Genomic DNA, 144,179 nt, shown 5'->3' on the forward strand with positions numbered 1-144,179 from the left:
TATGTGGCCATTAACTTGATCAGAACCTTAAAAATTGAGCTCTCTTTTCCATTGGTGGTTACACATGAGAGTCTACGGCCTCAACATATCAAAGCTAATGCATTGTCTTCATTCCCTCATCCAAGAAGTACTACATGGGCTCCTCTTTGGTCACATCAGCAGAATGATTACCGATATCCCAAGGCTACTTATTACAAGGTAGCAGTTCTCGAGTGTCCCAATCAAATTATGCCCATCCATCCTCGTCCAAGAAGTACTGTAGGCATGATGTAAAACTTTCCTTCCAAGGAATTATTCCCAATGTAAAACATAGTAGTGAAAGCTCCTCTTATGTATGTGGTTTGGAACGAGCTCACTCCTTCCTACCTGCACTTTTGTGGGAGTTAGTGACGGTTGGTGTATCTCACATTGTCTCATGCGACATTAGGTTATGGCTAGCTCTCTCATGTTTTATTTTAGACCAATTTCTATGGTCATGCAAAACCATATTCTGGCATACTTCACCTCCCACTCTTCCTCTTCTAGGTTAATTACTTGGGCCATGCTAACGGAGGTGGAGCAACGAAGCCTGGCTTTGCTAGCCTTAACTTCTTTTTTAGCCTTTGCTAAAGATTTACTTACTGCTCTTCTTGGCAGAGTGAGAGAGTTTTCTAGATTCTTCCAAACCTAAGGGTTCAGATCACTATGTGGCCATTAACTTGATCAGAACCTGAAAAATATTGAGCTCTCTTTTCCATTGGTGTGGCAAAAGTCCACATGAGAGGTCTATGGCCTCAACATATCAAAGCTAATGCTCTTCATTCCCTCGTCCAAGAAGTACTACATGGGCTCCTCATTGGTCACATCAGAATGATTACCGATATCCCAAGGCTACTCACAAGGTAGTAGTTCTTGAGTCCCAATCAATTTATGCCCATCCATCCTCATCCAAGAAGAACTACAAGCATGATAAAAAACTTCCCTTCCAAGGGGTTATTCCCAATGTGAGACATAGTAGTGAAAGCTCCTATGCATGTGGTTTGGAAGAACGAGTTCTTTCCTTCCGCGTGGACTCTTGTGGGAGTCAATGATGGTTGTTGTATCTCACACTGTCTCATGAGACATTAGGTTATGGCTAGCTCTCCCATGTTTTATTTGAGAGCAATTTCTATGATCATGCGACATTAGGTTATGGCTAGCTCTCCCATGTTTTATTTGAGAGCAATTTCTATGATCATGAGACATTGGGTTATGGCTAGCTCTCCCATGTCTTATTTGAGAACAATTTCTATGATCATGACCAACCATAGTCTGGCACACTTCACCTCCTCCTAGTTTTCCTCTGCTAGGTCAATTACTCGGTGCATGTCCTCCAGTTCCAATCAAGTTATGCCCATCCATCCTAATCCAAGAAGTACTACAGGCATGATATAAAACTTCCCTCCCCAAGGGGTTGTTCCTAATGTGAAACATAGTAGTGAAAGCTCCTATACATGTGGTCTGGAACGCACTCCTTCCACCTGCACTTTTGTGGGAGTCAATGATGGTTGTTGTATCTCACGCTATCTCATGAGACATTAGGTTATAGCGAGCTCTCTTATGTTTTATTTGAGACCAATTTCTATGGTCATGCTGGCAGGCTTCACCTCTGAGTCTTCCTCCTCTAGGTAAATTGCTTGAAGATGGAGCAAGTACGAAGCTTGGCTTTCCTAAACTTAATCTCTTTTTTAGCCTTTGCTCTACTAAGGATTTATTTCTTGCTCTTCTTTGGCAGAGCGAGAGAGTTCTCTAGATTCTTCCAAACCTAAGGGTTCATCTCTCTATGCGGCCGTTAACTTGATCAGAACCTTAAAAATTGAGCTCTCTTTTCCATTGGTGGCAAAAGTACACACATGAGAGTCTACGGCCTCAACATATCAAAGCTAATGCATTGTCTTCATTCCCTCATCCAAGAAGTACTACATGGGCTCCTCTTTGGTCACATCAGCAGAATGATTTCCGATATCCCAAGGCTACTTATTACAAGGTAGCAGTTCTCGAGTGTCCCAATCAAATTATGCCCATCCATCCTCGTCCAAGAAGTAATGTAGGCATGATGTAAAACTTCCCTTTCAGGGAGTTTTTCCAATGTGAAACATAGTAGTGAAAGCTCCTCCTATGTGTGGTTTGGAACGAGTTCACTCCTTCCTACCTGCACTTTTGTGGGAGTTAATGATGGTTGTTGTATCTCACATTGTCTCATGAGACATTAGGTTATGGCTAGCTCTCTCATGTTTTATTCGAGACCAATTTTTATGGTCATGCAAAACCATATTCTGGCACACTTCACCTCCTAGTCTTCCTCTTCTAGGTTAATTACTTTGGCCATGCTAACGGAGGTGGAGCAATTACGAAGCCTGGCTTTGCTAGCCTTAACTTCTTTTTTAGCCTTTGCTAAAGATTTATTTACTGCTCTTCTTGGCAGAGTGAGAGAGTTTTCTAGATTCTTCCAAACATAAGGGTTCAGATCACTATGTGGCCATTAACTTGATCAGAACCTGAAAAATATTGAGCTCTCTTTTCCATTGGTGTGGCAAAAGTCCACATGAGAGGTCTATGGCCTCAACATATCAAAGCTAATGCTCTTCATTCCCTCGTCCAAGAAGTACCACATGGGCTCCTCGTTGCTCACATCAAAATGATTACCGATATCCCAAGGCTACTCACAAGGTAGTAGTTCTTGAGTCCCAATCAAATTATGCCCATCCATCCTCATCCAAGAAGAACTACAGGCATGATAAAAAACTTCCCTTCCAAGGGGTTATTCCCAATGTGAGACATAGTAGTGAAAGCTCCTATGCATGTGGTTTGGAAGAACGAGTTCTTTCCTTCCACCTGGACTCTCGTGGTTGTTGTATCTCACACTGTCTCATGAGACATTAGGTTATGGCTAGCTCTCCCATGTTTTATTTGAGAGCAATGGCTAGCTCTCCCAGGTTTTATTTGAGAGCAATTTCTATGATCATGAGACATTGGGTTATGGCTAGCTCTCCCATGTCTTATTTGAGAGCAATTTCTATGATCATGACCAGCCATAGTCTGGCACACTTCACCTCCTCCTAGTTTTCCTCTGCTAGGTCAATTACTCGGTCCATGTCCTCCAGTCCCAATCAAGTTATGCCCATCCATCCTAATCCAAGAAGTACTACAGGCATGATATAAAACTTCCCTCCCCAAGGGGTTATTCCCAATGTGAAACATAGTAGTGAAAGCTCCTATACATGTGGTCTGGAACGAGTTCACTCCTTCCACCTGCACTTTTGTGGGAGTCAATGATGGTTGTTGAATCTCACGCTATCTCATGAGACATTAGGTTATGGCTAGCTCTCTCATGTTTTATTTGAGACCAATTTCTATGGTCATGCAAAACCATATTCTTTTCTAGATTCTTCCAAACCTAAGGGTTCAGATCACTATGTGGCCATTAACTTGATCAGAACCTGAAAAATATTGAGCTCTCTTTTCCATTGGTGTGGCAAAAGTCCACATGAGAGGTCTATGGCCTCAACATATCGAAGCTAATGCTCTTCATTCCCTCGTCCAAGAAGTACTACATGGGCTCCTTGTTGGTCACATCAGAATGATTATCGATATCCCAAGGCTACTCACAAGGTAGTAGTTCTTGAGTCCCAATCAATTTATGCCCATCCATCCTCGTCCAAGAAGAACTATAGGCATGATAAAAAAACTTCCCTTCCAAGGGGTTATTCCCAATGTGAGACATAGTAGTGAAAGCTCCTATGCATGTGGTTTAGAAGAACGAGTTCTTTCCTTCCGCGTGGACTCTTGTGGGAGTCAATGATGGTTGTTGTATCTCACACTGTCTCATGAGACATTAGGTTATGGCTAGCTCTCCCATGTTTAATTTGAGAGCAATTTCTATGATCATGCGACATTGGGTTATGGCTAGCTCTCCCATGTTTTATTTGAGAGTAATTTCTATGATCATGAGACATTGGGTTATGGCTAGCTCTCCCATGTCTTATTTGAGAACAATTTCTATGATCATGACCAACCATAGTCTGACACACTTCACCTCCTCCTAGTTTTCCTCTGCTAGGTCAATTACTCGGTCCATGTCCTCCAGTCCCAATCAAGTTATGCCCATCCATCCTAATCCAAGAAGTACTACAAGCATGATATAAAACTTCCCTCCCCAAGGGGTTATTCCCAATGTGAAACATAGTAGTGAAAGCTCCTATACATGTGGTCTGGAACGAGCTCACTCCTTCCACCTGCACTTTTGTGGGAGTCAATGATGGTTGTTGTATCTCACGCTATCTCATGAGACATTAGGTTACAGCGAGCTCTCTTATGTTTTATTTGAGACCAATTTCTATGGTCATGCTGGCAGGCTTCACCTCCGAGTCTTCCTCTTCTAGGTAAATTGCTTGGAGATGTAGCAAGTACGAAGCTTGGCTTTCCTAACCTTAACTTCTTTTTTAGCCTTTGCTCTACTAAGGATTTATTTCTTACTCTTCTTTGGCAGAGCGAGAGAGTTCTCTAGATTCTTCCAAACCTAAGGGTTCATCTCTCTATGCGGCCGTTAACTTGATCACAGAACCTTAAGAATATTGAGCTCTCTTTTTTCCATTGGTGGCAAAGTCCACACCTGAGAGTCTATGGCCTCAACATATCAAAGCTAATGCTCTTCATTCCCTCATCCAAGAAGTACTACATGGGCTCAGCCTCTTTGGTCACATCACAATGATTACCTATTCTTAGGCTACGTACACGGTAGCAGTTCTCGAGTCCCAATCAAATTATGGCTATCCATCGTCGTCCAAGAACTACTGCAGGCCTGATTTAAAACTTCCCTTCTAAGGGGTTATTCCCAATGCGAAATATTGTAGTGAGAGCTCCGATGATGCATGTGGTTTGCAACGTGTTCACTCCTTCCACCTGAACTTTTGTGGGAGTCGATGATGCTTGTTGTATCTCACACTGTCTCATGAGACATTAGGTTATGGCTAGCTCTCCCATGTTTTATTTGAGACCAATTTCTATGATCACGACCACGCTTCGCCTCCTAGTCTTCCTCTTCTAGCTCAATTACTCGGGCCATGTTAATGGAGATGAAGCAATTACGAAGCTTGGCTTGCCTAGCCTTAACTTCTTTTTTAGCCTTTGCTAAGAATTTATTCATTGCTCTTCTTGGCAGAGCGAGAGAGTTTTCTAGATTCTTCCAAACCTAAGGGTTCATCTCTCTATGTGGCCATTAACTTGATCAGAATATTGAGCTCTCTTTTTCATTGGTGGCAAAAGTCGACATGAGAATCTATGGCCTCAATATATCAAAGCTAATGGTCTTCATTCCCTCGTCCAAGAAGTCCTCTTTTGTCACATCACACAATGATTACCTATCCCAAGGCTACTTTTTACAAGGTAGAAGTTCTTGAGTCCCAATCAAATTATGGCCGTCCATTCTCGTGCAAGAAGAACTACAGGGATGATATAAAACTTCCCTTCCAAGGGGTTATTCCCAATGTGTAACATATAGTACTGAAAGTCCCATGCATGTGGTTTGAAACGAGCTCACTCCTTCCACCTGCACTTTTGTGGGAGTCAATGATGGCTGTTGTATCTCACACTGTCTCATGAGACATTAGGTTATGGCTAGCTCTCCCATGTTTTATTTGAGACCAATTTCTATGGTCATGCAAAACCATAGTCTGCACATTTCACCTCCCAGTCCTCCTCTTCTACGTCAATTACTTGGGCCATGATAACAGAGATGGAACAATTACGAAGCTTGGCTTGCCTAGCCTTAACTTCTTTTTTTTGCCTTTGCTACTAAGGATTTACTTATTGCTCTTCTTGGCAGAGCGATAGAGTTTTCTAGATTCTTCCAGACATAAGGGTTCATCTTGCTATGTGGCCACCATTAACTTGATCAGAACCTTAAAAATTATGCTCTCTTTTCCATTGGTGGTAACACATGAGAGTCTACGGCCTCAACATATCAAAGCTAATGCATTGTCTTCATTCCCTCATCCAAGAAGTACTACATGGGCTCCTCTTTGGTCACATCAGCAGAATGATTACCGATATCCCAAGGCTACTTATTACAAGGTAGCAGTTCTCGAGTGTCCCAATCAAATTATGCCCATCCATCCTCGTCCAAGAAGTACTGTAGGCATGATGTAAAACTTCCCTTCCAAGGAGTTATTCCCAATGTGAAACATAGTAGTGAAAGCTTCTCCTATGTAAGTGGATTGGAACGAGTTCACTCCTTCCTACTGCACTTTTGTGGCAATCAATGATGGTTGTTGTATCTTGCATTGTCTCATGAGACATTAGGTTATGGCTAGCTCTCTCATGTTTTATTCGAGACCAATTTCTATGGTCATGCAAAACCATATTCTGGCATACTTCACCTCCCAGTCTTCCTCTTCTAGGTTAATTACTTGGGCCATGCTAACGGAGGTGGAGCAATTACAAAGCCTGGCTTTGCTAGCCTTAACTTCTTTTTTAGCCTTTGCTAAAGATTTATTTAGTGCTCTTCTTGGCAGAGTGAGAGAGTTTTCTAGATTCTTCCAAACCTAAGGGTTCAGATCACTATGTGGCCATTGACTTGATCAAAACCTGAAAAATATTGAGCTCTCTTTTCCATTGGTGTGGCAAAAGTCCACATGAGAGCTCTGTCTATGGCCTCAGCATATCGAAGCTAATGCTCTTCATTCCCTCGTCCAAAAAGTACTACATGGGCTCCTCATGGTCACATCAGAATGATTACCGATATCCCAACGCTACTCACAAGGTAGTAGTTCTTGAGTCCCAACAATCAAATTATGCCCATCCATCCTCGTCCAAGAAGAACTATAGGCATGATAAAAAATTCCCTTCCAAGGGGTTATTCCCAATGTGAGACATAGTAGTGAAAGCTCCTATGCATGTGGTTTGGAAGAACGAGTTCTTTCCTTCCGCGTGGACTCTTTGTGGGAGTCAATGATGGTTGTTGTATCTCACACTGTCTCATGAGACATTAGGTTATGGCTAGCTCTCCCATGTTTTATTTGAGAGCAATTTCTATGATCATGTGACATTAGGTTATGGCTAGCTCTCCCATGTTTTATTTGAGATCAATTTCTATGATCATGAGACATTGGGTTATGGCTAGCTCTCCCATGTCTTATTTGAGAGCAATTTCTATGATCATGACCAACCATAGTCTGGCACACTTCACCTCCTCCTAGTTTTGCTCTGCTAGGTCAATTACTCGGTCCATGTCCTCCAGTCCTAATCAAGTTATGCCCATCCATCCTAATCCAAGAAGTACTACAGGCATGATATAAAACTTCCCTCCCCAAGGGGTTATTCCCAATGTGAAACATATAGTACTGAAAGCTCCCATGCATGTGGTCTGGAACGAGTTCACTCCTTCCACCTATACTTTTGTGGGAGTGAATGATGGTTGTTGTATCTTACGCTATCTCATGAGACATTAGGTTAGCGAGCTCTCTTATGTTTTATTTGAGATCAATTTCTATGGTCATGCTGGCACGCTTCACCTCCGAGTCTTCCTCTTGTAGGTCAATTGCTTGGGCCATGTTAACAGAGATGGAGCAAGTACGAAGCTTGGCTTTCCTAACCTTAACTTCTTTTTTAGCCTTTGCTCTACTAAGGATTTATTTCTTGCTCTTCTTTGGCAGAGCGAGAGAGTTTTCTAGATTCTTCCAGACATAAGGGTTCATCTCGATATGTGGCCATTAACTTGATAAGAACCTTAAAAATTGAGCTCTCTTTTTCATTGGTGGAAAAAGTCCACACATGAGAGTCTACGGCCTCAACATATCAAAGCTAATGCATTGTCTTCATTCCCTCGTCCAAGAAGTACTACATGGGCTCCTCTTTGGTCACATCAGCAGAATGATTACCGATATCCCAAGGCTACTTATTACAAGGTAGCAATTCTCGAGTGTCCCAATCAAATTATGCCCATCCATCCTCGTCCAAGAAGTACTGTAGGCATGATGTAAAACTTTCCTTCCAAGGAGTTATTCCCAATGTGAAACATAGTAGTGAAAGCTCCTCCTATGTATGTGGTTTGGAACGAGTTCACTCCTTCCTACCTGCACTTTTGTGGGAGTTAATGATGGTTGTTGTATCTCACATTGTCTCATGAGACATTAGGTTATGTCTAGCTCTCTCATGTTTTATTTGAGACCAATTTCTATGGTCATGCAAAACCATATTCTGGCACACTTCACCTCCCAGTCTTCCTCTTCTAGGTTAATTACTTGGGCCATGCTAACGGAGGTGGAGCAATTACGAAGCCTGGCTTTGCTAGCCTTAACTTCTTTTTTAGCCTTTGCTAAAGATTTACTTACTGCTCTTCTTGGTAGAGTGAGAGAGTTTTCTAGATTCTTCCAAACCTAAGGGTTCAGATCACTATGTGGCCATTAACTTGATCAGAACCTGAAAAATATTGAGCTCTCTTTTCCATTTGTGTGGCAAAAGTCGACATGAGAGGTCTATGGCCTCAGCATATCGAAGCTAATGCTCTTCATTCCCTCGTCCAAGAAGTACTACATGGGCTCCTCATGGTCACATCAGAATGATTACCGATATCCCAAGGCTACTCACAAGGTAGTAGTTCTTGAGTCCCAACAATCAAATTATGCCCATCCATCCTCGTCCAAGAAGAACTATAGGCATGATAAAAAATTCCCTTCCAAGGGTTATTCCCAATGTGAGACATAGTAGTGAAAGCTCCTATGCATGTGGTTTGGAAGAACGAGTTCTTTCCTTCCGCGTGGACTCTTTGTGGGAGTCAATGATGGTTGTTGTATCTCACACTGTCTCATGAGACATTAGGTTATGGCTAGCTCTCCCATGTTTTATTTGAGAGCAATTTCTATGATCATGTGACATTAGGTTATGGCTAGCTCTCCCATGTTTTATTTGAGAGCAATTTCTATGATCATGAGACATTGGGTTATGGCTAGCTCTCCCATGTCTTATTTGAGAGCAATTTCTATGATCATGACCAACCATAGTCTGGCACACTTCACCTCCTCCTTGTTTTCCTCTGCTAGGTCAATTACTCGGTGCATGTCCTCCAGTCCCAATCAAGTTATGCCCATCCATCCTAATCCAAGAAGTACTACAGGCATGATATAAAACTTCCCTCCCCAAGGGGTTATTCCCAATGTGAAACATAGTAGTGAAAGCTCCTATACATGTGGTCTGGAACGAGTTCACTCCTTCCACCTGCACTTTTGTGGGAGTGAATGATGGTTGTTGTATCTCACGCTATCTCATGAGACATTAGGTTATGGCTAGCTCTCTCATGTTTTATTTGAGACCAATTTCTATGGTCATGCAAAACCATATTCTGGCACACTTCACCTCGCAGTCTTCCTCTTCTAGGTTAATTACTTGGGCCATGCTAACGGAGGTGGAGCAATTACGAAGCCTCGCTTTGCTAGCCTTAACTTCTTTTTTAGCCTTTGCTAAAGATTTATTTACTGCTCTTCTTGGCAGAGTGAGAGAGTTTTCTAGATTCTTCCAAACCTAAGGGTTCAGATCACTATGTGGCCATTAACTTGATCAGAACCTGAAAAATATTGAGCTCTCTTTTCCATTGGTGTGGCAAAAGTCCACATGAGAGGTCTATGGCCTCAACATATCGAAGCTAATGCTCTTCATTCCCTCGTCCAAGAAGTACCACATGGGCTCCTCGTTGGTCACATCAGAATGATTACCGATATCCCAAGGCTACTCACAAGGTAGTAGTTCTTGAGTCCCAATCAATTTATGCCTATCCATCCTCGTCCAAGAAGAACTACAGGCATGATAAAAAACTTCCCTTCCAAGGGGTGATTCCCAATGTGAGACATAGTAGTGAAAGCTCCTATTCATGTGGTTTGGAAGAACGAGTTCTTTCCTTCCGCGTGGACTCTTGTGGGAGTCAATGATGGTTGTTGTATCTCACACTGTCTCATGAGACATTAGGTTATGGCTAGCTCTCCCATGTTTTATTTGAGAGCAATTTCTATTATCATGTGACATTAGGTTATGGCTAGCTCTCCCATGTTTTATTTGAGAGCAATTTCTATGATCATGAGACATTGGGTTATGGCTAGCTCTCCCATGTCTTATTTGAGAACAATTTCTATGATCATGACCAACCATAGTCTGACACACTTCACCTCCTCCTAGTTTTCCTCTGCTAGGTCAATTACTCGGTCCATGTCCTCCAGTCCCAATCAAGTTATGCCCATCCATCCTAATCCAAGAAGTACTACAGGCATGATATAAAACTTCCCTCCCCAAGGGGTTATTCCCAATGTGAAACATAGTAGTGAAAGCTCCTATACATGTGGTCTGGAACGAGTTCACTCCTTCCACCTGCACTTTTGTGGGAGTCAATGATGGTTGTTGAATCTCACGCTATCTCATGAGACATTAGGTTATGGCTAGCTCTCTCATGTTTTATTTGAGACCAATTTCTATGGTCATGCAAAACCATATTCTTTTCTAGATTCTTCCAAACCTAAGGGTTCAGATCACTATGTGGCCATTAACTTGATCAGAACCTGAAAAATATTGAGCTCTCTTTTCCATTGGTGTGGCAAAAGTCCACATGAGAGGTCTATGGCCTCAACATATCGAAGCTAATGCTCTTCATTCCCTCGTCCAAGAAGTACTACATGGGCTCCTTGTTGGTCACATCAGAATGATTATCGATATCCCAAGGCTACTCACAAGGTAGTAGTTCTTGAGTCCCAATCAATTTATGCCCATCCATCCTCGTCCAAGAAGAACTATAGGCATGATAAAAAAACTTCCCTTCCAAGGGGTTATTCCCAATGTGAGACATAGTAGTGAAAGCTCCTATGCATGTGGTTTAGAAGAACGAGTTCTTTCCTTCCGCGTGGACTCTTGTGGGAGTCAATGATGGTTGTTGTATCTCACACTGTCTCATGAGACATTAGGTTATGGCTAGCTCTCCCATGTTTAATTTGAGAGCAATTTCTATGATCATGCGACATTGGGTTATGGCTAGCTCTCCCATGTTTTATTTGAGAGTAATTTCTATGATCATGAGACATTGGGTTATGGCTAGCTCTCCCATGTCTTATTTGAGAACAATTTCTATGATCATGACCAACCATAGTCTGACACACTTCACCTCCTCCTAGTTTTCCTCTGCTAGGTCAATTACTCGGTCCATGTCCTCCAGTCCCAATCAAGTTATGCCCATCCATCCTAATCCAAGAAGTACTACAAGCATGATATAAAACTTCCCTCCCCAAGGGGTTATTCCCAATGTGAAACATAGTAGTGAAAGCTCCTATACATGTGGTCTGGAACGAGCTCACTCCTTCCACCTGCACTTTTGTGGGAGTCAATGATGGTTGTTGTATCTCACGCTATCTCATGAGACATTAGGTTACAGCGAGCTCTCTTATGTTTTATTTGAGACCAATTTCTATGGTCATGCTGGCAGGCTTCACCTCCGAGTCTTCCTCTTCTAGGTAAATTGCTTGGAGATGTAGCAAGTACGAAGCTTGGCTTTCCTAACCTTAACTTCTTTTTTAGCCTTTGCTCTACTAAGGATTTATTTCTTACTCTTCTTTGGCAGAGCGAGAGAGTTCTCTAGATTCTTCCAAACCTAAGGGTTCATCTCTCTATGCGGCCGTTAACTTGATCACAGAACCTTAAGAATATTGAGCTCTCTTTTTTCCATTGGTGGCAAAGTCCACACCTGAGAGTCTATGGCCTCAACATATCAAAGCTAATGCTCTTCATTCCCTCATCCAAGAAGTACTACATGGGCTCAGCCTCTTTGGTCACATCACAATGATTACCTATTCTTAGGCTACGTACACGGTAGCAGTTCTCGAGTCCCAATCAAATTATGGCTATCCATCGTCGTCCAAGAACTACTGCAGGCCTGATTTAAAACTTCCCTTCTAAGGGGTTATTCCCAATGCGAAATATTGTAGTGAGAGCTCCGATGATGCATGTGGTTTGCAACGTGTTCACTCCTTCCACCTGAACTTTTGTGGGAGTCGATGATGCTTGTTGTATCTCACACTGTCTCATGAGACATTAGGTTATGGCTAGCTCTCCCATGTTTTATTTGAGACCAATTTCTATGATCACGACCACGCTTCGCCTCCTAGTCTTCCTCTTCTAGCTCAATTACTCGGGCCATGTTAATGGAGATGAAGCAATTACGAAGCTTGGCTTGCCTAGCCTTAACTTCTTTTTTAGCCTTTGCTAAGAATTTATTCATTGCTCTTCTTGGCAGAGCGAGAGAGTTTTCTAGATTCTTCCAAACCTAAGGGTTCATCTCTCTATGTGGCCATTAACTTGATCAGAATATTGAGCTCTCTTTTTCATTGGTGGCAAAAGTCGACATGAGAATCTATGGCCTCAATATATCAAAGCTAATGGTCTTCATTCCCTCGTCCAAGAAGTCCTCTTTTGTCACATCACACAATGATTACCTATCCCAAGGCTACTTTTTACAAGGTAGAAGTTCTTGAGTCCCAATCAAATTATGGCCGTCCATTCTCGTGCAAGAAGAACTACAGGGATGATATAAAACTTCCCTTCCAAGGGGTTATTCCCAATGTGTAACATATAGTACTGAAAGTCCCATGCATGTGGTTTGAAACGAGCTCACTCCTTCCACCTGCACTTTTGTGGGAGTCAATGATGGCTGTTGTATCTCACACTGTCTCATGAGACATTAGGTTATGGCTAGCTCTCCCATGTTTTATTTGAGACCAATTTCTATGGTCATGCAAAACCATAGTCTGCACATTTCACCTCCCAGTCCTCCTCTTCTACGTCAATTACTTGGGCCATGATAACAGAGATGGAACAATTACGAAGCTTGGCTTGCCTAGCCTTAACTTCTTTTTTTTGCCTTTGCTACTAAGGATTTACTTATTGCTCTTCTTGGCAGAGCGATAGAGTTTTCTAGATTCTTCCAGACATAAGGGTTCATCTTGCTATGTGGCCACCATTAACTTGATCAGAACCTTAAAAATTATGCTCTCTTTTCCATTGGTGGTAACACATGAGAGTCTACGGCCTCAACATATCAAAGCTAATGCATTGTCTTCATTCCCTCATCCAAGAAGTACTACATGGGCTCCTCTTTGGTCACATCAGCAGAATGATTACCGATATCCCAAGGCTACTTATTACAAGGTAGCAGTTCTCGAGTGTCCCAATCAAATTATGCCCATCCATCCTCGTCCAAGAAGTACTGTAGGCATGATGTAAAACTTCCCTTCCAAGGAGTTATTCCCAATGTGAAACATAGTAGTGAAAGCTTCTCCTATGTAAGTGGATTGGAACGAGTTCACTCCTTCCTACTGCACTTTTGTGGCAATCAATGATGGTTGTTGTATCTTGCATTGTCTCATGAGACATTAGGTTATGGCTAGCTCTCTCATGTTTTATTCGAGACCAATTTCTATGGTCATGCAAAACCATATTCTGGCATACTTCACCTCCCAGTCTTCCTCTTCTAGGTTAATTACTTGGGCCATGCTAACGGAGGTGGAGCAATTACAAAGCCTGGCTTTGCTAGCCTTAACTTCTTTTTTAGCCTTTGCTAAAGATTTATTTAGTGCTCTTCTTGGCAGAGTGAGAGAGTTTTCTAGATTCTTCCAAACCTAAGGGTTCAGATCACTATGTGGCCATTGACTTGATCAAAACCTGAAAAATATTGAGCTCTCTTTTCCATTGGTGTGGCAAAAGTCCACATGAGAGCTCTGTCTATGGCCTCAGCATATCGAAGCTAATGCTCTTCATTCCCTCGTCCAAAAAGTACTACATGGGCTCCTCATGGTCACATCAGAATGATTACCGATATCCCAACGCTACTCACAAGGTAGTAGTTCTTGAGTCCCAACAATCAAATTATGCCCATCCATCCTCGTCCAAGAAGAACTATAGGCATGATAAAAAATTCCCTTCCAAGGGGTTATTCCCAATGTGAGACATAGTAGTGAAAGCTCCTATGCATGTGGTTTGGAAGAACGAGTTCTTTCCTTCCGCGTGGACTCTTTGTGGGAGTCAATGATGGTTGTTGTATCTCACACTGTCTCATGAGACATTAGGTTATGGCTAGCTCTCCCATGTTTTATTTGAGAGCAATTTCTATGATCATGTGACATTAGGTTATGGCTAGCTCTCCCATGTTTTATTTGAGATCAATTTCTATGATCATGAGACATTGGGTTATGGCTAGCTCTCCCATGTCTTATTTGAGAGCAATTTCTATGATCATGACCAACCATAGTCTGGCACACTTCACCTCCTCCTAGTTTTGCTCTGCTAGGTCAATTACTCGGTCCATGTCCTCCAGTCCTAATCAAGTTATGCCCATCCATCCTAATCCAAGAAGTACTACAGGCATGATATAAAACTTCCCTCCCCAAGGGGTTATTCCCAATGTGAAACATATAGTACTGAAAGCTCCCATGCATGTGGTCTGGAACGAGTTCACTCCTTCCACCTATACTTTTGTGGGAGTGAATGATGGTTGTTGTATCTTACGCTATCTCATGAGACATTAGGTTAGCGAGCTCTCTTATGTTTTATTTGAGATCAATTTCTATGGTCATGCTGGCACGCTTCACCTCCGAGTCTTCCTCTTGTAGGTCAATTGCTTGGGCCATGTTAACAGAGATGGAGCAAGTACGAAGCTTGGCTTTCCTAACCTTAACTTCTTTTTTAGCCTTTGCTCTACTAAGGATTTATTTCTTGCTCTTCTTTGGCAGAGCGAGAGAGTTTTCTAGATTCTTCCAGACATAAGGGTTCATCTCGATATGTGGCCATTAACTTGATAAGAACCTTAAAAATTGAGCTCTCTTTTTCATTGGTGGAAAAAGTCCACACATGAGAGTCTACAGCCTCAACATATCAAAGCTAATGCATTGTCTTCATTCCCTCGTCCAAGAAGTACTACATGGGCTCCTCTTTGGTCACATCAGCAGAATGATTACCGATATCCCAAGGCTACTTATTACAAGGTAGCAATTCTCGAGTGTCCCAATCAAATTATGCCCATCCATCCTCGTCCAAGAAGTACTGTAGGCATGATGTAAAACTTTCCTTCCAAGGAGTTATTCCCAATGTGAAACATAGTAGTGAAAGCTCCTCCTATGTATGTGGTTTGGAACGAGTTCACTCCTTCCTACCTGCACTTTTGTGGGAGTTAATGATGGTTGTTGTATCTCACATTGTCTCATGAGACATTAGGTTATGTCTAGCTCTCTCATGTTTTATTTGAGACCAATTTCTATGGTCATGCAAAACCATATTCTGGCACACTTCACCTCCCAGTCTTCCTCTTCTAGGTTAATTACTTGGGCCATGCTAACGGAGGTGGAGCAATTACGAAGCCTGGCTTTGCTAGCCTTAACTTCTTTTTTAGCCTTTGCTAAAGATTTACTTACTGCTCTTCTTGGTAGAGTGAGAGAGTTTTCTAGATTCTTCCAAACCTAAGGGTTCAGATCACTATGTGGCCATTAACTTGATCAGAACCTGAAAAATATTGAGCTCTCTTTTCCATTTGTGTGGCAAAAGTCGACATGAGAGGTCTATGGCCTCAGCATATCGAAGCTAATGCTCTTCATTCCCTCGTCCAAGAAGTACTACATGGGCTCCTCATGGTCACATCAGAATGATTACCGATATCCCAAGGCTACTCACAAGGTAGTAGTTCTTGAGTCCCAACAATCAAATTATGCCCATCCATCCTCGTCCAAGAAGAACTATAGGCATGATAAAAAATTCCCTTCCAAGGGTTATTCCCAATGTGAGACATAGTAGTGAAAGCTCCTATGCATGTGGTTTGGAAGAACGAGTTCTTTCCTTCCGCGTGGACTCTTTGTGGGAGTCAATGATGGTTGTTGTATCTCACACTGTCTCATGAGACATTAGGTTATGGCTAGCTCTCCCATGTTTTATTTGAGAGCAATTTCTATGATCATGTGACATTAGGTTATGGCTAGCTCTCCCATGTTTTATTTGAGAGCAATTTCTATGATCATGAGACATTGGGTTATGGCTAGCTCTCCCATGTCTTATTTGAGAGCAATTTCTATGATCATGACCAACCATAGTCTGGCACACTTCACCTCCTCCTTGTTTTCCTCTGCTAGGTCAATTACTCGGTGCATGTCCTCCAGTCCCAATCAAGTTATGCCCATCCATCCTAATCCAAGAAGTACTACAGGCATGATATAAAACTTCCCTCCCCAAGGGGTTATTCCCAATGTGAAACATAGTAGTGAAAGCTCCTATACATGTGGTCTGGAACGAGTTCACTCCTTCCACCTGCACTTTTGTGGGAGTGAATGATGGTTGTTGTATCTCACGCTATCTCATGAGACATTAGGTTATGGCTAGCTCTCTCATGTTTTATTTGAGACCAATTTCTATGGTCATGCAAAACCATATTCTGGCACACTTCACCTCGCAGTCTTCCTCTTCTAGGTTAATTACTTGGGCCATGCTAACGGAGGTGGAGCAATTACGAAGCCTCGCTTTGCTAGCCTTAACTTCTTTTTTAGCCTTTGCTAAAGATTTATTTACTGCTCTTCTTGGCAGAGTGAGAGAGTTTTCTAGATTCTTCCAAACCTAAGGGTTCAGATCACTATGTGGCCATTAACTTGATCAGAACCTGAAAAATATTGAGCTCTCTTTTCCATTGGTGTGGCAAAAGTCCACATGAGAGGTCTATGGCCTCAACATATCGAAGCTAATGCTCTTCATTCCCTCGTCCAAGAAGTACCACATGGGCTCCTCGTTGGTCACATCAGAATGATTACCGATATCCCAAGGCTACTCACAAGGTAGTAGTTCTTGAGTCCCAATCAATTTATGCCTATCCATCCTCGTCCAAGAAGAACTACAGGCATGATAAAAAACTTCCCTTCCAAGGGGTGATTCCCAATGTGAGACATAGTAGTGAAAGCTCCTATTCATGTGGTTTGGAAGAACGAGTTCTTTCCTTCCGCGTGGACTCTTGTGGGAGTCAATGATGGTTGTTGTATCTCACACTGTCTCATGAGACATTAGGTTATGGCTAGCTCTCCCATGTTTTATTTGAGAGCAATTTCTATTATCATGTGACATTAGGTTATGGCTAGCTCTCCCATGTTTTATTTGAGAGCAATTTCTATGATCATGAGACATTGGGTTATGGCTAGCTCTCCCATGTCTTATTTGAGAACAATTTCTATGATCATGACCAACCATAGTCTGACACACTTCACCTCCTCCTAGTTTTCCTCTGCTAGGTCAATTACTCGGTCCATGTCCTCCAGTCCCAATCAAGTTATGCCCATCCATCCTAATCCAAGAAGTACTACAGGCATGATATAAAAGTTCCCTCCCCAAGGGGTTATTCCCAATGTGAAACATAGTAGTGAAAGCTCCTATACATGTGGTCTGGAACGAGTTCACTCCTTCCACCTACACTTTTGTGGCAGTCAATGATGGTTGTTGTATCTCACGCTATCTCATGAGACATTAGGTTATAGCGAGCTCTCTTATGTTTTATTTGAGACCAATTTCTATGGTCATGCTCGCAGGCTTCACCTCCGAGTCTTCGTCTTCTAGGTAAATTGCTTGGAGATGGAGCAAGTACGAAGCTTGGCTTTCCTAACCTTAACTTCTTTTTTAGCCTTTGCTCTACTAAGGATTTGAGAGAGTTCTCTAGATTCTTCCAAACCTAAGGGTTCATCTCTCTATGCGACCGTTAACTTGATCAGAACCTTAAGAATATTGAGCTCTCGTTTTTCCATTGGTGGCAAAGTCCACACCTGAGAGTCTATGGCCTCAACATATCAAAGCTAATGCTCTTCATTCCCTCGTCCAAGAAGTACTACATGGGCTCAGCCTCTTTGGTCACATCACAATGATTACCTATTCTTAGGCTACGTACAAGGTAGCAGTTCTCAAGTCCCAATCAAATTATGGCTATCCATCATCGTCCAAGAACTACTGTAGGCCTGATTTAAAACTTCCCTTCTAAGGAGTTATTCCCAATGCGAAATATTATAGTGAGAGCTCCGATGATGCATGTGGTCTGCAACGTGTTCACTCCTTCCACCTGAACTTTTGTGGGAGTCGATGATGCTTGTTGTATCTCACACTGTCTCATGAGACAGTGGGTTATGGCTAGCTCTCCCATGTTTTATTTGAGACCAATTTCTATGATCACGACCACGCTTCGCCTCCTAGTCTTCCTCTTCTAGGTCAATTACTCGGGCCATGTTAATGGAGATGAAGCAATTACGAAGCTTGGCTTGCCTAGCCTTAACTTCTTTTTTAGCCTTTGCTAAGAATTTATTCATTGCTCTTCTTGGCAGAGCGAGAGAGTTTTCTAGATTCTTCCAAACCTAAGGGTTCATCTCTCTATGTGGCCATTAACTTGATCAGAATATTGAGCTCTCTTTTTCATTGGTGGCAAAAGTCGACATGAGAATCTATGGCCTCAATATATCAAAGCTAATGGTCTCCATTCCCTCGTCCAAGAAGTCCTCTTTTGTCACATCACACAATGATTACCTATCCCAAGGCTACTTTTTACAAGGTAGCAGTTCTTGAGTCCCAATCAAATTATGGCCATCCATTCTCGTCCAAGAAGAACTACAGGGATGATATAAAACTTCCCTTCCAAGGGGTTATTCCCAATGTGAAACATATAGTACTCAAAGCTCCCATGCATGTGGTTTGAAACGAGCTCACTCCCCACCTGCACTTTTGTGGGAGTCAATGATGGCTGTTGTATGTGACACTGTCTCATGAGACATTAGGTTATGGATAGCTCTCCCATGTTTTATTTGAGACTAATTTCTATGGTCATGCAAAACCATAGTCTGCACATTTCACCTCCCAGTCCTCCTCTTCTACCTCAATTACTTGGGCCATGATAACGGATTCTATGATCATGAGACATTAGGTTATGGCTAGCTCTCCCATGTTTTATTTGAGAGCAATTTCTATGATCATGAGACATTGGGTTATGGCTAGCTCTCCCATGTCTTATTTGAGAACAATTTCTATGATCATGACTAACCATAGTCTGGCACACTTCACCTCCTCCTAGTTTTCCTCTGCTAGGTCAATTACTCGGTCCATGTCCTCCAGTCCCAATCAAGTTATGCCCATCCATCCTAATCCAAGAAGTACTATAGGCATGATTTAAAACTTCCCTCCCCAAGGGGTTATTCCCAGTAGTGAAAGCTCCTATACATGTGGTCTGGAACGAGTTCACTCCTTCCACCTGCACTTTTGTGGGAGTCAATGATGGTTGTTGTATCTCACGCTATCTCATGAGACATTAGGTTAGCGAGCTCTCTTATGTTTTATTTGAGACCAATTTCTATGGTCATGCTGGCACACTTCACCTCCGAGCTTTCCTCTTCTAGGTCAATTGCTTGGGCCATGTTAATAGAGATGGAGCAAGTACGAAGCTTGGCTTTCCTAACCTTAACTTCTTTTTTAGCCTTTGCTCTACTAAGGATTTATTTCTTGCTCTTCTTTGGCAGAGCGAGAGAGTTTTCTAGATTCTTCCAGACATAAGGGTTCATCTCGCTATGTGGCCATTAACTTGATCAAAACCTTAAAAATTGAGCTCTCTTTTCCATTGGTGGTTACACATGAGAGTCTACGGCCTCAACATATCAAAGCTAATGCATTGTCTTCATTCCCTCGTCCAAGAAGTACTACATGGGCTCCTCTTTGGTCACATCAGTAGAATGATTACCGATATCCCAAGGCTACTTATTACAAGGTAGCAGTTCTCGAGTGTCCCAATCAAATTATGCCCATCCATCCTCGTCCAAGAAGTACTGTAGGCATGATGTAAAACTTTCCTTCCAAGGAATTATTCCCAATGTAAAACATAGTAGTGAAAGCTCCTCCTATGTATGTGGTTTGGAACGAGCTCACTCCTTCCTACCTGCACTTTTGTGGGAGTTAGTGACGGTTGTTGTATCTCACATTGTCTCATGAGACATTAGGTTATGGCTAGCTCTCTCATGTTTTATTTGAGACCAATTTCTATGGTCATGCAAAACCATATTCTGGCATACTTCACCTCCCACTCTTCCTCTTCTAGGTTAATTACTTGGGCCATGCTAACGGAGGTGGAGCAACGAAGCCTGGCTTTGCTAGCCTTAACTTCTTTTTTAGCCTTTGCTAAAGATTTATTTACTGCTCTTCTTGGCAGAGTGAGAGAGTTTTCTAGATTCTTCCAAACCTAAGGGTTCAGATCACTATGTGGCCATTAACTTGATCAAAACCTGAAAAATATTGAGCTCTCTTTTCCATTGGTGTGGCAAAAGTCCACATGAGAGGTCTATGGCCTCAACATATCAAAGCTAATGCTCTTCATTCCCTCGTCCAAGAAGTACTACATGGGCTCCTCGTTGGTCACATCAAAATGATTACCGATATCCCAAGGCTACTCACAAGGTAGTAGTTCTTGAGTCCCAATCAAATTATGCCCATCCATCCTTGTCCAAGAAGAACTACAAGCATGATAAAAAACTTCCCTTCCAAGGGGTTATTCCCAATGTGAGACATAGTAGTGAAAGCTCCTATGCATGTGGTTTGGAAGAACGAGTTCTTTCCTTCCGCGTGGACTCTTGTGGGAGTCAATGATGGTTGTTGTATCTCACACTGTCTCATGAGACATTAGGTTATGGCTAGCTCTCCCATGTTTTATTTGAGAGCAATTTCTATGATCATGCGACATTAGGTTATGGCTAGCTCTCCCATGTTTTATTTGAGAGCAATTTCTATGATCATGAGACATTAGGTTATGGCTAGCTCTCCCATGTCTTATTTGAGAACATATTCTATGATCATGACCAACCATAGTCTGGCACACTTCACCTCCTCCTAGTTTTCCTCTGCTAGGTCAATTACTCGGTGCATGTCCTCCAGTTCCAATCAAGTTATGCCCATCCATCCTAATCCAAGAAGTACTACAGGCATGATATAAAACTTCCCTCCCCAAGGGGTTATTCCCAGTAGTGAAAGCTCCTATACATGTGGTCTGGAACGCAGTCCTTCCACCTGCACTTTTGTGGGAGTCAATGATGGTTGTTGTATCTCACGCTATCTCATGAGACATTAGGTTATAGCGAGCTCTCTTATGTTTTATTTGAGACCAATTTCTATGGTCATGCTGGCAGGCTTCACCTCTGAGTCTTCCTCTTCTAGGTAAATTGCTTGAAGATGGAGCAAGTACGAAGCTTGGCTTTCCTAACCTTAATCTCTTTTTTAGCCTTTGCTCTACTAAGGATTTATTTCTTGCTCTTCTTTGGCAGAGCGAGAGAGTTCTCTAGATTCTTCCAAACCTAAGGGTTCATCTCTCTATGCGGCCGTTAACTTGATCAGAACCTTAAAAATTGAGCTCTCTTTTCCATTGGTGGCAAAAGTCCACACATGAGAGTCTACGGCCTCAACATATCAAAGCTAATGCATTGTCTTCATTCCCTCGTCCAAGAAGTACTACATGGGCTCCTCTTTGGTCACATCAGCAGAATGATTTCCGATATCCCAAGGCTACTTATTACAAGGTAGCAGTTCTCGAGTGTCCCAATCAAATTATGCCCATCCATCCTCGTCCAAGAAGTACTGTAGGCATGATGTAAAACTTCCCTTCCAAGGAGTTATTCCCAATGTGAAACATAGTAGTGAAAGCTCCTCCTATGTGTGGTTTGGAACGAGTTCACTCCTTCCTACCTGCACTTTTGTGGGAGTTAATGATGGTTGTTGTATCTCACATTGTCTCATGAGACATTAGGTTATGGCTATCTCTCTCATGTTTTATTCGAGACCAATTTCTATGGTCATGCAAAACCATATTCTGGCACACTTCACCTCCTAGTCTTCCTCTTCTAGGTTAATTACTTGGGCCATGCTAACGGAGGTGGAGCAATTACGAAGCCTAGCTTTGCTAGCCTTAACTTCTTTTTTAGCCTTTGCTAAAGATTTATTTACTGCTCTTCTTGGCAGAGTGAGAGAGTTTTCTAGATTCTTCCAAACCTAAGGGTTCAGATCACTATGTGGCCATTAACTTGATCAGAACCTGAAAAATATTGAGCTCTCTTTTCCATTGGTGTGGCAAAAGTCCACATGAGAGGTCTATGGCCTCAACATATCAAAGCTAATGCTCTTCATTCCCTCGTCCAAGAAGTACCACATGGGCTCCTCGTTGGTCACATCAGAATGATTACCGATATCCCAACGCTACTCACAAGGTAGTAGTTCTTGAGTCCCAATCAAATTATGCCCATCCATCCTCGTCCAAGAAGAACTACAGGCATGATAAAAAACTTCCCTTCCAAGGGGTTATTCCCAATGTGAGACATAGTAGTGAAAGCTCCTATGCATGTGGTTTGGAAGAACGAGTTCTTTCCTTCCGCGTGGACTCTCGTGGTTGTTGTATCTCACACTGGCTCATGAGACATTAGGTTATGGCTAGCTCTCCCATGTTTTATTTGAGAGCAATTTCTATGATCATGAGACATTAGGTTATGGCTAGCTCTCCCATGTTTTATTTGAGAGCAATGGCTAGCTCTCCCAGGTTTTATTTGAGAGCAATTTCTATGATCATGAGACATTGGGTTATGGCTAGCTCTCCCATGTCCTATTTGAGAGCAATTTCTATGATCATGACCAGCCATAGTCTGGCACACTTCACCTTCTCCTAGTTTTCCTCTGCTAGGTCAATTACGCGGTCCATGTCCTCCAGTCCCAATCAAGTTATGCCCATCCATCCTAATCCAAGAAGTACTACAGGCATGATATAAAACTTCCCTCCCCAAGGGGTTATTCCCAATGTGAAACATAGTAGTGAAAGCTCCTATACATGTGGTCTGGAACGAGTTCACTCCTTCCACCTACACTTTTGTGGGAGTCAATGATGGTTGTTGTATCTCACGCTATCTCATGAGACATTAGGTTATGGCTAGCTCTCTCATGTTTTATTTGAGACCAATTTCTATGGTCATGCAAAACCATATTCTTTTCTAGATTCTTCCAAACCTAAGGGTTCAGATCACTATTTGGCCATTAACTTGATCAGAACCTGAAAAATATTGAGCTCTCTTTTCCATTGGTGTGGCAAAAGTCCACATGAGAAGTCTATGGCCTCAACATATCGAAGCTAATGCTCTTCATTCCCTCGTCCAAGAAGTACTACATGGGCTCCTTGTTGGTCACAACAGAATGATTATCGATATCCCAAGGCTACTCACAAGGTAGTAGTTCTTGAGTCCCAATCAATTTATGCCCATCCATCCTCGTCCAAGAAGATTTATAGGCATGATAAAAAAACTTCCCTTCCAAGGGGTTATTCCCAATGTGAGACATAGTAGTGAAAGCTCCTATGCATGTGGTTTAGAAGAACGAGTTCTTTCCTTCCGCGTGGACTCTTGTGGGAGTCAATGATGGTTGTTGTATCTCACACTGTCTCATGAGACATTAGGTTATGGCTAGCTCTCCCATGTTTTATTTGAGAGCAATTTCTATGATCATGCGACATTGGGTTATGGCTAGCTCTCCCATGTTTTATTTGAGAGCAATTTCTATGATCATGAGACATTGGGTTATGGCTAGCTCTCCCATGTCTTATTTGAGAACAATTTCTATGATCATGACCAACCATAGTCTGGCACACTTCACCTTCTCCTAGTTTTCCTCTGCTAGGTCAATTACTCGGTCCATGTCCTCCAGTCCCAATCAAGTTATGCCCATCCATCCTAATCCAAGAAGTACTACAAGCATGATATAAAACTTCCCTCCCCAAGGGGTTATTCCCAATGTGAAACATAGTAGTGAAAGCTCCTATACATGTGGTCTGGAACGAGTTCACTCCTTCCACTTGCACTTTTGTGGGAGTCAATGATGGTTGTTGTATCTCACGTTATCTCATGAGACATTAGGTTATAGCGAGCTCTCTTATGTTTTATTTGAGACCAATTTCTATGGTCATGCTGGCAGGCTTCACCTCCGAGTCTTCCTCTTCTAGGTAAATTGCTTGGAGATGTAGCAAGTACGAAGCTTGGCTTTCCTAACCTTAACTTCTTTTTTAGCCTTTGCTCTACTAAGGATTTATTTCTTACTCTTCTTTGGCAGAGCGAGAAAGTTCTCTAGATTCTTCCAAACCTAAGGGTTCATCTCTCTATGCGGCCGTTAACTTGATCACAGAACCTTAAGAATATTGAGCTCTCTTTTTTCCATTGGTGGCAAAGTCCACACCTGAGAGTCTATGGCCTCAACATATCAAAGCTAATGCTCTTCATTCCCTCATCCAAGAAGTACTACATGGGCTCAGCCTCTTTGGTCACATCACAATGATTACCTATTCTTAGGCTACGTACAAGGTAGCACTTCTCGAGTCCCAATCAAATTATGGCTATCCATCGTCGTCTAAGAACTACTGCAGGCCTGATTTAAAACTTCCCTTCTAAGGGGTTATTCCCAATGCGAAATATTATAGTGAGAGCTCCGATGATGCATGTGGTCTGCAACATGTTCACTCCTTCCACCTGAACTTTTGTGGGAGTCGATGATGCTTGTATCTCACACTGTCTCATGAGACATTAGGTTATGGCTAGCTCTCCCATGTTTTATTTGAGACCAATTTCTATGATCACGACCACGCTTCGCCTCCTAGTCTTCCTCTTCTAGCTCAATTACTCGGGCCATGTTAATGGAGATGAAGCAATTACGAAGCTTGGCTTGCCTAGCCTTAACTTCTTTTTTAGCCTTTGCTAAGAATTTATTCATTGCTCTTCTTGGCAGAGCGAGAGAGTTTTCTAGATTCTTCCAAACCTAAGGGTTCATCTCTCTATGTGGCCATTAACTTGATCAGAATATTGAGCTCTCTTTTTCATTGGTGGCAAAAGTCAACATGAGAATCTATGGCCTCAATATATCAAAGGTAATGGTCTTCATTCCCTCGTCCAAGAAGTCCTCTTTTGTCACATCACACAATGATTACCTATCCCAAGGCTACTTTTTACAAGGTAGAAGTTCTTGAGTCCCAATCAAATTATAGCCGTCCATTCTCGTCCAAGAAGAACTACAGGGATGATATAAAACTTCCCTTCCAAGGGGTTATTCCCAATGTGAAACATATAGTACTGAAAGTCCCATGCATGTGGTTTAAAACGAGCTCACTCCTTCCACCTGCACTTTTGTGGGAGTCAATGATGGCTATTGTATCTCACACTATCTCATGAGACATTAGGTTATGGCTAGCTCTCCCATGTTTTATTTGAGACCAATTTCTATGGTCATGCAAAACCATAGTCTGCACATTTCACCTCCCAGTCCTCCTCTTCTACGTCAATTACTAATTACGAAGCTTGGCTTGCCTAGCCTTAACTTCTTTTTTTTGCCTTTGCTACTAAGGATTTACTTATTGCTCTTCTTGGCAGAGCGATAGAGTTTTCTAGATTCTTCCAGACATAAGGGTTCATCTCGCTATGTGGCCACCATTAACTTGATCAGAACCTTAAAAATTATGCTCTCTTTTCCATTGGTGGTAACACATGAGAGTCTACGGCCTCAACATATCAAAGCTAATGCATTGTCTTCATTCCCTCGTCCAAGAAGTACTACATGGGCTCCTCTTTGGTCACATCAGCAGAATGATTACCGATATCCCAAGGCTACTTATTACAAGGTAGCAGTTCTCGAGTGTCCCAATCAAATTATGCCTATCCATCCTCGTCCAAGAAGTACTGTAGGCATGATGTAAAACTTCCCTTCCAAGGAGTTATTCCCAATGTGAAACATAGTAGTGAAAGTTCCTCCTATGTAAGTGGATTGGAACGAGTTCACTCCTTCCTACTGCACTTTTGTGGCAGTCAATGATGGTTGTTGTATCTCGCATTGTCTCATGAGACATTAGGTTATGGCTAGATCTCTCATGTTTTATTCGAGACCAATTTCTATGGTCATGCAAAACCATATTCTAGCACACTTCACCTCCCAGTCTTCCTCTTCTAGGTTAATTACTTGGGCCATGCTAACGGAGGTGGAGCAATTACAAAGCCTGGCTTTGCTAGCCTTAACTTCTTTTTTAGCCTTTGCTAAAGATTTATTTACTGCTCTTCTTGGCAGAGTGAGAGAGTTTTCTAGATTCTTCCAAACCTAAGGGTTCAGATCACTATGTGGCCATTGACTTGATCAAAACCTGAAAAATATTGAGCTCTCTTTTCCATTGGTGTGGCAAAAGTCCACATGAGAGCTCTGTCTATGGCCTCAACATATCAAAGCTAATGCTCTTCATTCCCTCGTCCAAGAAGTACCACATGGGCTCCTCGTTGGTCACATCAGAATGATTACCGATATCCCAACGCTACTCACAAGGTAGTAGTTCTTGAGTCCCAATCAAATTATGCCCATCCTTCCTCGTCCAAGAAGAACTACAGGCATGATAAAAAACCTCCCTTCCAAGGGGTTATTCCCAATGTGAGACATAGTAGTGAAAGCTCCTATGCATGTGGTTTGGAAGAACGAGTTCTTTCCTTCCACGTGGACTCTCATGGGAGTCAATGATAGTTGTTGTTTCTCACACTGTCTCATGAAACGTTAGGCTATGGCTAGCTCTCCCATGTTTTATTTGAGAGCAATTCATGGCTAAAACCGTGAAATTGACAAAAACTTGAAAGTGCAGGTTTTAGTTCGAACACATTGGATTCTTCTGAATAGTGACCTCTATCAGAGGTGTGTCTTGGCTCCCATTGGTCAATGGATTAATACTAAATGTTTCCTTTACCCTTTCTATATGTATATGGCTGCCTACAACTTCTGCATGCATATCTAAGGCCGCAGTGATTTAACCAAATGCAGCCTTTGAAATTCCTCGTCGATATGGAAATTGTTTCACCTCCTTGTTTGTCTCGCTAGTGCCTTTTGCAAGCTCCTTTTCTAGAAAAAACTCAAGAGGAATACCAATGTCATATCCTGCTCTAATAAGCTTGCAGGCTTCTTTCACTTGTAACTTGGTACCTTTAGCAATGGGCCAAACACAAGGGACATCCTCTGGTGGATGTAATATTGTCTTTGTAATTTTCCAAGTGTGCCTAACATCTGTATTACAAAAATAGCAATACTTCTCCTTTTTCCAGGAGGATAGTTGACAATCACTCCAAAAACAAGGACTGACATCACCCCCTCGCAACCTTGAGCTACACTTTTTCCCCGATGCCCAGTGGTTGCACTCAACTCGATTCACTGTTGGTATCCTCCGCAAGGCCCACTTTGTATCATGCACATCACTTTCAAGGCTCTCTAAAACTTTGCATTGCTCATTGACCTCTATTGCAGGCTCTAACCTCTCTCTTGTCACATAGTTAAACTCAGGCCTATGGCTAGAGTTGCCAAAGTTTTCTTCTGTCGAGTCGTGTAGTGGCCTTTTGGCTCGAATAGTTTTATTCTCACCCTTGAATTTTACCCTATTTGAAAACATAGGGGTCCCCGCCACTGCATCATCCACTACTCGTGAGGTAGCTATTGGGGATGGACTTGCTTTCTGTCGAGAAAGAGCTCTCTCAACCAAAAGCTCCAATGTAGGCCCACAACCTGTGTATTTTCCTTCCAAGAAAGCCAGTTGTCTGGCACATTGGAAGTAAGCATTGATTAGATCTGTCACACAAGCATCATAAAGACTAATCTTTTGCCTATACCCCTCCCCTGCCAACCAGCTTGCATGCTTGGTCTCTGACATATTTGTCCTTGGGACAAGAGCATTGACAATAGGCTCTCCATCCTACAAGAGTGGTAGAAATTGATTAAAAACAATGCAGGAGGCACACAATAATACAATGAATAATCTCTTACAAACATTACCTTTAAAATGAAATGACCCCATCGACTAACCCTATAGTGCCACCAACTTAACCAGCTAAGAAGCTTAGGGATGTTTCTATCAGCTGCCTTCCCAGTTGCCCACCATGCTCGTATCCTGCGAAATCGCTGAAGGGCACTTTCTTTGTTTGGGGCAGTCCTCCACTTCTCACACATCTCCCTGTGCTTTTCTTGATGTGGGCTATAGATGTACCTCTGCGTGTGGACACGAAGGTTGTCTTCCCAATGCCAAAAACATGACCTTTCCCTTTCAATCATCTCCTTTCCGTCGTTGAAGACACGTCTCACTGCATTCCAGTTAGCGCCAGCCTCATCCGCCATAAACCCAAAAAAATTTGCTACCTTCCCTGTGTGCTCCACCATTACCAAATTCATATTTTCCCAAAACATGACTTGAGCATCCTCATCCTCTTCTCTAAATTCACAAGTTGCTATTGTCAATAGCTCACCAATCCTGCATGCCACAAATGGAAACAGAGTTATATTAAAGACACAAATTAAGCAATGCTCTCTACCGCTTGTAACTTACATGTGGTCATAAACATGTGCTCCCATTGTATGCCATCCAGTATCCATGCACATGATCAAAGCAGACCCATGCTTGATTAAGATCCCCATTACCATCCTTGTCCATTCGCCGAACAATGTCAATCCCAGAACCAGGTCCAGTAGTAGACATCTTAAAGATAAAGCAACACTCAGTAGTAGTGGTGGCTTGCAATGGAAATCGAGAACCATGGAAGAACTCAAAATGGCATGTTCTTTTTAGATTAAGAATGGCTTCATATCCTTCACCCAGAGGCCGTGTTTTTTTTCGTGTTTGCATTACCATCTGCTTCACCCTGCATTCATAAAGCATACTTAGTGTATTAAAGATGATAATTGCATACTATTCTTTGCTAAATTGCACTTCCTACGTACTTTTTGACATTTATCAAACTTTGCAACTCTTGCGACATCTCCTGTAGCTCCCTCTCTGTCATGAATTCTCCCTGTGTCTTGTCATCATCAGTGAATGCTCTTAGAACCACCTCCCTTGCCACAATCATTTGTACCTTTCTGGGCCCAGCGTTGTGGTCGATGCCCACTGCACGTGCTACAAAGGCCTTGATATTTCGTATCGATGCTCGGCACATTCCTTTGGAAACCATGTGTGTATGTTTGCCATAATGAATAAATAGTCTGCTGTGCATTGATTCTTTTGGCATAAAATAATAGACACAAGCACGACATTCTTTAAGACACATTGGCACATGCTTGCAGAAAAAACAGTCAAGGTTCCCGAAGCTCCCAATTGCTAAATTCCCATATTTTGGAGATTTTATCAGCTGCCCATTCCAATGGAGTTTGTTTGGTTGATTCATACGTGTCCTAAAGGAGCAGTGCTCATTCATGCACTGGAAGGTTCCCCCACAGAAGCTCTTCCTAAGAACAAAAGTTTTATTGGCCCTAGTTTGCGTTTGTGGCTTTGTCCAAATGTTGCCCTTGTATTTTTGCTCCATCCCTTCCATACCTTTCCCACCTTCAAGCTCATATGTACTGAACTCTGGGTACACCTTGGGAAGCTCTTTTACCTTGCCTTTGTAATCACAATCATGGATTAAAGTGTGCAAGACATCAGTAGGAGGTAACATGCGGATTATTTGAAAGCAAGAGACCGCAGTATCAAACTGAACATCTTCCTCTTCCAAATGTTGAAAGCACTTTTCCACAAGAGAGACCTCTATCTCCTCTTGCAATGACCCATGTGCTTGGACATTGATTTCTTCTATCTCTTCAGTGTCCAAGTCACTGCAAAGCACAATGCTCTCTAATTCAATGCACAATGCAAAACAAAAAATGTCAAAGTCAAAGTTAATGCCACTTACATTGGAGTACTCTTTCGAGAACCGGGAGGAAATATAGTTGAGGGGCCTTGTTCTGGGGTCTCAAAATAATTCTCTGATTTGGCAATATATACAGAGAACAATGAATGCTCCAGGATAAAATATGCCTCGTCTCCAATCCCTGCATACAAGTGTAAAGGACAAATGGGCTCATACTCTCCTCCAATTTCAAGTAAGGCCTCCACATTTATCCCACCAATAGTTCCAAGCTTCCCCCGGATCATGTTGATTGACACAAGACATTTGCCATTCGAGAAGGGGACTCGGATGCATGCACCCATTGTAGAATGGAGGAAAACACGAGCCTCCCTGCATAATGCAATCACAACAACAATTAAGGAATTTACATTGAATATTAGCCAAAAATATTTTAATACTAGATGTTCTTGCTCTAATCAATAGCATATACTAGCCATAATACAATTTTACCAGGCTCATTTTAAGACTATGGGTAGAAGCAAATAAAAATATTTATTGCAAAAATAGTCATAATGAAGGGTATCAAAAAGAGTACATGTATATATGTATATATGTTTGTGTGTGTGTGTGTATGTATACACACACACACACGCACACACACACACACACACACATATTTGCTTTGTGTTAGTTCTTGCGCTTTTTCATAATCTCCTATTAGATTTCAAAAACTCTACCAGTTGGATGCCGTAGCATAACTGTGCTATAGATTTAAAAAAATCGAAAAAATATTGACCAAACCCTTAAATTTTAGTGTTGAAATTCATTAGTGTTAGGATACAAAAATTTGTCCAGTGCCTAACTTAGGGTTTTTAGTAGTCGGCTACTTCTTATGAAGCAATTACTTAAGGCTTTTAGTCGTCCTCTGCACAGAAGCATCTTCCCTCAAACACACACGCAGAGAAGCGATCATGAAGCATCATACGTCTCCCCAGCAAAGAAACGCTGATCTCATGCGCAGGGCCCTCTCCCCACTCCAATCTTTCTCCCCAACAAAGAGACACAGAAAGGTATCATCATCCATGAATTTGTGCTATTTTGCCTGAATGAATTTGTGCGCTCAGCGCACAAAATAATAGGATGTTTTGCTGCCGCCACACTCCACACACAGTAGTATGAGATGTGCGGCGTTACTTCTTGCTATTTTTCTTGAATGAATTTGTGCGCTCAGTGCACAAAATAATAGGATGTTTTGCTGCCGCCACACTCCACACACAGTATGAGATGTGCGGCGTTACTTCATGCTATTTTTCTTGAATTAATTTGTGCGCTCAGCGCACAAAATAATAGGATGTTTTGCTGCTGAGCATTGAAAAAATCATCACGATTTTGAGTTCGTTTCAAGCTTCGGGGGCAGCGCCCCCGAACTCCCCCGCCAAGGGGGGCCTAAATGGCTGCCGCCGCCGGCCCCCCTTGGATCCCCCCGGCGGCAGAAATTTGGAGAGAGTAGTGTAAGAACATGCTATCTATATGGTGCTGTCTCAAACACATTGCATAGACTATCTCTCTTACTACTGTCTATATTATGCAGACTTTGAGTATACAAGAAGCTCAAAAAACTCACATTTGATGTCTTCTTGGTTGAGAAACGGCTCACACAGTCGAGAGAGGAGACCAGCAAACATGTGTATCTAAAGAACAATAGCACAAAAAGAAAAAAGTTTGTCCTTAAAAAAGTGTTGGATTGCGAAATATCACTTCTAAAGTTTATTAGTACTCAATATTGAATGCCTTCAGATTTGGGCTGCCGAATCTTTATATATTTTCCAATAAATTTGAATGCCTTGAATTGAACACCTGAAAAGGGTTCCGTAAATATTTTCCAATGAATATTTTTTTAAAATATTCAATACGGCTTTGAATGCCTTGGAATTTGGGCCAAAGCACTCCATATGATAATCTCAGAGATATTCTGTTCGTTAATGAGTTGGCCGTTTTGTTGGATAGTGAATGTGCCACCTTTGTTTGATGATTGTGTTGCAGTACTGAATTTAATCTCTTTACTGAATGTGCCACCTTTTCTTTAAGTTTGTGTCGTATTACTGAATTTGCTGTTAAAATAATCAATTAATTATACAATACGAGTAGAATACTATTTGAAGATTTGTTCTTGTATTTTTGCATGGCTATCTGGTTTTCAAATGAGTTCGAGTCATTTTACTAGAGCATCTTGCTTGAAAGGTTCTTGTTGTGCAAAAATGGATGAGTTACCTCTTGCTAAGCGGAAAAAGAGTGTGCAGGTTGGCCCAGGTGAGAGCTCATCGAGACACACAAGGAGGCAAGCTGATTTTTCCAGCACTTTGGAGCAAGCCGCCTCCTCAAACCCTACTACGGAGCATGCGGTACATATCATAGATGACACTAACCTGGAGGTGGATATGGATAGGCAGCATCTACATAGTGATGAAAGAAATGAGGAGGATGGAAAAAATGTAGTGGGGGCAATTGAGGAAAATAAAGGTGATCAAAATGAGGGTGAGAATACTCAAGGTGGTGATAATGAGGATGAAGGTGAGAATACTGAGGATACTGGGAGAGAGATAGAGGGGGAAGAGAACACACATCCACTAGAGGATCAAGAAGAAATAGTTGTCACAACCCAAACTGAAGGAAGCAAGCAAAAAAAAAATAAGGTTGATATTTTTGGGAAGATTCTTGAGACATCTACTCCACAAGCCTTTTTAGATAGGATAGGAGTCAAATTTAGGTCTCCACCTCCACGTGTTCCTCTCTGTAGGATGATCCAGACGGAGGCAATCCGAAAGGTTTCTCCCTCAATAGATAAGTCTCTTACTCGAAGCTTCAAAAAACTAGGTGGGTACATTGAGAGCATGGGAGCTTTCACAGTATCAATTATGGACTTGGAAGGGGAGGAGACACCATTGACACAAGAGAGGGAGGAATCTTGGGATGAGCATTGGAGGACTGTGAATCAACAGTTTGAGGAAACTCTTACACTTGACCCTGATTGGGGTCCGTACTTGAGCCGAAAAATGGTGCATATTCTTGATGGTAATAATCGACACAATGCTTAGATGGACTGCATTTCTACAGGTGAGTTCTCATTGGGATGTTATAGTTTCTTATGCTTCTTTGTCCTTCCTAATTTTGTGTTTTATTACAGGGTTTCAAGGGGACTTGTCCATGCATTGTTCTGTTCTCTGTAAATTTTATGTGTTCGAGCGGAGGGATGTGGGTGAGCTTTTGTTTTCATTGTCCAGGTTGAACAAGTAAGTTAATTTATTATCAGAGTCTCCTTCTATGTCAAGTAAGTTGTTTGTACTCAAGAATATTAACATATTTTTTCTTTGTTTTGTAGGACGCATGATTATGCATTTGTGCCAACCACATTTGGTGATTGTCTATTTCAACTAAGAAGATTGGGAGAGTCCGACCTAACAACTCTCATGGCACATTTGGACAATGAGGACAAGCTGTGGGTTGAGAGAGAGATGCAGAGTGCATCTGCCAGAGGAAGGCCTAGTTGGCTTCATTTGCCAATCCAGATTATGACTTGGCTCTTGTTCAAGGACGAGATGGAGCAAAAAATTGATGAGGCATCAAATGGACCACTTGCCGAGTCTGCTAGGGAGAATGTGACTCGAAAGGTAGAAGTTCTCTACAGAGGAAAAACATCAAAATATGCAAGGATTGCTGATCCCTCCAATGGTGAGGCCTTTTGGTGTGCAGTGCTCTCCCTCCCATGGCACGCGTCAACGAATCATGTGGCCATAGAGGAAAAGCTCAATATGATAGGTTCTGCTTGCATCAGAGACACAGATAAGGCTCACATTGTCAAGCTATTGGACAACTCTCAGGCTGCAGTGCGATCACTTGAGGGTATGCCAAATGATAAGACAAAGGTTAGGGAATGGCTGCACATGTACTCCTACTGGCTTCAGATCACGGAGCTGGGTTTGAGAATCCAAAATGACATTAAAAATGCCGATCGAGTCAGGTTGCCAGGTGAGAGCCGATTCACCTCTTTTGTTGTTCTATGCAGAAGAAAGTACTTCAAAGGGCTTTCAAAGTGCACGAAGGAGGCATAAAATTTAGCCATGATATTGACCATCAACCAGGCCTACAAAGTGCTGCACGGCGAGTCGTTTATAGGTTTTCCTACAACATAACCCAGATATTCCTTGTTAAAAAACATGCATGCTTCTTTCTGTGTGTTGTTTGATCATTTGGGCTTTGGCTTGCAGATGGTTGCTTTCTGAAATTGAGGAGCACCAATTGGATATTTTACCCCCTCTCGCTAGTGTGTGGCTTTGTGTTGACAATCAATCTTATATGTATGCCGATTTGAAGCTTGGAAGAGTAAGTGATTGAATTTGTCATTTTGAATCCATGATTGAGAAACATGTTCATATTGAGGGTGAGTTGTGTTTACCCATGTTTGTCATTGAACAGGCCATGTCAAGCATAGAGTCTCGTTTCTGCCCGTGGTGGTTGGACCTTGAAAGAAACCATGTGCCTGAGGAGGAGCTTGATCTGTATCGCCAACATAAGTCTATATTGGAGCTTCGTAGCCAGCAAATTGATCATAATGAGGCCACATCCACATCACATGCAACATCGATTGCATCAGCTTCTTTTCGTAAGTCATTGCCAGTGAATTTAGGGAGGGAAATAGTGAATCGTGCATTGGGGGTGAATCGAGCAATGGAAGCAAATAAGGAGCAGAGTCAACAACAGACATCCAATAGTAGTGCAGGTGGGATACAACCAACTGACATCATAACCAAGACATTGCAAGCTCCAGGTATGTGAGCTTCCTACCTCATCTCTATCGTGATCCGATTGTTTTGACTTAAGACTATGTGTGTTAAATGTCAAAAACCTGTCTATAGGAACCATTTATGCCTTCAATGTCAGTATTGAGGACCTTGCAGCTACTTTTGTGAACATGGAGGATGCATCCTCATTGGGAAAGCAAGTGCTTGATGCCATGAATGTTATTTGCACAGTAGGGAATGTCAAGAGTAGAGGGTCCGATTACTGTGTGGAGTTGATATTTGCAGACTTCCCCTCAAATATCATCATTGGAGGTTGTGTTGCAAACAAGGTTCCATATTGGAATAAGATTGGGGATGGCATGTATGACTCTACTTTTAAAGTTGTTGATTCTTGTCTCTCGGATCGAGGCTTCTTTACATGCCTTTACACTATGGAAGAAGGAGTGACCATTGAGCAGGTTGCACAGAGCGTTGGGTTTAGCATTTATCATAGATAGGTTGTGAGGTGTACTCCACCTATTGGGAAGAAGATGGGGCAAATGATTACTACCCAGGTATTGGTGTTGTTCTCTTTGGGGCTGTCATTTGTGCAAATCTTCTTTGTTCCATTTAAGGTGAAAATGCATGAACAACCAATGTGTCTTTGCTTGTAGGTCACTTGTCTAATATTGGTTGTTTTTTTTCGCTCAACATCTCCTGCTACAAGCTTTGTGATGCATGGGGATCAACTAAGGGATTTGGCACTAGGTGATGATCTTGATGTAGGGCAAGATCTTATCTTTGACATGTATGTATATGCATTCAAATCAAGATAGAATTTAAAATGATTTTCGGTGATCTTTATGGCATATGGTTAATGGTTTGTGTGCGTTTTCAAGAGTGCCATCGGAGGATCTGGTGAAGAGAAAGAGTAGACCATGGCGGGGCGGTTGTTAGAGAGGTCAGCGGCTTAGCAAATACATCGTCTCCGTCTTCAGTCGTCCTGGGGACACGATTTTGGATTTGTTTGCTGGCACTGGAACTCTTGGGCTAGTGGCAGCATTTATGGATCACAATGTCATAATGTTAGACAAGGATGAGCGGATCTATGATCACCTGTTAGAACCATACTCAGCAAAGGTATGCATGTTGAAAAGATAAATATGTTAGTAGAGAATAATTTTGTATTGATAAAGCTTATTTTCTTTTCTTTGTGTCTCTTGCAGTTATGAGGATCACGTGTCTACATCAAAATGCCATTAGAGATAGTCTTTTTTTTAATTGAGACAATCATTTTTTTGGGACTATGGAAGTAATGTTTTGATGGATGTTATGCTTCTGAATGTTTTTTACAATAGCATGTAGCTGATTGTTGGACAATTTTTATTTGGATTATAAAATTTTTAAATCCTATGGTTATGGTTTCTAAAGAGTATTATATTGTTGTGTCAGTGGTATGGCTATTAAAATTGGTGTGCATCTTAATGGCTTGATTTATATGCTCTCTGGTCGCTGTGGTTTCCATGTGGTTGCAACAATAGTTTGTTTCTATTAGTAGCTCAATGACCAATTCAATGTCTTTTTAGCGAGCCAAGTAGTATGAGTTTTGTAGTGATTTCTTATATCCGCACCATTCATTTGAAAATGCTTTATTTGCAATAGTCATTTTTAAACTTTTTTAGTTTTCTTTGTTCTGTTCATTATAGAGTTGCACTATGGTTTCACTCTTCTCTTTAACATTACATGCTCGCTTAACATCATACCATGCCCCTACTTGCTCACTTTCACAAGGACTTTATTTCTACTTACTGCTCTGCGCTCACTGCTCTTGGCTCGCTAAATAGACGCACCCTTCCTATTCTAGGTCAATTACTTGGGCCATGTTAACGGAGATGAAGCAATTACAAAGGTTGGCTTGCCTAGCCTTAGCTTCTTTTTTAGCCTTTGCTAAGAATTTATTCATTGCTCTTCTTGGTAGAGCGAGAGAGTTTTTTAGATTCTTCCAAACCTAAGGGTTCATCTCTCTATGTGGCCATTAACTTGATCAGAATATTGAGCTCTCTTTTTCATTGGTGGCAAAAGTTGACATGAGAATCTATGGCCTCAATATATCAAAGCTAATGGTATTCATTCCCTCGACCAAGAAGTCCTCTTTTGTCACATCACAATGATTACCTATCCCAAGGCTACTTTTACAAGGTAGTAGTTCTTGAGGCCCAATCAAATTATGGCCGTCCATTCTCGTCCAAGAAGTACTACAAGGATGATATAAAACTTCCCTTCCAAGGGGTTATTCCCAATGTGAAACATAGTACTGAAAGCTCCTACGCATGTGGTTTGGAACGAGCTCACTCCTTCCACCTACACTTCTGTGGGAGTCAATGATGGCTGTTGTATCTCACACTGTCTCATGAGACATTATTAGGTTATGACTAGCTCTCCCATGTTTTATTTGAGACCAATTTCTATGGTCATGCAAAACCATAGTCTGCACGTTTCACCTCCCAGTCCTCCTCTTCTAGGTCAATTACTTGGGCCATGTTAACGGAGATAGAACAATTACGAAGCTTGGCTTGCCTAGCCTTAACTTTTTTTTTTAGCCTTTGCTAAAGATTTACTTATTGCTCTTCTTGGCAGAGCGATAGAGTTTTCTAGATTCTTCCAGACCTAAGGGTTCATCTCGCTATGTGGCCATTAACTTGATCAGAACCTAAAAAATATTGAGGTCTCTTTTCCATTGGTAGCAAAAGTCCACATGAGAGTCTATAGTTTCAACATATCAAAGCTAATGCATTGTCTTCATTCCCTCGTCCAAGAAGTACTACATGGGGGCTTCTCTTTGGTCGCATCAAAATGATTACCGATATCCCAAGGTTACTTAATTACAAGGTAGCAGTTCTCGAGTGTCCCAATCAAATTATGCCCATCCTCCATCCTCGTCCAAGAAGTATTGTAGACATGATGTAAAACTTCCCTTCCAAGGAGTTATTCCCAATGTGAAACATAGTAGTGAAAGCTCCTCCTATGTATGTGTGGTTTGGAATGAGTTCACTCCTTCCTACTGCACTTTTGTGGGAGTTAATGATGGTTGTTATATCTCACATTGTCTATTGAGACATTAGGTTATGGCTAGCTCTCCCATGTTTTATTTGAGACCAATTTCTATGGTCATACAAAACCATATTCTGGCACACTTCACCTCCCAGTCTTCCTCTTCTAGGTTAATTACTTGGGCCATGCTAACGTAGGTGGAGCAATTATACGAAGCCTGGCTTTGCTAGCCTTAACTTCTTTTTTAGCCTTTACTAAAGACTTATGTACTGCTCTTCTTGGGAGAGCAAGAGAGTTTTCTAGATTCTTCCAAAGCTAAGGGTTCAGATCACTATGTGGCCATTAACTTGATCACAACATGAAAAATATTGAGATCTCTTTTCCATTGGTGATTTGAGAGCAATTTCTATGATCATGACCAACCATAGTCTGGCACGCTTCACCTCCCAGTTTTCCTCTGCTAGGTCAATTACTTGGGCCATGTCCTCCAATCCCAATCAAATTATGCCCATCCATCCTAATCCAAGAAGAACTACAGGCATGATATAAAACTTCCCTTCCCAAGAGTTTATTCCCAATGTGAAACATAGTAGTGAAAGCTCCTATACATGTGGTTTGGAGCGAGTTCACTCCTTCCACCTACACTTTTGTGGGAGTCAATGATGGTTGTTATATCTCACGCTATCTCATGAGACATTAGGTTATAGCGAGCTCTCTTATGTTTTATTTGAGACCAATTTCTATGGTCATGCCCAACCAGAGTCTGGCACGCTTTAAAACTTCCCTTCCAAGGGGTTATTCCCAATGTGAAACATAGTACTGAAAGCTCCTACGCATGTGGTTTGGAACGAGCTCACTCCTTCCACTTGCACTTTTGTGGGAGTCAATGATGGCTGTTGTATCTCACACTGTCTCATGAGACATTATTAGGTTATGGCTAGCTCTCCCATGTTGTATTTGAGACCAATTTCTATGGTCATGCAAAACCATAGTCTGCACGTTTCACCTCCCAGTCCTCCTCTTCTAGGTCAATTACTTGGGGCCATGTTAACGGAGATAGAACAATTACAAAGCTTGGCTTGCCTAGCCTTAACTTCTTTTTTAGCCTTTGCTAAGGATTTACTTATTGCTCTTCTTGGCAGAGCGATAGTAGAGTTTTCTAGATTCTTCCAGACCTAAGGGTTCATCTCGCTATGTGGCCATTAACTTGATCAGAACCTAAAAAGATTGAGATCTCTTTTCCATTGGTAGCAAAAGTCCACATGAGAGTCTATAGCCTCAACATATCAAAGCTAATGCATTGTCTTCATTCCCTCGTCCAAGAAGTACTACATGGGGGCTTCTCTTTGGTCGCATCAAAATGATTACCGATATCCCAAGGTTACTTATTACAAGGTAGCAGTTCTCGAGTGTCCCAATCAAATTCCTCGTCCAAGAAGTACTGTAGGCATGATGTAAAACTTCCCTTCCAAGGAGTTATTCCCAATGTGAAACATAGTAGTGAAAGCTCCTCCTATGTATGTGGTTTGGAACGAGTTCACTCCTTCCTACTGCACTTTTGTGGGAGTTAATGATGGTTGTTATATCTCACATTGTCTATTGAGACATTAGATTATGGCTAGCTCTCCCATGTTTTATTTGAGACCAATTTCTATGGTCATGCAAAACCATGTTCGGGCACACTTCACCTCCCAGTCTTCCTCTTCTAGGTTAATTACTTGGGCCATGCTAATGGAGGTGGAGCAATTACGAAGCCTCGCTTTGCTAGCCTTAACTTCTTTTTTAGCCTTTGCTAAAGATTTATTTACTGCTTTTCTTGGCAGAGCGAGAGTTTTCTAGATTCTTCCAAACCTAAGGGTTCAGATCACTATGTGGCCATTAACTTGATCACTCACAACCTGAAAAATATTGAGATATCTTTTCCATTGGTGGCAAAAGTCCACATGAGAGTCTATGGCCTCAACATATCAAAGCTAATGCTCTTCATTCCCTCGTCTTCCAAGAAGTACTACATGGGCTCCTCGTTGGTCACATCAGAATGATTACCGATATCCCAAGGCTACTTACAAGGTAGTAGTTCTTGAGTCCCAAATTATGCCCATCCATCCTCCTCCTAGAAGAACTACAGGCATGATATAAAACTTCCCTTCCAAGGGGTTATTCCCAATGTGAAACATAGTAGTGAAAGCTCCTATGCATGTGGTTTGGAAGAACGAGTTCACATCTTCCACCTGCACTCTTGTGGGAGTCAATGATGATTGTTGTATCTCACACTGTCTCATGAGACATTAGGCTATGGCTAGCTCTCCCATGTTTTATTTGAGAGCAATTTCTATGATCATGACCAACCATAGTTTGGCACGCTTCACCTCCCAGTTTTCCTATGCTAGGTCAATTACTCAGGCCATGTCCTCCGGTCCTAATCAAATTATGCCCATCCATCCTAATCCAAGAAGAACTACAGGCATGATATAAAACTTCCCTTCCCAAGGGGTTATTCCCAATGTGAAACATAGTAGTGAAAGCTCCTATACATGTGGTTGGGAACGAGTTCACTCCTTCCACCTGCACTTTTGTGGGAGTCAATGATGGTTATTGTATCTCATGCTATCTCATGAGACATTAGGTTATAACGAGCTTACTTATATTTTATTTGAGACCAATTTCTATGGTCATGCCCACTGGCATGCTTCACCTCCGAGTCTTCCTCTTGTAGGTCAATTGCTTGGGCCATGTTAACGGAGATGGAGCAATTACGAAGCTTGGCTTTCCAAACCTTAACTTCTTTTTTAGCCTTTGCTAAAGATTTATTATTGCTCTTCTCGGCAGAGCGAGAGAGTCTTCTAGATTCTTCCAAACCTAAGGATTCATCTCTCTATGCCGTTAACTTGATCAAAACCTTAAAAATATTGAGCTCTCTTTTCCATTGGTGGCAAAGTCCACCTGAGAGTCTATGGCCTCAACATATCAAAGCTAATGCTCTTCATTCCCTCCTCCAAGAAGTACTACATGGGCTCCTCTTTGGTCACATCACAATGATTACCTATTCCTAGGGTACGTACAAAGGTAGGAGTCCTCGAGTCCCAAATTATGGCTATCCATCGTCGTCCAAGAACTACTGTGTAAGATTCCTCCCGAGCCTCTCAAGATACCTAGCATCTTCCCCTGTAATCAAATCCCTCTTCAGAAATATAAAAGATCTTGTTTCTACCAGTTTTGGCCCAGACAGAGAAAATCTTCTAGAGAGTGGTAATTTAGTTTTTAAATATTTTTTGATAGAAAAATATCTCATCTTATTAAAATAAGTTCCCCTGAAATAGAAGTTCAAAAAGATTTTAGAAGGTGCATTAGAAATTAAGTATAATCTGTTCAAGAGGCATTATCCAGGGGGTGAAGATTTTTTTGAAATTTTAAATTAAGGTTCCTATGGACCAATAAGATTCATCCAAATGTAGGAGATAAATAGAAAAATAAAAGAAAAATCTCCCAAAAATGAGTAAATACTCACATAAGATGAAGAGTTGACTAAGGACAAGGTTAATAGTTAAAAAAGAGAGATATTTAAAAGTAATGATGCATTTTTGACACCTCTGCATGGGGGAATTTCCCTCATGAAGGAGGAACATATTTCACATGCTTGAATGAGTTTTAAACTCCCAAATAATGAGATATTTTTATCTCTCCTCTCTCCTGTTTCAACTAGATCCAAAAAGTGAGCAAAACTGACCCAAAAATGGTCAAAAATTGACCAAACTGATGTGAAAAATTTTAGAATCAATTGGCTTGGTTAGAAGCTCACTTTTTTCTATAAATAGAAGCCTTCCCCTTTGTTGAAACTCAATAGTGTTTTTGCACTGTACCCTGTCTCTCCCAAGTGCCAAAAACAGTGAATTTTACTCATAATTCATTAGTTTTTGACCTTCCCTCTTCCAAAAGATTGGTGGCCACTCTTGTTTCAAACAAGAGTAGAACCCTCAAACCATCAAGCCAAAGGAAAGCTCTCAAAGTATCTATGTAAGTTGGAGATTCTTCTCTTTTCAAATTCTTTTTATGGTTTTCTTATGATTTTTGTCTTCTCTAAAATCAAATGATGTTATGCCTCATTAAAAAAAAGGCATTCCTCTCTCTTCATTAGTAAATCCAACCATTCTTATCCTAGATGAATGATTAATGAATAAAATCATGTTTTTCATAATGTTTCTCTTTGATTGTTTACATTAGAATGATTTAAATACTCTTGGTAAACTTCTAATTAATTTTAGTAAGTTAAAAATTGAAAAATGGTCAGCCATACAAAGGAGGTTATGGCAAAATTTTTGAAAATCAGTGAAATAAATTTCATCTTTTATTAATCAAAAAGAGTAATTCCCATCGTTAGAGTATTCTAAAAGTATTATTTTCATTTATGCATAGAAAGATGCATATTGATTAATTTTTATAAAAGAATGATTTTCAATAGAATTAAATTCTAGGAAAGATACTTATTGATAATTTTTTTTATGAAAGTGTTACTTTCTTCACTATGGATTTTTTATGCATAAAAGTATATATTTTTTATTATAAAAGTTACTTTTATCATATTTGATTTTCATGCATAAAAGTATGCATAAAAGATTATTATTTTTTAATTATAAAAGTGTTACTTTTATCATAATTGATTTTCATGCATAAAAGTATGTATAAAAGATTATTTTTTATTATAAAAGTGTTACTTTTATCATAATTGATTTTTATGCATAAAAGTATGCATAAAAGATTATTTTTTTATTATAAAAGTGTTACTTTTATCATATTTGATTTTCATGCATAAAAGTATGCATAAAAGATATTTTTTTAATATTAAAGTGTGATTTTCATCATAAATGATTTTTATGCATAAATGGGTGCATAAAAGACATTTTTTTATATTAAAAGTGTGATTTTCATCATAAATGATTTTTATGCATAAATGGGTGCATAAAAGATATTTTTTATATTAAAAGTGTGATTTTCATCATAAATGGTTTTTATGCATAAATGGGTGCATAAAAGATATTTTTTTATTAAAAGAGTGATTTTCATCATAAATTATTTGTATGCATAAAAGAAATTCTTTCATGTTAAAAGAGTGATTTTTATCATAAATGATTTTTATGATGATAAAAGTGTGACTTTCATCAGAATCAAATTTTATGCATAATTAGATGCATATAGAATCTTTATAATTAAATAAGGGTTCTCCTTAATCCTCTGTTTAATTTTCGTAAAAATTAGAAAAATGAATAAGTAGATAATCTAGAGAAGAAATGCTACCCTTTCATATTCACTAAGATGGTAATGAGAAAATTCAATTAAACTATCGAAGTCGGAGATCGAGATAAATGATTATTTTATTCCTCATAAGAAATTCATGTTTTAGCAAATATTCGTCGAACAAAATTTAGAAAAAGAGAAATTGAAATAGTACTTTCGAGAAAGATAGTTTAGGAAGAACCTTTCCAGACCCAAACTCTAATTCAGACTATTGACCAAGACCTAATTCCTTCGTCAATGAGACGATGAGCTCAGTCTAGGAAAAATGCATTCAAAATACCCACCGAAATTTGAAACTAAATTAAGACTTTTGATTTTGATCTGAGGATCAAGTTAACAGAATTCGAGGAATTCTGTTTAGAATTCAGACCTGGATCTAGAAGTATCGAGATACGGATTTAAGATTATTCATGGTTTGCAAACAAAATCAAAACTGAGAACTTGCATAAAAACCATGTTTTCTTAAAGGACTGTCTTACGCCAGAATGCTGGAAGGAGCATTTGGCATATATGTTTATCTAAGGGAAGTTCTGTTGCAACAGCTGGCGCGGAGTGTTCGAGGGACAGCTCACGCGGCAAAAACCTACCCAGGTCTTGACCAGCCTGGGTATGGTGAAAAATGGTGCGCTTCCGGTACGATGGGCGAGGGTCGACGAAGCGGTCCCTGAGTGAAGTGCCAGGACACCTAAGGAGGATCCTGGAGGGTTCTGACCAGGCGATGCACCTGCTCACGGTGCCTAGGACACCCATACGTATGTCGAGGAAGATATATATGTATGTTGACGAAGGGATTATTGTAATCTGTTTACTGGATCTCGTTGCTGACCAGCTGGTTCTAAAACGGAGAGTCCAGAGTGGTACTCTTTTTGTGAACAAGAGATTGAATGAAAATTTTGAATTATGAAATCAGTGATCATATCTGTTTTGTCAATGGATTATTTTTATATTAAAGTTTTAAAGAGGAGTGTGTGCGTATCTGTTTTCTAAAGCTAAAGTTAAGAAAGGCATTTCAATTATGGGTGGGTGAGTACTTGTTTGGTTCCACCGATTGCAGTGGTAGGGTGGTGGCTAACCCATGGGCCGGATGGGGTTAGGCTGGAATCAGTGGAGTTTTAATAATCAAACTGAAAAAAAAATCTTAGGATTACGCTAGGAATCGAGTAGCTAGTCAATTCCGTAATAAATTTCTCAATTCAGTGGATCAACGGCTATGCCTGATCTTGATCAGGAAAAAAGCATTGAATTTACTCAGATGATCAAATTATATCAGTGATAGTTTCCTTCTATCTGGTTTATTCAGGTGAAGGATAGTTTAGATTAATCTCGTAAGAAAAATTTGTTAAGAAAAGTCAAAAAGGTGGAATCGTCCTCGCTTTCCGGGCATGGGAAATTTTCCTGGTTTCGGTTTTCGGAGTGACCACCAGCCTAGTCTCATGCCCGGACATTCAAGGGCGAGGCCCCGAATGAGGTCTCGAGTGAGAAATCATGCCCGGACATTCGAGGGCGAGGCCCCGAGTGAGAAATCTTGCCCCGCGCATGAGAGGGCTGCTTCCGCTGTCAGCTACTGGGAGTCCGCCGGTGTGCGGAGGGGGCAGAGGGATCTCACATACTGCAGGCCTGATTTAAAACTTCCCTTCTAAGGAGTTATTCCCATTGCAAAATATTGTAGTGAGAGCTCCGATCCATGTGGTTTGCAACATGTTCACTCCTTCCACCTAAACTTTTGTGGGAGTCGATGATGCTTGTTGTATCTCACACTGTCTCATGAGACATTAGGTTATGGCTAGCTCTCCCATGTTTTATTTGAGACCAATTTCTATGATCACAACCAACCATAGTTTGGCATGCTTGGCCTCCTAGTCTTCCTCTTCTAGGTCAATTACTTGGGCCATGTTAACGGAGATGAAGCAATTACGAAGCTTGGCTTGCCTAGCCTTAGCTTCTTTTTTAGCCTTTGCTAAGAATTTATTTATTGCTCTTCTTGGCAAAGCGAGAGAGTTTTCTAGACTCTTCCAAACCTAAGGGTTCATCTCTCTATGTGGCCATTAACTTGATCAGAATATTGAGCTCTCTTTTTCATTGGTGGCGAAAGTCGACATGAGAATCTATGGCCTCAATATATCAAAGCTAATGGTCTTCATTCCCTCGACCAAGAAGTCCTCTTTTGTCACATCACAATGATTACATATCCCAAGGCTAATTACAAGGTAGCAGTCCTTGAGTCCCAATCAAATTATGGCCGTCCATTCTCATCCAAGAAGTACTACAGGGATGATATAAAACTTCCCTTCCAAGGGGTTATTCCCAATGTAAAACATAGTACTGAAAGCTCCTACGCATGTGGTTTGGAACGAGCTCACTTCTTCCACCTGCACTTTTGTGAAAGTCAATGATGGTTGTTGTATCACACACTGTCTCATGAGACATTATTAGGTTATGGCTAGCTCTCTCATGTTTGTCACATCACAATGATTACCTATTACAAGGTAGCAGTTCTTGAGTCCCAATCAAATTATGGCCGTCCATTCTTGTCCAAGAAGTACTACAGGGATGATATAAAATTTCCCTTCCAAGGGGTTATTCCCAATGTGAAACATAGTACTGAAAGCTCCTATGCATGTTGTTTGGAACGAGCTCACTCCTTCCACCTGCACTTTTGTGGGAGTCTATGATGGCTGTTGTATCTCACACTATCTCATGAGACATTATTAGGTTATGGCTAGCTCTCTCCTGTTTTATTTGAGACCAATTTCTATAATCATGCAAAACCATAGTGTGCACGTTTCACCTCCCAGTCCTCCTCTTCTAGGTTAATTACTTGGGCCATGTTAATAGAGATGGAACAATTATAGGCATAATATAAAACTTCCCTTCCCAAGGGGTTATTCCCAATGTGAAACATAGTAGTGAAAGCTCCTATACATGTGGTTTGGAACAAGTTCACTCCTTCCACCTACACTTTTGTGGGAGTCAATGATGGTTATTGTATCTCACGCTATCTCATGAGACATTAGGTTATAGCGATCTCTCTTATGTTTAATTTGAGACCAATTTCTATGGTCATGCCCAACCAAAGTCTGGCACGCTTCACCTCCGAGTCTTCCTCTTCTAGGTCAATTGTTTGGGCCATGTTAACGGAGATGGAGCAATTACGAAGCTTGGCTTTCCTAACCTTAACTTCTTTTTTAGCCTTTGCTAAGGATTTATTTATTGCTCTTCTTGGCAGAGCAAGAGAGTTTTCTAGATTCTTTCAAACCTAAGGGTTATGCGGCCGTTAACTTGATCAGAACCTTAAAAATATTGAGCTCTCTCTATGGCCTTAACATATCAGAGCTAAGGCTCTTCATTCTCCCTCCTCCAAGAAGTACTACATGGGCTCCTCTTTGGTTACATCACAATGATTACCTATTCCTAGGCTCTACGTATAAGGTAGGAGTTCTCGAGTCCCAATCAAATTATGGCTATCCATCGTCGTCCAAGAACTACTGTAGGCATGATTTAAAACTTCCCTTCTAAGGAGTTATTCCCATTGCAAAATTATGTAGTGAGAGCTCTGATGCATGTGGTTTGCAACGTGTTCACTCCTTCCACCTGAAACTTTGTGGGAGTCGAGGATGCTTGTTGTATCTCACACTGTCTCATGGAGACATTAGGTTATGGCTAGCTCTCCCATGTATCTCATGACTAACCATAGTTTGGCATGCTTCGCCTCCTAGTCTTCCTGTTCTAGGCCAATTACTTGGTCCATGTTAACGGAGATGAAGCAATTACGAAGCTTGGCTTCCCTAGCCTTAGCTTCTTTTTAAGCCTTTGCTAAGAATTTATTCATTGCTCTTCTTGGCAAAGCGAGAGAGTTTTCTAGACTCTTCCAAACCTAAGGGTTCATCTCTCTATGTGGCCATTAACTTGATCAAAATATTGAGCTCTCTTTTTCATTGGTGGCGAAAGTCGACATGAGAATCTATGGCCTCAATATATCAAAGCTAATGGTCTTCATTCCCTCAACCAAGAAGTCCTCTTTTGTCACATCACAATGATTACCTATCCCAAGGCTACTTACAAGGTAGCAGTCCTTGAGTCCCAATCAAATTATGGCCGTCCATTCTCATCCAAGAAGTACTACAGGGATGATATAAAACTTCCCTTCCAAGGGGTTATTCCCAATGTGAAACATAGTACTGAAAGCTCCTACGCATGTGGTTTGGAATGAGCTTACTCCTTCCACCTGCACTTTTGTGGGAGTCAATGATGGCTGTTGTATCATACACTGTCTCATGAGTCATTATTAGGTTGTGGCTAGCTCTCTCATGTTTGTCACATCACAATGATTACCTATCCCAAGGCTACTTACAAGGTAGAAATTCTTGAGTCCCAATCAAATTATGGCCGTCCATTCTCGTCCAAGAAGTACTACAGGGATGATATAAAATTTCCCTTCCAAGGGGTTATTCCCAATGTGAAACATAGTACTGAAAGCTCCTACGCATGTGGTTTGGAACGAGCTCACTCCTTCCACCCCTGCACTTTTGTGGGAGTCAATGATGGCTATTGTATCTCACACTGTCTCATGAGACATTATTAGGTTATGGCTAGCTCTCTCATGTTTTATTTGAGACCAATTTCTATAGTCATGCAAAACCATAGTCTGCACGTTTCACCTCCCAGTCCTCCTCTTCTAGGTCAATTACTTGGGCCATGTTAACAGAGATGGAACAATTACAGGCATAATATAAAACTTCCCTTCCCAAGGGGTTATTCCCAATGTGAAACATAGTAGTGAAAGCTCCTATACATGTGGTTTGGAACAAGTTCACTCCTTCCACCTGCACTTTTGTGGGAGTCAATGATGGTTATTGTATCTCACGCTATTTCATGAGACATTAGGTTATAGCGATCTCTCTTATGTTTAATTTGAGACCAATTTCTATGGTCATGCCCAACCAGAGTCTGGCACGCTTCACCTCCGAGTCTTCCGAGTTTTCTAGATTCTTCTAAACATAAGGGTCCATCTCTCTATGCGGCCGTTAACTTGATCAAAACCTTAAAAATATTGAGCTCTCTCTATGGCCTCAACATATCAGAGCTAATGCTCTTCATTCTCCCTCCCCAAGAAGTACTACATGGGCTCCTCTTTGGTCACATCACACAATGATTACCTATTCCTAGGCTCTACGTACAAGGTAGGAGTTCTCGAGTCCCAATCAAATTATGGCTATCCATCGTCGTCCAAGAACTACTATAGGCCTGATTTAAAACTTCCCTTCTAAGGAGTTATTCCCATTGCAAATTTGTAGTGAGAGCTCTGATGCATGTGGTTTGCAGCGTGTTCACTCCTTCCACTTGAAACTTTGTGGGAGTCGAGGATGCTTGTTGTATCTCACACTGTCTCATGAGACATTAGGTTATGGCTAGCTCTCCCATGTATCTCACGACATGTATCTCACGACTAACTATAGTTTGGCATGCTTCGCCTCCTAGTCTTCCTCTTCTAGGTCAATTACTTGGGCCATGTTAACGGAGATGAAGCAATTACGAAGCTTGGCTTGCCTAGCCTTAGCTTCTTTTTTAGCCTTTGCCTAAGAATTTATTTATTGCTCTTCTTGGCAGAGCGAGAGAGTTTTCTAGATTCTTCCAAACCTAAGGGTTCATCTCTCTATGTGGCCATTAACTTGATCAGAATATTGAGCTCTATTTTTCATTGGTGGCGAAAGTCGACATGAGAATCTATAGCCTCAATATATCAAAGCTAATGGTCTTCATTCCCTCAACCAAGAAGTCCTCTTTTGTCACATCACAATGATTACCTATCCCAAGGCTACTTACAAGGTAGCAGTCCTTGAGTCCCAATCAAATTATGGCCGTCCATTCTCATCCAAGAAGTACTACATGGATGATATAAAACTTCCCTTCCAAGGGGTTATTCCCAATGTGAAACATAGTACTGAAAGCTCCTACGCATGTGGTTTGGAATGAGCTCACTCCTTCCACCTGCACTTTTGTGGGAGTCAATGATGGCTGTTGTATCACACACTGTCTCATGAGACATTATTATGTTATGTGGCTAGCTCTCTCATGTTTGTCACATCACAATGATTACCTATCCCAAGGCTACTTACAAGGTAGCAGTTCTTGAGTCCCAATCAAATTATGGCCGTCCATTCTCGTCCAAGAAGTACTACAGGGATGATATAAAATTTCCCTTCCAAGGGGTTATTCCCAATGTGAAACATAGTACTGAAAGCTCCTACGCATGTAGTTTGGAACGAGCTCACTCCTTCCACCTGCACTTTTGTGGGAGGCAATGATGGCTGTTGTATCTCACATTGTCTTATGAGACATTATTAGGTTATGGCTAGCTCTCTCATGTTTTATTTGAGACCAATTTCTATAGTCATGCAAAACCATAGTCTGCACGTTTCACCTCCCAATCCTCCTCTTCTAGGTCAATTACTTGGGCCATATTAACAGAGATGGAACAATTACAGGCATGATATAAAACTTCCCTTCCCAAGGGGTTATTCCCAATGTGAAACGTAGTAGTGAAAGCTCCTATACATGTGGTTTGTCACTCCTTCCACCTGCACTTTTGTGGGAGTCAATGATGGTTATTGTATCTCACGCTATCTCATGAGACATTAGGTTATAGTGATCTCTCTTATGTTTAATTTGAGACCAATTTCTATGGTCATGCCCAACCAGAGTCTGGCACGCTTCACCTCCGAGTCTTCCTCTTCTAGGTCAATTGTTTAGGCCATAATAACGGAGATGGAGCAATTACGAAGCTTGGCTTTCCTAACCTTAACTTCTTTTTTAGCCTTTGCTAAGGATTTTTTTATTGCTCTTCTTGGCAGAGCGAGAGAGTTTTCTAGATTCTTCCAAACCTAAGGGTTCATCTCTCTATGCGACCGTTAACTTGATCAGAACCTTAAAAATATTGAGCTCTCTCTATGGCCTCAACATATCAGAGCTAAGGCTCTTCATTCTCCCTCCTCCAAGAAGTACTACATGGGCTCCTCTTTGGTCACATCACAATGATTACCTATTCCTAGGCTCTACGTACAAGGTAGGAGTTCTTGAGTCCTAATCAAATTATGGCTATCCATCATCGTCCAAGAACTACTGTAGGCCTGATTTAAAATTTCCCTTCTAAGGAGTTATTCCCATTTGCAAAATTATGTAGTGAGAGTTCTGATGCATGTGGTTTGCAACGTGTTCACTCCTTCCACCTGAAACTTTGTGGGAGTCGAGGATTCTTGTTGTATCTCACACTGTCTCATGAGACATTAGGTTATGGCTAGCTCTCCCATGTATCTCACGACTAACCATAATTTGGCATGCTTCGCCTCCGTCTTCCTCTTCTAGGTCAATTACTTGGTCCATGTTAACGGAGATGAAGCAATTACGAAGCTTGGCTTGCCTAGCCTTAGCTTCTTTTTTAGTCTTTGCTAAGAATTTATTCATTGCTCTTCTTGGCAGAGCGAGAGAGTTTTCTAGACTCTTCCAAACCTAAGGGTTCATCTCTCTATGTGGCCATTAACTTGATCAGAATATTGAGCTCTCTTTTTCATTGGTGGCGAAAGTTGACATGAGAATCTATGGCCTCAATATATCAAAGCTAATGGTCTTCATTCCCTCGACCAAGAAGTCCTCTTTTGTCACATCACAATGATTACCTATCCCAAGGCTACTTACAAGGTAGCAGTTCTTGAGTCCCAATCAAATTATGGCCATCCATTCTCATCCAAGAAGTACTACAGGGATGATATAAAACTTCCCTTCCAAGCGGTTATTCCCAATGTGAAACATTGGTGGCGAAAGTCGACATGAGAATCTATGGCCTCAATATATCAAAGCTAATGGTCTTCATTCCCTCGACCAAGAAGTCCTCTTTTGTCACATCACAATGATTGCCTATCCCAAGGCTACTTTTACAAGGTAGCAGTTCTTGAGTCCCAATCAAATTATGGTCGTCCATTCTCGTCCAAGAAGTACTATAGGGATGATATGAAAGTTCCCTTCCAAGGGGTTATTCCCAATGTGAAACATAGTACTGAAAGCTCCTACGCATGTGGTTTGGAATGAGCTCACTCCTTTCACTTGCACTTTTGTGGGAGTCAATGATGGCTGTTGTATCTCACACTGTCTCATGAGACATTATTAGGTTATGGCTAGCTCTCCCATGTTTTATTTGAGACCAATTTCTATAGTCATGCAAAACCATAGTCTGCACGTTTCACCTCCCAGCCCTCCTCTTCTAGGTCAATTACTTGGGCCATGTTAACAGAGATGGAACAATTACGAAGCTTGGCTTGCCTAGCCTTAACTTCTTTTTCAACCTTTGCTAAGGATTTACTTTTATTACTCTTCTTGGCAGAGCGATAGAGTTTTCTAGATTCTTCCAGACCTAAGGGTTTATCTCGCTATGTGGCCATTAACTTGATCAGAACCTAAAAAATATTGAGCTCTCTTTTCCATTGGTGGCAAAAGTCCACATGAGAGTCTATGGCCTCAACATATCAAAGCTAATACATTTTCTTTATTCCCTCGTCCAAGAAATACTACATGGGCTCCTCTTTGGTCACATCAGAATGATTACCGATATCCCAAGGTTACTTACAGGGTAGCAGTTCTTGAGTGTCCCAATCAAATTATGCGCATCCATCCTCGTCCAAGAAGTACTGTAGGCATGATGTAAAACTTCCCTTCCAAGGAGTTATTCCCAATGTGAAACATAGTAGTGAAAGCTCCTCCTATGTATGTGGTTCAGAACGAGCTCACTCCTTCCTACTGCACTTTTGTGGTAGTTAATGATGGTTGTTGTATCTCACACTGTCTCATAATTCATTAGGTTATGGCTAGCTCTCCCATGTTTTATTTGAGGTTAATTTCTATGGTCATGCAAAACCATATTCTGGCACACTTCACCTCCCAGTCTTCCTCTTCTAGGTTAATTACTTGGGCCATGCTAACGGAGGTGGAGCAATTACGAAGCCTGGCTTTGCTAGCCTTAACTTTCTTTTTAGCCTTTGCCTAAAGATTTATTTACTGCTCTTCTTGGCAGAGCGAGAGAGTTTTCTAGATTCTTCCAGACCTAACGATTCAGATCACTATGTGGCCATTAACTTGATCAGAACCTAAAAATATTGAGCTCTCTTTTCCATTGGTGGCAAAAGTCCACATGAGAGTCTATGGCCTCAACATATCAAAGCTAATGCTCTTCATTCCCTACATGGGCTCCTTGTTGATCATATCACAATGACTACCGATATTTCAAGGCTACTTACAAGGTAGTAGTTCTTGAGGCCCAATAAAATTATGCCCATCCATCCTCGTCCAAGAAGAACTATAAGCATGATATAAAACTTCCCTTCCAAGGGGTTATTCCCAATGTGAAACATAGTAGTGAAAGCTCCTATGCATGTGGTTTGGAAAATTGAGTTCACTCCTTCCACCTGCACTCTTGTGGGAGTCAATGATGGTTGTTGTATCTCACACTCTCTCATGAGACATTAGGTTATGGCTAGCTCTCCCATGTTTTATTTGAGACAAATTTCTATGATCATGACCAACCATAGTCTAGCACGCTTCACCTCCCAGTTTTCCTCTGCTAGGTCAATTACTCAGGCCATGTCCTCGAGTCCAAATCAAATTATGCCCATCCATCCTACTCCAAGAAGTACTACAGGCATGATATAAAACTTCCCTTCCCAATGGGTTATTCCCAATGTGAAACATAGTAGTGAAAGCTCCTATACATGTGGTTTGGAACGAGTTGACTCCTTCCACTTGCACGTTTGTGGGTTATGAGACATCAGGTTATGGCTAGCTCTCCCATGTTTTTTTTGAGACCAATTTCTATGGTCATGCAAAACCGTATTCAGGCACACTTCACCTCCCAGTCTTCCTCTTCTAGGTTACTTACTTGGGCCATGCTAACTGTAACATACCCATCTTCACTAATAAAGAAGTGTCCATGTAATTATGAGTTTTTATGGTATAAAAATCAATGATTTTATTATTTGAGTCATTTCTACTTAGAATCTTCAAATTATGAGCCCAAATTTGGAATTTGCGCGTGATTTAATACTAATATGGGATTGTACAGCATCCAAAACGGACATCGGATCAAGCTTATATGCAAATTTTAGTCATTTTAGTTAAAAAGCGGCAACCTTTAAACCTTAATAAATGCACGACCGGGCGTCCGATTGACGAACGGTCTGAACCCCAACGACCAGGTGAACCTCCCCCGAAAAAAAAAAATCCCCCCAGGGCGGTCCGGCACACAAATCGAGGCGGGTGCCCCAAATTTGGGTACCCCACCCCAAAATTTGGACCGTACATACTTACTAGGGTGCCCGTACGATGGTTGCCCAAGAACCAAAGGATGGCCACCCACTGTGTGGTCCACACGTACCCCTACGTGGACACCCATGCTGCCCCAGACCAGATAAGGTACATGCATACCATTCCTTTCCCTAGTAACCAACACCGTACCTTTCCCCTAGACCCATGCAAGCCACTGATCCATAGCCTTTGACGGTACACCGTCCTTTCGTCCTTGCTTTGCGCAGTGCCCGTACCCATATCCCATAGCTATATAAACCCCCGGAATGCTCCACAGGCAACACACATTTCTGTGTAGCGTATGTCCTGTTGTACCGCCGTCCGTACCGCCATCTGTCCCTGTGCGGCGTACTTGCTGTAGTACAGCCACCCCTTGCAGCCACCCCTCTCACACCCCCTCATTTGCTTCTTTTCAGATAAGCCAATTTTCCTCCATCCCCCTCTTGCTAGGAGGCAGTGTCCTTAACTCTTCTTCCCCCCGGTGTGAAGAGACTTACAAAAGCTTCATGCGCTATAATCTTTTGCTCATACAGTGAGCAAACGATCTCAGAATTGAGATCCGATTGAAGCGTTTCGATCGCAACAGCGAGCTCTACTAGGCGATGTCCAAGATGGCCCCTTCCCGGCAAACGTCAGAATATTACCTCGAGAGGAGCGCGCAACAACGAGATTAGGGACGATGCTCCCGATACAGCTCCAACCCTCCCTTTCAAGCTCCTCACAGGAAAATGGTTTAAAGAAGAGTTTTTTTCTTAAATTAGTGTTAATAAATGTGTATCTTTTCCTTTTAAAATAACGACATAAAATTGTATGAAGTTACAAATTGTGTGATGTGTTCAATAAATTGCATTGAAATTGTTATTTTAAAGAGTGCAATTTTTCCTGGCTTCAACGCTAACTCCGTTCCGTGCTTGTGTAGCCTAGGGGTGTCATTAGCAAAGCCCGAGAATGGCCCAAGGTATCCCTCATACCATTGGGAGAATAAGGTTTGCAGATTGAGGTGAGAGATTATGATGCTGCCTAGTTCTGAGGGCCCAGGCTAGTGCGATAAATAAGCCCACCCTAGTGTGCAGACATCCCTCTGAGGGGCGGGAGGATCGAGCGATGGAGCTTGAGGGGGCGACAGGCCGGCTTGAGTCCTCGCCACCACGGCCGACGATGAGCTGTATGGTCCCGTAGGGTTTTGCCCAGCATGTAGAGGCTAGAAGGCCGAATTCCAGATCATCGACGGTATAAAGGAAAAGAATAAGAAAGCCGGTTTGGCTTGATTCATGTATAAACTTTTTTTAAATAGATCTTATCTTTGGCATTATTGTATTGTTATGGAATAAGGCTATTTTAACAAACCTTGTGAAAAGGGCCTTAATTAAGGAACATGTTTATTTATGTTAAACAGTGTGGTAGGATTAATTAGAAAACAAATTGATGCTTGAGTAGGGTAGAAAGTGGGAGGATGGAATGCCCCGACGGCACCATCCTATGGACGGGTGGACCCGATTAGTCGGGTAGCTTTCCACAGCTTAAGTGAAAGCCCTATGCTAGGTAAATAGGTTCTTAGGCAACTCTATTCTAGAAGACTAGGCTAGCGGCTGTGCCTTGCATAGATGAGGAAAAAAGCATTGCTTCTAGAAATCAAGTCTAGTAGTTGCCCAATTTATGATCAATTACCCTATGGGTGATTTGATGTTTAGAGGATCACGCTCCCCCTGCGGGATAGAATTAGGTCTTACCTATGAATCGTACCCTTGAATCTCTTCATGGTCAAGGTGTCGATGAATAGGAAATTTTCTCCAAGTTAAGACTTAGTGGACTATCTTAAGTGTTTCCCCCATTTTAGAAGGGGGGACCTTACAATTGGTATCAGAGCCGATCTTAGCTCCTTGGAATTACCATTTAAGGATTGTTTTGCAATGAATGTTTTACCTAACATAATGCTAATTAATAAAAACATCCTACTAAAACAAACAAGTTGAATCGATGTTTGAATGATTGTAGAAAGAGGAAGATGCCTACTCGAAGTTTCTAGTTTTCCAGTGCATCTTCGAGACTGCTAGTCACTCCTCAAATTTCGAGTTCCAGTCTAGAGAAGATGTCCCTCCCTCATTTCTCTCATATTGAAAGAGGATGGGGTAGAGATTTTTGGAGTCGTGGGCCGAGATATTTCTTCATCCAAGCAGATCTAATTGGGAACCTTACCACCAACCTAAAGCGGATTCGTTGGATTGAAAAGTTGAAGATGATCCGTTTATTTTGGTTCGTCCTCGGTACCCCTAGGGCCGACACTGGGCCGACACTCTGTGACTATAGATGGGATTCACATATCTCAGGATCGTTGGGTGTATGACCAAGTGATACAGATATTACCTGTTGGCTGATAGAGTATCTGTGTTGGGAACTACCCCAATACCATCAGTTTTTAGGGTCTTAGAAACTACAACGGAACCCCCATATTTCACCTATGTGGACCGCTCTACCCTTATGTCATAGTCAAGCTTAGGAATTTCCCTTAATGGCAAATAAGACTAATTATATTAGTCTCAGATCTTTGTAATAAAACTCGTCCTTGTAAATATTTGGAAATAAAATGATTTCAATGTTTTACTCTCCAAAAATAAGCGTTGTGCAAATATGAATCTTGTAATCTTAAAATTGTTTTTACAATGATGGCCAGGACGATCACCCTCCACTTCCCAATGCGCTTTACACTGATACCCAGGAGAAGAAGCTCCTGCTCAAGCAAATGCAACCTCCCTCCTTTAAAGGAGAAGGTTCAAAGGTTGAGAAGGATGCTGAAGTTTGGATTGAGGCGATGGACGATTATTTCTCTACCGCCGGTACTGGAGTAGCAAATCAGTCTATGCTTGCACGGTTTCGCCTCATCGGAGATGCTAAACTCTGGTGGAAACAGTGGTGCCGTGACAAGGAAGTCACCGAGCATTCTCAAACGTGGGAAGACATCAAGCAGGCAGTGAAGGAAAGATATCTTCCCCCATCCCATGAATCCATAAAGATGGTGAATGAGTTTTTTAGTCTTAGGCAGTACAGCTTAACTCTTGAGGACTACTATTCCAAATTTATCACTCTTCGAAAGTATGCCCTAGCTATGACTACTTCCCAGCAAGTGGCTCGTTTTTGCCAAGGGCTAAATGAACCCTTAGATTCCCGCCTTGAAGCAATGAGGCCAAGCACATTACAGGATGCTCTCATACGAGCAAATCCCCTTGTGAAAGAAATGAGGACTGACAAACCTAAGCATCAAAAGAGATCTTACCCTGAGGCAAATCCTAAAGATCAACCCTACAAGAAACCCCAACAGAATTTCTCCTACTACAACAGAGGGCAACAAGGCAACTCTTTTGTCCCCCCCGCTCATATGCTGCTTCTTCCAGAGAAGGCCCTCTGTGTTTTGAGTGCAATGAGCCGGGACACTTTAGAGCCAACTGTCCCAAGATGGCAACATCATTTCCCCAAGGTGGCAGAGGAAATCAAAGCTGTGGAACCCCTACCAAGGAGGCGAGCGTCCCAAATTTGGGTACCCTGCCCCAAAATTTAGACCGTACACACTTACTAGGGTGCCCGTACGATGGCCACCCAAGAACCAAAGGACGACCGCCCACTGTGTGGTCCACACGTACCCCTACATGGACACCCATGCTGCCCTAGACCAGATAAGGTACATGCGTACCACTCCTTTCCCTGCTAGTAAACCGACAACGTACCTTTCCCCTAGACCCATGCAGGCCACTGATCCATAGCCTTTGACAGTACACACCGTCCTTTCGTCCTTGCTTTGCACAGCGCCCGTACCCATACCCCATAGCTATATAAACCCCCGGGGTGCTCCACACGCAACACACATTTCTGTGTAGCGTACCGCCGTCCGTACCGCCGTCTGTCCCTATGTAGCGTACTTGCTGTAGTACAACCACCCCTTGTAGCCACCCCTCTCACACCCCCTCGTTTGCCTCTTTTCAGAGATAAGCCAATTTTCCTCCATCCCCCTCTTGCTAGGAGGCAGTGTCCTTAATAACTCTTCTCCCCCCTCCCCCTGTGTGAAGAGACTAACAGCAACCCCTAGCTCTCCTCCACATTTTTGGTCTTAAGCACATCTCCCAATCCCCCCCATTTGCGTTTAATAAGGGGTTTTTGCCTTAAGAAAGGGTTCGTGTGCGCTATAATCTTTTGCTCATACGGTGAGCAAACGATCTCAGAATTGAGATCTGACTGAAGCGTTTCAATCGCAACAGCGAGCTCTACAAGGCGACGTCCAAGAAGGCCCCTTCTTGCCGCAAACATCAGAATATTGCCTCGAGAGGAGCGCACAACAACGAGATTAGGGAAGATGCTCCCGATATGGCTCCAACCCTCCCTTTTCAGGGAAATGGTGGCCAGGTTAGCTTGGTTATTTTTTTTAAGAAGAGTTTTTTTCTTAAATTAGTGTTAATAAATGTGTATCTTTTCCTTTTAAAATAACGACATAAAATTATATGAAGTTACGAATTGTGTGATGCTGTATTCAATAAATTGCATTGAAATTGTTATCTTTAAAGAGTGTAGTTTTTCCTGGCTTCAACGCTAACTCCGTTCCGTGCTTGTGTAGCTGGGCGGCGTTGTTAGCAAAGCTCGGGAATGGCCCAAGGTATCCCTCATACCATTGGGAGAATAAGGTTTGCCGATTGAGGTGAGAGATTATTATGCTGCCTAGTTCTAAGGGCTCAGGCTAGTGCGGTAAATAAGCCCACCCTAGTGTGTAGACATCCCTCTGAGGGGCGGGAGGATTGAGCGATGGAGCTTGAGGAGGCGACATGCCGTCTTGAGTCCTTGCTCTAGCAGTGGCGGCTGACAATGAGGTGTATGGTCCTGTAGGGTTTTGCCCAGCATGTAGAGACTGGAAGGTCGAATGCTAGATCATCGACGGTATAAAGGAAAAGAATAAGAAAGCCGGTTTGGCTTGATTCAAGATTTATTTATTGTTGCTCTTCCTGGCAGAGCGAGAGAGTTTTCTAGATTCTTCCAAACCTAAGGGTTCATCTCTCTATGTGGCCGTTAACTTGATCAGAACCTTAAAAATATTGAGCTCTCTTTTCCATTGTTGGTGGCAAAGTCCACCTGAGAGTCTATGGCCTCAACATATCAAAGCTAATGCTCTTCATTCCCTTGTCCAAGAAGTACTATATGGGCTCCTCTTTGGTCACATCACAATGATTACCTATTCCTAGGCTACATACAAGGTAGCACTTCTTGAGTCCCAATCAAATTATGGCTATCCATCGTCGTCCAAGAACTACTGAAGGCCTGATTTAAAACTTCCCTTCTAAGGGGTTATTCCCAATGCAAAATATTGTAGTTGTAAGATCCCTATTCCCACCGAGCAACAGTTTCGGGGTACTAGCAGCGGAAGTAGCACTTCTCGCGCGGGACAGGGGTCCCACATTCGGGGCCTCGTCCACGGATATCCGGACAAAAGACTAATGTGTCGGTTTTTCCAAAACCGAACCCGGAAAAACTTCCCTTATCCGGAAAGCACGGGCGATTCCTCCAGGATAACTTTTTACTCTAACGTAGTCAAGACCATTCCGCGACCCAGAGCCCGAGCACCGTATGGTCAGCACCCTCTAGGATCCTTCGCAGGTGACCTAGCGCTTCACTCATAGGCCGCTTCCTTGGTCCCTCATCCACCAAACCGGAAGCTCACCATTTAAATCAAACCGAGGCTGGTCAAGACCTCGGTCGACCTTGCTACGCGAGACGTCCTCCATTGACTCTCCGTCAACAGTTGCAACTTTAACTGTTAGGTCTTCATGACCTTCATCCACCAACAGACGGTCAAAATGCTTTCCCAGCATTCTTGACATAAAACAGTCATTTACAAACAGTCACAAAATACAGTTTCTAAATCGAACTCTCGTCTTTCCACATTATCCCTCCTTAATCCACATTACTTATTCCACATTCCATTCAGTGTGTACTCATTCTCATCCATTTCCTCATATCGACGACACATTAATTCACATACACATTCACATTCACATCCATATATCCACATCTACATGCATACATCCATTTTCACATCCTCATTTATACATCCACATCCCATATCCACATTCATACATACACATCCATATCCACATCCATACATCCACATTCACATCCATACATCCACATTTACATGCTTACCTCCATTTTCACATCCTCATTTATACATCCACATCCCATATCCACATTCATACATACACATCCATATCCATATCCATACATCCACATCCACATGCATACATCCACTATCACGTCCTCATTCATACATCCACATCCACATACATACATACATCCATATCCACATTCCCATTCACATCTATACATCCACATCTACATCCATATACATACATACATCCACATCCACATTCTACATTCACATCTATACATCCACATCTACATCCATATTCACATACATCCACATCCACATTCCCATTCACATCTATACATCCACATCTACATCCACATTCCACATTCACATCTATACATTTACATCTACATCCACATCCACATTCCCATTCACATCTATACATCCACATCTACATCCACATTCACATCTATGCATATACATCTTCATGCATACATCCATTTTCACATTCATACATCCACACTCCCATCTCCACATCCACACATCCACATACATACATCCATTTTCACATTCCCATTCATATAACCCCATATGCCTTCACATCTAATCTTTTACATCACATCCATTCTCGCCCTATCACAACCCATAATCTTATCCTATCACATACACTTCTTACCTCATCCCATACACATCTTATCACATCTTAATTCATCTTATCACCTCCTAACTTATTTCATAAGCATCTTATCACCTCTTATCACATCTTATACACCTCTTATCACATCCTATTACATCTCATATCTATTTATAGAATACAAGAGAATTCTTATATTTGATATAAGATTTCTTTACACATTTATTTATGCATAAATTCTATTTAAGGAGATTAATACTTTCGAAGTAAAATCAACCTTTTATGCATCTTCCTATGCATAAATTCATTTTAAATGAAAATGACACTTTTGAATTAAAATTCAATCTTTTATGCATCTTCCTATGCATAAATTCAGTTTAGATGAGAATGACACTTTTGAATCAATCTTTTATGCATCTTCCTATGCATAAATTCAATTTGGTAGGAATTACACTTTTAGAATAAAAGAATTTCTCTTATGCATCTAAGTTATGCATAAAATCCATTTATTATGAAAATCACACTTTTAATAAAAAAAAGAATATCTTTTTTTTTTGGCATACTTCTATGCATGAAATCCAATTATGATAAAAGTAACACTTTTATAATAAAATAATCAACTCTTATGCATACTTCTATGCATGAAATTCAATTGTGATAAAAGTAACACTTTTATAATAAAATAATCAACTCTTATGCATACCTCTATGCATGAAATCCAAATATGATAAAAGTAACACTTTTATAATAAAATAATCAACTCTTATGCATACCTCTGTGCATGAAATCCAAATATGATAAAAGTAACACTTTTATAATAAAATAATCAACTCTTATGCATATCTCTGTGCATGAAATTCAATTGTGATAAAAGTAACACTTTTATAATAAAATAATCAACTTTTATGCATACCTCTATGCATGAAATCCAAATATGATAAAAGTAACACTTTTATAATAAAATAATCAACTTTTATGCATACCTCTATGCATGAAATCCAAATATGATAAAAGTAACACTTTTATAATAAAATAATCAACTCTTATGCATACTTCTATGCATGAAATTCAATTGTGATAAAAGTAACACTTTTATAATAACTTTTATGCATACCTCTATGCATGAAATCCAAATATGATAAAAATAACACTTTTATAATAAAATAATCATCTTTTATGCATACATCTATGCATGAAATTCAATTATGCTAAAAGTAACACTTTTACATTAAAATAATAATCTTTTATGCATACCTCTATGCTTGAAATCTAATTATGATAAAAGTAACACTTTTATGTTAAAATAATAATCTTTTATGCATACCTCTATGCATGAAAATCAATTATGCATAATATAAAAATCAATTTCTCTATGATTACAATGAATATCTTCAATTAATCTAGGATGATAATTCCTAGAATATGGTAGGAAGTCCTCTTTTCATGCTTTGAATGAAATTATTTTATGCGTAATTTTTATAAAAATTTTGCCATAGCTCCGCTGCTGCTATGACTGATAAATCTCAATTTTTCTAAGGGATAAAGCTTATCATTAAGAAATAATTAGAATGATCCCTAATTGGATCAATAATCCATAATGGATTGAATCATCAATATTCATGAAATACATAAACTAAAAGCATAAAAAAAGCCATTAATTTGGCCTCAAGCATAGCTTAATCTTGGATTAAGGAAAAGCTTTATGAAAAGCTTCATTTGGATTGAGAATGGGTCATGAGTATGACCATTTCTTGAGTGAGAGAGAGAAATTACATAAAAACCATTAGAATTAAGCATAAATAAAAATTTATGTAATTCTTAACTATCATTAATCAATTAACTTCAATAGCATTCATCAAATTATGTAACTCTGCACTAACATTCATCAATTAACTTCAATAGCATTCAAAAACCATTCTAATTAAGCTTCTCAAGCTTGAGAGGGGTTGAGAAGAGAGAAACATTGAGAAATTATAGAAAATGATCAAAATTCACTAATTACCTTACAAATTGCTTGATTCTTGGTTCATGATAGAGGCCCCCAACCAATCAATTGGTTAAGTATGTTGATGGAGCCACCAATGGGGATTGAAGAAAGAGGGAAGCTCCAAAAACTAGTGAATTATTAATGAATTCACAGTTCTTGGCTTAGGTGAAGTAGAGTAACGATGCATAAACACTATCTATTTTTCAACAAGGGGGAGGCTTCTATTTATAGGAAAAATTGAGCTCCTAACCAAACAAACTGATTCTAGAATTTTCTAAATCAGTTTGGTCAATATTTGACCATTTTTAGGTCAGTTAAGCTAACTTTTTGGAACTAGACTTGAATGAGGAGAGAGGAGAGATGAAATATCTCAATTTTTATGAGTTTAAAACTCATTCAAGCATGTGAAATATGCACCTCCTTTAAAGAACTCCCCTTCCTTACATATATGTCAAAATGGAATCATTATACTCAAAATATCTCGTATTTTTAATATTGCTCATAGTTTTTTACTAATAAACCTTGTACATTTTCAACTCTTCATCTTATGTGAAATATGCACCTCCTTTAAAGAACTCCCCTTCCTTACATCATAGTTTTTTACTAATAAACCTTGTACATTTTCAACTCTTCATCTTATGTGAGCATTTACTCATTTTTGGATACCCAAAATATCTCATATTTTTAATATTGCTCATAGTTTTTTACTAATAAACCTTGTACATTTTCAACTCTTCATCTTATGTGAGCATTTACTCATTTTTGGATACCCAAAATATCTCATATTTTTAATATTGCTCATAGTTTTTTACTAATAAACCTTGTACATTTTCAACTCTTCATCTTATGTGAGCATTTACTCATTTTTGGGTATCTTCTTTTACAAATTGGATTTATCTCCTCCCTACACATGGATTGATGCTATTGGCCCATAGGAACCTTAATTGGACCATAATCCAAAAATTTCTGAAAATCTAGACCCTTACGCTAAGGTCCTTTATACCCATTTCCAATTAATTCCAATTGCACATTGGAAAGTTCTTTTTGAATTTCTGTTTCAGGGAAACTTATTTTAATAAGATGAGATAATTTTCTATCCAAAAATATTAAAAATCTGAATATTCTCTCTCTAGAATATTTTCTCTCTCTAAGTTAAAACAGTTAGAAATAAGTCTTTTATATTTCTGAAGAGGGATTGATTACAGGGGAAGATGCTGGACATTTTGAGAGGCTGGGGAGGAATCTTACACTCTCTTCCACTTGAAAAATGCAAGATGCCCTCATCTCGCAAACTGGGGGTAATTTCGCAAGATGCACAAGTATGAGATTAAGAGAAGATTTTTAATTAAGATTAACCACCAATTAAAAAAGTCTCAAAGAGAGTAAGGGTCAAGACAAAAACAAGATTTAAACTTTATTCATTCTTGGAACATATACAGTAAAGATAGAAGAACTCTTTACACTTCCATAAGCCCGTCCATCATATGATCACAAAAGCAGCACTCACAAGCTGCACACGTATAAGGTAACTCATCTATGGGAATAATTATGTTGGTTATTGCCGCACCTATCTCAGTGGTATGAGGTGATCTAACAAAAGGACCTCTGAGAGGCAAGCCAAAAACGGGGTAAAGGCATATCTTCTGATGAGGAAGAAAACACGCCAGTAAGAAGACCCGCTCAGAAAACCCAAGATGTCTTGATCTCATGACGCAGTAGTATCGGGGACCCAAACCCAAGGCTTCAATAACCATGGCCAAGTGGACATTGTTACGAAAGTGCTGCTGACCCCAGGGTGTTACCCTAGTTATGTCTTGATAGGTCCTCCATTTGGTCTGAGCTACAGACGTTCCCAAGTGAGGAAAAAGTGAGCACTCATACTGTTCTATAAAATCTTTCTTCACAGACTCACTTGCGTCTTGAAGGTGAGAAATCATCATGGATAAAACTAATTCCTGCTCTGCCAAGCCATGAAGGAGATTAAGAAGAAGGGAGATCGATGGAAGTAAGATTACTGTGAGCGACAAGTAAAAGTTACGACTTATATAAAGGAAGGAGCTAGCGTAACTTAGAAGCCAACGGTATCTTGCCACTGAAGTTTTACCATCTTTCCATGATTTGGGTTTGGCACATTTTTCTATAGAAGGCATTAAGAACTTTGAGATGAAGAGATAAAAGAAGCTCGTAGGCTAAGTCACCTACTTTCTTTGGTCCACAATATCTGGGGGATAACTACTTATACTCCCCTAGAGATAAAGAAATTCTTTTGGTCCGTATTCAAATGAAGACTATAACTGCTTCTTTGAATCCTCTGACTGTCCTCTTCTTATCTGTATATTGTCTATGTCGATCCTGGGCAGCATTTATATCTTTATGAATTGCCTGCATCTGTTGCTCTAAGTCTCCAAGCATTTGACTGGTCATCTCGACCCTAATCAATGGGTCGGACCTAGTTAATAGAGTTAAGCAATCTTGTCCGAGACGGACCTTGATTAGATTGGTATGAAGGAATTGGTCTCTGAATTTGGGTTCTAGACTTCCCTGTGCCCTTTTCATGGTAGGAGTCGGGCACTGATGACCAAAACCTTGGCATTCAAAACACCGGTTCTCACTTCTGAACTCATTGTTCTGAAACCTTGAAACAGGTGGGCTCCTGAGAAGGTATTCTGGGTAAAGTGTCTTTCCTTTTTTAAACAGAATCTTTCTTTTATTTAGAGGGAATAATTATGAGATCAGAAAAGGAGATTCTTACTCCTGAATACCTCGAAGGCTGGGGGAGGAATCTTACATTCTACCCCACTTAAAAAGTGCGAAATGTCCTCATCTCGCAAGTAGAGGACAACTCTTTTGCTTAAGATCCAATTTATTCTGGGGTTCCTTATATTCTGGTCAACCCAACAGAATATGGGGATAAATATCCCTTATATAGAACTCAGCATTAAATAACAATTCATTCAGATCATATCATTCATATCTTTAACACGATAATGGTCCATTAGATCGAAAAATTTCCTTATGAACATTCCTCCCCACGGGAATTTTAGTTAAGCAAGTTCTCAATTTGTCATCCCTTAACTTGATCTACCATCTCAAGTATTAACAGTAGCAATTTGATAGCACAATCCACTAATCTCATAGTGATTTGCTGAAATCATTATCATCATTTATCATTACAGGGACTCGTCCCAATCATCCACATTGTGGTTTCGCTCAGCTTATTACATTTCAACTAAATTTCAGAAATCATCATTTTTCAATCAGAATCCAAATCAATTCATCAATTCTCAAACAGAATTAAAAATCATATCAACCACATTCGAAATCATCATCTGGATAGCATTAACGCTTATAATTTCAAGTCTTAGATTTACTCGTATATACTGTCAGTAAAGAGCTGCAGTTATACTCTCGGTATATACGGATAGTCATGATACTTGGAACTATAAGATAGATACCATCATGTCTAGGCCTCAAGCAAGTCAGGGTTCCATACAATTGCGGTACTTCCATCTGAAAACCCAATTACTAAATTACAAATTTTTCAGTTTGAATATCAAATTGTATGAATTATATCACACAATTACAACCTTTTTGTGTTTCTTGATAAATTTTTGACATATTTGTCTTCTCAGTTGATCTTTAATCGCTCTCATACCAACTGTAAGATCCCTGTTCCCACCGAGCAACAGTTTCGGGGTACTAGCAGCGGAAGTAGCACTTCTCGCGCGGGACAAGGGTCCCACATTCTTGGGCCCTCGTCCACGGATATCCAGACAAAAGACTAATCCGTCGGTTTTTCCAAAATCGAACCCGGAAAAACTTCCCTTATCCGGAAAGCACGGGCGATTCCTCCAGGATAACTTTTTACTCTAACGTAGTCAAGACCATTAGTGATCAATCTGATCCGACTGCACCTATAAAGATACTCAGTCAGATCAAGGAAGAAACTTGCACTTGGATCATTGGGATGAACGCTTTTTTCCCCATCAAGAGGCATAGCCGTTGATTCCTATCCATAGAACAATTACTATCCGGGATTTACTTCATCTATTGTAATAACAGAATTTTTGAGTCTCGATTTACGGATCCATCAGTCCAGCCTAACCCCATCCGAGATCCCATGGGTTAGCCAACTGCCCATAGCCAACTGCCCAACCATTGTAGTGATGGGATCCAATTTGGAATTTCGTTAGGTTTTGTCCCGGGTACCAAGGAAAAGAGTTCCAAGGCCCCCTAGCCGGAAATTCATGCAAACATAAAATTAGCCACACCACTTACACACCCAATATGAAATTGCCTTTTTCTTAGCATCAGCTAACTTTAAAACAATCCTTTAATGAAACCATTATGTCACTGATGACAATCCTCAAAGTCTCTGGTTGAATCCTTATTTCCAGTCATTCATTCATCGGTATTCTTATGGCATCATTGGCAACCAGAACGCTCACCACCTGTTCTCTCAGGGGCCTTTTCCATAGTTCCTAGCTCATAGTAACCGGTAATATATTCATATAATAGAATGGAATCTCCGTGGAAGATCAGCAAGATCAACCCACAGATCCATATAAAAGAGCCATGGACTCATCCGTTGAGGACCAGCAAGGTCAATCAACCAGATACATGCCCGGTTTCAGAAAACAACTCTTATTCCTTGTTCCAATATCTTCCACGACGCACGTGTGGGTATCTTCGGCGACCCAGAGCCCGAGCACCGTATGGTCAGCACCCTCTAGGATCCTTCGCAGGTGACCTAGCGCTTCACTCACATAGGCCGCTTCCTTGGTCCCTCATCCACCGTACCGGAAGCTCACCATTTAAATCGAACCGAGGCTGGTCAAGACCTCGGTCGACCTTGCTACGCGAGACGTCCTCCATTGACTCTCTGTCAGTAGTTGCAACTTTAACAGTTAGGTCTTCATGACCTTCACCAGACGGTCAAAATGCTTTCCCAGCATTCTTGACATAAAACAGTCATTTACAAACAGTCACAAAATACAGTTTCTAAATCGAACTCTCGTCTTTCCACATTATCCCTCCTTAATCCACATTACTTATTCCACATTCCATTCAGTGTGTACTCATTCTCATCCATTTCCTCATATCGACGACACATTAATTCACATACACATTCACATTCACATCCATATATCCACATCTACATGCATACATCCATTTTCACATCCTCATTTATACATCCACATCCCATATCCACATTCATACATACACATCCATATCCACATCCATACATCCACATTCACATCCATACATCCACATTTACATGCTTACCTCCATTTTCACATCCTCATTTATACATCCACATCCCATATCCACATTCATACATACACATCCATATCCACATCCATACATCCATATCCACATGCATACATCCACTATCACGTCCTCATTCATACATCCACATCCACATACATACGTACATCCATATCCACATTCCCATTCACATCTATACATCCACATCTACATCCACATACATACATACATCCACATCGACATTCTACATTCACATCTATACATCCACATCTACATCCATATTCACATACATCCACATCCACATTCCCATTCACATCTATACATCCACATCTACATCCACATTCCACATTCACATCTATGCCTTCACATCTAATCTTTTACATCACATCCATTCTCGCCCTATCATCACAACCCATATACATCTTATCCTATCACATACACTTCTTACCTCATCCCATACACATCTTATCACATCTTAATTCATCTTATCACCTCCTAACTTATTTCATAAGCATCTTATCACCTCTTATCACATCTTATACACCTCTTATCACATCCTATTACATCTCATATCTATTTATAGAATACAAGAGAATTCTTATATTTGATATAAGATTTCTTTACACATTTATTTATGCATAAATTCTATTTAAGGAGATTAATACTTTCGAAGTAAAATCAATCTTTTATGCATCTTCCTATGCATAAATTCATTTTAAATGAAAATGACACTTTTGAATTAAAATTCAATCTTTTATGCATCTTCCTATGCATAAATTCAGTTTAGATGAGAATGACACTTTTGAATCAATCTTTTATGCATCTTCCTATGCATAAATTCAATTTGGTAAGAATTACACTTTTAGAAAAAAAGAATTTCTCTTATGCATCTAAGTTATGCATAAAATCCATTTATGATGAAAATCACACTTTTAATGAAAAAAAGAATATCTTTTTTTTGGCATACTTCTATGCATGAAATCCAATTATGATAAAAGTAACACTTTTATAATAAAATAATCAACTCTTATGCATACTTCTATGCATGAAATTCAATTGTGATAAATAAAACACTTTTATAATAAAATAATCAACTCTTATGCATACCTCTATGCATGAAATCCAAATATGATAAAAGTAACACTTTTATAATAAAATAATCAACTTTTATGCATACCTCTATGCATGAAATCCAAATATGATAAAAGTAACACTTTTATAATAAAATAATCAACTCTTATGCATACTTCTATGCATGAAATTCAATTGTGATAAAAGTAACACTTTTATAATAAAATAATCAACTTTTATGCATACCTCTATGCATGAAATCCAAATATGATAAAAGTAACACTTTTATAATAAAATAATCAACTTTTATGCATACCTCTATGCATGAAATCCAAATATGATAAAAGTAACACTTTTATAATAAAATAATCAACTCTTATGCATACTTCTATGCATGAAATTCAATTGTGATAAAAGTAACACTTTTATAATAACTTTTATGCATACCTCTATGCATGAAATCCAAATATGATAAAAATAACACTTTTATAATAAAATAATCATCTTTTATGCATACATCTATGCATGAAATTCAATTATGCTAAAAGTAACACTTTTACATTAAAATAATAATCTTTTATGCATACCTCTATGCATGAAATCTAATTATGATAAAAGTAACACTTTTATGTTAAAATAATAATCTTTTATGCATACCTCTAGATATGCATGAAAATCAATTATGCATAATATAAAAATCAATTTCTCTATGATTACAATGAATATCTTCAATTAATCTAGGATGATAATTCCTAGAATATGGTAGGAAGTCCTCTTTTCATGCTTTGAATGAAATTATTTTATGCGTAATTTTTATAAAAATTTTGCCATAGCTCCGTTGCTGCTATGACTGATAAATCTCAATTTTTCTAAGGGATAAAGCTTATCATTAAGAAATAATTAGAATGATCCCTAATTGGATCAATAATCCATAATGGATTGAATCATCAATATTCATGAAATACATAAACTAAAAGCATAAAAAAAGCCATTAATTTGGCCTCAAGCATAGCTTAATCTTGGATTAAGAAAAAGCTTTATGAAAAGCTTCATTTGGATTGAGAATGGGTCATGAGTATGACCATTTCTTGAGTGAGAGAGAGAAATTACATAAAAACCATTAGAATTAAGCATAAATAAAAATTTATGTAATTCTTAACTATCATTAATCAATTAACTTCAATAGCATTCATCAAATTATGTAACTCTGCACTAACATTCATCAATTAACTTCAATAGCATTCAAAAACCATTCTAATTAAGCTTCTCAAGCTTGAGAGGGGTTGAGAAGAGAGAAACATTGAGAAATTATAGAAAATGATCAAAATTCACTAATTACCTTACAAATTGCTTGATTCTTGGTTCATGATAGAGGCCCCCAACCAATCAATTGGTTAAGTATGTTGATGGAGCCACCAATGGGGATTGAAGAAAGAGGGAAGCTCCAAAAACTAGTGAATTATTAATGAATTCACAGTTCTTGGCTTAGGTGAAGTAGAGTAACGATGCATAAACACTATCTATTTTTCAACAAGGGGGAGGCTTCTATTTATAGGAAAAATTGAGCTCCTAACCAAACAAACTGATTCTAGAATTTTCTAAATCAGTTTGGTCAATATTTGACCATTTTTAGGTCAGTTAAGCTAACTTTTTGGAACTAGACTTGAATGAGGAGAGAGGAGAGATGAAATATCTCAATTTTTATGAGTTTAAAACTCATTCAAGCATGTGAAATATGCACCTCCTTTAAAGAACTCCCCTTCCTTACATATATGTCAAAATGGAATCATTATACTCAAAATATCTCGTATTTTTAATATTGCTCATAGTTTTTTACTAATAAACCTTGTACATTTTCAACTCTTCATCTTATGTGAAATATGCACCTCCTTTAAAGAACTCCCCTTCCTTACATCATAGTTTTTTACTAATAAACCTTGTACATTTTCAACTCTTCATCTTATGTGAGCATTTACTCATTTTTGGATACCCAAAATATCTCATATTTTTAATATTGCTCATAGTTTTTTACTAATAAACCTTGTACATTTTCAACTCTTCATCTTATGTGAGCATTTACTCATTTTTGGATACCCAAAATATCTCATATTTTTAATATTGCTCATAGTTTTTTACTAATAAACCTTGTACATTTTCAACTCTTCATCTTATGTGAGCATTTACTCATTTTTGGGTATCTTCTTTTACAAATTGGATTTATCTCCTCCCTACACATGGATTGATGCTATTGGCCCATAGGAACCTTAATTGGACCATAATCCAAAAATTTCTGAAAATCTAGACCCTTACGCTAAGGTCCTTTATACCCATTTCCAATTAATTCCAATTGCACATTGGAAAGTTCTTTTTGAATTTTTGTTTCAGGGAAACTTATTTTAATAAGATGAGATAATTTTCTATCCAAAAATATTAAAAATCTGAATATTCTCTCTCTAGAATATTTTCTCTCTCTAAGTTAAAACAGTTAGAAACAAGTCTTTTATATTTCTGAAGAGGGATTGATTACAGGGGAAGATGCTGGACATTTTGAGAGGCTGGGGAGGAATCTTACACTCTCTCCCACTTGAAAAATGCAAGATGCCCTCATCTCGCAAACTGGGGGTAATTTCGCAAGATGCACAAGTATGAGATTGAGAGAAGATTTTTAATTAAGATTAACCACCAATTAAAAAAGTCTCAAAGAGAGTAAGGGTCAAGACAAAAACAAGATTTAAACTTTATTCATTCTTGGAACATATACAGTAAAGATAGAAGAACTCTTTACACTTCCATAAGCCCGTCCATCATATGATCACAAAAGCAGCACTCACAAGCTGCACACGTATAAGGTAACTCATCTATGGGAATAATTCTGTTGGTTATTGCCACACCTATCTCAGTGGTATGAGGTGATCTAATAAAAGGACCTCTGAGAGGCAAGCCAAAAACGGGGTAAAGGCATATCTTCTGATGAGGAAGAAAACACGCCAGTAAGAAGACCCGCTTAGAAAACCCAAGATGTCTTGATCTCATGACGCAGTAGTATCGGGGACCCAAACCCAAGGCTTCAATAACCATGGCCAAGTGGACATTTGTTACGAAAGTGCTGCTGACCCCAGGGTGTTACCCTAGTTATGTCTTGATAGGTCCGCCATTTGGTCTGAGCTACAGACGTTCCCAAGTGAGGAAAAAGTGAGCACTCATACTGTTCTATAAAATCTTTCTTCACAGACTCACTTGCGTCTTGAAGGTGAGAAATCATCATGGATAAAACTAATTCCTGCTGCCAAGCCATGAAGGAGATTAAGAAGAAGGGAGATCGATGGAAGTAAGATTACTGTGAGCGACAAGTAAAAGTTACGACTTATATAAAGGAAGGAGCTAGCGTAACTTAGAAGCCAACGGTATCTTGCCACTGAAGTTTTACCATCTTTCCATGATTTGGGTTTGGCACATTTTTCTATAGAAGGCATTAAGAACTTTGAGATGAAGAGATAAAAGAAGCTCGTAGGCTAAGTCACCTACTTTCTTTGGTCCACAATATCTGGGGGATAACTACTTATACTCCCCTAGAGATAAAGAAATTCTTTTGGTCCGTATTCAAATGAAGACTATAACTGCTTCTTTGAATCCTCTGACTGTCCTCTTCTTATCTGTATATTGTCTATGTCGATCCTGGGCAGCATTTATATCTTTATGAATTGCCTGCATCTGTTGCTCTAAGTCTCCAAGCATTTGACTGGTCATCTCGACCCTAATCAATGGGTCGGACCTAGTTAATGGAGTTAAGCAATCTTGTCCGAGACGGACCTTGATTAGATTGGTATGAAGGAATTGGTCTCTGAATTTGGGTTCTAGACTTCCCTGTGCACTTTTCATGGTAGGAGTCGGGCACTGATGACCAAAACCAATTAATTCCAATTGCACATTGGAAAGTTCTTTTTGAATTTTTGTTTCAGGGGAACTTATTTTAATAAGATGAGATAATTTTCTATCCAAAAATATTAAAAATCTAAATATTCTCTCTCTAGAATATTTTCTCTCTCTAAGTTAAAACAGTTAGAAACAAGTCTTTTATAATTCTGAAGAGGGATTGATTACAGGGGAAGATGCTGGACATTTTGAGAGGCTGGGGAGGAATCTTACAGTAGTGAGAGCTACGATGCATGTGATTTGCAACGTGTTCACTCCTTCCACCTGAACTTTTATGGGAGTCAATGTGCTTGTTGTATCTCACACTGTCTCAGGAGACATTAGGTTATGGCTTCCTATCCCATGTTTTATTTGAAAGTAATTTCTATGATCATGACTAACCATAGTTTGGCACGCTTCACCTCCCAGTTTTCCTCTAACTAGGTCAATTACCCTGGCCATGTTCTCGAGTCCCAATCAAATTATGCCCATCCATCCTAATCCAAGAAGTACTACAGGCATGATATAAAACTTCCCTTCCCAAGGGGTTATTCCCAATGTGAAACATAGTAGTGAAAGCTCCTATACATGTGGTTTGGAACGAGCTCACTCCTTCCACCTGCACTTTTGTGGGAGTTAATGATGGTTGTTGTATCTCACCCTCTCTCATGAGACATAAGGTTATAGCGAGATCTCTTATGTTTTATTTGAGACCAATTTCTATGGTCATGCCTGGCACGCTTCACCTCCGAGTCTTCCTCTTCTAGGTCAATTGCTTGGGCCATGTTAACGGAGATGGAGCAATTATGAAGCTTGGCTTTCCTAACGTTAACTTCTTTTTTAGCCTTTACTAAGGATTTATTTATTGCTTTTTCTAGATTCTTCCAAACCTAAGGGTTCATCTCTCTATGTGGCCGTTAACTTGATCAGAACCTTAAAAATATTGAGCTCTCTTTTCCATTGGTGGCAAAGTCCACCTGAGAGTCTATGGCCTCAACATATCAAAGCTAATTCTCTTCATTCCTTGGTCTAAGAAGTACTACATGGGCTCCTCTTTGGTCACATCACAATGATTACCTATTCCTTGGCTACGTACAAGGTAGCAGTGTAAGATTCCTCCCTCCTGCTTTTGAGGTGTGTAGGTGTAAGAACCTCCCCTTTTGATCTTATAATTATTCCCCTCTCTGAAATAAAAGAAAGATCGTGTTTTACCCTGTTTTAGCCTAGAGAGAGAAAATATTCTAGAGAGAGATTATTCAATTTTTAGATATTTTTAGATGGAAAAATATCTCTTCTTAATAAAATAATTTTCCCAAAACAGAAATTCAAAAATATTTTCTGAAGGTGCATTAGAAATCAATCAAAAGGCCTTATCCTAAGGGTCCAGATTTTTGAAAAATTTTAGATTAAGGTTCTGAGGGCCAATTAGATTAATCCAAATGTAGGGAGGAGATAAATTGAAGAAATAAAGAAAATCCCCCAAAAATGAGTAAATACTCACATAAGATGAAGAGTTGACTAAGGACAAGGATATTAGTTAAAAAAGAAGAGAAATGATGCATTTTTGACATGTCAATGTGGGGGAATTCCCCTCATGAAGGAGGACCCTCTTTCACATATGTGGTTCGATTTAAACTCACAAATAATGAGATATTTTCATCTCTCCTCTCGCCTGCTTCAACTAGATCCAAAAAGTAAGCTAAACTGACCTAAAAATGGTCAAAAATTGACCAAACTGATCTGGAAAATTTTAGAATCAGTTTGCTTGGTTAGAGCCTCACTTTTTCCTATAAATGAGACCTCCCCCTTTGTAAATGGCTGATAGTGTTTATGCACTGTTACTCTACTCCTCCCTAGAGCCAAAAACTGTGAATTTCTTAATAATTCATTAGTTTTTGACCATTCTCTCTTCTCTAAAGAATTGGTGGCCACTCTTGTTGCAAACAAGAGTAGATCCCTCAAACCATCAAGCCAAAGGAAAGCTCCCAGAATTTCATGTAAGTTAGAAATCCTACTTTTTCTTATTCTTTTAATGGTTTTCTAATTTTTTGTTATCTTTAAAATGATAATCTGATGGTATGCCTTGCTGGAAAGGCTTTCCCCCTCTCTCATTCTTAAATTTAGCCATTCTTTATCCTAGTTAAGTAATCAAATTGTTTGAATTAAACTTTTCATATTGTTTCTCTTTTAAAAGTGGAATTTGATTAGTTTAGAATGCTTTAAACAAATTGGGGATAATTTTTAAGTAGATTAAGAATAGGAAAATTTGAGAAATGGCCAGCCATACAAAGGAGGTTATGGCAAAATTTTCTTAAATTTTGTGAAATAAGTATTACCTTTTATTATTCAAAAAGAGTAATCCCCATCGTTTGTGTATTCCAAATGTGTTATTTTCATTCTATGCATAGGAAATTGCATAGTAGAAATATTTTTATTACAAAAGTGTTATTTCTATTAGATTTAAATTCTACGCATAGAAAGATGCATATTGATTATTTTTTATTATAAAAGAGTGATTTTTATTAGATTTAAATTCTATGCATAGAAAGATGCATATTGATTATTATTTTTATTATAAAAGAGTGATTTTCATTAGATTTGAATTCTATGCATAGAAAGATGCATATTGATTATTTTTTTAATTATAAAAGAGTGATTTTCATTAGATTTAAATTCTATGCATAGAAAGATGCATATTGATTATTATTTTTATTATAAAAGAATGATTTACATTAGATTTAAATTCTATACATAGAAAGATGTATATTAGATAATTTTTTATTATAAAAGCATTACTTTCATCAATTTTGATTTTATGCATAGAAAGATGCATAAAGAATTTATTTTTATTTCAAAAGAGTTATTCTCATCAATTTTGATTTTATGCATAGAAAGATGCATAAAGAATTTATTTTTATTTCAAAAGAGTTATTCTCATCAATTTTGATTTTATGCATAGAAAGATGCATAAAGAATTTGGTTTTAGTTCAAAAGAGTTATTCTCATCAATTTTGATTTTATGCATAGAAAGATGCATAAAGAATTTATTTCAAAAGAGTTATTCTCATCAATTTTGATTTTATGCATAGAAAGATGCATAAAGAATTTATTTTTATTTCAAAAGAGTTATTCTCATCTTTATGCATAGAAAGATGCATAAAGAATTTATTTTTATTTCAAAAGAGTTATTCTCTTCAATTTTGATTTTATGCATAGAAAGATGCATAAAGAAATTTATTTTTATTCATTTCGAAAGTGTTATTTTCCTTAAAATTGAATTTATGCATAAATAGACGTATAAAGGGATTTTTATAAAAGTGTTATCCCCACTGAAGTTGATTTTTATAAATGTGAATGAATGGATGGATAGATGTGATGTGAATCAGATAAATGTGAATGAATGGATGGATAGACGTGATGTGAATCAGATAAATGTGAATGAATGGATGGATAAATGTGATGTGAATCAGATAAATGTGAATGAATGGATGGATAAATGTGATGTGAATCATATAAATGTGAATGAAGGGATGGATGGATGTGGATGTATGTGAAGAATAGAAAAATCTATTAACGGACATATGTCATAGATCTCCAATAAGATCATTGTCTTGTTTAAGAAATTGTTTTCCGAACCTCTTAAGTCTTAGGATCTCATGGATGATATCAAAATAAAAATTTAATAATATATAAATTTTTGCTTGAATCATGAGACGAGGAAACCGTGGCCGTCAGCCAAATCCTCTCTCTGAAGATGACGAGCTTGACTCTAATGTTCGCAAGCCATGGAAGAATATTTTGACGTCGCAGGCTACAATGAGCGGAGCAAAATGGCTCTTGCCCGGCTGAAAATAGTGGAAACAACCAGGGTAGCATGGAGGAACCACTGTGACACCAATCGTCTGGACAGAAATACTCAGTCGTGGAATGACCTAAAAACCTATTTAAGAAAGAGATTTTGTCCCCCTGGATTTTTGGAAATCAAAATGAACAAATTCTTAGAGCTAAAACAGGGGAGCAAAACCATCGAGGAATATCACCAGGCCTTTACTCTTCTACTCAAATATTCACCACCTCTGGATGAAGAACAACTAGGTTCATTCAGGGAATGAACAAACCCTTGGACACACTGGTCAAAAATGCCAAGCTAGTATCCATGGCTGAATCAGTAAGAATGGCAAAGGATTTTGCCAAAGCCTTTGTAGTAAAGGTCCCGCCAAAGCTTGCACCCTCTAACTTTAAAAGATTCCAAGCCCAGGGAAGTACTTCAAACTTTCCACCTCCGAAGAGGCAGCAAGGCCCGAATCAGAATCAGGATGCAGGAAGATTTCGAAGTGAAGGAAGACCCTTCCCCTAGAATACTTTCTCATCAGGAGCCCCACCTCCTTCAAGAAATCAGAGGGATGAGCTCAGAAGTGAAAACTGATGTTTTCGATGCCAAGGTTTTGGTCACCAACTGAAAGACTTCCCGACTCCTGCCATGTCAAGGGGACAAGAAAGTCAAGGACACCGAATTCAGAGACCAACCCCTTCATACCAGTCTAATCAGGGTCCATCTCGCCCAAGCTAAGGAAACCCCAGAAGAACTCCAATTAGGAATTTGGTTAGGTTTTATCCTGGGTACCAGGGAAAAGAGTTACCAGGTCCCCTAGCTGGAGATTCATGCAAACATAAAACTAGTCACACCACTTACACACCCAGTATGAGCTTGCCTTTTTCACAGATTCAACAATCTTTAAAACAATCATTTAATGAAACCATAGTGTTACTGATCATAATCCTTTATTTATCCAATTGAATCCTAATTTCCAATTCATTCCTTCATCAGTGTACGTATGGCATCATTGGCAACCAGAACGCTCACCATCTGTTCACTCAGGGGCCTTTTCAATAGTTCCTAGCTCACAGTACCCGACAATATAATCACATAAAAATAACCAGATGGAATCTCCGTTGAAGATTAGCAAGATCAACCCAACAGATCCATATAAAAGAGCCATGGACTCATCTGTTGAAGTCCAGCAAGGTCAATCAACCAGATCCATGCCCAAATTCAGAAAACAACTCTTACTCCTTGCTCCAATATCTTCCCCGACATACTTGTGGGTATCTTCAGCGACCCAAAGCCCGAGCACCGTATGGTTAGCACCCTCTAGGATCCTTCGTAGGTCACCTAGTGCTTCACTCTCATAGGCCGCTTCCTTGGTCCCTCATCCACTGTACCGAAAGGTCACCATTTAAATCAAACCAAGGCTGGTCAAGACCTCGGCCTTGCTACGCGAGACGTCCTCTGATGACTCTCCATCTCAGCAGTTGCAACTTTAACAGATAGGTCTCCACGACCTTATTCACAAGACAGTCAAAATGCTTTTCCAGCATTCTTGACATAAAACAGTCATTTAAAAATAGATTTCACATACAATACAGTTCCAACAATATTTCCATCTTTTCTCATTACTCCGTATCCTTTCACATTAGACCCCATCTTTTCTCATCTTACCATAATTTTATTTTCTTCATCGATCCCTATCACATCACATCATTCCCACATCAAATCACATCCAATCGCATCATCCACACATCAAATCACATCCAATCGCATCATCCACACATCAATCCACATTATCTATATATTCATCCACATCAATCCACATTAATTTATATCATTCACTCATGAATCCACATTATCCACATCATCCACATCAATCCACATCAATCCACACGTTAATCCACATCATCCAAACATCCATCCACATCAATCCAAATCAATTTATATCATCCACTCATCAATCCCCATCATCCACATCATCCATACATCAATCCACATAATGCATACATCCATCCACATTAATTTATATCATCCACTCATCAATCCACATCATCCATACATCAATCCACACGTCAATCCACATCATCCAAACATCCATCCACATCAATTTATATCATCCACTCATCAATCCACATCATCCACATCAATCCACATCATCCACATCAATCCACATCATCCATACATCAATCCACATCATTCATACATCCATCCACATCAATCCACATTAATTTATATCATCCACTCAATCCACATCATCCACATCATTCATACAAAAAATCCACATCAATCCACACCTCAATCCACACCATCCAAACATCCATCCACATCAATCCACATCAATTTATATCATCCACTTATCAATCCACATCATCCATATATCAATCCACATCATTCATACATCCATCCACATCAATCCACATTAATTTATATCATCCACTCATCAATCCACATCATCCACATCAATCCACATCATTCATACATCAATCCACATTATCCACACATCCATCCACATTCATTTCATAAGCATTCCCATTCTCATCTAATCACATCTTTTTCTATCTCATCACTTATTTCCTCATTTATCTTCATCAGATCTCATCCACTTGCATCTACCCATACATGTCATCACTTCACCACTTATCATTCATTCACATCTCGATTCACATTACATCACATCCATTCACATCCCTTATCATTCATTCACATCCCGATTTACATACTAACACATTCATTCACATCCGATATCATTCATTCACATCCCAATTCACATGCTAACACATTCATTCACATCCTATATCATTCATTCACATCCGGATTCACATGCTAACACATTCATTCACATCCTATATCATTCATTCACATCCCGATTCACATGTTATCTTTTCACATACACACATCGACATCCATTCTTTCACATACATCCACTTCTATTCTTCACATACATCCACATCCATCCATCCCTTCATTCACATTTATCTGATTCACATCACATTTATCCATCCAGTCATTCACATTTATCTGATTCACATCACATCTATCCATCCATTCATTCACATTTATCTGATTCACACCACATCTATCCATCCATTCATTCACATTTATCTGATTCACACCACATCTATCCATCCATTCACATTTATTTGATTCACATCACATCTATCCATCCATTCATTCACATTTATAAAAATCAACTTCAGTGTGAATAACACTTTTATAAAAATCCCTTTATACATCTATTTATGCATAAATTCAAATCGTCCATAAACAATCACTTATACAACAGGGAATTTTTCTCCAAAAAAACATTTCTATATTTATATAAAAGTTGCAATATGTACATAGAGCAGCTCGGCTCCACAATCACTGCCTCAGTTGTAATCGTATAAAGAAGCAAAACTGTGAAGAAGACATACCATGGTACACACGATTCATTACACAAAGAGGTGCTGTAATTTTATTTCTAGGGATAAAGCGGCTAAGAAGTCTAAAAAATTGGCATGAAGTTTTGAAGTTCCTGGGTGAATGATCAAAGAGTTGAACATGCTGAACAAGCCCTAGTCTTATCAAAATCGTGGCCAAGGAAATATTTTGCCTGAGCCTCTAACGCTGACTGGTACTGATATTAATACACCGTTCTCCACTAAACCACATATACCGACGTCGCTCAAGAGGATCAGAAAAGTAAAGACTCTCAAAATGGCGAGCGAGTCTCACTCTGCTCATTCAGGTCGTAGCAAAGTTGATGAGGTGATCAAATGCAAAAGCTATCATATCCTGACTCTGAGAGAGTCCAGGAATTCCAGATAGTTTCGAGGTATCCATCTATAAATTTCCAATTCAATTTATAAGTTTTCAATTTTTGAAGTTCATTCACATAATATTAAACAAGTGAAAAACATTTCTTTTCTAGATTTCTATTAAAAATTTAGGCAATTTCTGCTGATGTTACTTAAATTTACAACAGCGCTCTGATACCAACTGTGAGATCCCTCTGCCCCCCTGCGTGTGAGACTCGCGGTAGCTGACAGCAGAGCGGAAGCAGCCCCCTCATGCGTGAGGTAGGGTTTCCCACTCAGGGCCTTGCCCCTCGAATGTCAAGGCACGAGACTAGACTAGTGATCACTCCGAAAACCGAAACCGAGAAAATTTCCCATGCCCGGAAAGTAGGGACGATTCCACCTTTTGAAATTTTCTTAACGAATTTTTCTAATGAGATCAAATCTAAACTATCCTTCACCTAAATAAACCAGATAGAAGGAAACTATCACTGATATAATTTGATCATCTAAGCAATTTCAATGCTTTTTTCCTCATCAAGATCAGGCACAGCCCCGTTGATCCACTCAATTGAGAAATTTATCAGAGAATTAACTAACTACTTGAATCCTAGCATAATCCTAAGATTTTTCAGTTTGATTATTAAAACTCCACTGATTCCAGCCGGCCCATGGGTTAGCCACCACCCTACCACCACTGGAATCGGTAGAACCAAACAAGTACTCACCCACCCATAATTGAATGCCTTTCTTAACTTTAGCTTTAGAAAACAGATACGCACACACTCCTCTTTAATATAAAAATAATCCATTGACAAAACAGAAATGATCACAGATTTCATAACTCAAAATTTCCATTGAATCCCTTGTTTCACAAAAAAGAGTACCACTCTGGACTCTCCGTTGGGACCAGCTGGTCCAGCAACGAGATCCAGTAATAGATTACAAAATCATTCTGTCAACATACATATATATATCTTCCTCGACATACACATGGGTGTCCTAAGCACCGCGAGCCCGTGCATCGCCTAGTCAGAACCCTCTAGGATCCTCCTTAGGTGTCATGGTACTTCACTTAGGGACCGCTTCGTCGGCCCTCGCCCATCGTACTAGAAGTACACCATTTTTCACCATACCCAGGCTGGTCCAGACCTGGGCAGGTTTTTACCGCGTGAGCTGTCCCTTGAACACGCCCCGCCAGCTGTTGCAACTGAACTTCCCTTAGATAAACACATATGCCAAATGCTCCCTCCACAGCGTTCTGGCGTAAGACAGTCCTTTAAGAAAACAAGGTTTCTATGTAAGTTTTTAGTTTTGATTTTGTTTGAATACCATGAATAAATCTTAAATCTATAATCTAATTCTGATGAAAGTCACACTTTTATCATCATAAAAATCATTTATGATGAAAATCACTCTTTTAATATGAAAGAATTTCTTTTATGCATCCATTTATGCATAAAAATCATTTATGATAAAAATCACTCTTTTAATATAAAAGAATTTCTTTTATGCATCCATTTATGCATAAAAATCATTTACGATGAAAATCACACTTTTAATATTAAAAAAATTCTTTTATGCATATGTTTATGCATACAATTCATTTATTATGAAAATCACTCTTTTAATATAAAAGAATTTCTTTTATGCATCCATTTCTGCATAAAAATCATTTATAATGAAAATCACACTTTTAATATAAAAAAATATCTTTTATGCATACAAATCATTTATGATGAAAATCACTCTTTTAATATAAAAGAATTTCTTTTATGCATCCATTTATGCATAAAAATCATTTATGATAAAATTTTTATGAATACAATTCATTTATGATGAAAATCACTCTTTTAATATAAAAGAATTTCTTTTATGCATCCATTTATGCATAAAAATCATTTATGATGAAAAGCATACTTTTAATATAAAAAAATCTTTTATGCATATGTTTATGCATACAATTAATTTATGATGAAAATCACTCTTTTAATATAAAAGAATTTCTTTTATGCATCCATTTATGCATAAAAATCATTTATGATGAAAATCACACTTTTAATAAAAAAAATCTTTTATGCATACAAATCATTTATGATGAAAATAACACTTTTATAATCAAAATGAAAATTTCAATATGCTTTCTTCTATGCATAGAATTAATTCTAAAGAAAGTAACATTTTTTTAATAAAATATTTTTAGTATGCATTTTTCTATACCTAGGATGAAAAATAACATATTAAGAATACATATACGATGGGAATTACTCTTTTTGAGTAAAAAAAGTAAAACTTAATTTTCACAATTTTAGAAAATTTCACCATAACCTCCTTTGTATGGCTGACCATTTTTTAATTTTTAACTCTCTAAAATTAATTAGAAGTTCACCAAGAGTATTTAAATCATTCTAATGTAAATATTTTCTACTTATCAAAGAGAAACGTTATGAAAAACTTGATTTTATCCATTAATCATTCATCTAGGATAAATAATGGTTGGATTTACTAAAGAAGAGAGGGGAATGCCTTTTTTCAACAATGAGGCATAACATCATATTCAATTTAGAGAAGACAAAATTCATTAAAAAAACCATAAAATGAATAGAAAAAAGAGAGAATTTTCAACTTACGAAGGAATTTGAGAGCTTTCCTTTGGCTTGATGGTTTGAGGGTTCTACTCTTGTTTGAAACAAGAGTGGCCACCAATCTTTAGAAGAGGGAAAGTCAAAAACTAATGAATTATGAGTAAATTCACAATTTTTGGATCTTGGGAGAAGTAGGGTAACAGTGCAAAAATACTATTAAGCTTCAACAAAGGGAAAGGCTTCTATTTATAGGAAAAAGTGAGCTTCTAACCAAGCCAACTGATTCTAGAATTTTCCAGATCAGTTTGGTCAATTTTTGACCATTTTTGGGTCACGTTAGTCCACTTTTTGGATTTAGTTAAAACAGGAGAGAGGAGAGATAAAAATATCTCATTATTTGGGAGTTTAAAACTCTCCCACACATGTGAAATAGGCACCTCCTTCATGAGGGAAATTCTCCCATGATGAGATAAAAATATCTCATTATTTGGGAGTTTAAAACTCTCCCACACATGTGAAATAGGCACCTCCTTCATGAGGGAAATTCTCCCATACTGAGGTGTCAAAAATGCATCATTTCTTCTAAATATCTCTCTTTTTTAACTATTAACCTTGTCCTTAGTCATCTTATGTGAGTATTTACTCATTTTTGGGAAATTTTTCTTTTATTTTTCCATTTATCTCCTCCCTACATTTGGATGAATCTTATTGGTCCATAGGAACCTTAATTTAAAATTTCAAAAAAATCTTGACTCCTCGGGTAAGGCCTCTTGAACAGATTATACTTGATTTCCAATGCACCTTCTGAAAATCTTTTTGAACTTCTGTTTTGGGGGAACTTATTTTAATAAGAAGAGATATTTTTCCAACCAAAAATATTTAAAAATTGAATTACCACTCTCCAAAAGATTTTCTGTCTCTAGGCTAAATAGCCTGGCGATTTCAGCATAGAAAAATATGAAGTTGTGTTAATACTCCACGTGGCCCATAAATCTTTGCACACCTTTGTAATTAGTAGGTGGTGGTAACTCCAATATCAACTTGGCCTTGCTATCATCCGTGGATATACCATTCTTTGAGACAATGTGTCCTAATATCACACCATGTTTGACCCAAAATTGATACTTTAAAGGGTTCAATTCAAGGATATACGATAAAATCGACATCACTCGAACACCTTCCTTAAGCAAGCCAAATGGTCCACCCATCGAGAGTGCACATAAATCATCAATGAATACCTCCAACCACTTCTGTAAGTAGTCTTTGAAGGCTATGCACATTAATCATTGAAATGTTGCTGGGGCATTGGTGAGACCGAAGGGCATAACCTTGTATGCAAATGTCCCCCACATTATATTGAAAGTTGTCTTATGCTAGTCCTCTGGTGCTATGGACACCTGATTGTAGTCGAAGAATTCATCCAAGAATTTGTAAGCTTCTTCACCAGCCACTCTCTCCAAAACATGTTCCGTATAGGGTAGTGGATAATGGTTTTTCCTCTAGTAGTTGCGTTGACCTTTTTAAGATCAACACATACACTAAGTTTTCCATTCTTTTTTGGCACCTAGGTATTCCATAAGCATTACTGAAAAGATGCAAGGGAGAAGAGAGCTTGAGCTCTTGCAAAGCACACAGACACTCACAAAACCCTAAAAGAGAACACACAAGGTGAGAGGCTGAAAATCTTCTTCTTCTTTACTCAACACTCAACACACCATATACAAAGATAAGAGTACACACATATGAAAAGGTACTCAACACTCAACACACCATATACAAAGATAAGAGTACACACATATGAAAAGGTACTCAACCAAATACATACTAGGGTTCTCTATAGTGTGAACCCAACTAAATGAGTTCGCACTATAACTATGCCAGTCTCTAGAATGGCTGTCACACACAGCCTGTCATCCCACTGGCTGCATATCACCCATGATCTCACCAACCATGCCAGTGGTGTAAGTGTCAAATGCAAGAAAAAGAGACACACGAAGAAATTATGTCCTTTGAATGGAGCTACAACACCTTCGACGCCTGGATAAAAGGCAGCACTGAAGAAGTTCATACTAAAGAAATCTGTACACATTACAGGTAAATTTTTTGAAGTTAATATTACGCATCTTGAAGGAAGCCAATGTTCATATTGTACTTTTAGAAAGACGTTTTTGGTCCGAATGAATTATTTCGTGTTTATGGATCAATAAATGGACATCAAGTTCATATTTTGTTTGATCCTGGTAGTACTCATAATTTTATTGACAACATTGTGATACAGAGGATAAGGCTAGAGAGTTCTGCAGAATCGATAACTTACCTGCAGTGATTGAAATCGCCTGCTTTCTGAAAAACGGAGGTCCAGACGCACCCGAAACGCATTTTCGGCCAAAAAAAATTATGTTTGATAGGACAGTATAGTTGCCCTATAGCTTTACTCCCGCGAAGAAAGCTCCTCAATCAGAGATCGTTTGTTGGTGCCTCCCGTAGAGCTCCCAACAAGGGTGCCTCTGTCGTCCTGAGTAGCCTCAGAACTCCTTCCTAGAACTAGGGCAACCAAAGAGAAAGAGTTCCGCCTCAGACTGTAGCAGCCAGAGCAGTCACAATTGCAGAAGTAGTGGAAGAGGAAAGAGGACAGATTTATGCTGCAATTGAAAACCAAGGGCCAAATTGCCAATTCTCCGTCATTTATACTCCAGCTGAGTATTAGGGTAAGCCTTTTAAGCTTTTGATTGATTCAGGCAGTACTCATTCTTTCATTTCCCTTGGATGCTTGCGTAAGCTAGTCTTAGATCAGAAATCAGGGAAACCTATGCAAGTTGAATTGGCAAGTGGGAAGATTCTTTTCACTCACCTTGAGAGATAGATCGTATTCAGTTCAATCTAGATGGGAATTTAACTGACTGTCAGTTCAGAGTTATACCTTTGGGAGTTTTCGGCGACGGGATCCTTGGAATGGATTGGCTCCACAAAAATCAAGCTGACATTCACTATCATAATGGAACCATTTCCTTCCGTGACCTTCACGGAAACAAGGTTCAAGGAATCAAAATTTTAGGATCCCCATGTCTGCAGTTATAGTAAAAGCTTCTAAGTTACTAAAAGGACTTAGAAAGAAGCAACGCATTTATCTTGTCAAAATGAATTAGATAGACTCAAAGTTAAAAGCTAAAGAACTTGAATGGTTAAGTGATTATGATGATTTATTCCCAGAGCAAAGCTATACCTCCAATTCAGGAAGTAGATCATGTGATAGAATTGACCCCCACCGGAGCTCAGCCAGTAGCCTTGCGCAGGTACAAAATGCCAGTTCCCGAAGCCATCAAACTCAAGTAATAGCTTAGATAGCTATTGGAACAAGGGTTTGTAAGACCCAGTGTTTCACCTTGGGGTGTGCCAGTTCTCTTTCAAAAAAAGAAAGATGGAACGATTAGACTCTGTGTGGACTACAGAGGTCTCAATCAGCTGACAGTTAAGAATAAGTATCCTATCCCCAAAATTGATGAGCTTTTGGATAGGCTAAGTGGAGCTCAGATCTTCACAAAGATAGATCTCAAATCAGGGTATTATCAGATCAGGATTAATGAGCAAGATATTCCGAAGAGACAGCCACCATCAATACTCAGTATGGGCATTATGAATTCACTTTCATGCCATTTGGATTAACAAATTCCCCAGCTACATTCAATCACTTAATGCAAGACATTCTCAGAGAATACTTGGATGATTTTGTTCTTGTTTTCTTTGATGATATTCTGATCTACTCAAAGAATGTAGCTGACCATGAAGCTCATGTTAGAAAAGTTCTTGAGATTCTAAGGAAGCACCAACTCTTTGCAAAAAAGAGCAAATGCACTTTCTCTGCTTACCATGTTGAATACTTGGGCTTTCTGGTATCAAAAGTCCAAGCAGTCCATAGATTGGCCTGAACCAAAGACAGTGAAAGAAGTCATAGGATTCTTGGGATCGACTGGTTGGTATAGATAGAATTTTCATACCAAAGTATGCTCTCATAGCTTCCCCCTTGACAAATCTTCTCAAGAAGAGTATTCCGTTTCAATGGTCAGCCAGGTGCCAGAGTGCTTTTGATAAGCTGAAGACCACCTTGGTAACCAATCTTGTTCTGAAGCTACTAGATTTCTCTCTACCCTTTGAGGTAGTAACTGATGCCAGTGGTTTTGCCCTAGGAGGTGCACTTATGCAAGAAGGTCATGCAGTGGCCTATGAATCCCAAAATTTAAGAATGCATGAAAGGAATTATGTTGTCCACCACGACCTGGAACTACTTTCAGTAGTATATACCTTGAAGTTGTGGAGACATTACCTACTGCTAGGTCAAAGATTCACTTTGATGAATGACAGATCATCAGAGCTTAAAGTGGATCTTCACCCAGAAGGATCTCAACATGCGCCAAAGAAGGTGGATGCAAACCCTGCAGGAATTTGATTTTGAAATCAAGTACCGCCCAGGCAAAGAAAATGTGGTAGCAGATGCCCTCAGCAGAAAAGCCTCCTTGCTTGCAATTACTATAGTGTCAAATCCTTTGATTATTGAAAGTGAGAAGATCATGCAGGATAGATTCTTTGGCCCTATTGCTACACTACTTATGCAGGAAAGCAAAACTCCACAGGAGTTGAACCGAGTTCAAGGGTACAGCCTGGATGATGGAATTATGTATTATAATCGTAGGCTATGCATTCCCAATGATGAGGGAACTAAGGGTCAAATTCTGAATGAAGCCCATGACAGCCTTATGCAGGACATTCAGGTTTCATCAAAACCTACATGTCTGTGAAGAAAAGTTTCTTTTGGCCTGGTCTAAAAAAGAATGTACTTAATCATGTACGTCAATGTTTGACCTGTTAGAAAGTCAAGGCTAAGAGAGTAAAAATGCCTGGGAAGCTACATCCATTAGACATCCTGTAGATGAAGTGGGAATGCATCAGTATGGATTTTATTACTGGATTACCTTTAGTGCATTCGGGTTACAACTCCATCTTCATGGTAGTTGATAGACTAACCAAAGTTGCCCATCTGATTCCAATAAAAGAAACCTACACTGCAGTGAATGTGGCCAGAGTGTTCCTCAAAGAAGTCTTCAGAAGTGTTCCTCAAAGAAGTCTTCAGATTGCATGGCCTACCCAGAAGAATAGTAAGTGATCGAGATCCCAAATTCACGTCAAGATTCTAGACTGCATTTTTCAAAGCAGTAGGAACTTTCTTGGATCTCAGCACAGCTTACCACCCTAAGACCAATGGCCAGACAGAAAGGGTAAACCAAGTAATCAAAGATATACTTCAGTCATGCTGTGGGCAGGGAACCCAAGAAGTGGCTAAGCTATCTGCACCTAGTCGAGTTCGCCTACAATGCTTCTTATCACAGAAGTATTGGGATGAGTCCTTTCAAAGCTCTGTATGGACAAGATTGCTTAACTCCATTAACTTGGTTCGACCCATTGATTAGGGTCGAGATGTCCAGATAGATGCTTGACAACATGGAGCAGTAGAGATACAGGCAATTTGCAAAGATATAAAAGCTTCCCAGGATAGACAGAAGCTGTATGCAGATAAGAAGAGGACAGACAGAAAATTCGAAGAAGTAGATATGGTCTTCATTTGAGTACGCCCCAAAAGAAGTTCTCTATCTCTTGGGAAGTACAAGAAATTATCCCCCAGATATTATGGAGGTGCCTATTTCACGTGTGGTGGAGTTTAAATTATCAAAAATTGAGATATTTCATCTCTCCTCTCTCCTAATTCAAGTCTAGTTCCAAAAAGTAAGCTAAACTAAAAATGGTCAAAAATTGACCAAACTGATCTGAAAAATTCTAGAATCAGTTTGCTTGGTAAAGAGCTCACTTTTTCCTATAAATAGAAGCCTCCTCCCTTTGTTGAAGCTTAATAGTGTTTTATGCACTGTTACTGCACTCCTCCCAAGAGCCAAGAACTGTGAATTTCTTAATAATTCACTAGTTTTTGACCATTCCCTCTTCTAAAGATTTAGTGGCCAATCTTGTTGCAAACAAGAGTAGATCCCTCAAACCATCAAGCCAAAGGAAAGCTCCCAGAATTCATGTAAGTTAGAAATCTTATATTTTTCTTTACTCTTTTAATGGTTTTCTAATTTTTATTTTATTTGAAATGATAAATGGATGCTATGCCTTGTTGGAAAGGCTTTCCCCCTCTCTCATTCTTAAAATCAGCCCTTCTTTATCCTAGTTAAGTGATCTAATAGTTGGAATTAAACTTTTCATAATGTTTCTCTTTTAAAAGTGAAAATTGATTAGTTTAGAGTGCTTAAAACCAATTGGGGTTAATTTTTAAGTAAATTAAAGTAGGAAAAATTGATTAGTTTAGAGTGCTTAAAACCAATTGGGGTTATTTTTTAAGTAAATTAAAGTAGGAAAATTTGAAAAATGGTCAGCCATACAAAGGAGGTTATGGCAAAATTTTCTAAAATTTTGTGAAATAAGTTTCATCTTTTTATTATTCTAAAAGAATAATCCCTATTGTTTATGTATTCTAAAAGTGTTATTTTCATTCTATGCATAGTAGAAATATATTTATTCTAAAAGTGTTATTTCCATTAGATTTAAATTCTATGCATAAAATGATGCATATTGGTTATTTTTTATTATTATAAAAGAGTGATTTTCATTAGATATAAATTCTATGCATAGAAAGATGCATATTGGCTATTTTTATTATTATAAAAGAGTGATTTTCATTAGATATAAATTCTATGCATAGAAAGATGAATATTGGTTATTTTTTATTATTATAAAAGAGTGATTTTCATTAGATATAAATTCTATGCATAGAAAGATGCATATTGGTTATTTTTTTAATTTTAAAAGAGTGATTTTAATTAGATATAAATTCTATGCATAGAAAGATGCATATTGGTTATTTTTTTTAATTTTAAAAGAGTTATTTTAATTAGATATAAATTCTATGCATAGAAAGATGCATATTGGTTAATTTTTTTTAATTACAAAAGTGGTGCTTTGATCAATATTGATTTTTATACATAAATAGATGCATAAAAGAATATTTTTATTATAAAAGTGTTACTCTCATCAATGTAAGATTCCTCCCTCTGGCTTTTGAGGTGTGCAAGTGTAAGAACCTCCCCTTCTGATCTTATAATTATTTCCCTCTTTGAAATAAAAGAAAGATCATGTTTTACCCTGTTTTGGCCTAGAGAGAGAAAATATTCTAGAGAGAGATTATTTAATTTTTAGATATTTTTAGATGGAAAAATATATCTTCTTATTAAAATAAATTTCCCAGAAATAGAAGTTAAAAAAGATTTTTAGAAGGTGCATTAGAAATCTCTAAAAGGCCTTACCCTAAGGGTCCAAATTTTTGAAAAATTTTAAATTAAGGTTCTGAGGGGCCAATCAGATTCATCCAAATGTAGGGAGGAGATAAATTGAATAAATAAAGAAAATCCCCCCAAAAATGAGTAAATACTCACATAAGATGAAGGACAAGGATATTAGTTAAAAAAGAAGAGATATTTAGAGAAATGAGGGGAATTCCCCTCATGAAGGAGGCACCTATTTCACTTGTGTGGTGGTTGAGTTTTAAACTCACAAATAATGAGATATTTTCATCTCTCCTCTCTCCTGCTTCAACTAAATCCAAAAAGTAAGCTAAACTGACTTAAAAATGGTCAAAATTTTACCAAACTGATTTGGAAAATTCTAGAATCAGTTTGCTTGAGGCTCACTTTTTCCTATAAATGAAGCCTCCCCGTTTGTAAATGGTTGATAGCATTTTATGCACTGTTACTCTGCTCCTCCCCAGAGCCAAAAACTGTGAATTTATTAATAATTCATTAGTTTTTAACCATTCCCTCTTCTAAAGAATTGGTGGCCACTCTTGTTGCAAACAAGAGTAGATCCCTCAAACCATCAAGCCAAAGGAAAGCTCCCAGAAATTCATGTAAGCTAGCTAGATAATTAAAGGATTATGATCAATGACACTATGGTTTCATTAAATGATTATTTTAAAGATTGTTGAATTTGTGAAAAAGGCAAGTTCATATTGGGTGTGTAAGTGGTGTGACTAGTTTTATGTTTGTATGAATATCCGGCTGGGGGGACCTGGGAACTCTTTTCCCTGGTACCCGAGAAAAAACCTAACAAAATTCCTAATTGGATCCCATCACTACAGTGGTTGGTGGGCGGTTGGCTAACCCATGGGAGACTGGATGGGGTTAGGCTGAACTGATAGATCCGTAAAACGAGACTCAATTTCTGTATAGTACAATAGATGAGGTAAATCTTGGATAAAAATTGTTCTATGGAAAAGAATCAACGGTTGTGCCTCTCAATGAGGAAAAAAGCATTGATCTCTATGATCCAAGTACAATCTTTTCCCTGATCTCACTATGGGACTTACAGGTTTGGTTAGATCAGTTCAGTTAGTTTAGGCTTGACTACGTTAGAGAAAAGTTATCCTCCTGGAGGAATCGCCCGTGCTTTCCGGGCAAGGGAAGTTTTTTCGGATTTGGATTTGGAAGAACCGATGGATTAGTCTCTTGTCCAGATATCCGTGGGTGAGGCCTCGAGTGTGAGACCCTACCCCGCGCAAGAAGTGCTACTTCCGCTAGCACCCTTGAATTCGTTGCGCGGTGGGGACAGGGATCTTACAATCAAAATGGATTTTTATGCTTAAATAGATGCATAAAAGAATATTTTTTTATTATAAAAGTGTTACTTTCATCAAAATGGATTTTTATGCATAAATAGATGCATAAAAGAATATTTTTATTATAAAAGTGTTACTTTCATCAAAATGGATTTTTATGCATAAATAGATGCATAAAAGAATATTTTTTTATTATAAAAGTGTTACTTTCATCAATATTGATTTTTATGCATAAATAGATGCATAAAAGATTTTTTTTAAATAAAAGTGTTACTTTCATCAAAATGGATTTTTATGCATAAAATGATGCATAAAAGAATTTTTTTTAATTGTAAAAGTGTTACTTTCACTAATATTGATTTTTATGCATAAAATGATGTACAAAAGAAATGTTTTTATTGTAAAAGTGTTACTTTCACTAATATTGATTTTTATGGATAAATAGATGTATAAAAGGATTTTCTTTCATATAAAAGTGTTATTTCCATAGAAGTAGGATTTTATACATAAATAGATGCATACAAAATTTTTATATCAAAACAAGAGTTCTCTTTAATCCTTGTTTAAATCCCATGAATATGGGTAAATGAATTAAGTAAATACTCTGGGAAAGAAAATTTTACCGTTTCATATTCTCTAGGATGATAATGAGAAAATTCATCTATAAGAAAACCACTTAAGCAAGGGTGGCAGCCTTGTTTTGATCATTGTGTGAGAATGGTCAAGGTGGCAGCCTTGTTTTGATCATTGTGTGTGAATGGTCAAGGTGGAAAGCATGTGGAAGCAATGGCATATCTGTCTAAAGCATGTGAACTACAAGAAGTCAAGCAAGCACAAAGAGTGGGGTGCACCATCATTGAGGTGTACATCTTCATCGACATCAAATAAAGACTTAGATGGCATCATTGTATTAGCCTCTAAAGCTCTAGGAACATATTTGTAAGTCCTAGATAACCACACCACCTATATTCCAAACCTTGTATGCCTAATGTTATAAAGGCATCCTATGTCCCATGCTATGTCCAATATACCACCTATTCCATTCTTTCATAGTTGGTATTGAGGGGGGGTATTAAGAGACTAAGGTTATGCAGAAGGGGAAGAGAAAGGTGTGAGTGTAAAGAGACTTAAGGTCCACTAGCTCATCTATTTAAAGGTGGAGCTAGGAGGCATTTTGTATTGAGCAAGGCCAAGTTGTATTCATAAACAACTTAATAAGCAAGATAGTTTTCTTGTATTTTGTGAGTTCTTTTTCTCCACACACTTGATCTAGCATGAGCACCATGTTTTCTCAACATTAATTACTTGGGCCATGCTAAAACGGAGGTGGAGCAATTACGAAGCCTGGCTTTGCTAGCCTTAACTGCTTTTTTAGCCTTTGCTAAAGATTTATTTATTGCTCTTCTTGGCAGAGCGAGAGAGTTTTCTAGATTCTTCCAAACCTAAGGGTTCAGATCACTATGTGGCCATTAACTTGATCAGAACCTGAAAAATATTGAGCTCTCTTTTACATTGGTGGAAAAAGTCCACATGAGAGTCTATGGCCTCAACATATCAAAGCGAACGCTCTTCATTCCCTTGTCTAAGAAGTACTACATGGGCTCCTCATTGGTCACATCATAATGATTACTGATATCTTAAGGCTACTTAAGATAGTAGTTCTTAAGTCCCAATCAAATTATGCCCATCCATCCTCGTCCAAGAAGAACTACAGGCATGATATAAAACTTCCCTTCCAAGGGGTTATTCCCAATGTGAAACATAGTGGTGAAAGCTCCTATGCATGTGGTTTGGAACGAGTTCACTCCTTCCACCTGCACTCTTGTGGGAGTCAATGATGGTTGTTGTATCTCACATTGTCTCATGAGACATTAGGTTATGGCTAGCTCTCCCATGTTTTATTTGAGAGCAATTTCTATGATCATGACCAACCATAGTCTGGCACGCTTCACCTCCCAGTTTTCCTCTACTAGGTCAATTACTCGAGCCATGTGCTCGAGTCCCAATCAAATTATGCCCATCCATCCTAATCCAAGAATTACTACAGGCATGATATAAAACTTCCCTTCCCAAGGGGTTATTCCCAATGTGAAACATAGTAGTGAAAGCTCTTATACATGTGGTTTGGAAACGAGTTCACTCCTTCTACCTGCACTTTTGTGGGAGTCAATGATGGTTGTTGTATCTCATGCTCTCTCATTAGACATTAGGTTATAGCGAGCTCTCTTATGTTTTATTTGAGACAAATTTCTATGGTCATGCCTTGGCACTTTCTCGGGCCATGTTAACGAAGATGGAGCAATTACGAAGCTTGACTTTCCTAACCTTAACTTATTTTTTAGCCTTTGCTAAGGATTTATTTATTGCTCTTCTTGGCAGAGCGAGAGAGTTTTCTAGATTCTTCCAAACCTAAGGGTTCATCTCTCTATGCGACCGTTAACTTAATCACAACCTTAAAAATATTGAGCTCTCTTTTTTCTATTGGTGGCAAAGTTCACCTGAGAGTCTATGGCCTCAACATATCAAAGCTAATGTTCTTCATTCCCTCTCTATGGGGCCGTTAACTTGATCAAAACCTTAAAAATATTGAGCTCTCTTTTCCATTGGTTGGCAAAGTCCACCTGATAGTCTATGGCCTCAACATATCAAAGCTAATGCATTGTATTCATTCCCTCATCTAAGAAGTACTACATGGGCTCCTCTTTGGTCACATCACAATGATTACCTATTCCTAGGCTACGTGTACAAGGTAACAATTCTCGATTCCCAATCAAATTATGGCTATTGATCGTCGTCCAAGAACTACTGCAGGCCTGATTTAAAACATCCCTTCTAAGGGGTTATTCCCAATGCGAAATATTGTAGTGAGAGCTCCCGATGCATGAGGTTTGCAACGTGTTCACTCCTTCCATCTGAACTTTTATGGGAGTCAATGATGCTTGTTGTATCAAACTGTCTCATGAGACATTAGGTTATGGCTAGCTCTCCCATGTTTTCTTTGAGACCAATTTCTATGATCACATGACCAACCATACTCTGGCACGCTTCGCCTCCTAGTCTTCCTCTTCTAGGTCAATTACTTGACCATGTTAACGGAGATGAAGCAATTACAAAGCTTGTCTTGCCTAGACTTAACTTGTTTTTTAGCCTTTGCTAAGAATTTATTTATTGCTCTTCTTGGCATAGCGAGAGAGTTTTATAGATTTTTCCAAACCTAAGTGTTCATCTCTCTATGTGGCCATTAACTTGATCAGAATATTGAGCTCTCTTTTTCATTGGTGGTGGAAAAAGTTGACATGATAATCTATGGCCTCAACATATCAAAGCTAATGGTCTTCATTCCCTCATCCACCCAAGAAGTCCTCTTTTGTCACATCACAATGATTACCTATCCCAAGGCTACGTACAAGGTAGCAGTTCTTGAGTCCCAATCAAATTATGGCCGTCCATTCTCGTCGTCCAAGAAGTACTATAGGGATGATATAAAACTTCCCTTTCCAAGGGGTTATTCCCAATGTGAAACATAGTACTGAAAGCTCCTAGGCATGTGGTTTGGAACGGGCTCACTCCTTCCACCTGCACTTTTGTGGGAGTCAATGATGGCTGTTGTATCTCACACTTTCTCATCATGAGACGTTAGGTTATGGCTAGCTCTCCCATGTTTTATTTGAGACCAATTTCTATCGTCATGCAAAACCATAGTCTGCACGTTTCAGCTCTCCCAGTCTTCCTCTTCTAGGTCAATTACTTGGGCCATGCTAACGGAGATGGAACAATTACGAACCTTGGCTTGCCTAGGCTTAACTTCATTTTTAGACTTTGCTAAGGATTTATTTATTGCCTTTATTGGGGTAGAGCGAGAAAGTTTTCTAGATTATTCTAGACCTAAGGGTTCATCTCGCTATGTGGCCATTAACTTGATCAGAACCTAAAAGTTATTGAAAGTCCACATGAGAGTCTATGGCCTCAACATATCGGGTCGAGTCCTCAGATTGACATTGTGTTTCTTAACACATTTGTTGATCGGTAGTACTCTATGAGCACTATATTGCATAGTAGAGAGAACCGCTCTACAATGGCGCCGCTGCTGCCGGGGAGTGAGTGCCTACATTAGTTGAGCACCATACACACACTACCACTCCTTGTTAAGCTCCAATCGGTTGCAAAACTGTTGGTTACGAGAGCAGGCTTTGGGACTAATTTTGGTATTTATTTAAGACTAATCTGTTGTTAAATTCTCTCTATATGTCTTGCAATTTGAGTGCGATTGGCTAGCTATGCTTCTCTCTTGAGGCCAGGACAAGGATTCAAAACACGGGAAGGATTGGAGGTAAGCGCTAAACCTGCAAATTTCAATTTGTGTGCGAAAGAGAGAGGCCTATTTTTGCATTTCTATCATTCTGTTTGAGGATAATTTTTACAGTTTCAATTTTCTGCATGTTCGTTTTATTTTCTATTCTTAGCTTAGTTTAGTTTTCTACATCTTTAATTTTGTGCATTTTAGTTCTCTGTTAAATCTGCACCTGTAGAGAAACTGAAATCTGTACACACACATGAAAACTGAACAATTCGAATTCGCTGCAAATCTCACAGCTGCACACGTATTGAATTCGCTGTGGCAAATCTCACAGCTGCACATGCATTGAGTTCACTGCACATGCACTTCAAAAAAGGAAAAAAATAATAATAATAAAAGAAGGCGGCTGTGCGTGAACAGCGCACCGCGCGGAGAGACCCACACACCACACCATAAAGACCGCCACCGCAGCGGATAAGGGGGTGCAAAAAAAAAGAGTCTGGAAAATTTTTCATTTTCTGCCGCAAAAATTTGGGAGGCTATCTAACTTTTCGAGAGGAGTTAGAAAACACCCATCGTCAAAATTTTGGTCCCGGAACCATTTTCCCATAGTGAGCTCATGAAAAATACGCTATTTTTTTAGCCTAATGTGTTCGAGGGGGTTCAAAATGGGTTCTGGCAAAGTTTGAGCCAACTTGAAAATTTTTGGATTTTTTTGAAAAAAAAATAAATTAAAAAAAAAACTTAAAATTTGACCTTATGCACTTGCGGTCGGGATGTCATATAGACAGTGCCATAGGGTCTAGGGCACCTTCTAGAGTGCCTACGCAAGAAAGTGGGACCCAATAGGTAGGAAATTTGGCAGATATTGCTAAAACCTTTTCCGAATCCCAATCTGATACCCTTTCCAGGACAACTAGCTCATTGTCTATGGAAAATCTAGGGCCGTCAAATAGTCATCCCTTAGCCCCAAATAGGACACCCACAAGATCTTTCAATCCATTTGAAGCCGATATCATGGGGTTACCACTCAATGTGAGTCTTCAATATGTCTACACGAATGCTCATGGAGCTGAGATCTTGAGGGATCCACAACAACGGTATCTCGTTAAGATCGCAGACTTTTTCTCAGAGCTTGATAGAGCACCTCTAGTTAATGACCAGGGTAACATGTACATGGGTGGAGATGGTGTTCGCTCTACGAAGTCACCTATCATCCAGAGAATGTAGACAAATTAGGGGAGCTCTCTAAAAGTGAGTTCTTAGACTTAGCAAAGCCTTCCAGGGCAAGGGAGTCTAGAGATGATTGGCTCATTGCGCTGGACATGCCTGGACCATCCAATGCCTAGTCCTTAAAGCCATCCATAGATGATTTACTTTTTGTAGATCTAATTTTGGAAAGGGATAGGAAAGGCAAGAGCAAAATGGATCACGGGGCTGAGAACCAATGGGAGTTTGTACGACAAATTCTAGTGACAAAGGTCTTTCAGGATGACCCATTTCAAGAGGTTTATAAGGACTCTTTAGAAGGATATTATGCCACAACTAGATTGCCAGAGCTAGATCTTCCTCTAGCACTTGTGGTGGTAGTCGAGAAGCTTGCAGGATACAAGAACCGAATCGTTGATAAATGGGCCAATGAATACCGAACCTTAGATTGGAAGGAAATTCGTGAGCTCACGTGGAGAGGACAACCATTATTCATGGAAGTGTTCTTAATAACTAATACAGCTAAACCAGGAGAGACAACCTTTCTTGGAGAAACTGTTGCTCCTCCCCTAAGAGAGTTCACTAGAGAGGGACCCTCAACATCAAAGTGGACCACTGCAAGTAGCCCAACTCTAGCACCAAGATATTATCCTGCACCAAAAGTGCGACCACAGATCACACCACAACAACGTTTCTCTCACTATGACAATCGGAGGGTAGGGGAGCCAACTCGGCCTCCCATAAATGCACCTCCTGAAATGCGGGTAACAAGATCTTTGGAGGGGGTTGGTGAGGCAGGTAATAGGGGACCCACACAATTTGGGATGCATGTGGACCATCTTACCAAAGAGAGGAACAGTTCCCACACTGAGAGTGAGAGGCCGTAGGCCCGATGATGAGTATTCAAGACGAGTAAGGCCATCAACTCTTCAGAAACTGGTAAAGAAGTACGAAGGGTTGGGAGATCCATATGACCATGTAGCAGCATTTAGGCAAGCAGTTCGAGCTGAGCAAGTGACTGCTGACAAGCATATGCAAATTGAAGGATTTGGGCTCACTCTTGAGGGAAAGGCCCTTGCTTGGTTTCAGGCACTAGAGGCTTCAGACAAATCTTCTTTATGAGTTTTGGAAGAGAGATTCATTGCTACTTTTTCCTTGATGGGGATTCAGCATGACACAGTAGCAAACAACTACTCTTTCAAGCAAGGCAAGACTGAGAGTGTTAGAATGAAGCAGTACATTAATCGTTGCCCAGAAGATGAGAAGCCCACCCAGAGTCGATTAATTTCTCTCTTCTTAAAAGGACTCAAAAATTCAACACTGCACACACATCTCTATGCAAAGAAGCATACAAATTTCAATGAGTGTTGCCATGATGCTATGGATTTCACAGATAACTTCAAATTCCAAGATGGTATTGGCCCTGAGGTGCAACCTAGAGATCAGTGGGGTGATGACCAAAGTTCAGGGTCTAGCGCAATAGTAAATCCAGACCAGATAGCTAACCTAGTACTAAGGAGATTGGGACAAACCTATCGCCCACCCATGTAACCACAACAATAGCAGCAGCAGCGAATGAGGAGTGTACTACCTACAGGTCTTCATCTTTGTGGAGCATGTGGTGGTAACCATAAAACCGAAGAATGTAATACCTTTTCTCCTCTAGTCACAAACCAACCCACAAAGAAGTGGTGCCAGGCCTGTGCTTGGAATTATACCCACACCACACAGGAATGTACTTGCATTGCAAGAATGAGACAGGAGCGTGAGCAGCAAAGGGGTGTAGTGGCTCCACAAATGCATCAACAGTATACTAATTTTGAATGTAAGCCACATGGCACAAGAGCAAGCACGACCTGTACTTGGAGCTCAACCTCCTGCTCCTGGGACTGCTCCTGTGAGGTTTGTTGACTACGACAATTCAAATATGTGTAGAGACTTGGTAAACCCAAGCTATGTGGAGGAGGAATATGCATCATATTCATCCAAGGAAAATCTCCTTGAAAGTCCCGCATATCCAAGCCAAGCACTGGAGCCTCAACCGGGGGAACAAAATTCTTTGATGTTGCTAGGCGGCTACCAACCTAGGACTCCAGGCCACTCAGGTCAATGGCAGCAAAGGAAAGTAGAAGCCAAACTAATGGGCCCCTGTTATGAGTGCGGAGAACCCCATTGGGCTTGTGATTGTCCACATCGCCCAAGGCAAGCAGCTCGATCCAATACAACAGTACCACAGTTTCCACCAATTGAAAGATATTGTCTAGGGTGTTGTGTAGAACACTTTCCAAAGGATTGTTTGCTGATAGCACATGAGGAAGGCACCTCTCAACCAAAGGTCTCACTCAACTTTGTAGAGGCAGTTCCATCGCCACCTTCATCAGAGAATGAGGGTGTCGTGCCACTTAGAGTCATGACTAGATCACAGACACGAAATGTCGAAATGCAGACTGATGAGACACCTCGAACTAGGGATGCAAAGGTAAATCTAGTGGACAAGACCCTACATTCCAATAGAAAAAGAACCACTAGGAGGAAAAAGAACCGCAACAAGCAAACTACGAGTGCATCCAGTAGTTCTCAAGAAGTATCTAAACAAAATATGAAGGATCAAGCTTTTACATCCCCAGAAGTGCATGAGGAGCATCAACCTCCCTAGTGCTAAACAAAATGAGGCTAGTACAACCTAGGATAGTTCTGGGGGAACGAGACTCTAGATGCCATCATTGATGCTCATAGAAGTCGCATTGCAGCTTTATCTGAGCTACCCAAGAAGCTTCAAGAATACCCAAACCCTCGTGAGGAGAAGATCAATCTAGCTATACATCAGCAACTCATTAGGGAAGCTCAATCAATACTTGAGGTCCCACCTCCACCTATCCCTCGGGGCCCAACCTCTCTTAAGCCAACATTAGAAACCATACCAGAAGTGTCATCAAACTGGGAAATGAAAAGTGAGCTGATCTCTCATAGCGAGAAGTCTGCACCAATTTTGACACCTCATTGAAAGAAGGCATTCTGCCACCACCTAGTCTTGCCTTCCCATGCAATGATGAAGTTATTGATGCTAACGAGGACATGGCAAATGAGATGTGGACAACAGTTCATGAGAAAGTTAATGAGAATATGTCCTCTATTATTTCACCTCCATTCTCTGAAGTGGATTTTACCAGGAACACAGAAAACAATTTTAGACGCCCAAGCATCCAGGAGGAAGCTCAAACAATTGTTTCTCCTAGAAGTGAGCATACAATGAAAACCTTACCATCTTATTTGGGAGAATATGAGAACTATTCTCAAACCTTGAGGATACCCTCCATGCATAGAAGGTTGACAAAGGAGATGGATATGGGTATCATGCAAGCTATTTTGTCAACACCAATGACTTGTACCATACCTTTGCTTGATTTGATAAAGCTTCAACCAGAGTTGTGGAATGATATTGCCACATGTTTGTCAGAGCAGGTATTGCTACAAAAAGGTCACCCTCCTATACACCCTGAGACAAAGCATGTTATGCCAGTTCCTATCAACAAAGTAGGAAAATTTTGTGAGGACGATTAGGGAAATGCTACCCTCCCATTAGAAGTGCGAAAAGTAGCTTCAACTGCAATACTTGACAGTGGTGCAGGAGTGGGCATTGTGACAAGGTCCATTTGGGAAAAGTGGGGCAAACCAGCTATTAGGAGTACCAGGATGCGCTTGCAGCTAGCAGATGGAAGCTTAGAACATCCCATTGGGCTACTAGAGAACACATTGGTCACCACATGTGGGATTGAATACGAGCACACATTTATAGTAGTGGATTTTGGAAAGCATCCAAACTATGAAGTGATATTGGGTAGACCATTCATGTGACAATTTCAAATGATTCAAGATTGGGGATACAATTATTTGTACCTCTGACGTGATTCTGTCATCACAAGGGTCAACCTAAAGAATCACTCATATCGTGATGTAACAAGGTCTCCAATAGATGAGTTTGATTCTGCTTCATCTGAGGGCTCAAGAGTTACATTGTTAGATGGGCGAGAAGATCTGTGGATGTGTGGAGCCTCATGTAAGGATTTCAACACTGAGAGACTTAAGGGTAATCGAAGTGTATCAGATGAGGCATACATTCCACAACCCTTCCCTGAGCACTTAATTGATCCCCTAGAATGGAGTCATGTCCTTGCAACATTATCAACATGTGCTTTACCTAAGCCAATTCAATTTTGTGACTCAGATGGATATGACATTATTCCTATACGAATGGTACAACCACGTGACCTTCTAGATGATTTGTACTATGGGGATGCATCCACAACAGCACTGCATGTAGAGGAAGTCTCAGTGGAGGATTTAACACTCGAATCTGCTAATGATGCTGATAAGGAAGATGGATGGGACTCTGATTTTAATGATGATGTGATAATCCCTCAGGAAGAGTTAGGAAAGGCACGCCTACTCTTGAGAGGAAGGGAGGTTCAAATAGAGATCCCTTGAAGCCGACCTAAACATAAATGCTGTAAGAGCCATAAGAGAATCTGTAAACAAGATGAGAGGGAACGATGTGAGAGAATACAAAAAGAAGATGAGGAGTTTAAGAATGAACACTCTCGATCACCACCTCACTTCTCAGGAAAGAATGGATATCTATACTATGTCCAAGCACAAGATAGTATCAGAGACCAAGTAAAATGATCAGATGGATTCCAACCAGGAGAAAAGCTAAAAACTATTAGCAAAAATCGTAAAAAAACAAAGAAACCAAAACAACAACTCAAGTCTCAAACCGATTCAAAAGAGAGTGTCAGAAGTGCAATGATAACGAACAAAAAACTCTAATGCAAGATTGCAAAAGAGAGCTCAAAACCGCATGGTCTTCAATTAGTGATGACTCAAGTGGACAAGAACAAGGTCTCAATGTTCCCCCCAACTTCACACAGTACACTCTTCAAGATCGGAAGATTGTTCTTCAACAGCCCATGCGACAAAAGCCAAGCATGCCAGGGGTTTCATATGATGGTCCAGAAGATGTCAAAAAAAAATGATATCACTAAGCGAGGAGAAGAGCCTCGCTATGTGTGGATTACCATAGACTTGTCCTTAGATGAGGAGAAGTTATTAATTCAAACAATAAAGGAGTATCGCGATGTTTTTGCTTGGAGTTATAAAGACCTCAAAGGAGTTGATCCAAGCATATGTCAGCATACAATTCCATTGCGAGAGGATTCAAAGCCTTCCAAGCAACGTCCTTATATTTACAATGAGAATTTTGCACGAAAGATAAAAGAAGAAATAGACAAGCTCTTAGAGGCAAAATTTATCTATGAGATTGAACACATTGAATGAGTCTCCCCTATTGTAGTGGTGCCCAAGAAAAATGAAAAACTTTGAGTATGTGAACCTCAAGAAGGTAAATGCAGCTAGTGTACGTGATCATTACCCACTTCCAATCACGGATCATGTTTTGGAACGAGTTGCAGGGAAAAAGGTATATAGTTTCTTGGATGGATTCTCCGGTTACAATCAAGTGTCAATCAACACAAGACAGCCTTTGCTACTGAAGATGGCATCTTTGCCTATCGTGTTATGCCATTTGGTCTAACAAATGCACCTGCAACCTTTCAGCGGTTAATGAGTCATGTATTCAAGGAGTACCTTAGGCTATTTCTTGAGATCTTCATGGATGATTTATGTGTTCACTCACAAGAGCGTGATGACCATATAGAACACCTCAGACTTGTGTTTCAAAAGTGTCAAGATAATCGTATATGCTTGAATCCTGACAAGTGCAAATTCATGGTAAGACAAGGGAAAATTTTGGGCCATATTGTTTCTCGCAATGGGATTTAAACAGATATGGATAAAATTGATGTCATTGTCTCATTACCTCAGCCTATCAACCCTAAAGGGGTACAAATATTCATGGGACATTGTGGCTATTATCGTCGATTCATCTACATGTACGCTGTCCTAGCCAGACCATTATATGCTCTTCTTGTAAAGTTTAATTGGACTGACGAGTGTGAGGAATCCTTTGAAAAGTTGAAGCAAGCATTAGTGACTGCACCCATCTTACGGGCACCAGATTAGAACCAAATCTTTCATGTCCATATTGATGCTTCAAACTTTGCAATTGGATGTATTTTGGCTCAATCGAGAGAACATAATAAGGATTTCCCAATCTCATATGCTAGTCGACAGTTGAACAATGCTGAGAAGAATTATACCACAACAGAAAGAGAAGGTTTGTCCATGATATATGCAGTGAAAAAGTTTCGCCATTACCTTTTGGCAAACAAATTTATATTTTTTGTGGACCATCAAGCACTGCTATATTTGGTGAATAAGCCTTGTGCAACTGGAAGGATTGTGAGGTGGTTTGTCATCCTTCTTGAGTTTGATTTTGAAGTGGCAGTCCGAAAAGGAACAACTCATCTTAGGACAGATCATTTGTCTCGAATCACCTCTGCTGTGGGTGTGGATGATGATATGTTAGATTCAACACTTTTCCTTGTAGAGACAGCTCCTAAATGGTCTGAACCCATCTTAGAAATTTTGACAAGTGGGCAGATACAACTAGCGGGTCCTAATGTGGACCTATGGCGACCATTCAAGTTAATCTCAGGGAGATTATATCGTCAGGGTAATGATGGAGTGTTGCGGCTTATACCTAACCCCGACCAATATGAGGAGATCTTGGAATGGGCACATGAGGGTATTGGTGGAATCCATGCATCAGCTACTACTTGTGTGCAACGTATAACTCAGGATGGGCAATGTGGCCTACCATGCATGCGGATGCTGAAAAATTTGTTCGTAACTGTGCTTCATGTCATGTTCAACAACCAATTCATAATGTCACATTATTCCAAATTTCAACTACACCAAGTTGGAGTAAGTATATTGTGGACTATCTTAAGCATGGTCATACTGATCGAACAATTCCTAAACATCGAAAGCATGCTATTGAAGTTGAAGCGGCCAACTATATACTGATAGAGGGCCAACTCTACAAGAGGGGCAAGGATGGCAACTTGCGCATGTGTGTATGTGAAGCTGACTACTTGAAAATCTTGACTCATGCACATGCAGGTGTTGGGGGTGGACACTTTTCGGGCAATACCACAGCTAAGCTGATTAGGTGGTCTGGGCTTTGGTGGCCAACCTTACAAATGGATGTCGAAGAATATGTGAAACATTGTGACGATTGTTAAAGGACCAAACTTCCCATCACAAAGGACAATATGCCATTGCGGCCTATGTTAAGCACAAGTGCGTTTGCCAAATGGGGTATTGATTTTGTCGGTCCCATTAAACCTCCAGCTCGTCACACGCATGCCGAATATATTATAGTCGCAACAACTGACTATTTGACCAAATGGGTAAAAGCAAAGGCTACAGTAAAAAATGATGCCATAACCACAGCCAAGTTCTTGTATGAGTACGTGTTTACACGCTATGGCGGCTTACCTATTGAAATCGTTAGTGATCAGGGTGTGCACTTTGTGAATGAGGTCATAGAGTTTTTACTTCAAGAATTTATGGTAATTCACAAGCGTTCTGCACCCTATCATCCACATACCAATGGTCAAGCTGAGAGTACTAACAAGATTCTCTGCACAGCACTCACAAAGATTGTTGAGGGACATAGGACTGATTGGGAGCAAAAGTTGCACTGAGTTCTTTGGGCATATCGAACAGCCTATAAAACATCTGTGGGCACAACCCCATTTGAGCTTGCTTTTGGGCTAGATGCAATTCTTCCCATTGAATTTCTTGTACCTAGTCTACGAGTTGCTAAACAATTGGACTGGACTGGTCATGAGCTTTCTCAACGCATTGATGAATTGGAAAAGCTTAATGAGACCCGCTTATTGGTGGTAATGGGGATGTATGCCGAGAAGAAGAGACAAAAGCAATGGTATGATAGAAATGTAACAACTGGCCGATTCAAAAAAGGAGACCTTGTGCTCTTGTACACGCTTAAGAAGCATAAGAGAAAGCTCAAGAAACGTGGCCTAGTACCGTTTGTGATTAATGAGCTTACTCCAAGTGGTGCAGTGTGTTTAGAGACACTAGAAGGTGAGCAAATGCCTAACTTCATTAATGGAAGTCTTCTCAAGAAATACAATGAACCATTAACTGAAGTCATGCTTCAACAAATGCATGCTGCCCACACACGGAAAGAAGCACATGACCTACTTAAACGTCAGGCTCAAGAAGAAGCTAAAGCTAGAATTGCAAAAGCCAAGGAGCATCGCAAAGCTTCTGTGTTGACCTTATAGTTGGCTACAGATAAACAATATGTCGATCCTTTCAATATTCACATGTGTCTTCATCTTCATGAGACTACCTACTTTGTCTCTGCCTTAATTGACTCTGGTGCAGATTATAATGTTCTCTCATTTGACACATGGGTAGCCTTGGGACAACCAACACTTGTGCACATTCCTATTGACTTACGAAGCTTCTCAGGTGAAGATAACCCTATAGAGGGAAAATGTGTCATTATGATGTCCATTCAGGATCACCAGATGTCAGTTCCCTTTTATGTGGCTAGTAAGTCCAAGGCAGTGGTGGTAGAGGCTGTTCTTGGTCGATCGTGGTGTTAAGTGCTGCCAATTGTTCATTAGATTGGAAGAATAGACAATACAAATTGCAAATTGATTCTGATTGCATCTTGGGATCTGCTGCTCCACGAGTTTTATCATGTCAAAAGGGTGGTAGTTCTACCTTACACAACCCACTTTCAACATCTACTCTTCAAGCTCCAAGACAAATGATGTGGATAATCAATGAGTCCTCAAATGAGGGCCATGGCTGGCATGTTCCAACTACTCTAGTCACTGCTCAAAGAAGGCCAGGCAAGAAGGAATTATCAATTTGGCTACCCAAAGATGCGTACAAACTTGTACCATCTAGCCTAGTTGCTAAGGCTATTATGAGGGTGCAACAGCACTTTGGCTTCCCAAATGCCATGGTTTACTAGAGCAAGAAGAGTGTATCAATAAGATTCCAAAAGCCACTCTTGGTTTTTCAGATCAGTGGGTGCAAAGGAAATCAACACAACCTCTTCAAGATAGGATAGGTGGTTGTAATAGCACCTACAAATCTACTTGTGTTGACCTTTCCCAAACATGTATTGAATCACCAGTTGTCCCAACTTCTCCTTGTTACACAATTCCACCATCAACTTGTGTACCTAACAAATCCAACTTTACATGAGTCTCTTTTGAGCATAGATTCTAGCACTTCACTGCCTAAATCCTCTTATCTTGCTCAAATTCCTCGACAATTGCTATCCTTCCCACCTCTTAAGAAGGACATACCCAAAACCAAAGGTAAGGCATTAACACTACAATTGAAGCTCTTTGGTAGATCAATGTTTGAATAGCCTCACTTTTACTAATGTGGTTCCTTATGCCTTTACAAGATTGTGTTCTTTTTGAGATGATCTTATCTACATTGTTTTTGATAGGGATTGTAATGATGGATATGAGTGTATAAAATTTGAAGTTTTTAAATTTCATTGTTCTATGCCCAGATACCTCCTGATGGATACTTGGCAAGATACATGTCCACCATGCATTGACCATGATAGTACTCAACCTGAACATCACGGGGGCTCCTCCTTTTCAAACTCATTCTAGGTACTTTTATGCTCCCTTAGGTGAAATTTGCTGTGGGCATCACTTTGTCACTTTATTCTATCAACAGTATCATCCATTTCCACATTGTCAAGAGTGTGCACGACTCGTATTAGGAGAAGCTTCACACATTTGTTGGCTATGCCGCTCTTACTTTCGACGATATGGCACGGGCTTAATGAAACAAATTGTGAAAATTACACCCCAACGCCATAACCTTCTTGATGTGAGAGTACCAAATCGAGGACCAAATCAACGTAGATTACCTGAGGAGGTTCAAGCACAACAATGGAGGGATACATGCATAAATGACTTGCAACCACCTATCTTGCAAGCCCTCCTTCCCCCAGCCTCAACATGTCAATTTTGGATCACTATGAGTACTTATATTGAGCAATTCCAAAATCAAAATTGTCTGCTTAACCTTCCCATAGAACCAATGCCATATTTTAGCGAGGAAGCACTCCTTCCTCTACCACCTTCTCCAGAGGTCGGCTTTTGTACATGGTTGTCCTTGCATCTTGAAGTGATTCCAGCAGAAGTGGATCAACAAGCCAGGGCACTTTTCTCCCACTGGGTTTTTCCCCTCGGCTATATTCGGTGATTGGCACCAATAACAAATTTTATTCTTTTCTTTTCTTTTCTTGTTTGTTAATAAGACATTTTTCAGAGATCTCAGCTAAACAAGAGCATACAAACACGCCCCAATAGTCAACCTACCGTGCACAAAAATTAGGAAGGGGGGAGACATGCAATGCCTACAAAGAGCAAAGAGAAGCAATCTGCACAACATCAGCAATGCATCAATGCAAACTCACAACATCAATGAGCACTACAACAGGTGTATTCAAATCAAAATCTTTTGTTCTTTATGTGCTTTTCACTTTTGCATATATTGTTTACATGTTCACACAACACAGTTGGCTGGTTTAAGTTTTAAATTAGTTGTTACCATGTGGTGAGTGATTTCTAGATTCTTAGAGGACTTAGTAGAAGGTATTTCTATTTGAAGACGGTGTAAGATATATGCCAACGGAGTATGCCAAGTTCTTATGCTCTCGAAGTATATTAGTTATCCCTAGTGGTAGCTACCTTTTAGGTATGGGCTAGGTACTACGATTAATAAAAAATTTACGAAAATCATGCCCTAAAAAATATATACAAGTGAATCGAGACATGACGTGTCTACAGCCATGTGGAATGCTTGGTAGGCCCTTGGGTTGTCTTAGCACCTTGGGGCCGATGCCTTGGTTTCCATGGGGTGAACATTGATGTCTAAAAGATTAAGAAGAAGACCTTCAAGGACTCTATTGCCTTGATAGATGCTGGTAGGACTCTGGGGTACATTATGGACCCTTGAGACCGATGCCCTCATCTTCATGGGGTACTCCTTATGTCAAAAAGAAAGAAAAGGGTCTGTCGCCCTTGAGATACTTAGCGGCCTTTAGATTCTCTTGGCGGAGATCTCTTGGCCATTGCTTGGGTCTCATTGGGATGGAACCTTCCTCTTTATCATCTTTTACACACACACACCAAAAAAAAGAAAGAAAGAAAGAAAGAAAGAAAGAAAGGTATAATCACCATTGCTCATATTTAGGAGTAGGGTTGCCACTTAGGAATAACTTAAACACTTGTAGGACATTGAGACTACGGTCATAACCTTTGGTGTACAAGCACACTTGCCTTTGCATAGCACTATCTACCACTTAGTCTCACTTTGACTAGTCTTTACTCACTTCTTTTAGCACTCTTTAAAACTCTAATTGGCCTTTCACTTGCATGCTCACGTGTGAGATTGTCATTGCGGGTTTTTTTTAAAATAAAGGCCTTTACTTGTCTTCCATTGTTTTTTGCAGCTTTTGCTTCTACCGTGCCACCCGAGGATGTGCGCGATTTAGGAAGGGGGGAATGTTCCACGGGAACACTCACAGGAACACGGATTATGGAAGGAGGCCGGAAGCAATTAATGCGAGAGAGCGGGATTGTAGCCATGGGAACATAAAGGCGCACATAATTTTTCCATATTTTTGTGCCGAAGTGCAATGTAAATCGTTTTTGGTCAATGTGGGTTCTAAATGAGAGTTCTAAGAGTATTAAGCAAGGCTCACTTATGGGGTTGTCCGCCCATGTGTGAAAGAGGCCTAGGGTTAGGGTTAGTGATAAAAGAGATGTTAGCTAAAGAAAGGGGACGTTTTTGGCCATTCTCATAAGCTATTGAGTAAAGCTCTTGAGTGAAGCTAGCTATGGCAACTCTCTAACTCTCTTTCTATTGTACTCTAATGAGCATTAAGCTCTAATGAGTATAGCTCCACTTCTTTCTCTTAATCTGTTTTAGCACCATTGAAGTAGATTAATCTATGATTAGTTGAATGCTTCTTTCTTTCTCTTGTGTATGCTGCATGCTTGTAGTGTGTGTGTGTGTACTCCATTGATGCAAGCTCTTGCCCACTTCATTGGCAATGAGTTATTCATGGATAGACTCTCTCTATGAGCTTGTGGGTTTGTGAATGTTACATTCTATGCTTGCTTAAGCTTGTGGGTTAGTAGATGCACGCTTATGGGTTTGCAGGCATTAGGGAAAGCTAAGATTTAATCAATGTTTGAATGGGATTAAGAGATTGCCATGCATTGCTTGTTCTCTTGATTAGTGTAGTGGATTTAAGGAATTGAGAGATTGATTGAGGTGTTGAATGGTTGAATCGTCAAGTGGTGGTTTGTGTATGTGAGCTCTCCCTCATGGGATAAGTCTTCATGCACTAATCGGGTCGAGTCCTCGAATTAACATTGTGTTTCTTAACACATTTGTTGATCGGTAGTACTCTATGAGCACTATATTGCACGGTAGAGAGAACCGCTCTACAGAGTCCCTGTGATAATGTTCGTAGGCTGGAATGATGTTAATGACTTCAGCAAATCACTATGAGATTAGTGGATTGTGCTGGCAGATTGCTGCTATTAACACTTGACCCAGTGGATCAAGTTAAGGGGTGTCAAATAAAAAAACTATAAAATTGGAAATTTCCATGAAGGACTGTTCAGATAGAAATTTCAGTCTAAGGGACCATTATTGTGATAAGGATTTGAATGTTACGATCTGAGTGAATTATTATCTGATGGTGAATTTTATATAAGGGATCTTTATCCCAGGATTCTGTTGGGTTCACCACCAGACTATAAGGAACCCCAGAATCCGTTGGATCTTAAGGAAAAGAGTTCTCCTCTAATTTTGCGAGATGAGGACATCTCACGTTTTTTAAGTGGGATAGGATGTAAGATTCCTCCCTTCGGCTTTTGAGGTGTGCAGGTGTAAGAACCTCCCCTTTCTGATCTTATAATTATTCCCCTCTCTGAAATAAAAGAAAGATCCTGTTTTACCCCGTTTTGGCCTAGAGAGAGAAAATGTTCTAGAGAGAGATTATTCAATTTTTAGATATTTTTGGATGAAAAATATCTCTTCTTATTAAAATAAATTTCCCCAAAACAGAAGTTCAAAAAGATTTTGAGAAGGTGCATTAGAAATCAATTATAATCTGTTCAAAAGGCCTTATCCTTTCAAAAAAATTTAAATTAAGGTTCTGAAGGGCCAACCAGATTCATCCAAATGTAAGGAGGAGATAAATTGAAGAAATAAAGAAAATCCCCCCCCAAAAATGAGTAAATACTCACATAAGATGAAGAGTTGACTAAGGACAAGGATATTAGTTAAAAAAGAAGAGATATTTAGAGAAATTATGCATTACAGCGTGGGGGAATTCCCCTCATGAAGGAGGTGCCTATTTCCCATGTGTGGTTGAGTTTTAAACTCTCAAATAATGAGATATTTTCATCTCTCCTCTCTCCTGCTTCAACTATATCCAAAAAGTAAGCTAAACTAACCTAAAAATGGTCAAAAATTGACCAAACTGATCTGGAAAATTCTAGAATCAGTTTGCTTGGTTAGAGGCTCTTTTTTTCCTATAAATGAAGCCTCCCCCTTTGTAAATGGTTAATAGTGTTTTATGCACTGTTACTCTACTCCTCCCTAGAGCCAAAAACTGTGAATTTATTATTAATTCATTGGTTTTTGACCATTCCCTCTTCTAAAGAATTGGTGGCCACTCTTGTTGCAAACAAGTGTAGATCCCTCAAACCATCAAGCCAAAGGAAAGCTCCCATAAATTCATGTAAGCTAGAAATCCTACTTTTTCTTATTCCTTTTAATGGTTTTCTAATTTTTCTTTTGTTTAAAATGTAAAATGATGCTATGCCTTGTTGGAAAGGCTTTCCCCCTCTCTTCTTTCTTAAATTCAGCCTTTCTTTATCCTAGATAAGTAATCTAATTGTTGGAATTAAACTTTTCATATTATTTCTCTTTTAAAAGTGGATTTTGATTAGTTTAGAATGCGTGTATTCTAAAAGTGTTATTTTCATTCTAGGCATAGAAAAATGCATAGTAGAAATATTTTTATTATAAAAGTGTTATTTCCATTAAAATTAATTTCTATGCATAGAAAGATGCATATTGAAAATATTTAGATTATAAAAGTGTTACTTTCATCAAAATTGATTTTTATGCATAAATAGATGCATAAAAGATTTTTTTTATTATAAAAGTGTTACTTTCATTAAAATTGAATTTATGCACAAATAGATGCATAAAAGATTTTTTTTATTATAAAAGCGTTACTTTCATCAAATTTTGATTTTATGCATAGAAAGATGCATAAAGAAATTTATTTTTATTTCAAATGAGTTATTCTCATCAATTTTGATTTTAAGCATAGAAAGACGCATAAAAAAATTTATTTTTATTTCAAAATATTTATTCTCATCAATTTTGATTTTATGCATAGAAAGAGGCATAAAGAAATTTATTTTTATTTTGAAAAGAGTTATTCTCATCAATTTTCATTTTATGCATAGAAAGATGCATAAAGAAATTTATTTTCTATTTCAAATAAGTTATTCTCATCAATTTTGATTTTATGCATAGAAAGATGCATAAAGACATTTATTTTTATTTCAAAAGAGTTATTCTCATCAATTTTGATTTTATGCATAGAAAGATGCATAAAGATTTTTTTTTTAATTTCAAAAGAGTTATTCTCATCAATTTTGATTTTATGCATAGAAAGAGGCATAGAAAGATGCATAAAGATTTTTTTTAAATTTCAAAAGAGTTATTCTCATCAATTTTGATTTTATGCATAGAAAGAGGCATAAAGAAATTTATTTTTATTTCAAAAGAGTTATTCTCATCAATTTTGATTTTATGCATAGAAAGATACATAAAGAAATTTATTTTTATTTCAAAAGAGTTATTCTCATCAATTTTGATTTTATGCATAGAAAGATGCATAAACAAATTTATTTTTATTTCGAAAGTGTTATTCTCCTTAAAATTGAATTTATGCATAATTAGATGCATAAATAGAATTTTATAAAAGTGTTATTTCCCACCACTGAAGTTGTTCTTATGCATAAATAGATGTGTAAAGAATCTTTATATCAAAAATAAGAATTCTCTTACATCCTATAAATGGATGTGATGAGAATAGAAGTAATGAGAATGAGAGGTAAATAGATGTGATGATATGTGATATGAATCAGATAGATGAGAATGAATAGATAATGGATGTGATTAGAATAGAAGTAATGAGAATCTGAGGTAAATAGATGTGATGATATGTGATATGAATCAGATAAATGAGAATGAATAGAGAATGGATGTGATCAGAATAGAAGTAATGAGGATGAGAGGTAAATAGATGCGATGTAATGTGATATGAATCAGATAGATGAGAATGAATAAAGAATGGATGTGATGTGAATAGAAGTAATGAGAATGAGGGGTAGGTAGATGTGATGATATGTGATATGAATTAGATAGATGAGAATAAAAAGAGAATGGATGTGATGGGAATAGAAGTGATGAGAATGAAAGGGTAAATAGGTGTGATGAGATGGGATGCGAATCAGATAGATGGGAATGAATAGAGAATGGATGTGATGAGAATAGATGTGATGAGGATGAGAGGTAAATAGATGTGATGAGATGTGATGTGAATCAGATAAATGTGAATAAATGATACAGCATGTGAATGAATGTGTTAGCATGTGAATCGGGATGTGAATGAATGTGTTAGCATGTGAATCGGGATGTGAATGAATGATATAAGATGTGAATGAATGTGATAGCATGTGAATCGGGATGTGAACGAATGATAAGGGATGTGAATAGATGTGATGTGATGTGAATCGGGATGTGAATAAATGATAAGGGATGTGAATGAATGTGTTAGCTTGTGAATCAGGATGTGAGTGAATGAGATGTGATGTGAAATGAATGTGATAAGATGCGATGTAAACTGGATAGATGTTAATGTATGTGAAGTGATGAGATATATGGGTAGATGCAAATGGATGAGATCTGATGAGGATAAATGAGAAAATAGGTGATGAGATAGAAAAAGATGTGATTAGAAGAGATCTGTTAAAGTTGCAACTGTTGATGTCTCGTGTAGCAAGGTCTCGGCCGAGGTCTTGACCAGCCTCGGTTTGATTAAAATGGTGAGCTTCCGGTACAATCGGACCAAGGAAGCGGCCTATGAGTGAAGCGCTAGGTGACCTGCGAGGGATCCTAGAGGGTGCTGACCATACGGTGCTCGGGCTCTGGGTCGCCGAAGATACCCACACGTACGTCGGGGAAGATTTTGGAACAAGGAGTAAGAGTTGTTTCTATCAAAAAGGCCCTGAGTGAACAGGTGGTGAGCATTCTGGTTGCCAATGATGCCATAGGTACACCGATAAAGGAATGTTTGGAAATAAGGATTCAACTAGATAATTAAAGGATTATGATTAGTGACACTATGGTTTCATTAAATGATTGTTTTAAAGATTGTTGAATCTGTGAAAAAGGCAAGTTTATATTGGGTGTGTAAGTGGTGTGACTAGTTTTATGTTTGCATGAATATCCAGCTAGGGGGCCTAAGAACTCTTTTCCCTGGTACGACAAAACCTAACCAAATTCCTAATTAGATCCCATCATTATAGTGGTTGGACGGTTGGCTAACCCATGGGACTGGATGGGGTTAGGCTGGACTGATGGATCCATAAAACGAGACACAATTTCTCTATAGTACGATAGATGAGGTAAATCCTGGATAAAAATTGTTCTATGGAAAAGAATCAATGGCTGTGCCTCTCAATGAGGAAAAAAGCGTTGGTCTCTATGATCCAAGTACAATCTTTTCCCTAATCTGACTATGGGACTTACGGGTTTGGTCAGATTAGTTCAGTTATTTCAGGCTTTTGACTATGTTAGAGAAAAGTTATCCTGGAGGAATCGCCCGTGCTTTCCGAGCAAGGGAAGTTTTTTCGGATTTGGATTTGGAAGAAGCGATGGATTAGTCTCTTTTCTGGATATCCGTGGGCAAGGCCCTGCGTGTGGGACCCTGCCCCGCCGCGCAAGAAGTGCTACTTCCGCTACTAGCACCCCTAAATTCGTCGTTGCGCGGTGGGGACAGGGATCTCACAGAAAGCTCCTCCTATGTATGTGGTTTGCAACAAGTTCACTCCTTCCTGCTGCACTTTTGTGGGAGTTAATGATGGTTGTTGTATCTCACATTGTCTCATGAGACATTAGGTTAATGATGGTTGTTGTATCTCACATTGTCTCATGAGACATTAGGTTATGGCTAGCTCTCCCATGTTTTATTTGAGACCAATTTCTATGGTCATGCAAAACCATATTCTGGCACACTTCACCTCCCAGTCTTCCTCTTCTAGGTTAATTACTTGGGCCATGCTAACGGAGGTGGAGCAATTACGAAGCCTAGCTTTGCTAGCCTTAACTTCTTTTTTAGCCTTTGCTAAAGATTTATTTACTGCTCTTCTTGGCAAAGCGAGAGAGTTTTCTAGATTCTTCCAAACCTAAGGGTTCAGATCACTATGTGGACATTAACTTGATCAAAATCTAAAAAATATTGAGCTCTCTTTTCCATTAGTGGCAAAAGTCCACATGAGAGTCTATGGCCTTAACATATCAAAGCTAATGGTCTTCATTCCCTCGTCCAAGAAGTACTACATGGGCTCCTCGTTGGTCACATCATCAGAATGATTACCTATCCCAAGGCTACTTACAAGGTAGTAGTTCTTGAGTCCCAATCAAATTATGCCCATCCATCCTCGTCCAAGAAGAACTACAAGCATGATATAAACTTCCCTTCCAATTATTCCCAATGTGAAACATAGTAGTGAAAGCTCCTATGCATGTGGTTTGGAACGACTTCACTCCTTCCACCTGCACTCTTGTGGGAGTCAATGATGGTTATTGTATCTCACACTGTCTCATGATGAGACATTAGGTTATGGCTAGCTCTCCCATGTTTTATTTGAGAGCAATTTCTATGATCATGACCAACCATAGTCTGGCACGCGTCACCTCCCAGTTTTCCTCTGCTGGGTTAATTACTCGGGCCATGTTCTCGAGTCCCAATCAAATTATGCCCATCCATCCTAATCCAAGAAGTACTACAGGCATGATATAAAATTTCCCTTCCCAAGGGGTTATTCCCAATGTGAAACATAGTAGTGAAAGCTCCTATACATGTGGTTTGGAACGAGTTCACTCCTTCCACCTGCACTTTTGTGGGAGTCAATGATGGTTGTTGTATCTCACACACTCTCATGAGACATTAGGTTATAGCGAGCTCTCTTATGTTTTATTTGAGACCGATTTCTATGGTCATGCCCAACCCAACTTCTGTCAACCAGAGTCTGGCACGCTTCACCTGAATCTTCCTCTTCTAGGTCAATTGCTTGGGCCATGTTAAGAGAGATAGAGCAATTATGAAGCTTGGCTTTTCTAACCTTAACTTCTTTTTTAGCCTTTGCTAGGGATTTATTCATTGCTATTCTTGGCAAAGCGAGAGAGTTTTCTAGATTCTTCCAAACCTAAGGGTTCATCTCTCTATGCGGCCGTTAACTTGATCAGAACCTTAAAAATATTGAGCTCTCTTTTCCATTGGTGGCAAAGTCCACCTGAGAGTCTATGGCCTCAACATATCAAAGCTAATGCTCTTCATTCCCTCATTCAAGAAGTACTACATGGGAATGAAGACCATTAGCTTTGATATGTGGAGGCCATAGATTCTCATGTTGACTTTTGCCACCAATGAAAAAGAGAGTTTAATATTCTGATCAAGTTAATGGCCACATATAGAGATGAACCCACCCTTAGGTTTGGAAGAATGTAGAAAACTCTCTCGCTCTGCCACGAAGAGCAATAAATAAGTTCTTAGCAAAGGCTAAAAAAGAAGTTAAGGCTAGGCAAGCCAAGCTTCATAATTGTTTCATCTCCATTAACATGGCCCAAGTAATTGACCTAGAAGAGGAAGACTAGGAGGCAAAGCGTGCCAGACTATGGTTGGTCGTGATCATAGAAATTGGTCTCAAATAAAACATGGGAGAGCTAGCCATAACCTAATGTCTCATGAGACAGTGTGAGATACAACAAGCATCATTGACTCCCACAAAAGTTCAGGTGGAAGGAGTGAACACGTTGCAAACCACATGCATTGGAGCTAGCCATAACCTAATGTCTCATGAGATAGTGTGAGATACAACAAGCATCATTGACTCCCACAAAAGTTCAGGTGGAAGGAGTGAACACGTTGCAAACCACATGCATTGGAGCTCTCACTACAATATTTCACATTGGGAATAACCCCTTAGAAGAAGGGAAGTTTTAAACCACGCCTGAGGTAATTCTTGGACGACGATGGATAGCCATAATTTGATTGGGACTCGAGAACTGCTACCTTGTATGTAGCCTAGAAATAGGTAATCATTGTGATGTGACCAAAGTGGAGCCCTCATCCAAGAAGTCCTCTTTTGTCACATCACAATGATTACCTATCCCAAGGCTACTTACAAGGTAGCAGTTCTTGAGTCCCAATCAAATTATGGCCGTCCATTCTCATCCAAGAAGTACTACAGGGATGATATAAAACTTCCCTTCCAAGGGGTTATTCCCAATGTGAAACATAGTACTGAAAGCTCCTACGCATGTGGTTTGGAACGAGCTCACTCCTTCCACCTGCACTTTTGTGGGAGTCAATGATGGTTGTTGTATCTAACACTGTCTCATGAGACGTTAGGTTATGGCTAGCTCTCCCATGTTTTATTTGAGACCAACTTCTATGGTCATGCAAAACCATAGTCTGCACGTTTCACCTCCCAGTCTTCCTCTTCTAGGCCAATTACTTGGGCCATGCTAATGGAGATGGAACAATTATGAAGCTTGGCTTGCCTAGCCTTAACTTCTTTTTTAGCCTTAGCTAAGGATTTATTTATTGCTCTTCTTGGTAGAGCAAGAGAGTGTTCTAGATTCTTCCAGACCTAAGGGTTTATCTTGCTATGTGGCCATTACCTTGATCAAAACCCAAAAAATATTGAGCTCTCTTTTCCATTGGTGGCAAAAGTCCACATGAGAGTCTATGGCCTCAACATATCAAAAAGCTAATGCATTGTCTTCATTCCCTCATCCAAGAAGTACTACATGGGCTCGTCTTTGGTCACATCAAAATGATTACCGATAACCCAAGGCTACTTACAAGGTAGCAGTTCTCGAGTCCCAATCAAATTATGCCCATCCATCCTCGTCCAAGAAGGAGTTATTCCCAATGTGAAACATAGTAGTGAAAGCTCGTCCTATGTATGTGGTTTGGAAGAATGAGTTCACTCCTTCCTACTGCACTTTTGTGGGAGTTAATGATGGTTGTTGTATCTCACATTGTCTCATGAGACATTAGGTTATGGCTAGCTCTCCCATGTTTTATATGAGACCAATTTCTATGGTCATGCAAAACCATATTCTGGCACACTTCACCTCCCAGTCTTCCTCTTCTAGGTTAATTACTTGGGCCATGCTAACAGAGGTGGAGCAATTACGAAGCCTGGCTTTGCTAGCCTTAACTTCTTTTTTAGCCTTTGCAAAAGATTTATTTACTGCTGCTCTTCTTGGCAGAGCGATAGAGTTTTCTAGATTCTTCCATTAACTTGATCAGAATCTGAAAAATATTAAGCTCTCTTTTCCATTGGTGGCAAAAGTCCACATGAGAGTCTATGGCCTCAACATATCAAAGCTAATGCTCTTCATTCCCTCGTCCAAGAAGTACTACATGGGCTCCTCATTGGTCACATCAAAATGATTACCGATATCCCAAGGCTACTTACAAGGTAGTAGTTCTTGAGTCCCAATCAAATTATGCCCATCCATCCTCGGTCCAAGAAGAACTACAGGCATGATATAAAACTTCCCTTCCAAGGGGTTATTCCCAATGTGAAACATAGTGGTGAAAGCTCCTATGCATGTGGTTTGGAACGAGTTCACTCCTTCCACCTGCACTCTTGTGGGAGTCAATGATGGTTGTTGTATCTCACACTATCTCATGAAACATTAGGTTATGGCTAGATCTCCCATGTTTTATTTGAGAGCAATTTCTATGATCATGACCAACCATAGTCTGGCATGCTTCACCTCCGAGTCTTCATCTTCTAGGTCAATTGCTTGGGTTATATTGAGCTCTCTTATGTTTAATTTGAGACCAATTTCTATGGTAATGCCCAACCAGCATCTGGCATGCTTCACCTCCGAGTCTTCGTCTTCTCGGTCAATTGCCTGGGCCATGTTAAGGGAGATGGAGCAATTACAAAGCTTGGATTTCCTAACCTTAACTTCCTTTTTAGCCTTTGCTAAGGATTTATTTATTACTCTTGTTGGTAGAGCGAGAGAGTTTTCTAGATTCTTCCAAACCTAAGGGTTCATCTCTCTATGCGGCCATTAACTTGATCAGAACCTTACAAATATTGAGCTCTCTTTTCCATTGGTGGTGGCAAAGTCCACCTGAGAGTCTATGGCCTCAGCATATCGAAGCTAATGCTCTTTATTCCCTCATCCAAGATGGCTATCCATCGTCGTCTAAGAACTACTGCAGGCCTTATTTAAAACTTCCCTTCTAAGGGGTTATTCCCAATGTGAAATATTGTAGTGAGAGCTCCGATGCATGTGGTTTGCAATGTGTTCACTCCTTTCACCTGAACTTTTGTGGGAGTCAATGATGCTTGTTGTATCTTACACTGTCTCATGAGACATTAGGTTATGGCTAGCTCTCCCATGTTTTATTTGAGACCAATTTCTATGATCTCACGACCAACCATAGTCTGGCATGCTTTGCCTCCTAGTCTTCCTCTTCTTGGTCAATTACTTGGGCCATGTTAATGGAGATGAAGCAATTACAAAGCTTACATTCCCTAGCCTTAACTTCTTTTTTAGCCTTTGCTCTATAAGAATTTATTTATTGCTCTTCTTGGCAGAGCGAGAGAGTTTTCTAGATTCTTCCAAACCTAAGGGTTCATCTCTCTATGTGGCCACCCATTAACTTGGTTAATTACTTGGGCCATGTTAACGCGGAGATGAAGCAATTACAAAGCTTGGCTTGCCTAGCCTTAACTTCTTTTTCAGCCTTTGCTAAGAATTTATTTATTGCTCTTCTTGGCAGAGCGAGAGAGTTTTCTAGATTCTTCCAAACCTAAGGGTTCATCTCTCTATGTGGCCACCCATTAACTTGATCAGAATATTGAGCTCTCTTTTTCATTGGTGGCGAAAGTTGACATGAGAATCGATGGCCTCAACATATCAAGTCTAATGGTCTTTATTCCCTTGTCCAAGAAGTCCTCTTTTATCACATCACAATGATTACCTATCCCAAGGCTACTTACAAGGTAGCAGTTCTTGAGTCCCAATCAAATTATGGCCGTCCATTCTCGCATCCAAGAAGTACTACATTCTTGCGTCCAAGAAGTACTACAGGGATGATATAAAACTTCCCTTCCAAGGGGTTATTCCCAATGTGAAACATAGTACTGAAAGCTCCTACGCATGTGGTTTGGAACGAGCTCACTCCTTCCACCTGCACTTTTGTGGGAGTCAATGATGGCTGTTGTATCTCACACTCTCTCATGAGACGTTAGGTTATGGCTAGCTCTCCTATGTTTTATTTGAGACCAACTTCTATGGTCATGTGCAAAACCATAGTCTGCACGTTTCACCTCCCAGTCTTCCTCTTCTAGGTCAATTACTTGGGCCATGCTAACGGAGATAAAACATTATGAAGCTTGGCTTGCCTAGCCTTAACTTCTTTTTTAGCCTTTGCTAAGGATTTATTTATTCCTCTTCTTAGTAGAGCAAGAGAGTTTTCTAGATTCTTCCAGACCTAAGGGTTTATCTCGCTATGTGGCCATTAACTTGATTAGAACCTAAAAAATATTGAGCTCTCTTTTCCATTGGTGAAAAAAGTCCACATGAGAGTCTATGGCCTCAACATATCAAAGCTAATGCATTGTCTTCATTCCCTTGTCAAGAAGTACTACATGGGCTCCTCTTTGGTCACATCAGAATGATTACCAATATTCCAAGGCTACTTACAAGGTAGTAGTTCTTGAGTCCCCTCTGTTCTCTTTTCTAAAATTTTGAAGTGTTCATAGCGTTCACGGGGGCTGAGAGGGCAGGCGGTGGTGGTGGAGGTGGCGGCGGTGGTGGAGATGGCCCGGGCACTTAGATCACCTCAAGGGGGCTGAGAGGGGCGGCGGCAATGGTGAGGGGGAGGAGGCGACGGCGGTGGAGGCAGAGATGGAGGTGGAGGTGGAGGGCAAGGTGGATGGAGGTGGAGGTGGAGGTGGAGATGGAGATGGAGGTGGAGGCGGTCTAGGCCTGCACATCTCCCCCCTAGCCCCCCGTTGCTCCGGCCAGCTGTCCAGGCACCCGGTAGATCCAGGGGATGGTCTCCGCTACTAGCCGCAAGACCGCGGAGACCATCCCCTGGCTCTGCCGGGTGCCTAGACTGCTGGCCGGAGCAACCGGGGGCAAGGGGGGAGATGTGCAAGATGAGAGGAGTCACCGTCTATGCAAGATTCATGACCCTAGAGCAAGATTCATGACCCCAGAGCCGTGCTGCATCTGCTCTCACAAGTGTTGTGTTCTGAACTGTTTGCAGAGGCCAGCGTCTCCAATCCACACTCGTGAAGTCGGCACTGCAATATGCCTTTGTTTGTAGTTTTTTTATTTTGTACTGTGTTGCCTCAGATGGCCCAAGTGCTTAGATCACCTCAGGGGGGCTAAGAGGGGCGACGACGATGGTGAGGGGGGGAGGAGGCGGTGGAGGTGGATGGAGATGGAGGTGGAGGTGGAGGGGGTGGAGGTGGATGGAGATGGAGGTGGAGGTGGAGGGGGGCGAGGTGAATGGAGATGGAGATGGAGGTGGAGGTGGAGATGGAGATGGAGGTGGAGGCGGTCTAGGCCTGCACATCTCCCCCCTTGCCCCCCGTTGCTCCAGCCAGTCGAGGCACCCGATAGAGCCGGGGGATGGTCTAGTAGCGCAGACCATCCCCTTGCTCTGCCGGGTGCTTGGATTGGCCGGAGAAAAGGGGTGAAAGGGGGAAGATGTGCAGCCGTCTGTGCAAGATTCATGACCCCAGAGCAAGATTCATGACCCCAGAGCTGTACTGCATTTGCTCTCACAGCAGGCGTTGTGTTCTGAACTGTTTGCAGAGGCCACCGTCTCCAATCCACACTCGTGAAGTTGGCACTGCAGTATTGTTTGTAGTTTTTTTGTTTTGTACTGTGTTGCCTCAGATCACCTCAGGGAGGCTACTAGGGGCGGCGGCGATGGTGAGGGGGAGGAGGCAGCGGAGGTGGATGGAGATGGAGGTGGAGGGTGTACTACATGGGCTCCTCGTTAGTCACATCAGAATGGTGAGGGGGAGGAGGCAGCGGAGGTGGAGGGTGTACTACATGGGCTCCTCGTTGGTCACATCAGAATGATTACCTATCCCAAGGCTACTTACAAGTTAGTAGTTCTTGAGTCCCAATCAAATTATGCCCATCCATCCTCGTTCAAGAAGAACTAGAGGCATGATATAAAACTTCCCTTCCAAGGGGTTATTCCCAATGTGAAACATAGTAGTGAAAGCTCCTATGCATGTGGTTTGCAACAAGTTCACTCCTTCCACTTACACTCTTGTGGGAGTCAATAATGGTTGTTGTATCACACTATCTCATGAGACATTAGGTTATGGCTACCTCTCCCATGTTTTATTTGAGAGCAATTTCTATGATCATGACCAACCATAGTCTAACACGCTTCACTTCCAGTTTTCCTCTGCTAGCTCAATGACTCGGGCCATGTTCTCGAGTCCCAATCAAATTATGCCTATCCATCCTAATCCAAGAAGCACTACAGGCATGATATAAAACTTCCCTTCTCAAGGGGTTATTCCCAATGTAAAACATAGTAGTGAAAGCTCCTATACATGTGGTTTGGAAGGAGTTCACTCCTTCCACCTGCACTTTTGTGGGAGTCAATGATGGTTGTTGTATCTCACACTCTCTCATGAGACATTAGGTTATAGTAGCGAGCTCTCTTATGTTTTATTTGAGACCAATTTCTATTGTCATGCCCAACCAGAGTGGCATGCTTCACCTCCGAGTCTTCCTCTTCTAGGTCAATTACTTGGGCCATGTTAACGGAGATGGAGCAATTATGAACGAAGCTTGGCTTTGTAAGATCCCTGACCCTAGTGCGCAACGAATTCTAGGGTGCTAGCAGTAGAAGTAGCACTTCTTGTGTGGGGTAGGGTCCCACACTCGGGGCCTCGCCCACACAGATATCCAGACAAGAGACTAATCCATCGGTTCTTCCAAAACCGAACTTGGAAAAACTTCCCTTGCCTAGAAAACACAGGCGATTCCTCCAAGATAACTTTTCTATGATGTAGTCAAAAGCCTTAACTAACTGAACTCATCTGACCGAACTCGTAAGTCCCATAGTCAGATCAAGGGAAAGATTGCACTTGGATCATAGAGACCAATGCTTTTTTCCTCATTGAGAGGCACAGCCGTTGAATCTTTTCCATAGAACAATTTTTATCCGGGATTTACTTCATCTATCGTACCAACAGAAATTTAGTCTCATTTTAGGGATCCATCAGTCCAGCCTAACCCCATCGAGTCCCATGGGTTAGCCAACAGCCCAACCACTGTAGTGATGGGATCCAATTAGGAGTTTGGTTAGGTTTTGTCCCGGGTACCAGGGAAAAGAGTTCCCAGGCCCCCTAGCCAGAAATTCATGCAAACTTAAAACTAGTCATACCACTTACACACCCAATATGAAATTGCCTTTTTTACAGAATCAGCATCTTATAAAAATAATCTTTTAATGAAACCATTGTGTCACTGATCATAATCGTTAAAATCTCCGGTTGAATCCTTATTTTCAATCATTCCTTCATTGGTGTACCTATGGCATCATTGGCAACCAGAACGCTCACCACCTGGTCCACTCATCAGGGGTCTTTTCGATAGTTCCTAGCTCATAGTAATCAGCAATATATTCACATATCAAAATGGAATCTTCGTTGAAGATCAGCAAGATCAACCAACGGATCCATATAAAAGAGCCATGGACTCATCCGTTGAGGACCAGCAAGGTCAATCCACCAGATCCATGCCCGAATTTAGAAAACAACTCTTACTCCTTGTTCCAATATCTTCCACGACGCACGTGTGGACCGTATGGTCAGCACCCTCTAGGATCCTTCGCAGCAGCCACCAGCAGGTGACCTAGCGCTTCACTCATAGGCCGCTTCCTTGGTCCCTCATCCACCGTACCGGAAGCTCACCATTGAAATCCAACCGAGGCTGGTCAAGACCTCGGCCGACCTTGCTACGCGAGACGTCCTTCGTTGACTCTCATCAGCTGTTGCAACTTTATCAGCTAGGTCTCCACGACCTCATTCACAAGACGGTCAAAATGCTTCCCTAGCATTCTTGACATAAAACAGTCATTTAAAAATAGGTCATAAATACAATTTCTATAACGAAACTCTCGTCTTTCCACATCAATCTACATTACTTAATCCACATTCATTTCATAAGCATTCCCGTTCTCATCCAATCACATCATTTTCCATATCAACACTTCTTTCCTCAATTAACCTCATCAGATCTCATCCACTCGCATTTAGCCATACATCTCATCTCATCACATTCATTAACATCTATCCAGTTTACATCGCATCCTATCACATCCATTTCACATCTCAAATCTCATTCATTCACATCCTGATTCACATCACATCACATCCATTCTCATCCCATGCCATTCATTCTCATCTCGATTCACATGCCATCACATTCATTCACATCCCTTATCATTCATTCACATCCCGATGCACAGGTTATCACGTTCATTCACATCCTAATTCACATGCTAACACATTCATTCACATCCCATATCATTCATTCACATCCTTTATCCAAGTTTTTCACCCTTGAAAGGTCTAGGCTGCGAGATATGAAGAGTTTTATGAACATCCAGGTTGAGCTCTTCCTCATCGAGTTGGGGGTTATCATTTCTACCACGCCAACCTCAATCCATGTTCCTATCCAATATCAAAAATCTTGTTAAGTTCCCTTTATTTATGATTCAAATCCGATTTTTGATTCATCTGATTCTGGGATTCTTTAGATAGGTCGGCTCCCCACAGAATCATGGGAATAAGATACTCGCATTATCAGATAACAATTCATTCAGAACATATCATTCATATCTTTAACACAATAATGGTCTATTAGACCAAAATTTCCATCTGAACAGTCCTCCATGAGGGGATTTCAATTTTATAGATTTTTAATTTGTCATCCCTTAACTTGATCCACTTGGTCAAGAGTTAACAGTAGCAATCTGTCCGCATAATCCACTAATCTCATAGTGATTTGCTGAAGTCTCATCATTCCAGTTATAAACATCAACACAGGGACTCATCCCATATTCATCCTCATTGTGGTTTTGCTCAGTTTATTGCTTTTCAACCAAAAATTCAGGAATCATCATTTTTCAATCAGAATATCCAATTCAACTCATCAGTTCTCAACCATAATTTTAAAATCATATCAACCACATTCGAATTCATCATCTGGATAGCATTTTAGCTTATAATTTCAAGATCTTAGATTTACTCATATATACTGCCAGTAAAGAGCTGCAGTTATACCCTTAGTATATACGAGTAGTCACGGTCCTTGGAATTATAAGGTAAATACCATCATGTCTAGGCCTCAAGCAAGTCAAGGATTCCATACAATTGCAGTACTTCCATCTGAAGACCCAATTATAAAATTAGGAATTTCATTCTGAATATCAATTTGTATGAGTTTCATCACACAATTCCAACCTTTTAGTGCTACTTCATAAATTTATGACATTCTTGGCTTCTCGATTGATCCACTTTAGCCAAATTGCTTTGATACTAGCTGTAAGATCCCTGACCCCATTGTGCAACAAATTCTGGGTGCTAGCAGCAGAAGTAGCACTTCTTACACATGGCAGGGTCCCACACTCGGGGCCTCGCCCCGGATATCCAGACAAGAGACTAATCCATCGGTTCTTCCAAAACCGAACTCAAAAAAACTTCCCTTGCCCGAAAAACACGGGCGATTCCTCCAGGATAACTTTTTTCTAACGTAGTCAAAAGCCTTAACTAACTGAACTCATCTGACTGAACTCGTAAGTCCCATAGTTAGATCAAGGGAAAGATTGCACTTGGATCATAGAGACCAACGCTTTTTTCCTCATTGAGAGGCACAGCTGTTGATTCTTTTCCATAGAACAATTTTTATCTGGGATTTACTTCATCTATCATACCAACAGAAATTTAGTCTCATTTTAGGGATCCATCAGTCCAGCCTAACCCCATATAGTCCCATGGGTTAGCCAACCGCCCAACCACTATAGTGATGGGATCCAATTAGGAGTTTGGTTAGGTTTTGTCTCGGGTACCAGGGAAAAGAGTTCCCAAGTCCCCTAGCTGGAAATTCATGCAAACTTAAAACTAGTCACACCACTTACACACACCCAATATGAAATTGCCTTTTTCACACAATCAGCATCTTATAAAAATAATCTTTTAATGAAACCATTGTGTCACTGATCATAATTGTCAAAATCTCTGGTTGAATCTCATTCCTTCATTGGTGTATCTATGGCATCATTGGCAACCAGAACGCTCACCACCTGTCCACTCATCAGGGGCCTTTTCGTTCGATAGTTCCTAGCTCATAGTAACCGGTAATATATTCACATATCAAAATGAAATCTTCGTTGAAGATCAGCAAGATCAACCAACAGATCCATATAAAAGAGCCATGGACTCATCCGTTGAGGACCAGCAAGGTCAATCAACCAGATCCATGCCCGAATTTAGAAAACAACTCTTACTCCTGATTCCAATATCTTCCATGATGCACATGTGGGTATCATCATCGGTAACCCAAAGCCCGAGCACCGTATGGTCACAGCACCCTCTAGGATCCTTCGCAGGGTGACCTAGCGCTTCACTCATAGGCCGCTTCCTTGGTCCCTCATCCACCAAACCGGAAGCTCACCATTTAAATTGAACCGAGGCTGGTCAAGCCCTCGGCCGACCTTGCTACGCGAGACGTCCTCCGTTGACTCTCCGTTAGCTGTTGCAACTTTTTCAGCTAAGTCTCCACGACCTCATTCACAAGACGGTCAAAATGCTTCCCGAGCTTTCTTGACATAAAACAGTCATTTAAAAACAGGTCATAAATACAATTTCTATATGAATCTCTTGTCTTTCAATATCAATCCCATTCTCATCCAATCACATCATTTTCCCATTCTCATCCAATCACATCATTTTCCCATTCTCATCCAATCTTTTTCCTCAATTAACCTCATCAGATCTCATTCACTCGCATTTAGCCATACATCTCATCCACTCTCATCCACTCGCATTTAGCCATACATCTCATCCACTCGCATTTAGCCATACATCTCATCTCATCACATTGATTAACATCTATCCAGTTTACATCGCATCTTATCACATCCATTTCACATCACATCTCATTCATTCACATCCTGATTCACATCACATCACATCCATTCTTATCCCATACCATTCATTCTCATCTCGGTTCACATGCCATCACATTCATTCACATCTCAATTCACAGGTTATTACATTCATTCACATCCTGATTCACATGCTAACACATTCATTCACATCCCATATCATTCATTCACATCCTGATTCACATGCTAACACATTCATTCACATCCCATATCATTCATTCACATCCTTTATCATTCATATCTATCCAATTTACATCACATCTCATCGCCTCTATTCTCGTTCATATCCATCACATTCACATCCACATATATTCTTCCACATACATCCACATCCATACTTATCACATACACATCCACATCTATCCTTTCACATACATCCACATCTATACTTATCACATACACATATACATCTATCCTTTCACATACATCCACATCCATCCTTTCACGTACATACATCCACATCCATTCTTTCACATTCATCCACTTCCATTCTTCACATAAATCCACATCCATTCTTCACGTACATCCACATCCATACTTTCACATACATCCACATCCATTCTTTCACATACATCCACATCCATCCCATATCATTCATTTACATCCTGATTCACAAGACATCTCATCACATCTATTCACATCACATCCATCCATCCATTCATTCACATTTATCTGATTCACATCACATCTATCCATCCATTCATTCACATTTATCTGATTCACATCACATCTATCCATCCATTCATTCTTTTATAAAAATTAACTTCTGTGGGAATAACACTTTTATAAAAAATCCTTTTATACATCTATTTATGCATAAATTCAATTTTAAGGAAATATTCAAAGGTTCTTTCAGTCCCCATATGAACCTAGCCATTAGCTGTTCTTCATTCAATGGTGGGTGAGTATTTGAGGAGGAGAGCGAACGATTGGTGATATACTTCAATAGTTCTGCTCCCCTGGGTTAACTCTAAGAATTCATTCATCTTTGTTTCCGAAAATCCCGGGAGGACAGAACCTCATCCTTAGGTAAATTTTGAGATCATTCCATGTTTGGGTATTCCGATCTAGACGGTTTGTCTCGGAGTGGTTTCTCCATGCCACTCTGGCTATTTCTACAATCTTCAGCCTTGCAAGAGCCATTTTGCTCTTCTCATTGTACCCAGTGACATCGAAGTATTCTTCCATTGCTTTGATCCACTTCTCCATGGCCTCTCCCAAGTTTACCCCTGCACCCTTGAAAGGTCCAGACTACGAGCTATGAAGAGTTTTACGAACATCCAGGTTGATCTCTTCCTCATCGAGTTGAGGGTTATCATTTCTACCACGAAAACCTCGATCCATGTTCCTATCAATAGAAAAAATCTTGTTAAGTTCCCTTTATTTATGATTCAAATCCGATTTTTGATTCATCTGATTCTGGGGTTCTTTAGATAGGTCGACTCCCCACAGAATCGTGGGATAAAGATACTCGCATTATCAGATAACAATTCATTCAGAAAATATCATTCATATCGTTAACACAATAATGGTATATTAGACCAAAATTTCTATCTGAACAGTCCTCCATGGGGGGATTTCAATTTTATAGATTTTTAATTTGTCATCCCTTAACTTGATCCACTGGGTCAAGAGTTAACAGTAGCAATCTGTCACACAGCACAATCCACTAATCTCATAGTGATTTGCTGAAGTCATTATCGTCATTCTAGTTACAAATATCAACACAGGGACTCGGCCCATTCATCCTCATTGTGGTTTTGCTCAATTTATCATGCTCAGTTTATCGCTTTTCAACCAAAAATTTAGGAATCATCATTTTTCAATCAGAATATCCAATTCAACTCATCAGTTCTCAACCATAAGTTTAAAATCATATCAACCACATTTGAATTCATCATCTGGATAGCATTTTAGCTTATAATTTCAAGATCTTAGATTTACTCGTATATACTACCAGTAAAAGAGCTGCAGTTATACCCTCGGTATATAGAGTAGTCACGGTCCTTGGAATTATAAGGTAAATACCATCATGTCTAGGCCTCAAGCAAGTCAGGGATTCCATACAATTGCAGTACTTCCATCTATCACACAAATCCAACCTTTTACTGCTACTTCATAAATTTATGACATTCTTGGCTTCTCGGTTGATCCACTTTAGCCAAATCGCTCTAATACCAGCTGTAAGATCCGTGACCCCACTGTGCAACGAATTCTGGGGTGCTAGCAGCGGAAGTAGCACTTCTTGCATGGGGCAGGGTCCCACACTCTCGGGGCCTCGCCCATGGATATCCAGACAAAAGACTAATCCATCGGTTCTTCCAAAACTGAACTTGAAAAAACTTCCCTTGCTCGAAAAACACAGGTGATTCCTCCAGGATAACTTTTTTCTAACGTAATCAAAAGCCTTAACTAACTGAACTCATCTAACCAAACCCTAAGTCCCATAGTCAGATCAAGGGGAAAGATTGCACTTGGATCATAGAGACCAACGCTTTTTTCCTCATTGAGAGGCACAATCCTTGATTCTTTTCCATAGAACAATTTTTATCTGAGATTTACTTCATCTATTGTACCAACAGAAATTTAGTCTCATTTTAGGGATCCATCAGTCCAGCCTACCCCATCCAGTCCCATGGGTTAGCCAACTGCCCAACCACTGTAGTGATGGGATCCAATTAGGAGTTTGGTTAGGTTTTGTCCCGGGTACCAGGGCGAAAAGAGTTCCCAGGCCCCCTAGCTGGAAATTCATGCAAACTTAAAACTAGTCACACCACTTACACACCCAATATGAAATTGCCTTTTTCACAGAATCAGCATCTTATAAAAATAATCTTTTAATGAAACCATTGTGTCACTGATCATAATCATCAAAATCTCCGGTTGAATCCTTATTTTCAATCATTCCTTCATTGGTGTACCTATGGCATCATTGGCAACCAGAACGCTCACCACCTGTCCACTCAAGGGCCTTTTCGATAGTTCCTAGCTTATAGTAACCAGCAATATATTCACATATCAAAATGGAATCTCCGTTGTGAAGATCAGCAAGATCAACCAACGGATCCATATAAAAGAGCCATGGACTCATTCGTTTGAGGACCAGTAAGGTCAATCAACCAGATCCATGCCCGAATTCAGAAAACAACTCTTACTCCTTGTTCCAATATCTTCCATGATACACGTGTGGGTATCGTCGGGCGAGACCCAGAGCGCGAGCACTGTATGGTCAGCACCCTCTAGGATCCTTTGCAGGGTGACCTAGCGCTTCACTCATAGGCTGCTTCCTTGGTACCTCATCCACCATACCGGAAGCTCACCATTTAAATCATCGAAACGAGGCTGGTCAAGACCTCGGCCGACCTTGCTACGCGAGACATCCTCCGTTGACTCTCCGTTCAGCAGTAGCAGCTGTTGCAACTTTATCAGCTAGGTCTCCACCACGACTTCATTCACAAGACGGTCAAAATGCTTCCCTGACATTCTTGACATAAAACAGTCATTTAAAAACAGGTCATAAATACAATTTCTATAACGAAACTCTCGTCTTTCCACATCAATCTACATTACTTAATCTACATTCATTTCATAAGCATTCCCATTATCACATCATTTTCCATCTCAACACTTCTTTCCTCAATTAACCTCATCAGATCTCATCCACTTGCATTTAGCCATACATTGTTGAGAATTAAGGTTGAATTAAGGTTGTACACAAAGGGGCAATGGATGAGGTGTGTGTGTGTGTAAACAAGCCTCTAGCTTTAGGGCTTGTGGTGTCCTATTTAAAGGCCCATTAGGGGAGAGGGAAGCTCACTTGGTGCATTAGCTTGTGAGAGCCCATCCATGTTGTATTCCTAAGCAACATAATAAACAAGATTTATTCTTGTATTTTGTGGTGTCTTCTCTCATTCACTTGCTTTGTTAAGCATCTAGTCTTGCTCATTGTCATTATGCTAATCTAGTTCTTAAGCTTATGCATCCTTTTATCATGGTATCAAGAGCCCGGTTTACTGATTATTCAGCTGCATTAGCCATCCCTAAGCTAGATTAGTGAACCAAGTTCAAATTTTGAACTTTCCCCCCTTTTTCCCTCTCCTACCCTCTCTAGATGGAGGCCATATCTCCATGAAATTCCTTCTTGGGAGTTGAAGGGGAGATCAAGGCTAAGTGTCCTGTACCGGCAATTAACCCAATTAGGGGGCGGAGGAGGCGGCGTCATCGAATTAGGCATTTCGCTTGTTTTTTCTTCACAGTTTCTGGTCGTACAGCTGCCGCGGGCAGCGCGGGCCACTATTGAGCCCAAAACCATAGGTCTTTTAAAGCCCATACATCAATGGTTAGGCTCACTTAATTTGGGCCCAAATGATGCAGTAACGAGCGCGCAAGAGGTGGATTAGCAGACGCCCAGCTCTGTTTTTTCTTCAAAGTCATGGAAAACCAAGTTTTTTCTTGCTAATTAGTGTTAATTAAACACTAATTATGTGTTTTTAAACACAAATTCTTCTCAAGTGGTCTTCAACACTGATTGCTCACTACTTCTTGAGCATCCTTGAGCTAAAATTTCCACCATTGCTTCCATGCTCTTTTTCTTGAAGCTTATGCCCTAAAAGCTTCACTAATAGTGTTGTTTAACACTAATAGTGTTCATTAAACACTATAGCCTCAATCAAAGTGTTCTTAAACACTATGCCAATCTTTCAAATCTCTGATTTGTGTGTTCATTAAGCACAAAAATGGAAAACCTAACCATTTCTCAAGCCAATGGTGTTCATTAAACACCAAAACCCTCTCTAATAGTGTTCTCTAAACACTAATCCCTTGATTAAAGTGTTCTTAAACACTATTTTTCCTCAATTCTCTGATTTTTGCAGCCACTAAGCAAAATGGAGAACCCTAAACCTTCCATTCCATCGATTTTGGAAGCTTAAAGCTCTTTTAAAACTTTAATTAAAGTGTTGCTTAACACTAGTGGCGGTCATTCAACCCTAAACCACTCTCTTAGTGTTTTTTCAAACACTAAACCCTTACTCAAGTGTTATTAAACACTATTTTGCTCTCTCTAATTCCTTTGTGTGCATACATTAAGCACAAGGGAAACTCGGCAAACCCTAAAGCCTCAACACCGACTTTCATCTTTTGTGAGCTTTTTTGCTCAACTTCTCTTCACTTGCACTCCACCAATGAGGCAAGGAGGTGAAGTATGGTGCTTTTGGCTATGGTACCTCAGTTTTGTCAACCCCAAACTGAATTTGAGATGTGGGCATACATCAATTAAGTGCTCATATTCATTGTATTTCATGAATACTTTAAACACCTCTTGGTACCACTCTTGTAAGAGGCATAGGCATCACAATGAGCCATGCACTCACCCCATTAAACCAAGAAGTGTGTGCTTTGCTGAATTTTCAGCTCATTTTCAGCTCTTTACTCATTCCCAAACACATTTAGTTGGGGGAATTACTCAACAAGAGCTCTATGTTATGTTTTCCCACCCACAACCATACCCTTGTACGGAGTTTAGACACTACCCTTGCAATGAGCAAGAGGGAAGACCTACTCCATAAGCAAATTTGGGACTAAATCATAGAAACCACACAACCATAACCACCTTTTGTATGCCTATGTTATAAAGGCACCTACCCAACTAGTCATTAAGGGAGGGATTTTCAACCTATGTCCAATGCCACCCATTTCAAGTCCAGACTCTACATGGCTTGCATTGAGGGAGGGTGTTGAGAATTAAGGTTGAATTAAGGTTGTACACAAAGGGGCAATGGATGAGGTGTGTGTGTGTGTAAACAAGCCTCTAGCTTTAGGGCTTGTGGTGTCCTATTTAAAGGCCCATTAGGGGAGAGGGAAGCTCACTTGGTGCATTAGCTTGTGAGAGCCCATCCATGTTGTATTCCTAAGCAACATAATAAACAAGATTTATTCTTGTATTTTGTGGTGTCTTCTCTCATTCACTTGCTTTGTTAAGCATCTAGTCTTGCTCATTGTCATTATGCTAATCTAGTTCTTAAGCTTATGCATCCTTTTATCATACATCTCATCCACTTGCATTTAGCCATACATCTCATCCACTCGCATTCAGCCATACATCTCATCTCATCACATTCATTAACATCTATCCAGTTTACATCGCATCTTATCACATCCATTTCACATCACATCTCATTCATTCACATCCTAATTCACATCACATCACATCACATCACATCCATTCTCATCCCATACCATTCATTATCATCCCGATTCAAATGCCATCACATTCATTCACATCCCTTATCATTCATTCACATCCCGATTCACAGGTTATCACATTCATTCACATCCTGATTCACATGCTAACACATTCATTCACATCCCATATCATTCATTCACATCCTTTATCATTCATATCTATCTAATTTACATCACATCTCATCACCTCTATTCTCGTTCATATCCATCACATTCACATCCACATATATTCTTCTACATACATCCACATCCATACTTATCACATACACATCCACATCTATCCTTTCACATACATCCATATCCATACTTATCACATACACATCCACATCTATCCTTTCACATACATCCACATCCATCCTTTCACATACATACATCCACATCCATTCTTTCACATACATCCACTTCCATTCTTCACATACATCCACATCCATACTTTCACATACATCCACATCCATTCTTTCACATACGTCCACATCCATCCCATATCATTCATTTACATCCTGATTCACAAGATATCTCATCATATCTATTCACATCACATCCATCCATCCATTCATTCACATTTATCTGATTCACATCACATTTATCCATCCTTTCATTCACATTTATCTGATTCACATCACATCTATCCATCCATTCATTCACATTTATCTAATTCACATCACACCTATCCATCCATTCATTCTTTTATAAAAATCAACTTCTGTGGGAATAACACTTTTATAAAAAATCCTTTTATACATCTATTTATGCATAAATTCAATTTTAAGAAAAATAACACTTTTGAAATAAAAATAAATTCCTTTATGCATCTTTCTATGCATAAAATAAAATTTAATGAGAATAACTCTTTTGAAAATAAATTCCTTTATGCATTGTTCTATGCATAAAGTTAAAATTAATGAGAATAACTCTTTTGAAATAAACATAAACTTCTTTATGTATCATTCTCTGCATAAAATCAAAATCAATGAGAATAACGCTTTTGAAATAAAAATAAACTCCTTTATGCATCATTCTATGCATAAAATCAAAATCAATGAGAATAACTCTTTTGAAATAAAAATAAATTCCTTTATGCATCATTCTATGCATGAAATCAAAATTAATGAGAATAACTCTTTTGAAATAAAAATAAATTCCTTTATGCATCTTTCTATGCATAAAATTAAAATCAATGAGAATAACTCTTTTCAAATAAAAATAAATCCCTTTATGCATCTATTTATGCATAACAATCAATTTTGATGAAAGTAACACTTTTATAATAAAAAAAATCTTTTATGCATCTATTTATGCATAAAAATCAATTTTGATGAAAGTCACACTTTTATAATAATAAAAATTCTCCAATATGCATCTTTCTATGCATAGAAATTAATTCTAATGGAAATAATACTTTTATAATAAAAATATTTCTAATATGTATTTTTCTATGCATAGAATGAAAATAACACTTTTAGAATACACAAACGATGGGGATTACTCTTTTTGAATAGTAAAAGATAAAACTTATTTCACAAAATTTAAGAAAATTTTGCCATAACCTCCTTTGTATGGCTGACCATTTTTTAATTTTTTTATCATTCTCAAGTTACTTAGAAATTATCCCAAATGGTTTAAAGCATTCTAAACTAATCAAATTTAATTCTAACAATTTGATTATATATCTAGGATAAAGAAAGGATGAATTCAAGAATGAAGAGAGGGGGAAAGCCTTTCCAACAAGGCATAACATCATTTTTCATTTTAAAGAAAACAAAAATTAGAAAACCATTAAATGGATTGAAGAAAAAGTAGGATTTCTAGCTTACATGAATTTTTGTGAGCTTTCCTTTGGCTTGATGGTTTGAGGGATTTACTCTTGTTTGCAACAAGAGTGGCCACCAATTCTTTTGAAAAGGAAATGATCAAAAACTAATGAATTATCAATAAATTCATTGTTTTTGGCTCTGAGGAGGAATAGAGTAACAGTGCATAAAACACTATTAAGCTTTTACAAAGGGGGAGGATTCTATTTATAGGAAAAAGTGAGCCTCTAACCAAGAAAACTGATTCTAGAATTTTCCAGATCAGTTTGGTCACTTTTTGACCATTTTTAGGTCAATTTAGCTTACTTTTTGGTTCTAATTAAAACAAGAGAGAGGAGAGATGAAATATCTCATTATTTGAGAGTCTAAACTCCACCACACATGTGAAATAGGTGTCTCCTTCATGAGGGGAATTCCCCCACACTAAGGCTGGGGGAGGAATCTTACAGGCTTTCCTAACCTTAACTTCTTTTTTAGCCTTTGCTTAAGGATTTATTTATTGCTCTTCTTGGCACAGCGAGAGAGTTTTCTAGATTCTTCCAAACCTAAGGGTTCATCTCTGTATGCAGCCGTTAACTTGATCAGAACCTTAAAAATATTGAGCTCTCTTTTTCCATTGGTGGCAAAGTCCACCTGAGAGTCTATGGCCTCAACATATCGAAGCTAATGCTCTTCATTCCCTTGTCCAAGAAGTACTACATGGGCTCCTCTTTGGTCACATCACAATGATTACCTATTCCTAGGCTACGTACAAGGTAGCAGCTCTCGAGTCCCAATCAAATTATGGCTATCCATCGTTGTCCAAGAACTACTGCAGGCCTGATTTAAAACTTTCCTTCTAAGGGGTTATTCCCAATGTGAAATATTGTAGTGAGAGCTCCGATGCATGTGGTTTGCAATGTGTTCACTCCTTCTACCTGAACTTTTGTGAGAGTCAATGATGCTTGTTGTATCTCACACTGTCTCATGAGACATTAGGTTATGGCTAGCTCTCCCATGTTTTATTTGAGACCAATTTCTATGATCACGACCAACCATAGTCTTGCACACTTTGCCTCTTAGTCTTCCTCTTCTAGGTCAATTACTTGGGCCATGCTAACGGAGATGAAGCAATTACGAAGCTTGGCTTGACAGAGCGAGAGAGTTTTCTAGATTCTTCCAAACCTAAGAGTTCATCTCTTTATGTGGCCATTAACTTGATCAAAATATTGAGCTCTGTTTTTCATTGGTGGCAAAAGTCGACATGAGAATCTATGGCCTCAACATATCAAAGCTAATGCATTGTCTTTATTCCCTCATCCAAGAAGTCCTCTTTTGTCACATCACAATGATTATCTATCCCAAGGTAGTAGTTCTTGAGTCCCAATCAAATTATGGCCGTCCAATCTCATCCAAGAAGTGCTACAGGGATGATATAAAACTTCCCTTCCAAGGGGTTATTCCCAATGTGAAACATAGTATTGAAAGCTCCTACGTATGTGGTTTGGAACGAACTCACTCCTTCCACCTGCACTTTTGTGGGAGTCAATGATGGCTGTTGTATCTCACACTGTCTCATGAGACGTTAGGTTATGGCTAGCTCTCCCATGTTTTATTTGAGACCAATTTCTATGGTCCTGCAAAACCATAGTCTGCACGTTTCACCTCCCAGTCTTCCTCTTCTAGGTCAATTACTTGGGCCATGCTAATGGAGGTGGAACAATTACGAAGCTTGGCTTGCCTAGCCTTAACTTTTTTTTTAGCCTTTGCTAAGGATTTATTTCTTGCTCTTCTTGGTAGAGCGAGAGAGTTTTCTAGATTCTTCTAGACCTAAGGGTTCATCTTGCTATGTGGCCATCAACTTGATCAGAACCTAAAAAATATTGAGCTCTCTTTTCCATTGGTTGGCAAAAGTCCACATGAGAGTCTATGGCCTCAACATATCAAAGCTAATGCATTATCTTCATTCCCTTGTCCAAGAAGTACTACATGGGCTCCTCTTTGGTCACATCAGAATGATTATCGATATCCCAAGGCTACTTATAAGGCAGCAGTTCTCGAGTCCCAATCAAATTATGCCCATCCATCCTCGTCCAAGAAGTACTATAGGCATGATGTAAAACTTCCCTTCCAAGGAGTTATTCCCAATGTGAAACATAGTAGTGAAAGCTCCTCCTATGTATGTGGTTTGGAACAAGTTCACTCCTTCCTACTGCACTTTTGTGGGAGTTAATGATGGTTGTTGTATCTCACATTGTCTCATGTGAGACATTAGGTTATGGCTAGCTCTCTCATGTTTTATTTGAGACCAATTTTTATGGTCATGCAAAACCATATTCTGGCACACTTCACCTCCCAGTCTTCCTCTTCTAGGTTAATTACTTGGGCGATGCTAACGGAGGTGGAGCAATTACGAAGCCTGGCTTTGCTAGCCTTAACTTCTTTTTTAGACTTTTCTAAAGATTTATTTTTTTACTGCTCTTCTTTTTGGCAGCGTGAGAGAGTTTTCTAGATTCTTCCAAACCTAAGGGTTCAGATTACTATGTGTCCATTAACTTGATCAGAACCTGAAAAATATTGAGCTCTCTTTTCCATTGGTCGCAAAAGTCCACACACATGAGAGTCTATGGCCTCAACATATCAAAGCTAATGGTCTTCATTCCCTCGTCTAAGAAGTACTACATGGGCTCCTCGTTGGTCACATCAGAATGAATTTCTATCCCAAGGCTACTTATAAGGTAGTAGCTCTTGAGTCCCAATCAAATTATGCTCATCCATCCTCGTTTAAGAAGAACTACAGGCATGATATAGAACTTCCCTTCCAAGTGGTTATTCCCAATGTGAAACATAGTAGTGAAAGCTCCTATGCATGTGGTTTGGAATGAGTTCACTCCTTCCACCTCTGCACTCTTGTGGGAGTCAATGATGGTTGTTGTATCTCACACTGTCTCATGAGACATTAGGTTATGGCTAGCTCTCCCAAGTTTTATTTGAGAGCAATTTCTATGATCATGACCAACCATAGTCTGGCATGCTTCACCTCCCAGTTTTCCTTTGCTAGGTCAATTACTCGGGCCATGTTCTCGAGTCCCAATCAAATTATGCCTATCCATCCTAATCCAAGAAGTACTACAGGCATGATATAAAACTTCCCTTCCCAAGGGGTTATTCCCAATGTGAAACATAGTAGTGAAAGCTCCCATACATGTGGTTTGAACGAGTTCACTCCTTCCACCTGCACTTTTGTGGGAGTCAATGATGGTTGTTGTATCTCACGCTCTCTCGTGAGACATTAGGTTATAGCAAGCTCTCTTATGTTTTATTTGAGGCTAATTTCTATGGTCATGCCCAACCAGAGTCTAGCATGCTTGTAAGATTCCTCCCCCAGCCCCTCAAGATGTCCAATCTCTCCCCCTGTAATCATTCCCCTTGTCAGAATATTAACAGATCTTGTTTCTACCTATTTTGGCTTAGAGAGAGAAAATGTTCTAGAGAGAGATTATTCAATTTTTAGATATTTTTGGATGGATAAATATCTCTTCTTATTGAAATAAATTCAATTGAATAACCTCTAGAGAGAGGTTATTCAATTTTTAGATATTTTTGGATGAAAAAATATCTCTTCTTATTGAAATAAATTCCCCCTGAAGTAGAAGTTCAAAAAGAAATTCAGAAGATGCATTAGAAATAAATTATAATCTGTTCAAAAGGCCTTAGCCTAAGGGTCCAAATTTTTTGAATATTTTAGATTAAGGTTCTCAGGGGGGACCAATTAGATTAATCCAAATGTTTGGAGGAGATAAATTGAAGAAATAAAGGAAATCTCCCCAAGAGTAGATCCCTCAAACCATCAAGCCAAAGGAAAGCTCACAAAAATTCATTAACTTGAGAATGAAAAAAATTAAAAAATGGTCAGCCATACAAAGGAGGTTATGGCAAAATTTTCTCAAATTATGTGAAATAAGTTTTATCTTTTATTATTCAAAAAGAGTAATCCCCACCGTTTGTGTATTCTAAAAGTGTTATTTTCATTCTAGGCATAGAAAAATGCATATTAGAAATATTTTTATTAGAATTAATTTCTATGCATAGAAAGATGCATATTGGAAATATTTTTATTGTAAAAGCATTATTTTCATTAGAATTAATTTCTATGCATAGAAAGATGCATATTGGATATATTTTTATTATAAAGTGTGATTTTCATTAGAATTAATTTCTATGCATAGAAAGATGCATATTGGAAATATTTTTATTGTAAAAGTGTTATTTTCATTAGAATTAATTTCTATGCATAGGAAGATGCATATTGGATATTTTTTTTATTATAAAAGTGTGATTTTCATTAGAATTAAATTTTATGCATAGAAAGATGCATATTGAAAATATTTTTATTGTAAAAGCGTTATTTTTATTAGAATTAATTTCTATGCACAGAAAGATGCATATTGGATATTTTTTAAATTATAAAAGTGTGATTTTTATTAGAATTAATTTTTATGCATAGAAAGATGCATATTGGAAATATTTTTATTGGAAAAGCGTTATTTTCATTAGAATTAATTTCTATGCATAGAAAGATGCATATTGGATATTTTTTTATCATAAAGTGTGATTTTCATTAGATTTAATTTCTATGCATAGAAAGATGCATAGAGAAATTTATTTTTATTTCAAAAGAGTTATTCTCATTGATTTTGATTTTATGCATAGAAAGATGCATAAAGGAATTTATTTTTATTTCAAAAGAGTTATTCTCATTGATTTTGATTTTATGCATAGAAAGATGCATGAAGGAATTTATTTTTATTTCAAAAGAGTTATTCTCATTGATTTGTTCTATGGAAAAGAATCAAGGGCTGTGCCTTCCGGGCAAGGGAATCGCCCATGCTTTCCGGGCAAGGGAAGTTTTTCCGAGTTCGGTTATGGAAGAACCGATGGATTAGTCTCTTGTCTGGATATCCGTTGGGCGAGGCCCCGAGTGTGGGACCCTGCCTCGCACAAGAAGTGCTACTTCCGCTGCTAGCACCCTAGAATTCATTGCGCAGTGGGGTCAAGAATCTTACAGCTGGTATCAGAGCAATTTGGCTAAAGTGGATCAACCGAGAAGCCAAGAATGTCATAAATTTAATGAAGTAGCAGTAAAAGGTTGGAATTGTGTGATGGAACTCATACAAATTGATATTCAGAATGAAATTCCTAATTTGATAATTGGATCTTTAATGGAAGTACTGTAATTGTATGGAATCCCTGACTTGCTTGAGGGGCCTAGACATGATGGTATTTACCTTATAATTCCAAGGACTGTGACTACTTGTATATACCGAGGGTATAACTGCAGCTCTTTACATACGAGTAAATCTAAGATCTTGAAATTATAAGCTAAAATGCTATCTAGATGATGAATTCGAATGTGGTTGATATGATTTTAAAATACTGGTTGAGAACTGGTGAGTTGAATTGGATTCTGATTGAAAAATGATGATTCCTGAATTTTGGTTGAAAAGCGATAACGTGAGCAAAACCACAATGAGGATGAATGGGACGAGTCCCTGTGTTGATGTTTGTAAACTGGAAAGATGATAATGACTTCAGCAAATCACTATGAGATTAGTGGATTGTGCTGACAGATTGCTACTGTTAACTCTTGACCTAGTGGATCAAGTTAAGGGATGACAAATTAAAAATCTATAAAATTGAAATCCCCCCATGGAGGATTGTTCAGATGGAATTTTTGGTCTAATAGACCATTATTGTGTTAAAGATATGAATGATATGTTTTGAAAGAATTGTTATCTCTGATAATGCGAGTATCTTTATCCCACGATTTTGTGGGAACCAACCTATCTAAAGAACCCTAAAATTAGATGAATCAAAAATCGGATTTGAATCATAAATAAAGGAAACTTAACAAGATTTTTCGTATTGATAGGAACATGGATCAAGGTTGTGATGGTAGAAATGATAACCCCCAACTCGATGATGAGGAAGAGCTCAACCTGGATGTTCGTAAAACTCTTCATAGCTCGCAACCTAGACCTTTAAAGGGTGAAGGGGAAAACTTGGGAGAGGCCGTGGAGAAGTGAATCGAAGCAATGGAAGAATACTTCGATGTCACCGGGTACAATGGAAGAATACTTCGATGTCACTGGGTACAATGAGAAGAGCAAAATGGCTCTTGCAAGGCTGAAGATTGTAGAAATAGCCAATGGCATGGAGAAACCACTGCGAAGACAAACCGTCTGGATCGGAATACCCAGACATGGAATGATCTCAAAATTTACCTAAGGACGAGGTTCTGTCCTCCCGACTTTTTGGAAACAAAGATGAACGAATTCTTAGAGCTAACCCAGGGGAGCAGAACTATTGAAGTATATCACCAAGCGTTCGCTCTTCTCCTCAAATACTCGCCACCACTGAATGAAGAACAGTTGATGGCCAGGTTCACCTTTGAATATTTTGGTGCACAATGCTAGGCCAGTTTCCATGGCCGAAGCAGTGCAGATATGGCAAAGATTTCTCCAAGGCCTTTGATGTTAAGGTCCCACACCAAAGCTAGCACCATCACCTTTCAAAAGATTATTAGTTCCGGAAGGTGATTCCAACCTTCCACCGCCTAAGAGATATCAGGGTCAATCCTAGGATAGGGAAAGTTCCAGAATAGAAGAAATGTCCTTTTCCCGAAACTCAATCCCCTGGAATTTAACTTCAGAAGTTCCACCCTTGAACAAGGGAGTGAAATGCTATAACTATCAAGCATTTGGACATCACAGTATGGATTGCCCAACTCCTTTTGGATCAAGGTTTTCGGGGCAGGGAAATGAGGGATTAAGATTCTAGACTCCAGCTCCTTCCTTCCAGAGTAATCAGGTCTCTATATATCCGCCAAATTTAAGGAAATCCTAGAAGTAGACCCTTTAACCAACCTGCAAATTCAATCCAAAGTAATGCAAGATCTCTGCCTCAGAATAGGGGAAGTCAAAGAGAGTTGTTCCCAAATCGGCCGTCCACTTCCAAGGCAGTAACGTTGGAAGTGATTGAAGAAGAAGAAGAAGAAGATGAAGATGAAAGAGATCATACTCCACCTGCGAGATGAGGACATCTCGTGTTTTTTTAAGTGGGGTAGGATGTAATATTCCTCCCCCAGCCCCTCAAAATGTCCAATCTCTCCCCTTGTAGTCATTCCCCTTGTCAGAATATTAACAGGTCTTGTTTCTACCTATTTTGGCTTAGAGAGAGCAAAGTCCTAGAGAGAGGTTATTCAATTTTTAGATATTTTTGGATGGAAAAATATCTCTTATTATAAAAAATTTCCCCAAAACAAAAGTTTAAAAAGAAATTCACAAGGTGCATTAGAAATAAATTATAATCTGTTCAAAAGGTCTCAGCCTAAGGGTCCAGATTTTCTGTTATGGCAAAAAATTTTGAAATTTTGTGAATTTTTTTTTATCTTTTATTATTCAAAAAGAGTAATCCCCACCGTTTGTGTATTCTAAAAGTGTTATTTTCATTCAAGGCATAGAAAAATGCATATTAGAAATAAATTATAATCTGCTCAAAAGGTCTCAGCCTAAGGGTCCAGATTTTCTGTTATGGCAAAAAATTTTGAAATTTTGTGAAATTTTTTTTATCTTTTATTATTCAAAAAGAGTAATTCCCACCGTTTGTGTATTCTAAAAGTATTATTTTCATTCAAGGCATAGAAAAATGCATATTAGAAATATTTTTATTAGAATTAATTTCTATGCATAGAAAGATGCATATTGGAAATATTTTTATTGTAAAAGCATTATTTTCATTAGAATTAATTTCTATGCATAGAAAGATGCATATTGAATATTTTTTATTATAAAAGTGTGATTTTCATTAGAATTAATTTCTATGCATAGAAAGATGCATATTGGAAATATTTTTATTGTAAAAGCATTATTTTCATTAGAATTAATTTCTATGCATAGAAAGATGCATATTGGATATTTTTTTATTATAAAAGTGTGATTTTCATTAGAATTAATTTTTATGCATAGAAAGATGCATATTGGAAATATTTTTATTGTAAAAGTGTTATTTTCATTAGAATTAATTTCTATGCATAGAAAGATGCATATTGGATATTTTTTTATTGTAAAAGTGTGATTTTTATTAGAATTAATTTTTATGCATAGAAAGATGCATATTGGAAATATTTTTGGTAAAAGCATTATTTTCATTAGAATTAATTTCTATGCATAGAAAGATGCATATTGGATATTTTTTATTATGCAAGTGTGATTTTCATTAGAATTAATTTCTATGCCTATATAGAAAGATGCATAAAGGAATTTATTTTTATTTCAAAAGAGTTTTTCTCATTGATTTTGATTTTATGCATAGAAAGATGCATAAAGAAATTTATTTTTATTTTGAAAGTGTTATTTCCTTAAAATTGAATTTATGCATAAATAGATGTATAAAAGGATTTTTATAAAAGTGTTATTCCCATAAAAGTTGATTTTATAAAAGAATGAATGGATGGATAGGTGTGTTATGAATCAGATAAATGTGAATGAATGGATGGATAGATGTGATGTGAATCAGATAAATGTGAATGAATGGATGGATGGATGTGATGTGAATAGATGTGATGAGATGTCATGTGAATGAGGATGTAAATGAATGATATGGGATGGATGTGGATGTATATGAAAGAATGGATGTGGATGTATCTGAAAGGATGGATGTGGATGTATGTGAAGAATGGATGTGGATGTATGTGAAAGAATGGATGTGGATGTATGTATGTGAAAGGATGGATGTGGATGTATGTGAAAGGATAGATGTGGATGTGTATGTGATAAGTATGGATGCGAATGTATGTGAAAGGATAGATGTGGATGTGTATGTGATAAGTATGGATGTGGATGTATGTGGAAGAATATATGTGGATGTGAATGTGATGGTTATGAACGAGAATAGAGGAGATAAGATGTGATGTAAATTGGATAGATATGAATGATCAAGGATGTGAATGAATGATATGGGATGTGAATGAATGTGTAGCATGTGAATTAGGATGTGAATGAATGATAAGGGATGTGAATGAATGTGATAGCTTGTGAATCAAGATGTGAATGAATGTGATAACCTATGAATCGGGATGTGAATAAATGATAAGGGATGTGAATGAATGTGATGGCATGTGAATTGGGATGAGAATGAATGGTATGGGATGTGAATGGATGTGATAAGATGCGATGTAAATTGGATAGATGTTAATGAATGTGATAAGATGTGATGTAAACTGGATAGATGTTAATGAATGTGATAAGATGCAGAGATGTTAATGAATGTGATAAGATGCAATGTAAACTGGATAGATGTTAATGAATGTGATAAGATGCAATATAAACTCGATAGATGTTAATGAATGTGATAAGATGCGATGTAAACTGGATAGATGTTAATTAATGTGATGAGATGAGATGTATGGGTAAATGCGAGGGGATGAGATCTGATGAGGTTAATTGAGAAAAGAAGTGTTAAGATGGAAAATGATGTGATGAGAATGGGAATGCTTATGAAATGAATGTGGATTAAGTAATGTAGATTGATGTAGAAAGACGAGAGATTCGTTATAGAAATTGTATTTATGACTTGTTTTTAAATGACTGTTTTATGTCAAGAATACTGGGGAAGCATTTTGACTATCTTGTGAATGAGATCGTGGAGACCTGATAAAGTTGCAATAGCTGAGACGAAGAGTCAACGGAGGATGTCTCGCATAGCAAGGTCGACCGAGGTCTTGACCATTTAAATGGTGAGCTTTTGGTATGGTGGATGAGGGACCAAGGAAGTGGCCTATGAGTGAAGCGCTAGGTCACCTGCGAAGGATCCTAGAGGGTGCTCACCATACGGTGCCCGGGCTTTGGGTCATCGACGATACCCACACGTGCATCGTGGGAGATATTGGAACAAGGATTAAGAGTTGTTTTCTGAATTCGGGCATGGATCTGGTTGATTGACCTTGTTGGTCCTCAA

General features: G+C 39.4%; 1 protein-coding gene across 1 annotated transcript; it reads left to right on the forward strand.

The window, feature by feature from the left end:
- Window positions 1-34,423: 34,423 nt before the first annotated feature.
- On the forward strand, window positions 34,424-119,754 carry LOC147604909 (uncharacterized). The gene is made up of 3 exons (XM_086793907.1): window positions 34,424-34,530; window positions 34,619-34,861; window positions 119,672-119,754. Exons 1-3 carry the CDS (start codon window positions 34,431-34,433, stop codon window positions 119,752-119,754), a joined length of 426 nt encoding a protein of 141 aa, XP_086650033.1. The 5' UTR covers window positions 34,424-34,430.
- The last annotated feature ends 24,425 nt before the right edge of the window (window positions 119,755-144,179 follow it).

Source organism: Cibotium barometz, chromosome 60, assembly GCF_041138505.1.
Source record: "Cibotium barometz isolate CiBa-2024 chromosome 60, ASM4113850v1, whole genome shotgun sequence".
NCBI lineage: Eukaryota > Viridiplantae > Streptophyta > Polypodiopsida > Cyatheales > Cibotiaceae > Cibotium > Cibotium barometz.

Coding starts and splice junctions, on each gene's coding strand:
- LOC147604909 (XM_086793907.1), top strand. CDS start 34,431: ATGGAAGCAAATAAGGAGCAGAGTCAACAACAGACATCCAATAGTAGT. Junction 34,531..34,618: donor CAAGACATTGCAAGCTCCAG/GTATGTGAGCTT, acceptor ACCTGTCTATAG/GAACCATTTATGCCTTCAAT. Junction 34,862..119,671: donor TTGGAATAAGATTGGGGATG/GCATGTATGACT, acceptor AAAATTTTGAAG/TGTTCATAGCGTTCACGGGG.